This window comes from Vicugna pacos, chromosome 35, assembly GCF_048564905.1.
Source record: "Vicugna pacos chromosome 35, VicPac4, whole genome shotgun sequence".
NCBI lineage: Eukaryota > Metazoa > Chordata > Mammalia > Artiodactyla > Camelidae > Vicugna > Vicugna pacos.
In genome coordinates this window covers 32,952,394-33,074,672 of record NC_133021.1, presented here as the reverse complement: position 1 = coordinate 33,074,672, position 122,279 = coordinate 32,952,394, and the positions used below count along the sequence as shown (strand labels likewise).

Genomic DNA, 122,279 nt, shown 5'->3' with positions numbered 1-122,279 from the left:
TACCACAGATGCTATAAAATCCAGACACCAGGCACCTTCCTCCCTCCCCCGCTCCCCCTCGCCTTCCTTCCTTCCTTCCATTTTCTCTTGTCGTTTTTGTTGTTCCTTTTTTCTCATCGCGCTTTCGTTTGGGAAGTTTCAGCTGACCTTTCTTCAAGCTCGGTGATCCTCTCCCTGCCCGTGTCTTGTCTGAGCGAGAGCCTGTCAGACAGGTTCCATCTCTCTGTTTCCGTCATTGCTCCCTTCGTTGTACGTTGTCTCCCTTTTCCACTACAGCTTAATCAGAGCTATTTTAAAACATTCCGAAATCTGTGCCACATCTAAGCCTATTTCCGCTGCTCATTTTCATCTTTCCAGACTGTGATTTTCTTGCCTCTTAGCATGCCTTGTGATTTTTATTGAAAGCCAGACGTGACGTGCCGGGTGAGAGGTAAACAGACCTTTCACGTGGGGTTTGGACCGTGTTTAAGGTTGCTGTGCACATGCCAGAGGCTTCAAATTCCTCTAGTTCCATTGGTTTTGTCTCCCTCTGATGTCTTTGGGGCTTCCCGAAGAATTCCTCCTTGGGTGGAGTCTGAATCCCATACAATCTACCGTTACTACACGGGAGTCCTGTTGACGTGGTGGTGGGACGTGGGACAGAGGAAGTGCTCTGCTACCTTCTGGTTAAGCCTCAGTGTCTTGATGAGCCCGCGTCCCTGGGCTGTGGCCTTCGCACATGCAGCTCAGCTTCAGCAAGCCTGGAGGGGGCTGGAGCCGGCGGACTGCTCTTTCCCCAGGTGAGCTGGAAGCCCTGGTACCATCTCCTCCCGACAGAGCAGGACTTTGTGATGAGAAGACCTGGATGCACGCCTCAGTGGTTACTCTCTTCCCTTGTCAGAGCCACAAGGGGTCTTGCGTGGCTCCTCACAAAGTTCCTGGAGGTGGAACTCTCTTCTGTGGTCTCCACCAAGTTTCCCACTCTCAGACTCACCCACGCTCTGCTCCTAGCAATTCAGCGAAGTTACCATTTAAGTGCGGCTACCGGTTTACGGATCCAGCAAGTTCTGTCCCAGGTAAGCAGCTCTTGGCTGTGACCCTCCAGAGTCACCTTTCTCTCCGGAATTTAGAGTGGCCCGCAGACCTGAGTCCTCATTGATGTTTTCTTCAGTGAGCTCATTTTTTTTCCTGACGTGAGGACAGTAATGATGACGTTCAAGCTCCTCACACGTCGTGGCTGGAGCTACACCTGCGCTCCCGCTTTCTAGCACGTCTTCCCACCAGCCTCGCGCTGTCCTGAGAGCTGCGTTTCCTCATCCGCAGTGCTGGCGGGACCCTGTCCCTGTGAGCAGTCTCTGAGTTCTCTGCGTTACATCAGAGCCCCTAAGAGGCCACCGTTGCGGAGGAAAGGTACGAGGTGGAGAAGTACATCATTGACACCTGTATCATTTAAGTACACAGCTAATAGATAATTTTTATGTGATTTTAAAAAAACAAACCATTACCCAACAACTCTGGCAAGATTTTCAACACAATTATTTTGTAGGTAAGTAAAAAGTATCCAAGTGTAGAGAGACTTTGAAACTACCAGATAAAAAGACCTGGAAGATGTTCTTTAAAATTCACAATTTCTAAAAAACAAAGCAAGATAATTTGTATTTTGACATTGAGCTCCAATAAAGGAGATTATGTATGTATATATGCATGTGCATTTTAGAAAGCCTTATTAAGATTTTAATTTGCTGTCAAGGACAACTTGTCACAGGAAGAGGAAACTGTTTTATGATTCATTTGCCAAGTGAGACTGTGACAGCCGGGATTAATTTAATCTGGGCTTTCATGCATTAGTATTCGGAAGGAATCTAACACAGAGAAGAGCGCTTGGTTTTGTCTTATTTTTACAATGAAGGAAATGTCTTTTGTGCTCTCTGTTTTGATGATTACCATGATCTGGTGGATTAACTGGTTCTGGAGTCAAACACAAATATGGATTAGGAATCAAAGCTACTTCGAAGATGTATTTCTGTCCTTCAGACAAGTGCTCGAATAACCGAATAACATACGGTCATGAAAAGCAGAGGCCGTAACATTTACCCTGAAAAATAAATGTTTACCTCAAGCGGCAATTGACATTTCTAGCTTATTACGTGAATGTCAAGCACTGTTTCAAATCACTCTCGCCGACATCCATCCTGGAGCCTTGGCCTTGGGCCTCAGGCCCAGATCAGGTTGGTTCAGTCGACTGGTGGCTTCACCTTTACGTGCTAGAAACTTGTGCTCATATCAGTAACGTGATCACAAATTCATGATGAGCAAGATGTGCTCAGAGCGGAAATAAACCCGCAGAACCATGGAAACGAAGGAAGAGCTGCAGACGGGGGCGGGCCCGTTGAGGATGGTCTTCTGTGGGTTGCAGCCCAGCCCGTGGAAGCCGCGAGGCCTCCAGCCTCACAGGCGCTCGTCAGAGTCTGCATCTTCACCCCTCACCTCAGAGCCCGACTGAGCACCACGGAGACCGTTGTCATTGGTGACACGGCCGCAGGGACACCGGCCAACACAGAAGCCCCCCAGTTCCCCTCACTTAGTTCCTCTTTTCTTTTTTTTTTTGCCAAACACAAATAATCCACCACAATAGTAAGCAGACCCCCTTCATCCTCTCCCTTTCTTTCCATCATAGTGACAGGAGGGTCCTCGTGGTCTCTCGCCTTCACTGCTACAGCGAGAGCTCCAGAAAGTCTTCATTCTGCTGCTCGTACCCCTTCTTGTTTCCTCCTCTCAGTGCCAGTCCGCGGAGCCAAGTTACACTCGCTCTCACACACACGCTTTTTTTTTAACCATAAACTGTAACTACTCTCACTGAGGGGTTGTCACACGCCGAGCTTGCTGTGAGCTTCAGACACGTTTTATTCCGGGCACCTCCAGCACCTCTCCATTAACGCGTCTGTGCCATAAATTTAGCATTTAGACTGCATTTCAGCATTTTTATTGTCTGTGCATACATTCTGACCCCTCAACTAAACTTAAGCTTCTTAAAGTAAATGCCCGTGTCTTGCTGTCCCCACCAGGCGTGTGCTAAATGACCGCATCGAGCTTACTCCGTTTCTGAGACATTCTGTGAGCGATGAGCTCCCCCTCCTCTGCACCCTGAGTCGCGGGTGTGTGGTTACGGGTTACTCACAGGCGCCCCCAGAACCTGGATGGGGGCATACGCTCCTGTGACTGAACACAACTCATAGATGTGTTCAAGCCCAGGCTTCGTGCCTTCGGGCTGCCTCAGAGAAGCTAGCCTCTTGCAACTGTCAAGAAGGGGCTTAAAAAAGTCACAGGAAATGAAATAGCGTCCAAAGCCCACTAAGGAATTTGAGGGAACACTGTATCTTTGGAGCAAACTGACCAAATCTTCGTGTGTCAGAACTTCGGTAGGTGGTGGGTTAACCACAGACACTAGGGGAACGTTATTTTAAGGCCAAGGAGCCGACATGGAAGGCACACAGAGCTTAATAGGAAAATATGTACCAACAAATATTTTTAACTAGAAAGTTACAGTTGAGTGGGGGATTATATTTAGGATTCATGTAAAGCTAGAAAATATAGACAGCTGCTATTTTTAGTCAAAGTATCCTAACAGTGCTTGTGACATAATTTGACACGTGTGTATGTGACAATTTTTAAGACGATATTATTGGAATAAATGAGACTCAGTTATATCAGAAATGAAATGTTTAAATACTCAAAAAATATCTAGATAGCTCTTGGCAGAAAAGACAGCTTCACCTGTAATACAGTTTTAAAGAGCGCCATCTTTTGTTACTTCAAAGACGCAGGTACATAAATGTTATTTACAGGAATTTTGTTCAGTCATGCATTCCAGGTTTCTAAACCTAACAATGCCTTACAATATGTGAAAGGAAAACCGCTTGTTATGCATCTACAAGCAAAAACCAAAAACATTATTTTGAATGCTGTCTGCCTATGGCCTTTAAAATCTTATTTTTTACATTCTTTTTTGCATTCTTTTCCATTATGATTTATTACGGGATATTGAATACAGTTCCCTGTGCTAGACAGTAGGACCTTGCTGTTTATTTTACATATAGTAATTTGGGTCTGCTAATCCCGCACACCTAATTTATCCCTCCCCTCCCCCTTGACCCTTTGGGAATCATAAATTTGTGCTCTGTCTGTGAGTCCGTTTCGTAAGCACGTAATGAAAAATGCTCTGTGCTGGGAAAAGTGATTTCCATGCCAAAGAGAACTGATTTTTTTCCTCTCAACTATGTCATTATTCTGGTGTATTAAGTTGGACAATTCCAATTATCTCCGATGGCTTCCGCTTTCTCATTTACGAAATGAGGGGTTGGACGTGGCTGTCGAAGTGCCTGGTAGCGTGTGGTTCTCGGATGAGACAGCCAGGGCTTTGCTCGCGTGCGGTTAGAAATACGTGATGCTCAATGCGTGGGCTGACTGTCACGTGCAATCTGTGAATTCTGTCTCCCAAATCAATCATATTAGCAAATGTGACAGCGTAACAAAATATATATATGTATGTATATATATATACATATATATAACCTTCAAGCCACAGATCGAATTGGCTAAAATTATAAAGGGAAGTGATGGGCACACAGAACTGAAAAGTCAGAGGGATTTCAGGCTTCGGAGGCAGTTTCGGCACAACCCCGTCCTGCTCCTCCCAGTCTCTGGATCCAGCCCCCTCCCGTGATTAAGCTTCAAACTCAGGCTGACTTGATGATATAAATATTTAGAAGCTATGAAAGTCTTTCCCCAAATAGTACAGCGTCTAGAACACTGTTACAAACATCTATCTATGTAAATCAATAAAATGTGAAGAACTTGAGGTCAATGTACAAGTGATATTTAAGGTGTTAGCTCTTTTCTCAGAGCTCCTGGACTCAAATAGCCGACCTCATGCCTGTCTCAGGTGGTGAGGGGGCAGCCTAAGGATTCCAGAGGCTGGATCAGGAAGGGTCAGCACTCCATTTGAGGCACCACTGTTTTACCCAGAGAGCAACATGCAGCCTTTTAAGACTGTTAACTAGGTGAGAGGCATGATCAGGCTTGAATTTCAGGAGGCTCCCTCTGAACACAGCAGGGGAGACTGGGAAAAATACAAGCCCAGGGGTAAGGGCAGTAATTGATGAGCCCGAGCAAGGCCAAGGGCACCCATGCTTCCGGGAGTTTGGATTTGGATTTCAGACACTAACTCGCGTCTGTAGGTGGCCAGGACTGCTGCCCACGCCAACTCAGGAGAACAGTCAGGGTGATTCTGACTCATGTACAGAGCAGTTGGTTTGCAAGCAGGGGAGAGAACAAATCAGGAAGAACGAGATGGAGCTGAGAGCCCCCTCCCCCTGAGGCGTGACGGGTCCAGGGCCACAGTCCTGTGACCAGCAGTTCCGCGCGCACCCCGTGCCTCCCTTCAGGTGCTCCGGATCTTTAAATGGCCCATGATGCTTTGCTTCTACTAGAGCAACGGGGCTTTGCTAACCGCAGCCAAAAAGGCTTGCCTAAGCATTTTAATTTCCATTTCATAGTAGGTGTTAACTAACATTGCTAAATGAATTAATGTAAGAATAAATGAATACATAAATTAAGTCAGTGGCTTCAGATGAATCTTGGCAATTTCATTAACAACATAAGGCTCTCTATTATTTCTTTCAGCTAATTACCCGCATCCATTTATTACCTTTTCACTCCCAATTCTACCCCCTCCTCCCTGGAAGGAGGCAGTTTGTCTTTCGCGCCCAAGTATGATTATCTTGCATGGATTTTCCCCAGAGAATCCTCAATCGATGTAGCTTTTATTTGATTCCTAGAGGCCAACGTGATAAAATGGCCAAGTGAGATATACAGACATTAAGTTCTCTTAACATTTCAGAAGACTCGATTTTTGGTGAGTGGAATAATAAAAGGAGAATCTACTTTCGTTAAGTTCTGAAGAAACACGATCATGTAATTTGGCCAAAGGGAGTAGCAAACTCAAGGTAACAGACAGATCTGAACCAAAGCGAGACTCCAGAACGGCCACAAAGTGTGAGAGAGGAAAACAGGTGGGCTGCGTGGGAGCAGGAAGGTTAGCTTTTGGAGACGATCACACTGACATCTAAGACTCTGTAACTTTTCTTTCCAGTAACAGTAAATTAACAAATTAATTAGTGTCTTTGGGGTGAAGTAACACGAGAAATGGCACATTGAATTGTTGAGGAAGTACTGTGGTGTCCACTGCAGCCTAGCGCACAGATTCTGGAGTCAGGCTGTCTGAGATCCAGTCCCACCCCCGACCCCCATTCACAGGCTCTGTGCCTTTGGGTAATCAGCCTAGCCTCCCTGGGCCTTAAATTGTCAGCTCCCAAAAGGAGGTTAACACCCTATCTCAGATGGTCGTTGTCACAAATTACGGATATTTTAAGGATATATGGGGGATGGGGAGGCTGCAGAGGGAGGGCTGTGTAGGTTTGGGAAAGGGGGCACCCGGAGAAGGAGGGTGGAGGAATGGTAGCAGCAGCTCTGGAGGGGGAGTCACCACCTAATCCCGAGGGGAAGTCGCCACAGCTCAGGGAATCCCTCCTGCATCTGCCTACGAACAGGCAGCGCAAGCCAGCATCCTTCAATTGCAGAGCACTTGTCCATTAGTTGAATGTCAACAAAAGCAATAAACCTACGCCTCTCTGGTGCATCACCAGAGTGAGGGCACTGCTTTGTTAAGGGCCCACTCTTACACCACGTTCGGTGAGGTGGTGCTTTACCTGAATTGAGAGAGTGATACTCCAAACCCTAGCACAGCTTCTCAAATGCCATCTGGTCAGCCTGAAAGGCTAATAAGAGAGAAAAAATACACGCATAACTAAGAAACACAGTGATGAACAAATCACAGCTCTCTTTGACTTGAGAATCTGCAGTGGTTTTAAGACTGTGTCTCACTTAGCATAATGTCCATATTTGCTCTTTTTTTACATTATTGTAGTCTTCAATGAGATATAGAAATAAATACAAATTTAAGAGAATTAACTGTTACCTGATCTCAAACGAATAGAGACATAATTACCAACAGTTGGTGTGTCTTATAAGGAGCCCAGAGAGGCTGCTTACATGACGGTTTTGAAAGGCATGGTCGGCTTCAGCTTAAATCCTCAACACTGGAAATGCAGGGCTTACTTTAAAAAGCACAAGTTTGTCCTAAGGAAGTCGTTTAATGTCGTATTTGGTTTTCATGACTGTTTGGCTAAGCTTCTGCCATAACCCTGACGTGCCTGGCCCACATTTCTAAACCACTTGGACTGAAAGAAGGAAAAAAAAAAAGCCTTTGGACAGAGATAACCCCAAAACACACGACTGAAATGTGGCATTTCGCAGCATCAGAAAGACGGTTCCGGCTGAGAAGATGTTTTCCCTGTAACACAGATGTGCTTTTCAAAGCCTCATAATTTCCTCCTTTGAAAATATGTTGAGCCAACTGAATTTTTAAAGAAAATAATTCTCCCCTGAATTTAGCTCTGCTGAAAGAGCAGGCGAGAGTTGCAATCACACCCTTTGTGTTTGAAGGTTTTCCTGGACTTTATCATGTGAGGATGAACTGGAGGACTGAGGTTCCAGGATTAACGTGGACCCCAATTTTCAAAAGAATGAGAAAGTGCACAGATGTTCCCACGGATGTGCCAACGTGTTCATCACCATTAGTCCTCAGAATGTGAAAACCTCAGTTTGTAATATTCAAAATCCTTGTTGGTCATGATTAGTAATATGTTTACTGTTAAAAGATTCCCAGTAAAGACTGAGAGTGGGTAAGTGTATGGCAATGGCAGGAATGTCCCTTTATGTGGTTCAAGTTTGCGGGGATTACAAATACAGCCGGGGGAAACATCTTCTCTCCAGGGTGGGGTAAACACTTGCATTCCTACCAGCACCGATCGGCATTTTCGCCAAGTACTCGGCTGGCCCTTGTTGTTGTTACCCGTGCATAGTGGTATCTCATTTCAGTTTGAGTTTCTCTAATGATTAAAGATGTTGAGCATCTTTTCACATGCTTATTTGCTAATCGTATTCGTCTGTAGGGAAGTGTCGTTCAAACCTTTTGCCTGTTTTCTTTTTATTGGAGTCTAGTGAGTTTACCATGTTGTGTCAATCTCTGGTATACAGCACGTTTCAGTCATACATATACGTGCACATATTCCTTTTCATTTTCTTTTTCATTATAGGTTACAAGATACTGAATATAGTTTCCTGTGCTTCACAGAAGAAACTTCTTGTTTACCTATTGTACATATAGTAGTTAGCATCTGCAAATCTCAAACTCCCAGTTTATCCCTTCCCACCCCTTCCCCCTGGTAACTTCAAGTTTGTTTCCTCTGTGAGTCTGTTTATTGCCTAATTTTTTATTGCTTCTACTTTTCCACCATTGAATTCTGTTGGCAAAGATGCTGATGAACTTTAGTTGACTTATTTTTATCCTCCTTTATTTTTCTGTTAGGTGTCTATGATGCCACCCTTTAAAAATGGAGCTACCTTTGGCTTAAAATTTCAGAAAACTCAAGGAACAATGAAGTAATTGGTAAGAAAATTTGATTACCTCACAGAATTCTGTCACACCCCTTCAGAGGTCCCAAAATGTGGAGTCTCCATAGTTGATTAATCACCAGATCATAAAACACTGCTTTGCATTTCCAATTTTACCATGTTCAGACTTTACACTTAACGAGGGTGCCTGTGTGTTTGGCAAGAGCAGAATCATACATGCCAATGTCCATCTGAAGTAGGGAGACCGTTTTTCGCCACGCATCCTCCATTGAGCAGCCCCTCCTAACACAGGTCGCATACCCACCTATAAATGGCTCAAAACCATGTGAGAAAAGCCCCTCACTTTCTATGGGTTCTTAAGCAGGTGAGAGCCTGCTGGCCTTAGGCCCCATCCTCACCTATAAGTCAATCAATCAGGAGGGAAATAGACCAATCAGCCTTTTCCAGACTCACGTAGAAAAGGGATGCACAGAGTTCTACAAGCAAGGAGGGAAGGGGCAATGTTTGTTGGGTGGACAACCGATTGGATCTGCTGTACACTTTTTACTGGGTTTTCTGTTTCTAGCACTTATCCCCTAAGTGGCCATAATAATAGAGTTGTTTAAGGGCCTCTCTCCAGTCATTTTCTTCTCCCAACTTTACACTCACAACTACGGTCTCTCTCCCAACTGCACGCTCTTGACTTTGAAATCTAATTTAACACAGAGAGAGAATTTACCTGTTTGATCGGGTATCTGCTTGGACAGACAAGACAGCAAATTACCCCTCTGTAAACACACTCAAAGGCATACACTCACACAGACACACACACACAATGACACACATGCACACAGGCGGATTCGTTCCCAAGCTTTACTTTGTCTTTTGTCCCTTCCTTTAGCGTCCGCTGACTCGCTAACCACACGGGTGCTGCCTTCACGCTGTCACACACAGACACAAGCACAGGCCCAGCACCAGGTCCACCCTGGGCCCCAGCGCGTCTCCTGAGGCTCACTTGTACGTCTTCATGTGCCACAGCCCGTCGTTTAAGTAGTGGATGTTCTCAATCCCGATTCCTTTGTTGACCTTCTCGATTTCCTCCGCGGACATCTTCATGACCCCCACGCACAGCGCGTGCTGCTTTCCTTCTGCCATGATCGCGACCACCGTGTCCGCCGCGGCCGGGTAGAGCCTGGCGCCGGGGGAGGTCAGGCCCGGACACATGATGTTCGCGCCGCTGAGCACGAACTTGATGGCGCCTTTGTCCACCTGCTGGCGCGGCAGGATGAAGGGGTACTTGTGCAGCAGCCTCAGCGTCGGGTAGAAGGGGCCCTCCCTCTGCCTGAAGAACAGCAGGTCCCCGTTGACCGTGAGGATCTCTATGTGCTCGTGGCACCGCACGATTTTGACCGGGTCTTTCTTGGGCATGATCTGGTTCAGCCACGGCTCGATACCTGGAAACTGCTCCACCAGCTGGTTCTTAATACCCTTAATCACCGACGACTTCAGCTGGATGCAGTTGGACACATTTTCTTTTTCATCAAATTTCTTGAACATGATCCAAGGCGAAGAGGGCGACGACAAGGAAGCGGCCGCAACCGGGGGGTGGGGGGAATGAATCACCGCGAGCTCGGCGGAGGCGCTTGGCGGAGGCGCTTACCGGAGGCGGGCCGGCGGGTCGCTCGGCGCGGCCGTCGCTAACCGGAAGGGAGGCGCGCTTTACGGCCGCCCGTCGTGCCGACTTCCGCTCCTCGGGGCCCGGCGGCGCGCCTGCCGGCGGGTTCGGGCTGCCGGCTCCGCCCCGGAGCGGGCGGGTAGCGGGGCGGGGCTTGAGGAGGATCGGAGACACAGCAGTCCCTCTCGCCGCAGGGAAGGCGACACGGAGGGGGCCTGAGTTTCAGTTTTATTACTGGGGAACCGGATCTGCATCCGCCCAAGTCCCCGAGCCGGAAACCGGGAGGGAATCCTGCCGCGGGGGCCCTCGCCCTCCGTGCGGTGACCGCGAGGAGGCGAGCCCGGCGCGCCGCCCTCTGCCCCAGCTCGCCGCCTTCCCTGCGCTCACGCCCGCGGACGCCGCTCGGCGCCGGGCCCCGTCCTTGCAGACAGCTGCTGCCGGCCGCCTCCGGTTTCTGTCCAGCGGCACGCGGGGGGGAGGCATCGCCGGCAGGCGGGATGCAGGCGCTGCAGGGTTTCAGTCCTTTTAAGTATGTTCAGACGTGGGCTGTAGGCCAGAATAGGGTCCCGTGGAGAACGGAGCGGCGCCCGAAAGGGAGGTGTGCTCTGCTTTGTTGCGGCCGCTGCCTCTCTGTTCCTGTCTGTCTCTTTCTATCGGTTACTGACGGCGTGTCGAAATCTCCGTGATTGTGGATCTCTTTCCCTTTCCAGTTCTGTCAGCTTTGGATTTATATGTCTTGAAGCTCCATTATTAGGCCCACACTCCTTTAAGATTAATATGAAAGTCACCCTGTTAATTGGGATTTTATCTCCCTAGGTTTTACTTGTCGTCCTAAGAAGTGTGAGGCCCGTGAGGGCAGGAGTTCTGTGTTTTACCTCTGTATTTTCTCACCTAGCAGAAGGTCTGTTTCATACTACATACTGCACGCATAGTAAGTGACTGATAAATAAATGAATGCTTCCTCTTCCCCCAAGATACGGTCCCTTTCTTTCCCAGACAGTGTGGTGTGAAGAGAGTAAGGGCAAACCCCTGCTCTGTGGACACTTCTTTCCAATAAACACATGCTTAACTTGGGAAGCCTGCACTGCAGCAGAATTGTTAAGTGCTGAATATGTAACGGAAGGATAACATGCATTTCCTCACTCTTGGGAGCTTATAGCACATGAGAGTTTTATATATGATATGTATATATATATGTATGTATTTTATATATATGTATATATTATATATATAAAATCATTATAAGGAATTGGTTCACATGGTTATGGAGGCTGAGGAGTCCCAACATCGTCAACAACCTGGAGACCCAGGAGATAAGGCCGGAGGCCCAGGGTGGTACCACTTTCAGTCAGTCCAAGTCAGAAGGCAGGTGAAGACCACTGTCCCAGCTCCAAGGCCATCAGGCAGGAGGAATTCCTTCTTACGCAGGGGAGAGTCAACCTTTTTGTTCTGGTTATTTTATAAGCAGCTAACCTTGTTATACACGGAGTTTATGTGCTGAACTCTCAGAGGAAGATTTTCTTTCTTTGGTTCTTGAGGGATATTGTGCCGTTGTTCCTACGTGTGACGTCAGTGCTGTCCAAGCAGCACAAAGCAGATCGGGAAATTCAGCGGAGGGAAAGTTGTTAGGGGCCAGAGTGACCAGGGTGGCCTGTCTGCAGACGCCAGCAGCGCGATCAGAAGTGAGCTGACTTAGATCTGGCTGTCGGGGGCACGCACAGGGGATTGTTTTGGTGCAGCTATTTTAGGCAAAGGACTCAAAAAAGTTTCGTCTGCAGCTCCATAGCAATGGAATCTTTTTGAAGTTAACTGTCAGTCTTATCCGAAATCATCCATCTTAGCCCATGAAGCACCTGTGTGCAGCTGCCATAACAGGGGCACTGAGAGCTAGTTTTTGCTTCTAAATTATTCAGTTAAGAAAATGAAAAAACCTCTTTTCAGGCTTTCTAAAAACTCACATTCTCTAAGATCATGGGACCTGGTTCTCAAACTTTATAGAAGAAGCTAGATCTTTGAGGCTGGCATGCCTTAGTATATAAGGAAATATGAGACCCAAGTGTTGCTTTAAACATACAAATATATTAAAACATTACCAACTTAATCTGGTTAAATAATTTAAAATCAATTCAAAATTGATTACTATATAGATTTTAAAAAGGAAAGTTACAGAGCGGAATTCATCTTTCAGGTCCAGGGTGTACCAGTTGCTAAGTCTGACCCCCTTGGTAGCACTTTATTTCCTCATGAAATCGGAATAATTCAGTGTACACACCACAAGGTATATGGGGTGATAATAAGGGATGAAAAACACAATACATAAAGAGCATACCTGCTAGTAGGAGACAGTGTAAGTACATTTTAAAGTGTTTATTTATTTTCAAAACGCCCTTTATGCAGGTAGTTTTAAGATCTAAGATTATCGTGTATGTGTAGAATTTTTACAGAAAAGTATCTTTGGATAATTTGCTAAGTCAAATAGTCAAGAGAAGCCAGAAATCCATGTTATGTCAGTAATCACTGGGGAGTATGTAATAGAGACATGGTGATTATGTTGCAAAAATGAGGAAAGCAAGTGAGAAAATTTCTCAGGTTCCTCGCATCTCCAAAATTCCCAGCATGAGCCCCACACCTTGGGTTGTACTGTTTCAAACGGTTCTCCTTCAGGCAGCTTTGTCTGCATTTTGAGAAATGACCACTAGAGGGCAGGAGACCCAAACGATGAGGTCCACATGGGGTTCGCCAAGATGGAAATCCTTAGAACACTGGCAACTTACAGATAACTAATTTTTTTATCATACAATTGTCTTTCCTCAGTCGTGCTTTCTAAATAAACAAACCCATCTCTCCAGAGTCACAAAACAGTTCCCAAGCTCAGATCAAGCACATTCTAAATAGTAAGCTACTTGATGTACAGTTTGTGAATTTTCTCTGTATAAATAATCAACAATTAAATAATCACTTCTAAAATGATGTCTATTAAAACAAAAAGTTAGCCCTACATTTTCGGCCTGTTGAAAAGAAATAATAAAAGTGCCCTTTCTCACACTGCTTTAATGTTGAACCGTTTTTGAAAATTAAAAAAGTTTTGTGTGCTGTAAAAATAATCTCATGCCATCCAAAATGTGTTTAACGATGTCATCTACCTCGTCGCTCCAGTCCACGGGTGACACTTAAACACCACAGAAGTGTCCCCTGCACACTAAGCCTGTGGATGGACGGGAAGAAGACGTGTGGACGCCCAGAAGAAAGGGCCCCACGTGGCAGGATCTTAGGGGCTCTCCTTCCCAAGGCACAGCCTACCAGAGGGTGAGCCCTTGCCTGGGAGTACTGAACCCTCCCTTCTCCTCTGGACTCTGTCCCCCTTTTGGGCCCTTGCCAGTCCCTGACATCCTGGCCTCAGCTTCCCAATTGTCCCAGGAGGAGATGGACACGAAATGGCATGAGCCCCGCCGTGTGTGGACATGGCCCAGGCTCCTGGCCCCCAGGCCCTCGGGGGTGTAGGATGCGCTCAGGGGCGCAGGGACTTCCCTCCCACATGCGGACTCAGCATGCGGCAGCCTGCCTCACGTCCAAGTCCACCGCCTGGCGCACACACGGGCCCACGGGTGGCGCGGGCAAGAGGCCCTGCTTTGCCACGCACGTGCTCGATGCACCAAGGGCTCCCAGCTGGCCATTACTGCATGTCCCCAACGGCCTGGGCTGGCCGGTTGGACAGAAGATGCCCAGCTGGTGTGGGACACTGCAGTGCGTAGACGCTTCGCTTCCTGGCCAGCAGGACCTGGGGGACGCAGCCCTGTGCTGGGACCCATCAGAAGGTGTCTTTTGCAATTGTAAGCCCCACGCCAGATCTTCCTCCCCAGGGTGAAAGTCCACGTCTTCAGGACAGAGTCGCAGTTGGCAGGAGGGTTCCTGGCGCAGCACAGGTCAGGGATCGTTAGCTCTGGTCAGGGTTGGCGGGATGGAGGAACAGCCAGCTGTGGGCCACAGGCCAGGGAGGAGGAAGTGCACGGAAACAAAGAGGAGCCGGTGGTGGGGTCGGTGGGGAGGAGGGGATGGGGCGGGGGCCCTTCCGGGCGCCAGGGCTCCTGCTCTGCACCCAGGGAAAGGGCCAAGTGTCCCCGGCTCCGGGACAGAGTCTCTGGAATCCCCCAAGGCTAGAAGCAGGCCCGGGTGCCTGGCTGAGTCCCTGTGTCTGTACTAATGCACAGAATTTCTGCTCGGCATGATCAAAGCATCCTAGAAATAGACAGCAGTGATGGGTGCATGTTGAGCTTACGGAATGCCATTGAATGGTATAATTTAAGATGATTAAAAGGGAAATATTTACTACATTAAATTTTAAAACAAAATCTAATAAACCATAAAAGAAATGAAATTTTCGAGAAAATTTGAAAAAAAAAGTTGTCATCCCCAGGGAAGAGGGGAGCGCTGGTGCTGGGTGTAGCTCTGGTGCGGATGCCCGGGGCGGGGTGGCACTGGGCTGTGGAACTGGCATGGGGCCTGGTCCCCACGCTGGCGCCGGAGCCCCCGCCCAGTCACTGGCTCACTCTGGCACTGGGACCAGAGTGGGTGAGAGAGCTGGCGATGAAGGTCACGCTCAGCCTGGGTCTAGAACCAGGGCTGCCTGTGACCCCGAGCTGGTCGGAGTGTTCAGGCTGGAGGCACCTCTCATCATGCGGCCGGTCCTCGGCCTGGCAGGACAGCGGGGCCAGCTCCTCTCCGACTGGCGGCTGTGGAGGGTCTCGTGCTGGAAGCGGCAGAGCGGTGTGGCCCCCACCGCCTGGCTGTGGGTTAGATGCTGTCTCACCTGCTGGGTGTGAGGCCTGAGAGCCGCCAGGGTGTCTAGGGGCCACCTTTGTGCTCCAGGTGCCTGCGCGCTACAGGGCGTGGTGCACATGGATATGTGCGTGGACAAGTAGACAAATCCAGCCATCAGTCACCCCACCACTGCCTTGGGGGTCAGCTTTCATATCTGATCGAGGGCAGCACCTCCTCCCAGGACTGCTGGGAGGATGACACTGACTCAGTACATGCATAAGTACCTACTGTGCGCTGGGCTAGAGATTCAGGAATCGAGCCAAGGAAAGCACAGCCCGGCTGGCACGGAGCTGACTGCAGCACGGCGTACATCAGGAGGGGCCGCGGGTGGAGCCCATGTCCTTGTCCGGCCGGCTGAGACCAGTCTGAGTGGGGCCCTCGGAGGGCACGTGGGCTCCTTGGTCTGAACGCCCACGCTGCACGTGACCCCTTTGTGACCGCTGCCTTCACAAGTCCTGGGGTCTGCCATCTTTAAAATGGGCATCTGAAGAAACCCGTTCCTAGTGTCCTCCAGGAAGTTTGTCTTGATCCCAGGAGACAAAGAACTCCCTGTGACCTGTCTTCTCACTGCGAACCCTGAAGCGCTGGTATTCGAGGTCACCGAGGGAATGGGGCAGTGTCTTCCCAGAGGCTGGCGAGGGTGCCCGTACTGGTCAGTGTCTAAACTGGGCTCAGGTCCCTGGGCTTTAACCCCCAGTGGCCACGATGCCCCTGGAAACGGTGGCACAGTCCTTAAGCCATGCCCCCAGGTGCCCCAAAAAGCCAGCTGGCCATGGAAGAGACAGCAGCGAGGCTCAGCCCTGCGAGTAACCAGGACCGGGCGGGGAACTTCACAAACCAGTGGATAAAGAGCTTCCTCCCGCATCTTTCCCCACCTGCACTGTTGCTCAGGTCGTGGACTGTCGCACTTAACCAGATCGCTAGCGAAGGCAGTTGGGCTGTTTCGTCCTTTGCTCGTATGGAGAGGGCTGCAGTGAACAGCGGTGACGCGTGCCGAGTGCAGTGGTGCGTCCGTGGGATAAATTCCCTGAACTCTGATTGCTGAATCAAAGGGAAGATACATTGTACTTTTGATAGACGTGGCCCAGCTGCCCCTCTGGAAGGCAGCTTCCTTCCCCTCAGCAGTGAAAAACACTTCCGTTTCTACAGCGGCTCCGAGCGCACCTTCAGTCCCCTGGGGTCAGCCCTTCTGCCGTCACCAGGCAGCACGTTCCGTGTGTTTACGGCTGTGTGCGTTTTCTCACGAAGCACATGATAATGTCTTTCACCCGTTTATAGTGTGTGGTTGCTTGTTTTCTTACTGGTTTCCTTATGGCTCCTGGCCCTCCTGCGACTCTCAGAGCACAAGATTCTGAACACGTCTCCTACCAGCACTTCCGTTTTCACATATAATCTGATTTATTTGGAATTTCCCTTTTAAGTAAAAAAGTGCTATTTTCAATAAAAACAACAAAAATGAATTAGTCCCCACTTTAAATACGTGAGCAGACACAAAAAGCCACATATTACATAATTTCATTTATAGGAATAATCCAGACTAGATAAAGCAACAGAGAAAAAACAGAGCAGCTGTTGCCAGGTGACTTGGGGACAGGAGGAAACAGGAGTGATGGCTTTGGGTACTAGCTTTCCTTTTGGGGAGATGAAAATGGTCTGCAATTAAATGGTGCTGCTGGGTGCACAGCCTGGGGAGGTATATAATGGCCTCTGAATTGCACAGTTTAAAATGATTAAAGGGTCACATTTTACTGAATTTAAATTTTAACACATAAAATGTTAAAAATTAAATATAATGAAGAAAAAGTTAAACAAAAAAAGCTACCCTCAGAGGGAAGAGGAGGCAAGCTCAGTGCCTGGAGCAGCTCAGGGCGGGCGCTGAGGGAGGTGTCCGCCATGTCCCCAGGTCTGCAGGCGGCGAAGGACGTGGGCTGGCCAGGCTCCTGGCCGGCGGCTCTGGCACCACCTGCTGCAGGAGGCGAGGCCAGACCTGATGACAGGGATGTCTGGAGCGGGCCTGGGTTCTGGGGTTAGGCAGCTGGATCTAGCACTTGAGATTGGACCGGACCTGCTGCCGGACCGAGCCAGCTCCAGCTTGGAGACAGCATGGGAGCTGCGGGAGAAAAGCTCACCACTGTGACCACCTCCCGCGCGACTGCCTCCCGCGTGCCCTCCCGCGACAGCGCGTCCGGTGCCCTCCCGAGCGGCCGGGGGAGGGCTGCCCGCTGACGGGGGGTCTGAGGCCAGTCTTTGCTCCTGGCCCTACAGCTGCCCCTGGGGTCCCTCCCTGAGTGGCCCAGTAGGACCCCTCCTCCTGGGCCTCCTCACCCTGGCTCCATCTGCCTCGGCGGGCTCCTGGTCCTCCAGCCGGGTAAGAAGAAGGTGGGCCCAGGGCTCCAGGTGGGCCTGAGCCAAACATGCTGAGCTGCATGGAAGCCACAAACTGCTTCAGGCCGAGGGCTGACAAAAGTCCTCAGGAAACTGGTCCAGCCAGTAACCGGGAAGGAGCAGAAGGTGCTGGAGGTAGTGGGGCGGGCAGCAGGGTCAGAGGACTGGACTTCCGGCCCACACCCACCCCGGGCTCCTGTGCCCATCCCTGCCATCCGGAGGCCAGCCCCACCCCAGCTAGCCCGGCCCCCGCTTGGCTGCCAGGTGGGGCAGGCCTCCTAACCAGCAGGGGCTACACACAGTCTCCACTGCAGAGGACTGGCCCCAGCCTCAGCAAGAGGCGCCCCAGCCCGCAGCCCTCTAGCAGGGGTCACAGGACGGGAGGGAGCCAGGGTTCGGCCCGGCCCCAGCCCCCGCCAGCCTCAGCCCCCAGATGTCACCCCCTCCGGAGACAGGAGCCCTCCAGGTGCCCACTCACTTCTTTAGTTGTTTCCGAGGTCCATCCTGCCTCGGACAGTGAGGGCAGAGGAATCCCTGCCCAGATGAGGCCAGGAGGGCGTCACGTGTCCACTACCCGCCGTGCTGTCCAGTGGGACTGGGAGGCGCTTCCTATACTGGGACAGAATGAATCTCCTCGGGCGTCTGAGTGTACCTGGGGCCCCTCAGCAGCCCACGGGGATCCCCGCCCTGGCTGCACCCAGGACAGCCACCCCACCCCAGGCAGAATGTGAAACCTCATTTACAAATGGGAAACAGCCTTGGCCAGGGTCACAGGGTCACAGGGTGAGGCTTGAAGCAGAGGGCTTCTTCGTGGGGCACAGGGAAAATCACAGATAAGAGGCAGCAGGTCCTTTCACAGGGCGGGGCACAGACTCAGCTCTTCCCCTGCCTCTGACAGTTCAGTCCTCGTAGCCTGTTTTCACAGGAGCAAACGCAGGAACGCAGAGGTGCAGTGCCATTCCCCAGGCACACAGCGGGGCCGTAGGGGGGGCAAGCACCCACCTTCCCACCGGCAGGCCGGGGACCTGCTGGGTGCTGGCGGAGTTCCAGCAGGTGGGGGGGGGGGGGGCGGGACACAGGCGCCTCTGCTCTGGCGGGCAGGCGCCAGGCGCCCAGCAGCCTCCCAGTGCGCTTGCCTGCACGTCTCAACCGGTTCCGGGCTGACTGGTTCCCATGCTGGGTGGACAGAGCAGGGACGGGTCAACAAGGTACTTAGACAGGAGGAAAGTGCAAAACGGCTCACAGCCGTGACGTGAAGCCGAAACACAGAGTTTTCTCAGATACTCTCCCGAATAGATGAAAAGTAATGTTGCAGCCGACCGGGGAGGGGGCTGACGGGAGGAAGGAGGGGAGGGAGGAGCCTGGCCTCCTGGGCCTCGGGACCGTGGCCACTCAAGTCAGAGCCCTGGGCCTGGAACCCCAGCAGCCCGCTGTGCACAAGTTCCCTTCTGCTTCCTAGCCCTTTGAGCCCCCCGCCCCACCCTGTTCGCGGATGCAGCGGCGCTGGTGCCTCCTGTCTTTCCGGTCACGACACACGTCACCATGCAGGCCTTCTGCCCCCACCCAGGGCCTTTCAGCACCTCCCGCTGTCCTGACGGGGCGCCTCGGGGTGAGTGCTGAGAGCACAGCTGCTAGAGGAGTAATAAAGGGGTCTCGGGGTCCCCTCCCACCTCCGCGCAGCTCACACAGTGGAGACGGAGGCTAATAGCAGCAGGCGCGTGCTGCGACGGGGGCAGGGGTCGCCCAGAGTGATCCCTGGTGTCCTTCCCCGGCCGCTCTGTGCCCCGCAGCAGGCACAGCCGCCGCCTGGTGGCCAGCGCCAGCACTGCAGACAGGAAACCAGAAAGAAAGATGCATCTTTGTTTGGGGTCGTCAGGTCAGTGGGGCTCCCAGGCCCCACGGGGCAGACAGACAGGACCTGCAGGCCCCAGGGGGTGAGGGGGGCTCGGATCCTCCGTGTCCCTCAGTTTCCTCCCGCCGTCCTGGGGAGTCCAGGAGGGCTGGAAGCCTCGCCCCAGGCGGGGCAATGGCTCCGCCCACTGCCGCCGAGGACTGGAGGCTCCAGCGGGGAGGGTCTGGTCCCCGGTCCCCGGAAGAGCGGTCCAGTGCTCCGCCACCTTCCGCGCTGCCCCCTGCTCCCAAGAACCCCAAAGGGGAGAACACGTTTACAGGACTTGGCGCAGCAGGTCACCAAAGGAGAACCAAGGCCACCAAACTCCTACGAGCCTGTGGGACCCTCGGGGTCCCCCCCCGAGCACACCAACGTGTCAAGGAGGAAGCAGGCCTTCCCTCAGGGGTCCTGGAGCCTCCTCGCCGTGGGAGTGGGAGTCTCGAGAGCTTACCTTCCTCTCAGGCGCTCAGAGCAGTGGACACAAGGCCCCGGACTTGCCCTCTCCTCGCTGTCCTGGGCTGGTCCCGTCCAGTCGACCCTGGGAAGCTGGGGACCCAGCCCAGCAGCCTGGTACCTCGGCTCCAGATGCTGCGCGCCTCGGGCGAGTTGCTAGGAGACTGGGTGTGAGGCCTGGTCTTGCACCGCCCGGCGCGTGAGCACATCCACTGCCCCCCGCCCCGCCTCCGGCTCCGGCACCCACGCCGCCGACCAGTGGGGCCGCCGGCTGCCCGTGCCCCCGGCTGCCCGTGCCCCCGGCTGCCCGTGCCGCCAGCCAATCGAGGTGCCCGCCGCCCGTGCTGCCAGCTAATGCAGGTGTCCACCCCGGCGGAGTCCCTCGGGATTCTCGGGCAGCCGCAGACGCGATCTGCAGCATGGAGAAGGTACCTGTCCTGGGCCTGGGCACCTGGAAGCTGAGGTGGCCTCGTGCTCGCAAGGGGCAGCGTCGTTTCTGGACACGCCCTGACGTGAAGGGGCCGCCTACCTGGACACCGGCTGGGGCACCCAGGGGATTCCTACCTGGACACCCGCAGGGACACCCCCAGGGCACATGCGGCAGCTTCCGCAGGCCCATGGGGCCTTCTCCTGTGTTTGGAAGATGAAGTTTTTAGATACCAGATTTTCCGAAAATGGAGATTGTCCTTACGGTATTTCATACTAAGGCCCAAGCATAATTATTCAGAAATAAGGCCTGGGAAAGCCCAGAAGAAAAGGTTGTCGCTCTTGGGTAAGAGCAGAAAAATTAGCGGTCACTCGGCAGGCCAGACCAGCAGCCCAGCGAAAGATGGAGAAATGTCTGTGTCAAAAGACAAGGAAGCTCTGTCACTGCCTACTTGGCTTTACAAAGAAACTGTCTTCTTCCCAGTGTAAAAACCTGATAGTGGAAGCACTTTGGACCTTTCTCTACTTTGCATTTTTAAATTCCTGTCAGTGATTTAGACACAGCACTAACTAAAAAGCCTTTCAGTTTGCTTTAAAAGAAAACAAAATAGCCTTTGATAAGAACTCACTGTAAGAAGTCACATAGGAAATTTTTGGATGATAGGAACTAGAATCATCAACCCTGCTCATCAAAATATTCTTTAAATTCTTTCTTCTATCCGGTTATCAACTCTTAAAGCCAGAGGCGTAGTTCACTGTGGTTCGCAGCATCCGGGACAGGCAGTAGGCAGCCACTCAGAGAGCACTCATGGGTCTGCCTGTTTTGACTTTCTTGTTTCATTCCTTTTCTCTAGTCCTTAAGCCTCGGTTTGTTTCTTTCTGAGCCGCTTATCCCGGCTGGGCCCTCCAGTGCAATGGCCATTCCTGTTCTGTTCCTTATTTTAAAGTAAAGGGACACTTCTGATATGGCCACACTGAGGATGGTGTTTAGCCTAGGTTTGGGGTTTTTTTCTTGATATTTTTGTTGTGTCTATTTTAAATATATTATCAAGTTAAAGTAGAGCTGCACTGGGAGTGAGGTGGCCAGGGGCACAGATGCTGCCAGGACATTACAGCAGACAAACAGCTTGTGAAGGAAAGGTATTGTGTTCTCTGGACTGGCTGGCTTGGCACGTGGAAAGGGCATTTTTGCAGCATTTTATTTGAAACTTTCTGTTAACAGTGTTACATACAAAAAGTGCACATGTAAGAATAGGGCTTGACTGGTTCTCATAAACTGAGCCTGGCTCTGTGACCAGCATCAGGAAACAAGCCGGACCGGCACCCCTGGAAGCCCCCACCGTGCTCCCTTCTAGTCCCCCCTCCCTCTCAAAGCAGCCACTCTTCTGATTTCCAGCAGCATCAATGAGCTGCAGAGCTTTGTCTGAGTAACACGGAACAGTTGTGCCGGGTCACCGTCACGTACTTAGCACCACACAGAGCGTCGTGCCCTCATTTGTGCCCGGCTCCTTCACTCAGCGTTGCACCCGTTAGACTGCTCCTCGTGGGTCACCAGCTCCTCCCTCCGTGTCCTGCTCCCCGTGGGAACCTCCCAAGGGCAGCTGTCCATCCTGTCCCTGAGGGGCGCTTGGGCAGTTCCCCATCTGGGGATATGAAGACCCGAGCGTCACGTCCTGCTCTTTCTTATGATTCGGCTTCTTAACTGAGGAATGGCAGCTTCGGAGAAGCACGTCGGTCTTCACGGGCAAATCCCAGCTGCTTCCAGCAGTGAGCGCGCTCGAGTACACAGCGCCCAGCGCAGGAAACGGAGCGTCGTCCAGTTCCGGAAGCTGGGGGTCTGTCTCCTAAGCAGCGATGCGGACCCTCGGGAACGCCCCTCCCAGGGCTCCTCCGTCGGGGGTTCTCCTGACGGCCGTGCCCAGCGTGTTCCTAGGTCTCCCTGATTCACTCGAACGAGTGATCCTCAGGCCCACTTCTGACCTGGGTCGTACATGAGAATTCAGAGAGTGTGGAGGGACAGGGACCTGCTGTCCCGCCTCTCAGAGTCTCCGCTGGAGTCAGCAGGCTCGTCTGTGCCGCATGAGTCCCCAGCTTCCCTCATCCACCCGTTTACTGAGCACCTTCTGTATGCCCAGCTTGTTCTAGGTGTTGGGGAGACATCCGTGAACAAAACAGAATCAGACCAGAATCCCTGCCTGCGTGGAGCTCACATCCTAGGGACAAAAGATAGAAAGTACAGTATATAAGATGTCCGCTCATGATACACACGTGTCAGTGACGGAGGCGGGAGGACCGCGGTCCTTACCTGCAGTGCTGCCCCAGCGCTCGCGACGTGGCTGTTCTCAGAGGGGCGGGTCGCCTCGCGCTTCAGTGATGCGGCCACGGCAGGAACGGAGGACCTGTTTTCGGGTGGACTGCTTGTCAGCTTTCCTTGGTGAGCTGTGACCCTCTTTGTGGCCCTCTTTTTCGAGTGCCACCCGTACCTTACTCAGAAGAATCTGATCAGTTTTTGCCAATCCAGAAGCGTGTCCGTGACCGCTTACCGGCCCCTTGGCGGCCCCAGGTAGGGACATGCCTCCGGTTTAACTTGGGTGCTTACGAGGGGTTTAATGAAGGTGTGGGCAAGGTGTGCAGAGACCACAGGCACCCCCTGTCAGCACTCCTGGGACCTTGGGCTGAGGGAGGGGCCGGTGCTGGCAGCCACTCTGGGGGGCTGCCCCAAGGAGGCAGTGACCATTTAAGGGACACTGGGACCAGCCGGAAGTGGCTGCCTTGCCGAGCTCGTGACCAGCACATCTCATGACCTCTCCTGGACCTCTGAAGAATCAAAATGCATCTTTCTCAGAAGTGGCACTGTGTCCTCTGCCCCCTACATCAGCCAACGGGCCACCACCCACTCGGCCACCCAGACCAGAAACCTGGAAGTCATCCTCTTCCGACCCCCCCGTCCAGTCCATCAGCAAGATCCACTGAGTGTTCTGCCGGGAGCTCGGAATCTGTCTCTTGATCTCTGCTCCCACCGTCTGCCTTATTAAGAGTCTCAGGATACAGGAGCAGCCTCTGTAACCCTGCCACATTTTCCCAGTTCCAGTCCACTGTCCACGTGGCAGCGGAAGGGGACCATTCAGTGTGACCATGTCGCCTTCTTGCTTAAAAGTCCTTTGCTTCTGGCCCAGAAGCCCCGGCTGAGCTGGCCTCTGCCTGCTCCTGGCCTCTTTGCTTCCTGCAGACACTCTCTGCACCAATCATTTGAAACTCCGTGGGTTCCTGGAATAGAACGTGTTCTTTCTAGTCTCCTCACCCTTGTACATACTGTTCTCTTTACCTAGAAATCTTGTTATTATCTTTTTCTGGAATCTGGTTAACACCGGTTTCTAACGCAAGGCACAATTCAGCACCACCTCCTCCAGGAAGCCCTCCTGTCTCGCCTTACTCACGTTCAGTCCACAGCACTCGTCACGCTGTGTTGTCCTTATTTACTTCCCACTCTCCTCCACTCGTCAGAGCTCACCGAGTGCAGGGACTGATCTAACTCATGACTTTCTGGCCAGCCCCTCACTCAGTGCCTGGCACATACGGGAGGCCCGGGAAGAGCTAAAATTATTTGACTGCTATTATCTGGGTGTTTCCCACGTGAAATGGGGCACATGTGCTTGAACTGGGCAGCAGCAGGGGAGTTCCGGGAAGGTTGGGGCCTATCCCACAGCTGAGCTTGGGGCAGGGAACCCCTTTGGGGAGTGGGTGGGAGAAGCCACCCCAGAGAGGGGACCTGGGCCCACGGGCAGATGAAGTGGGCTCTGCCCATGTCCCTGAGTACACGCTGAGGGCTGTTGGTGGCCCAGGGCTTGAAACAGTAACTTCGTCATAAACGTTTGCTGGGAAGGCTCTCCAGGGTGAAGGGGGCCTGTCCCCTGCTGGACGGAGGTTGAGGGACGGCGTCGTCACCATGTTCAGACTCTCCGCACTGAATATTCACAATCTCAGCCTTTTCTTGGTATTTGAGGTTTTCTGAAATTGTCGTCATCAACAAGAACCGATGATCCACATGCCCCGCAGCATGAGCTAGGAGGTCAGAGAGCCTGTGAATGTCAGAGGCGCCAAAGTACAGGGAGCGCACTGCCTCACACGCCCCGATGTTGCCACCCGGCTCTTGAGAAAAAGCGCCAAACACACGAGAAAACGGTATCTCCCGCTGTCTCCATGGAAGTGTTGGCAGTGGTTTCCCCGGACGGTAGCATTTGAGTGGCAGCTTTTCTGTATCATTTCAGTTTCCTCTGCTGAGCAAGCAGTATCATGGCCAGACACAAATAAATCTAGATTTTTGCATTTGGGGAAAGTTGTGTTTTTTTCCCTAAAGAAGGAAACACAGTCGTTTGACCGCGTAGCCCTGCCCTGTCTCTGCTCTCCAGTGAGGGCGTGCCCCTGAGGGACCGCCCCGTGGTCCAGATGATGGCGCGGAAGCACGGGAAGTCTTCAGCTCAGGTAGGCGGGGGCTGCTTCCTTGGTAAAATGTCCGGCTGCCTGGGGACGGGACGTGTTCATGAGTTCTCCTTACGGCGTCTGCAGGTCCTCTGAGCTTCTCCTGGACCTGCTCAGGAAATGCCAGTTTTGTTTCTAAAGGACCTTAGAATGAAAGAACTTGTAATAAAAGGTGCCCTGGCTTTTGGACTTTACTGCACAATGAAAAGTGAATGGTAGAGGAAAGGACTGAGCTCTGACTCTGGGTGACCCCTGTGTCTGATACTGGACTTTGATCCCCCCTGCAGATTTTGATCCGATTTCAGATCCAGAGGAATGTGATAGTGATTCCCAAATCCATCAACCCACAGCGGATTCTTGAGAACATCCAGGAAAGTGTGTCCTCCATTTGCATCATCGAGTTTGGAATCCACTGTTAGCTCCAGGCAAGGGTGGGGTGACCTCTGCAGCCAGTGGCCCCGCCCTCTGTGGCTTTGACACTGCAGGGGGTGGGAGGACGGGATGAGGTACCACGAGTGGAGACTGGCCCTCGCAGCCTGGGAGCTGGCGAACTGGACTGAATGGGACAGGGACAGCCAGATGAGGGGACAGGCGTGCAGCCAGAGCTCTCGGGGCTGCCCGCCCAGCCAGCTGCCTGTCCCCTGCCCCCAAGGCCGCCCAGTGGTGCCGCACCCAGGCTGCCTCAGCCCTGACGTGTCCAGACTCTTCCAGAGCTGGTCACTCTCTCCCCTTCACCCAGACTGTGCCCGGCCCCAGCTCTCTCTCCAGGTAGAACTTTAGTTGTCACTGAGTCTCTAGACTTGGGGTAGAGGACCCGCTGTGGGAAGAGGCCAGGCAGTGCTCTGTCCCCTCCCGGGCTCTGCTCCTCCCCTGCCCCCCAGCAACTCAGGTGTGGGTTCAGGGCTGGCTCTTGGGGTGGAAAGGTTTCACTGCAGGCGAGCGCCTTATAGTCCAGGAGTGTTGAGGGGGGGAGCTTAGAATACTGCTTTCGAAGGAACAGAAATAAAAATGACACTGTGTACAGATACTGGGAGTGTTAATGGTCCGGGGGGGGGCAAGTATCTCCCTCGCTGGTGGCTGAAGGAAGAAATGTTGTAGCTGTTTGTGTGTTTTGGGGGGGAGGTTGTTTCTTGTTTGTTTTTTGCGTGTGTTGGGGGAAGTTCTGTTCTGGAACGTCCTGTGCACTGCAGGCCGGGGGCAGCACACACCCCTCCCTGCACGCGTTTCCTGAGCAGCCGGGCTGAGCCCGCAGGGCGGTCGGAGCCCACGTGCCCTTGGGGCCCCAGAGGACGTTCAGGGGAAGGTCAGGGTCACAGGAAGCTCTGTCCCCCCAGGCCCGAAGTGCTCTGTGGCCGGCCTAACTCAACTAAAAGCCACTGAACTAAACTTCCTGTAAATGTTTCCTTCCGGTTCCCGGTGTTTGATTTCGGATTATCAGAGCAGGACATGACCGACCTGCTCGGCCTGGACCGGAGTGTCCGCTTGGCCGCGTTCCCCATGTAAGCACCACTCTTCCCCTCCTCGCAAAGCGGAGGGAGCGGCGTCGGCGCCCCAGGCTGGGCCCTGCACAGGCGGCTCCCAGGTACCTCTGGGGGCCAGTTAAACCTCCTCCTCGTCATTCTCCCCTGTCCGCGAACGGGCCACTTTGGAGGCCAATCTAAAGACTAAACCAGGCCACGAGGGAGTTCAAAACTACGGAAATGTATCTTTTTAATGCTTCTGTTGAAAACAATAGCCGTTCTCTACTTCTATTTTTGACTTGCTTTTCAGAGCTGGAAGTCACAAGGACTATCCCTTCAGAGCAGAGCGCTGAGGCCCGGCTCGGCCCAGACGTCCTCTCCGAGGCGCAGGCAGCTCTGGCCGGGGTCTGGCTGGGGATGTGGGGGGGTCCCGCCTGCAGCCGGAGTGCCCGGAGGAAGCCGGGAGCCGCTGCAGGCTGTTTTTTTTCTCCCTGGGATTTTTGGTCTTATCCCCCTAATTCTCAATAATCGTGCTGCTTGGTAACAGCAGTGCCAAACCCCAAGCCTGCCATGAAGTTCCAGCATTCATTTTCATAGAATGGGGTGTGTTTCAGCCTAACCACTGGTTTCCATTGTCCCGACTAAACTGGTCCTGTTTTTATTCGCACTTTCTCCAGTCTGTGCTCTGGGCAGAATTTCATCTTCAGGTTACACAATAAACGGTAGGAGGGCCTAAAGCTGGAGGCACTTCCAATTTCTTTCGATGGTGGATTAAAAGGAATCCAAAAGGGACGTGGAGATGTGGAGCTGCTACCAATTTCTTAATTTCTCTTTTTAAAGTAAACTTTTATTTTGAGGTAATTGGAGATTCACATGCAGTTGAAAGAAACAATACAGAGAAACCCTTTGTCCCCTCTACTCAGTTTCGTCAATGTTACCATCTTACAAAACGGCAGCTCCATGACACAACCAAGACACCGACACTGACACACCCCTGGTCTCATTCAGGTCCCCCGGATTCGTGTTGCGAGCGTGTTTAGTTCTGTGTGATTCTGTCATGTGTGTTTCATGAACCCTCGGCCACTCAGGACACAGAACACCTCCATCGCCCCGGGGTCCCTTTTATAACTCTTCCCCCTCTCTGCTGCCCCACTCCCTCCTTTAATTTCCCAGCTTTCTTGGCGTGCAATTGACAAACTCTGATTTTTAAGTGTACAACATGATAATCTGATACATGTGCACATCGTGAAAGGATTCCCACGGTCAGATTAGTTAGCACCCATCTCCTCACGCAGTTCGCTTTTTCCTGTATGTGGTGAGAAGGCTTACGACTTACTTGAATAGAGGAGAGGTCGGATACTAGCACGGTAAATATAAAAGTCAGTTTTTAAAATTAGAGTCGTTCTAAGCCAGAAGTACTGTTCTCATCGGGAATTCCATCAATTCCGTCGGTTGGTGTCACTGAGAAGTGATCCCCGTAATCTGCTAATTACCACATCCGTCTCCTCTCAGTTACCTTTTTTTCTTTTTGTTCGTGTTTTGATGAGATCCCTTAAGCGCTATTCTCTAAGCAAATTTCATTTAGACAGTACAGTGTGATTACCTGTAGTCACCACGCCGTGCATTAGGTCCTCAGGACAGCAAGTAAATTGTAAGGAACATTGTATAACTGAAAACTGACACCCTTTGGCAAACATCTCCCCGCTTCCCCTACTCTGATGGCATGCATATGAGATCTTTTCTTATTGTTCCACAGGCCCCAAGGCTCTGTTCCTTTATAAAAAAAAAAAAGATTTAGGTTCCTTTCTCTCTCTGGTTCCCACCAGATGATTTACATTGTTTCGTCTTCCAGCACACGAATTACTTCCTCTGTTCTTTCAAATCTATTGAGTCAATTCACTGAGTTTTATATTCTTATGAGTGTATTTTTCAGTTCTAAAATTTCCATATGGTTTTTCTTTATCTCTTCTATTTCTGTTGTGGGATTCTCCATGTCTTTGTTGAAATGTTCTATTTTTGTTGTTGTTTTTAGTTTGTCCCCAGTTATCTGTGATGGCTGGTTGAAGCATTCTTATGATGGCTGCTTTAAACCCTTGGTCAGATAATTCTAATATGGCAGTCATCTCGGTGTAGGAATCTGTTGCTTGCTTTTTTAAATTCAGTTTGATGCCTTTCTTATTTTTGGTATAATGAGTAATTTTTAATCAATACCTGGACATTTTGGGTATTGTTTATTCATTAAATTTTAGATCCCTTTGAAAAAAAATTTTAGACTCCTTTGAAAAGTCTTATAAAATTATATATTCAATGTGAATATACAATTCACATTGTGAATTCTGTGAATGTGGTAAATTCACAGAACAAAAGAAAAGAACACGGAACTACAGACAGGTGAAGAGCTAGACTTGGAAAATTTGGAAAATACGCTGTGGTTAGCTTTTTCTGAGGGATCCTGGTCACCTGTGATCACTTCCAGGGCTGTCAGCTTTTCAGTCTCAGTTAGACGGGGCGGGGGGGGGGAGACAGATATACAAAAAAAGCCAGATAGCAGTAGATGAGAGTGTTCAAACTATATCTACATTGGGGGGAAAAGACTGGGTTTGGAAACTTTTATTTCCTGACCCACGGACTCCAGCCGTATCGTGACTGATAAGACCAAGTGACATGGGATGAAGCAGGTGTGTTCTCGTCCTTGAGAGTTTCTCCATCATCAGCCGAAATCCAGGAACGCTGGCCCAGCCACAGACGCTGTCGTTAACAGTCATCATGAGATGGATGAGTTGGATGATGAGAATATCAAAAAAGGTATCTAAAGGGAGAGCCTTAGTCAGGTTTCAGGGCTGGGTAAAGAGTGGTTCCTTTTAACTAGCTTAAGTATGAAAACTAATGTAATTTCCTTTTTGGACAAGTACAGACCCAACTGGTTTCATAAAAACCATGTACAATTGCATTACAGTGTAGCGAACACATTGTAGGAAATAAATACACTTACATGTACTCGGGCACACACGCAAAACACAAACCAGTATATGCCGTGTTTGTAGGTATATGATTCTGCAGCTCAGGGACATAGACTACTTGTGTCGACTTTATAAACTCCCAAGAGGGCAGAAGTGAATTCTGCTCCTTTTACCACAGTGCCAGTTTGGTGTAATACAAAAGTTAACAAATACTTCAAGGTGATGACGAGGAAGGTGATAAAAATCTCTCATTCAGTGTCTTTCATGCACGCAGACATGATTTTTCTATGACTTTACTGGATGAAAAATATATGTTGGATCTAAAGATGGACAGAGGGATTATAATGTAAGTCATTTCAACAGGGGCTTCCGTTTAGCAAGAGAGGTAAACTCTGTTTTCAAAGTACATTGGTTTTTGTTTAGACCAGTGAGTAGGACAAAGAGAGAAAAGAGAGCTGAAAAATAGGTGCAAAGAATGTCATACTGACAGATCCTGGAGTTTCAGCAGAGGAAGAGCAGAGGAACGGGGGGAGACAGTGGTACGAGGGCTTGAAGGAAATATGTTTTCAGCCACTTTCCTAAAAGAAGAGGCAAGAGAAGACTCTGCCCTTTGTGGACTAGAATAAACGGAATCCCTTCACTGTCCGGCCGCGCCGCGCCTACTTACGACTCATCGTCCATGTAATGCATGTTCCTGTTTAGGCCGTCCAGACTCTCCATGTCCTCGGGAGTCAACTGAAAATCAAAAACCTACCAGAAACGTGAGAAGATCAAATCAATTTCCAGAGGCAATGACTGCACACCCCCCTCCCCTCCACACACACAGACACACAACTGTATGTAGGAATTCATGAAGGTTTCATGAGACAGTTGTCTTAAACCCGGGGTTCATCCCCTGGCAAAAGTCATGGGCGTTCATCCACCAGAGCGTTGACACTGGCAGTTCAGATGGCCCTCAGAGACTTTCACTGAGTGCCCGTGGCCGTGGCGAAGCAACCCTAGGGATTCTGCAGCCCAGATCTCATCTCATCTGACTCCGTCATTTTGCAGCTGAGAAATCAAGGGATGATTTACTCAGGGCCGTATGGCTGAGTGAAAACTGGGATTCAGACTCAAGCTTGATCCTCTGTTGGCTGTTCCTTCCAACCACCATGGCCCCCCACCTTGCAGGAGGTGGAGGACAGAACAGTTAAACACAGCACATAGCCGCAGAGAGCACACAGGCCGATAAGCTTGGCCCAAATGCACATTGAGAGCCTCCCAAATCACCCCCACCAGGGGGAAGCAGTGTGCCTCTGTCCGTCCCTAGCCGCCAACAACCCTGCCATTTACCTGGAAGTTCTCTTTCATTCTCTCCTCATTGAAGCTCTTGGCCAGGGCCACCACCCTCCGCTGAAGCTGGTAGCGCAGGGCGACCTGGGCCGGAGTTCGCCCGTGCTTTTCCGCGATGGCTCCGAGGACCGGATCCTGCAGGAGAGCTGGGTGGTTCTTCTTCACCCTGGGAGGGAGGCAGACCTGCTCTGTGTCTGATACTAGTCACTTCCACCTGGGGACAGCTCACTCAGCCTAGGCATGGCTAAACCTCTAGAATCTTCCTTAAGACCCCCGGGCTGTCTTAATATCTCTTTTGCTTCTTTTGGTAAATCCAAAGAATAAATACAAAAGAAACCAAGGTGGAAAGGGGAAATTGGGCATTTTTTTTCATTTTTTAAACATTTCAGAGAAACTCAGTAAAAGATTGAGTAAGTCAAGAAGACAAAATTGCCCAAAGACCCAATCACCATCATAATAAACAAGAAGTTTGTAAGAATTTGCTATTTCAAAAAATGCTTTCCACTAACTCTCTGTTTTGTTCTTTTTTGTTTGCTTGTTTGTTTTTCCCATGGGAAACCCTCTTGTTTATTTCATTAAACAAAAATGAAGAAAGCAGCACAGGAGCAACTTTAAAGTCCAAAGAGACACCAACTCTGTTTTAAGCCTGTGGAAGCTGATACTCCCTCTCCTTGCTGCCCTGCCCAGCCTCCTCTGTGGTCCCCGTCAGTACGTGCAGAAGCCTGTCAGCTAACACAGGGGGTTTTCAATGCTTTTCCCTTGGTTCTTCACCTGCTCATTGCCTGTCACACCTGAGGCCGGCAGTGCATCATTTAAGATTTAAAGGTAAAAATTCTCAGTTTTGTTCTTAAGTGCTAAAAGGCACACATCTACATTCCTCTTGAAGAAACTAAACCTTAACAGAAATTGTTCCTTGTCTCATATCCCTCAACTGTTAAGTGTCAGAACCGTGGCTTGGAGTCACCTTGTCACTCTTAAAAGCCAAAGCATTTGTACTGGACGAATGTTTTAATCAGTCACTTGATTAGTCAATAACGGTTTGTTGCATCCCTACCATGTGGGCTAGGGGAAGGGTTTGCGGAGGTGGGTGGTCACTGCTGACTATCCTTAACTTCCCCCGGACAGTACAGAGGTGGCTCTGGAAGGCAGGGTCTAGGACCAGAGTACCTTCCTAGAGATCATTACCATGCCTTCCTCGACTCAGACCCCAAAGGGGCGTAAGCAACAAGAAGGACGTCCTTGGATGTGCAGAACTCCAGCAGTTTGCTCTGGTTGAGGTAAGGGTGACATTCCACCTGAAAGTTGCCAAGCAGAAGTCGGTTTACAGGACCGGCAGGACCACCAACACCAGATTCACGAGGAACACAGTCCTGTATTCACGGTGTCAGAAATACTTAGGAAAACCAGCAACACGGGCCAGCACGGCCCTTCACCCACAGGGGCACCCGTGCAGCTCCCGGAGCTTGCCTTTGGACGACAGCCCCGCGGCGGCGGAGCAGAATGAACGGATGAGCTCAGGGCTCGCAGAGGACAAGTGACATGGGAACAGAAATAAATAAGAATTAAAAAGTGGTGCAGCCTTTAGAACCATCTTCAGTAACTTAAAATACATTCTGTTCTCTTGAAGCAGCTAATGTCCAAAGGCACAGGAATGAGAGGGGCGTGTCACTGCTGACTTTGCCGAAATGAGGAAAAAGGAAGCGGGAGAGGAGGGGGGAGCGGTGGGGGGCAGATTGATGGGGCCCACCTGGTTGCAGACGGGCTTGTGCTTGAGCCCTGGCTTGTTCAGGATCTTCTCCAGCTGCTCGTGGTTAAAGTTGGACACCCCGATGGACTTGGCCAGTCCCGCGTCCTTGCACTTCTCCATGGCCTGGGGAGGAAGGGTGGTGAGGAGTGATCTGTGTAGCTGCCTCGAGAAGCATAATCAAAGGTAGGGTGCTGGGTGGGGCCGGAATGAGAGAGAGGGAGACAGAGCAGGAGAGAGAAAGTCTTAAACGGTGTAGATGTCAGTGAATAAGACAGGAATTGGCCAATAGGAGGAGAGTGAAAAATAAGATCGTTTTTTAAACAGCTAAGATAGAGTAAGAAAAGAATGCAGGTGGCCAGGGCAGGGCTGAGAGAGCCAGTAAGATCTGTAGCTAAACACCTAGAAACCTCTGGTTGAACAACAGCAAGACGAGCCAAGAGGGCAGGAGGTGTGGTCAGGTGCAGCCTGGGAGACAGGAGGGGGCCACGCCACCTCCCAGAACACTGGCTCTGTTCTCTCTTCGACCTCACCTCCCAGGCTCACCCTACTCCGGCCACACAAGCCCCTTCGCTGGTTTTGAACGTGGCAGGCTCTCTCCTGCCTTAGATCTGCCTCGGCTTCTCTGTGCCTGCGTCACTCTTCCCCCGGTGCCCCCAGAGCCGGCCCCTCGTCTCCTGCAAGGCTTTTCTCAGATGCCACCTTCCCAAAGGGGCCTGCTCTGCCCATTTTTATTTTTTTTAGTTGCTTCTCTGCGCCCCAACCCTCACCCCCTCCACACCCGACACTCTCAGTCCCCTTAATCAGCTTTGCTTTCCCTATCCCCGCCTGCACCTGTCCCCACCAACAGCATCGACCAATCTATGGGGCCAGAGAGCCTGGTTTTGTTCATGGATGTAGCCTGAGTGCTTAGAAGCACTCAGCACTGAGTACATCACAGGCACTCAGTAACTACTTGCTGAATTACTGAATGAACGAATCATGAAACCAAGACAGAGGGACATTTGGGGACTTGCCCAAGTCTACACAAGGGGGCAGAGTTGGACCACATCCACCTTTCCTGAGTTCTTGTCTGTCCTCTCTCCCCCAGGGCGCACAGACATGGCCTCTTCGGAGCTGCACTCACCTCCCACGTGGCACAGAGCTCCACGGGGTCAGAAATGATTTTTCCATGTGTGTCCCTTGGGAAGAAGTCCTCCCCGGGCTGGGAGACAGGAAAGAAGAAGAGACTGGATCAAGCCCCACCTGGCCTCAGCCAAGCTGTTCCGAGCCTGCAGACCCTGAGGCCAATGGAACAATCTGCCACTGATCCTGAAAGGAGCTGTGAGGTTAGGCCACCGGGAAAGGTAGTACAGTGGGAAAGTACACTTCCAAGAAGTGGTTTTAACTGCTGAAGGTTTAATAAATACTGTTTGTGTCAAGGGCATCTTGAAACACCCAAGACCCCAAGCTAGTGAGAGCCCAGAGGGCTGCCATGGCTGGACGGGCTCCTTGGTCCTGGACCCTGTGGGGTCCTGGACCCTGTGGGATCCTGGACCCTGTGGGATAAGGCCTTCTCACCTCTGCTCTCCACCTGGAGGTGGGCGTATACAAGAGCAACCTGTCAGCATCTCAAGGGCTGAGTCTCATCCTCATTAAAATTTTCTGTGCCTTCACTGGTCTCCAAGTCAGGACGTTCCCCAGACACCAGTGGGCATGAGGCTGAAATTCAAGAGCATGGGGCCTTGAAAGTATAGACAGTCGTCCACAAGATCGAGGCAAACGCACTGAAACCATTAAACCCTTGTCATTCTGGGGCTGGCATAGTAAACTGGGGTGGGGACAGTTGCAGAAAAAAAAAAAACAAATCAAAGTATTATATATGCTTCTTCCTATTTTCACAAACTGCATCCTCCTTCTGTTTAGCTGCCAGTGTTTAGGTTGTAGCCAAAGTAAAGTAACTTTCACTAACCTTCAAGGCTATTGGGTAATGAATAAGACAAAGATCCACGTAGCTCAGCTGAAGTTTCCTCAGTGACCTTTGCAGGCCAGTTTGGACCAATTCTGGGCGGAAGAAGGTGCCCCACACCTGCAGTGGTTGAAAGAGAAGTGGGGTGGGGTTTCGTATTTAAGAGTCTTTAGGAGAGGTTTAATACACCCACCACCAAAAACCCGCTCGTGGTCGTTGGAAAGTGACAAGTCATCCCGCGAAGCCCAGATTCTTTGTCATCATAGCTCATTCTCATACTGAATTCCGTAGAAAATAAAAATATGGTCTTACAAAGACATTTTCAAAACTCAGAACACAAAGGAATTATTTGGTTTGCTTGTGCAAAATATATCCATGGCTTCTCCCTCAACCGTTGTAAATCACAGTATCTGGAGGCTGGGCTGGGAAATCGGACTTCAGACGAGCACCTCAAGTGATTGTGATTCTGGAAATTCTCTCTCGACTGTATTAAGAGGTTGTTTTTTTTTTTTTCCAAAGAAAGGCCCATTAGGAACTTTCTGGGGGGTGGTATTTTAGTCACTTCATTTTAAGGAGAAATAGCCTAAGGAAAATCCATCAAAATTCCTAAAGGTAAAGAAATAAAAGGATCCCATGAGAAGAGGCTTAAAAGATGGGAGTTGAGAGGGTGAGAGCTGGAGGGACACCACATCTAAACACAGCCATGCGGATTCAAATTCTGGAGCTAGAGGGAAGAAAGAGGAGTAGGGAGAATAAATTAGGAGTTTGGGATTCATATATACACACACTACTATGTATAAAATAAACAACAAAGACCTACTATATAGCACAGGAAATGTATTTGATATATTGCAATAACTTACAATGGAAAAGAATCTGAAAAAATGCATATATGTGTGTGTGTGTGTGTGTATAACTGAATCACTTTGCTGTACACCTAAAACAAACACAACATTGTAAATCAACTATACTTCAATTTAAAAAAAGGAATACTCAGCAGGGAGGGTGTAGCTCAAGTGGCAGAGAGCATGCTTAGCATGCACAAGGTCCTGGGTTCAATCCCCAGTATCTCCATTGAAAAACCAAATAAATACATAAGCCTAATTACCTCCCCCTGCAAAAAAAAAAAATTAAAAAATAAAAAAGGAATACCCATTTACAGACCTGCATAGGGGTCATGATCATGAGCATCAGCTCTCTCCATGGGCTACTCAACTCCAAATTTAAATGCTTGCTAGCAGTAGTCAATTCAATGAACACGATGGGAAAAACTCTTGGGTTCCCTTATCCAACCTGACTTAAATACCAAGTTCTTTTATTTGTTTCAGATATGGTATCAGTGGATATAAAGAATATTAGTAGACAGTGGTTCTAGAGTTTTAAAAATACATTAAAAATACTTTTATAAACATGAATAATATCCTCAAATCAGTTTCATGGTATTATTTTTCCTGCATCACAGGAAAGAGAAATAAATGCCTATTGACAATGCAGTAGGCTGAGATACAAGGACTAAGACTCAAAGAGGTAAAAAGACTTTTTTCTTGGTTAAGAAATTTCCCAAAGTCAAATATATAGAATATTAAAGAACTAACATTTGATCTTAGTTTCCAAAAGCCAACAACTTCTGACTAAATTGCTTTACTTCCCAGTACAGCTGAGAAAGACTGAGTCACTTCATCAAAACTTGAGTATGACAGAGTCAGAAAGACCAGATCCACCCCCTGAGTTTCAAAACGCATGATAATAAAAACAGCTAGCATTTTTGAGAGTTTAAAATATGTTAAATACTTCTCTGAAAGTTTTACATGTATTTTTGAAGTAATATTCATAAAAATTATGTGAGGCAAGTATTATCTTCATTCTACAGCTTGGGAAACTAAGGTACAGAGTTTAGTTTCTCCGAGATCACATGTTTAGTGAGCGGCAGGACCTGGATTCAAATGCACAGAAGCCACACCCCTAGCCAGCTGTTCCAAACCAGCCTTGTCATAGCTCAAGAGTGAATGGAAATCAAACCAATGAGAAGAGAAATCCCCCAAGAGTCTATTCGGCGAAGAGCGAGATTCCCACAGATACATGTGCAACTACCCACAGCACCTTTGTGGTGTAGAATATGTCATCCCTCTTCACAGTGCCATCTGCCATCTTCTCCTGGGTGGCCCTTCCAATCTCTTCGTCATTTTGGTACAAGTAAGCTGAGTCAATATGGCGGTAGCCTACATCAATTGCTCTCTTGACGGCCGTTTCTACCTCGCCCTTAGCAAGCTGGAAGAGCATAAAAAGATAAAGTCCTACTTGATTCAGGAACAGGTGACCAGTTCCATTAGAAGAGCTGTCCAATAGAAGCCACTGTTTTCCTCGGGACTTGCAATGACAAAGCTTCACATTGGCTTATAACCAGTGGTGGGTCTTTAACAATTGACTCTGAAGAAAAGGTGCCCTGATTTGTAGTATCTGCCAATGTCTATGGTGGAAATACTCCTACCGTGCCCAGTTTCAAGCTACTGATATTGGGGAAAGATGCTTACAGTTGAATCTTTGAGCCCGTAAGCTGGTCCCAGCGCACCACTGGGTTTAACCCTCTGTTTCTGGATTTACACTATCTACATGACCTATAGATTTACACAATTTCTAAATTAAGTCACTCTCCAAGAGATCCTTAGACTGGTTTCAATCCAGAACTTCAGTGCTAAACATTATCAATGCAATGAAGGTATAATTTCAGGTAGAATAAATTAGTGATCTACCGATGTAAACTCAGAGAACACTTCAGACAGCGTTTGACCCTTGGACAAGCAGCAGCAGAGCCACTTGGCGGCTCGTCAGAAACGTGGATTTGTGAGCCTTATCCCAGATCTACTGATCAGAACCTCTGTGGGCAGAGCCCCCAGGTCTGCACTCTCAACAAGGTTCTCAGATACATGTCTGCCTGTTAAAAGTTGAAAAGCACTGACACTGCACAAAACAACCTACTCTGGAGAGAGGCGTGTTACAGATGAAGACAGTGAGGCCCACCTGGACTCCCCGAAGTCCCTCAGTGGCTGGTTCTGATCAGGACCCAAGTCCGCTACCCACCCCACCTCCAATACCTTTATGGGTACCTTAGACGGAGCAGAAGTGCCCGACCCCAGCATCGGCATGAAGTGTCCATCATTCATCTTTAAGGAAAAAAGCCTCATTTGACTCATCTTCTCTCACTGCTCTGGCTAAACAAATACTGATTTTCTTCTTCTCAAAGAGAAATCTGCGGAAGGAAGAAAATCGTACAATTGTTGTGTTTTTTTTTAGCAGCTTTAATGAGACACAATTCACGCATCGTAAAATCACCCCCTTTAGAATATACGATTCGGCGGCTTTCAGTATATTCATAGAGCTGTTACCACTACCAACTTTATAACCTTCTCATCACCCCCAAAGCAGCCCCACAATCATTGGAAACAAGCCCCCACCCTTCGTCCCCTTCCGCTCCTGGCAGCTGCGTCCTGTCTCTGTAGATTTGCACATTCTAGACGTTTGATGTAAATGCCTTCATACAAACGCAGCATTGTCTGCCTGCCTTCTCTCACTCAGCATAATGTTTCCAAGGTTTGTCCACATCAAGTACGCATGCTTCATTCCATCTTACGGCTAAATAATATCCTGTCGTATTGGGTGTGCCACATTTTATTTATATATTCGTCTGCATTTTTATAATTCATAAACATTTGGCTTTTCCCACTTTTGGGCTATTATGAGTCATTCTCTTATAAACATTCATGTACGAGTCTTTGTGTAGACACACATTTTTAATTCTCTTGGGTACACCCCTCGGAGTGAAACCGCTGGGTCAAATGGCAAATCCACATTGAACATTCTGAGGAACTGCCAGATGTGTTCCTGGCAAAGAGACAAACACACAGCTCTAGTCGTAACAGCTAGATGGCACTACATCCATCAGAGTTTCAAGGCAGGTAAAACTAGGTCTCTGGCCAGCCCCAGAGAAGATGGAGCACTGGACGCATGGACCAGCTCTTTCCCCTAAGAACAGGCGGAGCTAGGAGCGGGGGCTTTTTAACAGCTCACTCTGTGCTGAACAGGCGGAAGGATGTAGGGTGCCTGGCAATTCTCACCACCGTCTCTGTCTCCGCTGGGTGGCTGGCTGGTGCCGAACAGCCTCGTAGCAAGACTGACCTGTTCGCAGATTAAGCTCGGTTCCTAAGCGCAGCAAGAACAGCGACGGATCGTACGTGCTTTTTCTCAGGCTCCTTTGCTGGACCTTTTCATGAAGAATCTTAGATTGAACCCTTAAAACTCTCTTGAGGCTAGGACGTCAAGCCAAAAATTCACCATAACTTTGCCTGCTACGCCTGTAACGCTGGGTTAATTTCTCTCTTCTTGAAGTCCCCAAAATATCCTGAGATTTCTGGGCCTGCCAAGAAGTGACATTCTTTATTCACCTGGCAAAACTCCTGGGAACCCTGTAAACAAGGAGCCAGGCTAATTTTTTTCCAGGGGCTTTATTGGCTCCACAAAGTCGCCCTTGGCTCCTTAAAGGCATCTGTCGCATCCGAGTCGATACACGTGTCTCTCAAATATGACATTCCAGCCAAAGCCTTGGTAATATAACCAATGTTTTTTAATTATGCCCTATTACAAATATAGATTCTTACTGAGCCCATGCAAATGACTATATTACCATGAAAATTAAAATATTCACTAAGAGTTTCTGAATTCTAGAGGGGCCAGGTAAGCAGAAAAAGATGAACGTTTCATTCTTGTTCACAAAGATACATTTTGCTCAATTTCTGTAAGTCATAGAGAAAAGATTTCTCCAAATCTGGAAAAAACAACAACAACACATTAAAGAACCAGCAAACAGTCCCCCAAGTTATAATCACCCTCATCAGTTCACATAGTTAATTCTTACTGGTCTTGATCTTTTGTTAGCAGCTGTATGGAGCCATCAGTTGTTAGCAGCTGTACGGAGCCATCAGCTGTCTGCACTGGAGTTCTGCAATTCCTTACCCATTTCAGCCGCATGATCTGAAAGCTACCAGAAGCCTGCATTCTAGTGCACCTGTTAAGAGTCCGTTCCGCGAAGCTCTCTGTCTCTGCTAAGGTTGCCTGTCACACATCTGATGCAGAGAGGGAAACTTTCACTGGGGAGATTTATTTCCCGCTTTTAGGGGGACCAAGGAGGGTCAGAGTGTCCTTGTTGCATTGACTGTTTCTTAAGTAACTTCAGTTAAAAATAATCAACATGCCAAGATATGGCATATTGTGGGGGGTGACACATTCTGCTCCCCTTCGCCACAGTGAACCTCCCAGCCTGTGCCAGCCCTGACGTATTCAGATTCCTAAAATGCCTCCTTCTCAGCCCTCATGCTGCTGACTCCCTCTGTTTAGATCCCCATGTCCTTCCACTTTGACCTCTGATGTTGGCCCTAACTGCCTAGAAATGCTTCTACCTCCGACTTGCTGAGTATCGAAATTCTCCAGAGACCTTTAAACTTTCACAAAGCCAGCTCAGCTACTGGTATCTTCCTTTTGTTCCAAAGGTCACTCTCGGGATTGCAGACTGAGGAAATGCCCGTTGGGGTTCTGTGGACTTCGCTCCAGGCCTCCTTGATTCGGCCTCTCTGCGCGCCTCCTCTTGGGGCATGTTCTCAACGTTCTGTACAGTCGAGTTCCTACTCGCCTGCTTATTCCCCCATTTGACTTTACTGCCCTTAAAAGAACTTCCTTAATCAGGTAACTGTCGCCCTAGTACAACAGCCTAGGAGAAATAGACACATGCTTAGAATCACGCAACCTTCCAGGGCTGAATCACAAAGACGTAGAAAATCTGGATAGACTGGCCACCAGTAAAGAGACTAAAACAGCAGTCAAGAACCTCCCAAGAGACAGGAGTCCAGGACCAGACCGCTTCACAGGTGAATTCCAGCAAACATTCAAAGAACACTTGACCCCTCCACTTCTCAAAGCCTCACAAAATATTGAAAAGGCGTGAACACTCCCTCCTCATTTCACGAGGCCAACATCACCGGGTACCAAACCAGACAAAGACCACACAAAAGCACTTTTCGTGATGTTGACGTTTCCTTTGCTGTGCGGAAGCTGTTTAGTTTGATGTGGGCCGATGTGCATATTTTTGCTTTTGTTCCCTTGCCTGAGGAGGAATATCCAGAAAAACTATTGCTCAGAGTGATGGCAAAGAGCGTACTGCCTATGTTTCTTTTATGGTTTCAGGTCTTGAGTTCAAGTCTTTAACTGATCTTGAGTTGATTTTTGTGATGATGTGAAACACTGGACTCGGTTCTTTTTTTTTTTTTTTCCGGCATGTGGCTGTCCAGTTTTCCCAGCACCATTTATTGAAGAGACTATTCTTTCTGGTTTGTATGCTCTTTGCTCCTTTATTGCAAATTAATTGTCCATCAGATACATTGGCCTATAATTTTTCTGTGTGTTTCCATGGGATCTTGCTGGCAAAGACTATTTTTGACAGCTTCCATTCCACAGAGAAAAATACAGAAATTATCACTGAACTAAGAGTTCTGCCCCAGTTGGCTCAGCTCTACAGCTACCAGACTATCTTTCAGTCCACCTCAGGTGTCGGTGCTGTCCGCAGGCCTGCCAACTCAGCCTTTATCTCTGAACCTTCCTAGATTCCCAGGCAATTTCTCTTCACTTTTACGGTACCGCACATCGGCATGGAAGGAAAGGCTGACTTTGCTCTGCAGGTTATGAAAGAATTTTGGCAACTCTAAACATGAAGGCAGGGAATGCCTAGCCTCTGAGAGCTGCCGCAAAGCTGCAGAGGTAAGTAGGTCAATTCACAGGTGTGGACGGTCCCTCGAGGTTTGGTTCCACTTTCCTCACGATGGAAACATCCTTCTGAAAACCAGTTTCTCCAAAACTACTCTGCACAGTCTCATGTGAATTAGCCTGACAACCTCCAAACCCCCTTCGCCCAGTCGAAGGCGACTGCCAGAGAGCGGCCGCGTTTCCCAGTCCGGCTCCCCCGCGTAGGCCTTGGAACCATTAGCAGCACGGACGGCTTGACTGCAGGGGCATCGGGTCCCTTACCAGCGGCGTTAGGAGGCAGCCGCAGAACCTGGCTCTTCACAGGGACTCCAAAAAACTCATTTTTCATTAAAGGGAATAAACCGTTAGAAGGAATAAAAATCGGACCACGCATTATTAATTTTCCATAACAGACTATTTTTAGAGTAGTTTTAGATGACAGGAAAGCTGCACGAAGTTCTGAGACTTCCCGGACTTCCCCTCCCCTCCCCGACTTTGCCCTGTTTTTGGCATTTTGCTTTAACTGTGGGTCATTTGTTACAACTGATGAGCCAGTATTTTTACCTTACCGGGAACCAAGGGCCGTAGATCGCATGAGGGTTCCCACTTTCTGTTGTACAGCAGCCTTGTGCATGTGGACATGTATCACCGTTACTGTACACATGATACAGAATAGCTTCGCCTCCCTGAAAACCCGTGTACTCCACTTCCCAGCCTCCCTTTCCCTCTCCCTGCAAACCCTTGGCAACACTGATCTTTTACTGTATCTACATTTTTGCACTTCCCAGTTGGAAACAGAGCGTAGACAGCCTTTTAAGATGGGCTTTTTAAACTTAGCAAATGCATTAACAGTTCCTCTGAGTCTTTCCATGTGTTGATAGTTTATTACTTCTTAACACTGATTGAGATTCCACGGTGTGGATAGAATTATGGAACCATATCTGATGAACCTATGTGCACAACTTGGCAATTGTTAAAATCTGGCATAAACAGCCGTGTGTATGGCTTTGTGTGGACAAAAGTTTTCCACTTATTTGGGTAAATACCAAAAGACACAATTGCTGGCTCATATGGTTAGAGAATTTTTAGTTTTTTAAAAACCACAAACTGTCGTCCAAAGTGGCTGCACCATTTTGCATTCCCACCAGTAATGAATGAAGTTCCTGCTGCTCCACACCCTTGTCAGCATTTGCTGTCATCGCTGTTTCGGATTTCAGCCATTCTAGCAGGTGTGTGAGAGAATCAATCATACGGTTGTTTTTTGTTTTTTGGGTTTTTTTCCGTAACTTGCAAACCCATTGTGGCAAATGATGGTGAGCAACTTCTCGTATGCATGTTTGCCATCTGTATATCTTCTTCGGTGAAGTGTCTCTGAGTATTTCTGTTTTCTAGAGGAGAAAAGTAAGACTCAAAGTTCCAGTACCAGCCCTTGTCATACAAATAAATACTCTAACGACAAAATTGGAAGGCAAACTCTGCCTTCCAGGCTAGTGACAGGTTGTCCACTAGTCCCTCGATGTCGAGTATTGAAGGTTATGTTTCAGTCAAAATACAGTAACAAGGACCAAGAATTGAGACCTGACCCTGTAATACTGTAGCTCATCCTGTGAAGGAAAAGCCAGGCTGGGCCTACTCGTAAATCTAAGTTTAACAAGGGTCAGATCACTGATCTGCGTTCTGCTGGGCTAACTCGTAAATCTAAGTTAGTAAGTGTCAGTTTGCTGATCCCTGCTCATGGTTTTTTTTTTTTTTTTTTTGCTAGCCAGCTGGATTTTCAGCGAAACATGACTGGCCTTGGAGTGTCGGTTTCCTGCCTCCCTGCCTCTGCTTTGTGATAATGATGCTGCTAAAGCTGTTCCATGCCTATTGGTCGAATACTCCAAGCTTGTAACGAACCCTATAAAACCTCATGCACACGTTTTGGAGGTGCTCAGAGCTTCGGAGCAGAAGCCACTCTGAGCCCGCCGGCATAATAAATCTGACTGCTCCAGCCTTCCGCATGGTGCCTGTTCCCTGGCTGGCCTGTCTTTCCATAACAATTCCTTCAAACGATATTTTATTTTCTATTCTAGATACGTTCCCAAGCGTACAAGGTAAGACACAGGGGGAGTATTTCTCACCGGGCACCCAGCAGGCTTCCCCACAGCAGAGAAGCAAGTCTCTCCTATCGTTTTTCAATTACTTCATCTGCAGGACTTTTTACCTCAAATATTTCTCTGGATTATGTCTTGGAGGGAGAAAAGATTTCTTGAGCTGATGAAATATGCAGAGAAACCACTCCCCTTGCCATCACCCTTAAAGCCAAGCAGCTAACAGTCTCCTGACAGCTGAGTTCCACCTCTTCTGCCAAGCTGCGAAAGAGACAGAATCTGGGGGGGGCAGAAACCCAGAATGATCTGGAATTGACCACAGTTTCAGAACAAGATGCACAGTGAAGACTGAGTACTTTCTCCCCCGTGACAAGGAATGGTTCTTGGCTGGTTAGGGGAAGCAAGGGGGCCTCCCAGAGTCACCCAGGAACTCAGTGAATTTACAATCCAGGTTGTTTCCACTCATGCTACATCTATTTTAAATCCTCAACCCTAAGATCACTATTGTTACCTCCTCAGGTGCGAAGGTGCCAAATCCCAGCACAGGAATGAAGCGGCCGTCAGTAAGTTCCCGACGCCGATGTTTGGGATCCATTGCCTGTAGCTCCTCTAAGTGGACTTTGACTTTTCCTTCTTCACTCATAGGTTATAAATAGCAGGAAGGTACCACCCCAACTGCACGGCCCAAATGTTAGAAAACACACTGTAGGAGGAGCAGGTTGAAGCAGCACCCATGGAAGAAGAAGATACTGGAAACCAGTTAACTTCTTTGTACTTTAATCAACATAGTCTTAAGTAAATTATTATATAATAATAAAAATACATTAATTTCTTGCACAATTTAACTCATACTTTTAAGGAGTAAATTTAAAATTACGGATACACTTACATTGTCGTAAATTATTACAGGAGATTGCTGAACAATTAAAAAGCATATGTTAGACTAGACACCTCCATGTACCAACATCCTTTTTGTTTTTAAAAGTATCTTGATCTTCTGGATGATGTATCATTTGAAATATTTAGCTGTGCTAACTACACACACACACAACACACACACTATCACACAAACATGATCACATAATTTAAAGCAGTGGTTAATAAGCATTTTTCAATATGTTAACACTTAGTAAAGAATTAAAACTTCGATTTGAAAGAAAATTTGCCTTTTTACCTTTTCCAATAGCAAAATCATTTTTGTTTCTTTTTCTTTGCTTTTTAATAAGAATATCCAGTCCTGACAAGAGTGCAGTCCTGAAAAGGGTAACAAAAAAGGCATTCTGGAAAGGTGCTTGCTGAAGGTTAATTATTAATACTTTCGGTTATCATGTGCAGGGCCCAGATGGAATCTTGGAGTGTTTATATCTTTCACCTAGTGCATAACTTTTAGAAAACAATCATGATTTAAGTCTCCCCAAATCATAGATATTTTATACAATTTATAATCCTGCTCAATATTATTCATAAAAGAAAAACTTCAAAACAGTTTAAATTATAATAAATTTGAGAAGAGTTAGGGAAATCATGACACATTGATACAATGGAATGTTGTGAGGCCATTTAAAATTTAACATGTGGAGTCATGTCAGCACAATGGCAGACTAGAACAGGCTGGATTCTCCCAGAGAAATGTAAGAAAAAACCTCCAGTAATTAGCTGAAAAACGTTACAGGAGCTCTGGAAAACAGTCAAACAAAAATCCACAGCAACAAAGTCAACATCCAATTAGGGAAAATGCAGAGCAGAGGGGCAGGCTCATCCCAGCTGCAGGGGGAGCATCCATGCACGGTGACCAGGGACACGGGATTGGAGGAGGTGGCATAGACTAGAGCACACAGTCTCTAAGTAGAATTAGGATGTAAATTTGGGGGATATTAAGGGATTCAAAAAGCAGCCCTGTGTTCAGGGAAATGAAAAATCCACACACAGACCAGGCAAGATTCAGTAAAAACAGGAACAGTTTAGGGGACTTCTGAGACAACATCAAGAAAACTAACGCTTGCGTTACAGGGGTCCTCAAAGAGGAGGGAGAGAAAATGGTTGAAAATATATTAATGAACTTATGTCCAAAAATCTCCTAAATGCGAAGGAAAAAATCAGATATCCAGGTGCAGAAAGCACAGAGTGCTCCAAACAAGATGAAACCAAAGAGACCTTCACCAAGACATGTTCTAAGTGAAATGGCAAGAGCTAAAGATAAGGAGGTAATTCTACAGAGAGCAAGAGAAAAACAAAGCACCACACACGGGGGAGCACCATCAGACGTCAGCCGGCGTTTCTGCAGAAGCTTTGCAGGTAGGCAGGTGCGACGTGACACGTTCAAAGTGCTAAAAGGGGAAACCCTACAAGCTAGGATACTCTTCTCAGCAGGACTATCACTCAGAATTGAAGGAGAGCCAAGAACGTCTCAGACAATCAAAAACTGAAAGAGGTTATCAGTCATAAACTACTCCTAACAGAAATGCCAAAGGGTCTTCTGTAAATGGAAAAGAAAAGGCTACAAACATAAGAAAGAATTCCCAGGAAAGAGAAAATCCCTTTAAATGCGGATCCCTTAAAACTCCTTTAAATCCCCACTAAGTGGGATTTGCTAGGTGTACAGTAAAGGCTGGAGTCAGCCGCCTAAGCTAGTAAGGGGATTAAAAGATGAAACTTGTAAAATCAGCTATAACTACAATGAACAGTTTAGGGATGAACATGAAGACGTAATACACAATGACAAAACCGCAGAAGGTGGGAAGGGGAATGACAATGCAGATCTTCTCAACTGCAACATTTTGCTGAAAAGTCAGTGGATGGTCTATGGGGATTGCCTTGCATGGGACTTTGTTTTCTCTTGTTGTCTTTGACGTTCTCTCTTTAACTTTCGACGTTTTAATTACAAGTCTTGGTTTAGACCTCTTTGGTTTCATCTTTTTGAGGGCTCTCTGTGCTTCCTGAAACAGGATATCTTTTCCCTTCTTCAGGTTTGGGGACTTTTCTGCCATAATTTTACCTAATATATTTTCTGCCCCTTTCTCTCTCTCTTCTCCTTCTAGGACCACTGTAATGTGAGTGTTCCTCCACTTGGTGTTGTCTCACAGTACCTAAAACCATCCTCATGAAATTCTTTTTTCTTTTGGCTTCTGAGTGATTTCTATTTTTCTGTCTTCCAGGTTGCTTATGCATTCTTCTGTAAAACCTAGACAGTTGTTCATTCATTCTACTGTATTGTGCATTTTAGTTGTTTTATTCTTCAGCTCTCATTGGGTCTTTTTCTATGTTTTCTACTTGTTTAATGAAGTTCTGTTTTCCTCTTTTCTTTTCCCACTTCCAGTGAGCATTTCTATTACTATTGTTTTGAATTATTTATTTGTAAATCATTTCTCTCTGTTTTATTAGGGCTTTTCCGAGGTTTTATCTGCTTCTTTCATTTCAAACATGTGTCTTTTTCTTCTAATTTGTTTGACCTTATCTGTTTGTCTCTGTGAGATTAGGTAAAGGGTCACCTATTCCAGAGTCTAAGGGGTGTCCTTGTGTGAGAGCATCTCTCTGCAGTCTGCCTGTGACCAGTGGCTTTGGTTTTTAGAGCTGGGTTGATGTGATCATGGGCCAGTCTTTTCCCCACGTGAGCTGACATTGCTGTGTTGGTGGGAAATAGGGTTGGAGTTAGAAGGACTAGAGCCAGAGTTAGCTGTGAACTGAGGCTTCTCCTAGTATCAATTTGTGCCTTTGGGGGAGTGAAGCTGGGGCCCAAGGGGCCAGAGCAGCAGTCCTGAGAATGTTCAGCTCCTTCTCAGAGTGATGGCACAATGGCTGGGGGCAGGGCTGGGGCTCTGAAGGCTGGAGCCACACCGCTGAGCTGGCTCCAGTTTTCCTCTGTGCATGATGGCAGCCTCAGCCTTAGTGGGGATCAGGGCCTGAGGAGGGGGTTGTGGATCAGGAAACTTGTGCAGGAAGTGGGGTCCACTGGGGTGGTCCCGGTAGGCTGGCCAGAGCAGCAAGCAGTGTTTGATCTGCTGCCTCTGTGTTGGGACTGAGAGCAATCCAGTCCTGCACTTGCTCTTGAGGAGTGGAGTCATGGTTTCTTACAGTCCTTCATTTTCAAACCAGACAAGGGGGTTCATTCACAATGCTGGTCTCCAGGGTTGGGGTGCCCTCTGTGGGGCTTGGACCCCTCTCCCTTCAAGGAGGTATCCCTGAGCCTGTTTATGCCTCTCCTCTCCCGGTCACCTGCTAGGTTGTGGGTCCTGACTGGACCCCTTCTCGTGCCCTTCTACTAGACTCTGTGAGGTTGTCTCTTGATAGCTGTGGGTGGAAAACAGTCATTCTTCTACTCTTCAGGAAGTCTGCAGTTATAATTCCTCTACATGCAGAGGTTTTCTTCTGTCCTTGTGGGTGGAAATGGGTCCAAGTTCCTTCTTGAAGGCAAGGTCTGCCTTTTGATCACCCTCCTAAGTATCCTTAATTTGGAGTCTATTATTTCACTAAAAAAATACAAGAAGCCTTAAACTAGAGACACTGCTTTTAATTAGCTCCGCCAGGTACAGAAATTCTTCCCACACCCCTAGAAGCAATACATTCAGACAGAACTCATGGTGGAGGGCTCACAGTCAATATTCTTCAGAAAATGGATAGTCAGGGTGATCACTAAAACTGAAAGAGAAGGAGAGATGTTGATTTTATTAACTCAGTATTACACTGTCAGAGAGACTGTTTTTCTGTGAAGGGAGTCAGGATGGGCTAAACCTCTAAATTTACAACCACATCCCTTCTGCTACCCCGATACACGTACATGCAGACCCCTGGTCCCTGTGCAAACTGCGCCTTCCTGCCCAATTCCCACATTCCCACGCGATATAAATGCCATGGTGATATTTTTCTTGATTGAAATTGAAATTTATAAGAGGGTGTAAGAACTATACCTAAAATGTTAAGGTCAGTTCAGCTTCAGGTGGAACATTTGGCCCAAGATGATGGCAATGTTCACAGTAAGACATGTGCTGGTCACACACTCATCCAACATATAAACACACAGCACCCCAGAACAGAGGGGCGCTGTAAATAAACTTCCAATCTCTTGAGAAGATAGCATGTACACCTACATAGCTCACTGACAAAATGGGATGACTACTTACTTAGCTGATAATGTATAAAAATTCAGTAATTAACATTACTGCTGTTTTCTGTTTTTTCCCCAAGTTTCTATTTTTCTTTCTACATTTGTCTTCTTTTCTTTAGTGGAGGTTCTGGGGAATGAACCAAGGACCCGGTGCATGCTAAGCGCACACTATACCACTGAGCTATACCCTTCCCACTAAATTCATCTTTTTCAATTTAATTTCACTAAAGGGTGCATCATGGGCACTTCCATGTGCCAAGAGCCATGCTGTTGACATGAGATTAGAAAGATAAGTAAATCTAGGCATTTACAGCCTAATGAGGAAGAACATAGAACTATACTTGAGAGCTTTTGAGTATAGAAAAGCAACTTTCCACCTCTTTTTCAGTTATAATCTCTTTTCTCAGAATCATGATGTAGCTTTACAAAAAAGAAAAAAGGTTTTAAATCTTTCTTTTGAAAATACATCTTCATTTTATCACTAATTTGTATACCCCTTCTCTCTATACTGCAAACTTCTCTCAGCTTGATGAGTCTTCCTTCTCTTCAATCCTGACATTCTCCTGCAGGAACTCAACGTGGAATTCCATGTGTGTGAATAAGTCAAAGTCAAGGACATAGGAGCTCCCCAGAGGATAGTGTCTGGACAAAGGCAACATGGAAGTAATTCTTGAATCAAGAAACCAGAGGAATCCAGATGACCTCATCTGTGTGTGTCCTACAGAAGACACAGGAGACGCTGCATGGAGAGTCAGTGAAGTTCGTGATCCATTTGTAACTCAGTTTGGTGAGATTACAAGAATGGGAACATGGAGCTGGATAGGGGGAAGAAATGCCAGTGAAGAGATAAATTTGGAACAAATGGATAGTGTGTTGAAAAACAAAAGACCAGTAAGGAGAAAAGCCACCAGACATTGAGGGGAGGGGGTGGAAGCGGGGCCAGGCTGTGACTTCATGGCACCTACACACATTGGCCTTTTTATGCTCCCTCCTCCATAAAAAGTATTAATGTTACATTTGACAGTTGCCTTGGGATAAAAACAAACGTAATCCTGGCTTGATTCATTATTATACCATCACTATTAATATAATCATTTTCCCGTGATTTTAATAAAAATGAAAAGTGAAGCATTCTCAGAGGTCCCTAAAAGAATAGGGGGCTGTACACACTGTGGCTTCCATGTCTAATGGGCGCACCGTCCCTGAGAGCAAACACGCCAGGCGCAGGGGTGAGGGGCATACATGTAGTGAATTCACCATAATGTGGGCTTTGCTCATTCTGCTCATGCGCTGTCCTGGCCCCACGCACATTTCTGTTGGCTCAGAGACTGAGCCCCAAGGGAACCCTCTGATCTGAGGTCTACAGGAAGCTCCTAGTTTACTCCTACCCTGGAAATCAGGACTGTCTTGCTGATTTAAGAAGGCTCACTTCCTCTGTTGACAGGCCTGCTGCAGAAAACAACGCAAGAGAAACGACCTACAAGTCACTTACGAAGTTGTATCACAATATCGTAAGTTTCTGTTGAGGCCGTCAATTGCTTTCATGTCTTCTGGCGTCAACTCAAAGTCAAAAACCTGGAAAGAAGGGAAGACTCACGTTAAAGTCTCCCTCAGGGAGCTGGCCTCCCCCGGGACCTGGAGAACTTGCACCTGGATGGAGGCAAGAAGAGGGCACAGGGAGGCCCTGCCCGGCCTCAGCTTCCAGGTGAACTGGCCTGGGACCCCTTCTGCTGAGTTCTCCGCCCCTCCTTTCCCACCCCCTCTCCTTCTCTGCTCTTCTTCACAGAGGGTTCCAGCTCAGCAAGCCCATATCTTTCTAAGTGAAATTCTGTGGCAGAAAAAAAAAAAACCTTGTTGGACAATCTGGACAAATCACTTGCACTTGTGCAAACATTAGACTAGATTTTCCTTCTCAATATTCCTAAAGTTTGACACAGCTTTGAGATGAAGCAAGTATTGGAAGGAGGAGTCTCGAAGTGTAAAAGTCTCTCCAAGAATCAGATATCAAGCTTACTCATTATGCATGAATAAATCTACAAAATAGGATTATATAAATGCCCTTGTGGAGAACACTATGGAACACCTTTAAAATATTAAGGACACCAAAATAATTAGAAGTTCATATCACAATCATGGAATAGAAATCTCAATTATGTAAAGAATTCAGATTTCTCAATAGTGACCTAGTGTTTCAATGTAACATGAAATCAGACACTTAGTCTTTTCTGAAAGCTGGTAAAGTAACACTCGATATTATATACAAGAACTGCTGATCAAGAGCAACCAAGAAACCCTTAAAGAAGAAAAAGTTACCATTTAGTAAAGCAACGAGTATTGTCCACTATATGAGAGTGCACAAAAGCAAATCATTAAATAGGACACAGAGAACACATAACTACTTGTGGACTTCTGATATATGACAGAGTTGACAATGAAAATCTGTGGGAAAATATGGACATTTGGATTTTGACTTAGTTACATGTTTATGAATATATATATATATATATATATCTCCTTTTTCAGTCATATTACAAAGTCAATTTCAGATGCATTACACACCCAGGTTTGAATGGAAGGATGCAGATACTTTTTCACGGTAATATTTCCTTGCCCCTTTAACTGATAGGACCTGTGACTTGCATTGGACAGTAAAATTTGCCACAAGCAGTGGTGAGTCAGTTCTGACCCTTGACATGAGGAGAATTTTTTCCCACTCACCGTCTTGGGGTCACACCACTGTGCTGAGATGAAGACCAGGTCGGGGGGCCACAGTCTAACCAACTGTATGTGAAAAACTATATGGAGCAGAGTGTAGGCTCCTCTGGCAAGAGCCAAATTCACCTGGTAAAGCAGGATTGCCCAGCTGCTCTGCGTTTAACTGCAAACATATGAGAGGCCCAGCGAAGAACAGAACAGCTTAGCTCAGTGCCGGCTTATTGCCAAACCACAGGGTCATGGGCTACATAAATGACCTTTGTAACACACCCCATAACTGGGGAGAGATCGCTGTACAGCTCTGGCTAACGGTATAATACTGGTCTCCTACACAAAAATCAAAAGATGCAGAAACCTAGCAAAAATGGACAAACTCTAATACCAGAATATCTCAAAGGCCGAAACTCCAGGAGATTAAAAGTATGAAAATAGCACTACATTGGCAATCAAGGAAATGCAGAGTAAGCCGCAACGATCTGGAGGTTGAAGATCACGGCTGTAACTTCCGGGAGCCCCAGATTCGCATGCTGGAAACCTCGCCCCCACGTGATGATATGAGGACATGGGGTCTCTGAGTGGTGATGCAGTCACGAGGGTGGAACTCCCTTGAATGAGATTAGAAAGCAATTCATACACCACAAAAAAGACTTGAGAGAACTCCGTTGCTCCTTCTACCACGGAAAGCTGCGATGAGAATTCTCCAACCCAGGACAGGGCCCTCGCCTGACCACACAAGGGCCCTGGTCTCAGAATCCAGCCTTTAGATCTGTGAGAATTGAATTTCAGTAGTTTCTAAGACACCCAAGCTCTGGTATTTTGTTAGAGCAGCCAAAATGGTCTAAGAAAGTCACATAATCCAATTTCCTGATTGGAGAATTTAGACACGAGGCATCACTTGCACAGGGTGACAGAATAAACAGCAAATGTAATACCAGAACTGACATCTCTCCCTTCTGTCCAATCTCAATTCCACTTCACCGTGCAGCCTCTCCTGCTGCAAGTGTAGGTGGAGAAAACCCTTAGGATCTCACTTAAGTCACCAGTGCAGGAAATAAGGGTAGCTCATCTTGGCCCAAAGACGCCTGGAAAGCAGCACACAGAGTGACCCCCGTGGAGGGTGTGAGATAGGAGCCCTGCCCCTCACCCCACGCATCACCTGCATGTTCTCTTTGATCCGCTTCTTATTGTAACTCTTGGCCAGAACCACCACCCCACGCTGCAGCTGGTAGCGAAGGGCAATCACAGCTGGAGTTTGCTTGTGCTTCTTGGCAATGGCACCAAGAAGCGGGTCGTCCAAGAGAACGGGGAGGCTTTGGTCCACCCTGGAAGGAAATTCAGAAACGCTGAGGAGCTGACACTGAGCGCTGAGTTTGCTAGGAGGCTTCCCAAACACTCCAAGTAGGGCCACCTAGACCCGTGCTTCTCAAAATGTGTCCCTGACCATCAGCATCCATGTCACCTGGGGTCTTGGCAGAAACGGGAGTTCCGTGGCTGAACCCAAGACACAGGTGATGAGAAGCTCAGGTGGGGCACCCAGGCATCTGGGTCACAAAGCTTGCAGGTCATTTGGACGCATAGGTGAGTTGAGACCAGTGCTTCCAAACCCACAGAATTTTCTCTTTTACTTCTCTGTGGCTGTTTTCTTCTCCAATCATAGCCCCAAAGTAAGGGCAAGGGCATGAAAGGAGAAATGGAAGGAAAACCTGAGGCTTTTTTATTTTAACTTTTCTCAGGTATTGACAAAAACTGAGTAGGCTCCAAATGAGAACTATTCATTGTATCATTACGTATAGTGTGCAATAAGATGTTTACAAAAATGGTTCAAAATCTAGTTTTTCAGTCACAATAGACCTGAGAAGTATATATTATTAACCCAATTTCAGATAAAAGGTAAGGGACGCTTGGGGAGCTGATTGTTGGAAATGTGTTCATTAGTTAATGAATAAATCATGACATAAACGTGCCTTTGGTCTCAGCTGGGGGTTAGATATAGATGGTAATGCAGACAGCTGTTATTGATTCATCTGTAAGAAATCACGTAATGGGAGAACACTGGCTGAGTGGTGGGCGACAAAAGAGAAAGATTTCTTCCCTTCCTTCCTCCTGTCCTCCAAGCCAGTTGAGCGCTATCTTCAGAGCACTGAGCATGGTATGATTAAAAATACTGCATCAAGCAGGATTTTACAGCACACGGCTGTGTGAGCTGTACCTCGTGCCTGGAACCCAACTGCTAGTGCAAATTGTTTTTCAATCTTTTATTGGGGCTACTGGTTCACAATGAGCCAAAATGCCATTTGAGTACCTTCTGGGAGAAACGAACTAGCACTCCTACCTTTTGGTAAGAAATACGCATATTTGTTGGTTAGAATTATTTACTCTGGAGGTCTTATTAGAAATCTAACATTTTTAAAAGGGGAATATAATTTTCATTCTATTAAAAAATAGAGTTTTAGGGAAAGCCCCTGTTGTCTTCATCAGGGTTCATTACCATTTGGGGTCTCTGTGGGATCCCAGAGCACTGTAGGCGACCAGAACAATGTCCTTGGACTTGCAGAAATCCAGCAGTTTGCTCTGGTTGAGATAAGGGTGACATTCCACCTGCGGAATGCCAGCACGGACAAGGGTCACATTATGAAACGGTAATATTAACATGACAGAGAAAGGTAAATATTTTTAAATGCTTTAAAAATAACGCTGTGTAACATAAAATTGGAACTGGAAATGTCAACATCAAGTAATGACTTTTCAAAAATACATTTAAATCTCACCCTTGAAAAAGTTACCAGTAATGACATTCCTGAGAACAAGCAATCTACCATCTTACACCAGCAGGAGACAGGCCTCATTCCAGATCTGGGACAAGAAAAGAACTGTTTGAATCCTGGACATCAAATTGTGCAGAAAGCAAGAATTTGCCCAAAGACTCATGAAAAAACTGTCTGAAGGACTCAAAGAATCAGTTTGAGGGGGAGTCTGTCGGTGACATTTGGTTTGATTTGAGCGTCAAAGGGAATTATGAGCAAAAGCAATTGTAACACACAGAGTCGGTCAACGTCCATGGGTCCCTATTGATGAGAGAGGGCGAGAGAGCAAACATATATGCCTCCACTGAAGGTGATCATGACAACAAATCCATCCTCAGACACTGACAGTCAATGGGAAAGACTTAAGTTTTTACCCTGCTTATGGGAATAACTGTATCCTAATCTGACTCAATGAGGGGATTTTATTTTTGCAGTAAATTGCCAAATAAGAATATTAATAAACACTGTTGAAAATTGAAAATGAGTTTTTACACATCTCAATGAAATAACTAATTCAAGAGGAACTCATTGATGGATCCTCAGACCGTAAGAAAAAATTTGAGGGAAATCAGTCTTCTAACGGCAATTACACTCCAGCAGATGACTAGGGAACTTCAACAGGAAAAATACACATTGCCAAAGGAAGGGTCTGGCCGCCAGTAGCTCTGCCACGGGGACAAAGGTACCATCACTGACAGCAGGACAGATCGTCATATGTGCTTCCCACTGGAGGGCGCTTTGAAGGACGCACTACGCAAAGGACATTTCTTGCCAAATGTTTAACCTTAATGTATTAAGGCGTTCAGATCTAACTACTAATATACGTGAGCTGGGAATCAAGAAACAAATTACTTAATACCACAAAAGAATAACCTGATAAACCTATTATATTTTTCAAAACCTGCCTAAATTTCATGGTAAGTTTTCGTGACCATTCCACATTAAAAGAGCATGATAAACAAGACTCAAGGTGACATATGAATCACAAAGAGATCCAGCACAACAAAATATTACATACATGCGTGTATATTATTATTGTGTATATGTTAAGCACATATTAAATATTAACACTGATAATATTGATACTATATATATATAACTCTATAATTTTATCGCCTACATTTTCCAAAGAAGACTCTTACTCTTAAGCTTCAGGCTGTACTGGAGGATATTATGTTATATGAAATAAGACAGTCAGAGAAAGTCAAATATTACATGACGACAGTTATGTGACATATCCAAATTGGTCAAATTCATAGAATCACACAGTAGAGTGGTGGCTTCCAGGGGCTGGAGGATGGAGAGATTGGGAGTTGCTAATAATGGACTTAAAAGTCTCAATTTCCCAAGAAGAATAAACTCTAGAGACCTACTGGACCACACTGCCCCTAGAGTTCACAATGTTGTAATGCATCGTACTGTATAGCATTGCACACTGAAATTTTTCTTACGAGTACAGATGTCCATTAACTTTTCACTCTACCATAATGTAAAAATACGAGAAAAGATGTAAGAATACAAAACCTAATGAATAAAATGTATTTAAACAGTTAATTTTATGGTGGACATCTATGGGACAGCTACAGCAAAGCTCAGCAAATCACAAGGGCTGCTGTACGTTTCAGCTAAACGGTCCTCAGTGAGTGTTTCCTCTACTCTTAGTGTTGCCATAAGCCGTTCACTTCATCCCTCTAACCTTGGTGACTTTCATGGTCTCCAGTAAATCTTTCAGTTCCATGAGTTTATTGAAGATCGCTCAAAACAGAGACACCAGGACCTTTAATTCCTATTTCATCTGATTTTCAATCTTTTTTTGTTTACTTCCCATTTCATGTTTTCAAGGCCTTCCTTCCTGCACACAGTTCCCTCCAAATCACATTCAACATCCAATTTCTAATGGTTTTGCAGCTCAGGGAAATGCCACCTTCCCCCTGACTTCCAGGTACCTATTCTAACCCTCCCTCATCTGCTTTCTCCTCCCTAGTTTCCTACACACAGTTTACCATTAAGGTCTCAACATCATTTACAAGACTTTCTCAAACAGAGATACCATTATGGGTTCTATTCACAGCATTCTAGTCAGAGGCTCTGCTCTCTAGAACCTTCTGCCCCACAAAGGGGGGAGGAATAGGAGGGGAGCTGAGTAGACACCTGGCTGAGGTGCAGGAAGAAGGTTGTGAGGACCAGAAGGAGAGGAGAGCGAGAGGGCTCACCTGGTTGCAGACGGGCTTGTGCTTGAGCCCTGGCTTGTTCAGGATCTTCTCCAGCTGCTTGTGGTTAAAGTTGGACACCCCGATGGACTTGGCCAGTCCCGCGTCCTTGCACTTCTCCATGGCCTGGGGAGGAAGGGTGGTGATGAGTCATTTGTCTCTGGCTATAGATCAGGAGTAAATGCAGGTAAGATCTGTTAAAATGGTCATCGCCAGAATTAGGACTGATTATCAAGAAGAAAAATGTAATAAATCAAACAAGGGAAAGAGGTCATAACATAAGAATAAGAATCACAGTCTTCTTAGAAAACCCAAGACCGTGTAGGACACGTGGAAGGAAGGAGATGTCTATCCTCAGTGTCCCAAATTCCTCCCCTTTGCTCCTTTATACACACTGAGGTAATGACTTCCCCCACACCACACCAGCACGGCAGCCTTTTTAAAGCTTGTTAATTGCTGAATCCGATGGTCCACACACCGCTCCCACAGGTGGAAGACGTGAGGGAGATGCCCCCTCTCCTGCCTTCCTCCCCTGTGCTCTCTCCTCCACAGACTCACCTCCCACGTGCTACAGAGATCCACTGTGTCAAATATTAGTTTTCCATTTTCATCTTTGGGAAGAGGGTCCTCCCCTGGCTGGAAGAGAAGCAATCATTTTAGAGCTGTCACAAAGTAACTTGGCCAAGCGTAGCCCTGCCGGCAGGCACACCTAGGACCAGGACACTCAGCCTCCACGAGGCAGGTGTTGCGACATTCGGGATACTGGTATTTGCAAAGCGGCTTGCATGGGGAGCCGTAACGAGCGTCTTTAGGAGACAGGCTTCCTGGAACCTCTTGCACTTACTATAAGTTGTAACGAATATAATTGTCCTGCTTCCTAACGGGGACTGTCGGGGATGTATGTGAATGGTCTGCCCTGTATACTTCCCTCTTGCAAAATGCCTCCTGTTAGCTGAGAATGGAAGTAAGTTACCTAATTTCTGGCATAACTGCAATATTGACTTAGTCAATATTCCCTCTCAACACTGAGACGGCACTCACATGAACCAGGCAGGATCAATGCAGGCCGTCCTCAGGTTCAAAAGGAATGTGGACCATCCAGACATTCTTGCAAATGTTAATGACTATGAGCACTGACCTCAATCAAGGCCATATTTGCCACCAATGGAAAATATGGAGATAACAATGAAGAAAGGCAAGAGTAATGCTATGTTAAAAGATAGAGACAAGGACACATTTCTGAAGTCTACTGCCAGCCCTTAACTCTATCCGTGGCTGGACAACCCATTTACGTAATTCATTAAGCTATTTTGTGTAGGAGACCTTGCGTAGATTTCCGTGACCTAAAATCAAGAGCTCTACATAGCACGGTTGTTAATTGCTAAGTGCAGTCTATAAAATATTGTGAAGACACCCAACATTTTATGCAAGGTCTCCCAAGTCCCTCTAAAGACTGATGATTTAGACCCATCCAGAGAAAACGTCTCCAAACTTCTGAACTTGAAAAGTGAAAGAGAAGATAAAATCATCATGTTCAAGTCTAAGGCACTCTCATCCCTCACTACAGCAGCCCCCAAATCTGTGTTTATCCAATCCCAAAGAGACTCTGGAGTCACACTCAGGACCCTGTGCTGGACTTGCCCATTTTTATTTCCACAAGATTTTAAGGCAAATGGTGTGAGATTGTTGGACTCTGTTTTCTTGGGGGCATGGGAAGAAAATTAAGGATTCAAAAAAGTTACTAAAAATATAATACGAAATTGTTACTTTGGGGATTCTACTGTACTGTAATTATCCTTACAACCTTCTAAAAAATTTTTAATTCAAACATTCATGCAAGTTACTAGATGTTTTGACATAAGAAATAAAATCGGGGTGGGAAGGGATAGACTGGGATTTCAAAATTGTAGAATAGATAAACAAGATTACACTGTATAGCACAGGGAAATATACACAAAATGTTATGGTAACTCACAGAAAAAAAAATGTGACTATGAGTGTGTATATGTCCATGAATGACTGAAAAATTGTGCTGAACACTGGAATTTGACACAACATTGTAAAATGATTATAAATCAATAAAAAATGTTAAAAAAAAGAAATAAAATCATTATCATCACACAAACTGCCAACCTTCATAGCCACGGGAAAGTGAATAATATAGAGGTCCACATAGTCCAGTTGAAGATCTTTCAGTGACTTTTCCAAGACTGGTCGCACCAACTCTGGTCGGAGGAAAGTGGCCCAAAGCTGCAGAGGTTCAAGAATGAAAGCTGTGTTAAATCGTACTTCACGTGATTTTGTTGTTATTTTTTCTCCTCTTTCACCTAATAGTTAGACCTTCCCACCGTTTTGGAACCAATGACCACTGAGGAAAAATACTGCCTTTCTTTTTGAGGATCTTCTTGATCTAAACTACCCACGTAAACTTTATTACTTGCTTGGCGTTATCATCAGTGCATGTAGTAACAATGGCAGGAGAAGACCCAGGAGGTTGAAAGTGGTACAGAATTAATTACCATGTCCATCAACTAAATTATGTTGGTACAGTTTAAAATCATTTCAAAAACTTGGACTAATTCAATCAGTCGATCCTCTTAGGAATAATTAGTATATATTTGTTTGCATAACTGAACAAATGGTCTTTTGATTGTATTAATATGTGCGGAACGCGGCTGAAGACGCTGTGACTCAATCTTGAGTAATACACAGAGAGCCTCTCCTGTCCCTCTCTCTTATAGACAGAGGTGAAAACAGATTCACAATGTGAAGAAATTTTAGAAGGTCACCCAGATATAAGGGAAGGTATATTATGATCCCAGTTCTCTGGTTTATTAGCCCATGCTAAGTCACACTGCTCTGGTCTAGGCTCAGAGAAGTAAAGTGACTATACTTTAAAGTTACAATTTGAACACAGTGATGATGAGAAAGCCATCAACTCTCTAGTCTTTTATTTGGGGAGGGCACAAGATTTACTATGTAATATATGTGGGGAAATCTTTTACCAATATGCACGCTCAGCAAAAAAATACTGACGCCATTATACATCATTGTCACTTATGCACGATCACGGTTCACACATGGGCACACACAGCACACACACAGCACCTTTGAAGTGTAGAATATGTCTTCTCTCTTCACAGTGCCGTCTGCAATCTTGCTTCGGATGGCCTGTCCAACCTGCTCTTCATTTTGGTACATATATGCACAGTCAATGTGGCGGAACCCAGCATCTATAGCAAATTTGGTGGCCTCTAGAGCTTCGCTCTTAGGAACCTACATAAGCAACAAAGGTTGTGCTTCAATATCCACACAATTAAGAGACTGCTGAGGCACAAGCTGTGACCTCCCCAAGCATCAACTTCTCTTCATGCCTTAGGTTCGTGCTACATGTGTGGTGACGAGCCCATAATGGATTCTCTGGACTTTCCTGGTCAGTAATTAAAGGTGGAAATCCTGGAAGCCCTTTAACGCAGGCAATCTTTTATTGATTGCTGGAATCAGAGGTCCCCAAGACCACCCTCTTGTTCAGTGATTTGCTAGAAGAACCCAAAAGACTCAGCCAAAAGTTCTAGTCATCGATATGATTTACACTGTGAGATGTCTGCAATGAAAACAACAGCGGGATAAAGTACACGGTACAAATCATCAAGAAACAAGGTGAAAGCTTCTAAGGACCATCTATAAATGTAGTCACAGAATACACCAAATGGAAACTGTAGCTATTCAGGGTGTACAAAGCAATGTTTTCATAAATACATCCATTGTGAAATGGTACCAAATCAAACAAGTTATCATAGCTATCACTTTACACAGCCAGCTTTTTGAGATGTGCATTGGGAAAACTGAAGGTCTACTCCATCAGCACATCTCAAGAATATAATCCTTTGTTTCAAACTACAATCACTATGCTATACATTAGGTCTCCAGAACTTACTCATCATAAACCTGAAGGTCTGATACATAGATCAACATGGTTCCATTTTTCCCACCCCTGTTCCCATCTCCTGGTCACCATGCCTTGACTCTCTGCTTCTATGAGCTTGATCATTTTTAGATTCCACCTACAGAGATATTTTGTGGTATCTGTCCTTCTGGGTGTGGCTTATTTCACTTTGCTCAATGTTCTCCAGGTTCATCAGTGTGGTTGCAAACTCTTTTGTCAGGGTGAGTAACACTCCATTTTTTAAATCTATTTCAGAATCTTTTCTTTATCAGTGAGGTAGGTATTTGGAATAACTGCTCTCTACTGGTTCCAGTCATGGTCATTCCTTCAGTGTACAGCCACTCAGAGACTGACCAAGGAATGTACTCCAGTGCTTCAGGGATATCCTGGGTCCTTCCCTCCCCTCATCCCACGCTGCACTACAGAGTAAACAAGCCCTGTCTTCTGTCTCCAAAATGTCTCTGAAGATTTCCTTCTGTTTCACAGACAAGAAGAGGGAGAATCAAAGTTTAATCTAAGACCAGTCCCTTGTCCTACAACTGAATAGTTAAGAGGCAAGTTACCCAGCACCTTTCTGACTTCTAGCCTAGAGACTTCACATTTTGCCCAACTTTCGTCCAAACACTGACGTCTATACTTTCATAAAATACATTGCAAAACCCAAGAATTGAAGCTTGACCTGTAAGACTGTAGCTCATTCCCTCCAATGATATTACAGTTTCCATCAGGATAAGTTCCAGCAGAACAGAAGCGCATAGCAAACCACGGGTGGACTATTTCTGGCCTGGCACCCAGCAGGCTAACACACAGCAGAAAAGCAATTCCCTCTCATTTGTTTTCATTCACCTCATCTTCAGGACCTCTTATCTCAGACATTTCTCTGATCTTTCTTGGAAGGGGGAAAGATTTCTTGAATTGCTGATATATACAGAGAAACTGCTTCATTGCAATCACATTCAAAGCAAAGCAACTGGCAGTCAGTGTTCTTGGCAACTGAGTTTCATCACTTCCATCAAGCTGGGAAAGAAATAGAAACTGTGGAGAGACCCAGAATGATCTGGAGTTGACCAAAGTTTCAGAACAGGATGCACAGTGAAGACTGAGTACTTTCTCCCCCGTCACAAGGAGTGGTTCTAGGCTGGTTAGGGGAAGCAAGGGGGCCTCCCAGAGTCACCCAGGAACTCAGTGAATTTAAAGTCCAGTTTGTTTCCACCCATGTTACATCTATTTTAAATGCTCAGCTCAAAGATCACTATTGTTACCTCCTCAGGTGCATAGGTGCCAAATCCCAGCACAGGAATGAAGTGGCCGTCATTAAGCTCCCGACGCTGATGTTTGGGATCCATTGCCTGTGGCTCCTCTGACTGAGCAGACTGTGATTTCTGCTGCGCTCACAGTTTATAAATAACAGGAAGGTACCACCCCAACTGCACCGTCCAATTGTTAGCAAATATATTGTGGGAGGAGCAGGTTAAAGCTGTAACCATGGAGTAAGAAACATTTGAAGTGAATTAACTTATTTGGTTTGTTATCAGAATAATCTTAAGTACCATATAATGATAAATTCATCATTAATTTTTTGCAAAATTTTATCTCATCAGTTTAGTAAATAATTTTAAAACTCTGGAGCCATTTACATCACTGTTGATTATTGCACAAGAGTTGCTAAACAGCTATTGACCAAGTATTAGACTAGAAACTTTCACATACCAGTATTTTTTGTTTTCCTAATTATGAAGCCCAATCCTGGTCAAAGATCAACTGAAACAACTATTTTACAGTCCATACACATACACACATACACACACACACAATCACACAATTTAAAGGATGGATTAATGGGCATTTTTCAAAATGTTAACACTTAATAAAGAATTAAAACTTCAACTAAAAATAAATTTGCCTTTTTCCATTTCCCACCAGGAAAATTATTTTGCGTTACCGTCCTGGCACAGGTGAAATCCTGATAATGATATCAAATAGGACAACCTGGGAAACTGCCTGTGGAAGGTTAATTATTACTAGTTTTTGGATATCCTGTGCACTGTGTAACCAGACTGTTAGATTGGATACACACTTTATCTAGTTATATAACTTTTAAAGCTATCATGACATAAATGATAAATATTTTATATACTTTATTATCTTGCTCAACATTATTCATTAAAGAAAAAGCTGTAAACCAGTTAAATTGTAACACATTTAGGAGAAGTTAGGAAAATCATGACACACTTATACAAGGGAATGTTGTGAACCAACTAAAATTTAACGTATAGAGCCATGTCAGCAAAATGGTGTACTAGAAAATAATGAATTCTCCAATAGAAATGAAAGGGGAAACCTCAGAAGCTAGCTATAAAACTTTACATGAGCTCTGGAAAACAATCAAACAAAAATCTACAGCAACAAAATGAACACCCAATTGGGAAAAATTCAGGATCAAAGTGGTAAAAGGTTTCACTGTGTCAGTACTCGCCCTTAGCACTCCCCTTGACTCATGCAGAGCAGTCTTGATGTGTAAGGGCATCGGCCCAGCTCCTTGTCCCTCCTCAAACCAGCAAGATCACAGAAAATCTTATTTGCAATGTTCCAAACCTATCTGGGGTCTGCCTGAAGACCGGTGTTTTTTCTGCCCAACTCTAAACTTAAACTGAAGGGCGGCAGGAATATCTCATTCCAGCTGCAGGGAGACCATACGTACACAGCGGCCAGGGACAAGGGGTTAAAGGAGGAGACACAGACTAGAGCGTGTAAAATTCTGAGTAGAACTGGGGTGTGTATTTGCAGGATATTAAGGGATTCAAAAAGCAGCCATGTATTCAGGGGAATCAAAAAGCCACACCCAGGCCAGGCAACATGCAGGCTCAGAAGGGAACCCAGGAGCCCTTCAGCTTTACTGCTGGGCTGACCCAGGACGAGCAGCACGCCAGGCTAATTATAGAAGCGTCCTGACGTGGAACAAACCTGCAAAGTGCGGGTCGTCGGCTGCTGCTTCCAGTGCCCAAATATAAACACACAATCAAAGCATTAAATAGGGAAACATGGTCCACTAAAAGACAAAAATAAATTAGCAGAAAATTCTTCCTAAATAAGAACAGGCATCGGAATTAGTAGACAAAGAGTTTCAAAACAACTTTCTTACACATGCCGAAGTGATTGAAGGAAAAAAAATTGTCAAAGAACTAGAGGAAAACAGGCAATTGATACATGAATATAATGATTACTATCAAATAAGGTATAGAAAGTATGCAGCTTAAGGCACAAGAAGGAAAAAGGAAAGTATGTGAACACACAAAAGGACTTGTAGGACCATCATTTGAACTCATACACACATCAGAGTTCCATGAGAGAGAGACAATGGGACAGAAGATTATTAACAGAAATAATAACAAAGACTCCCCAGATTGGATGAAGGACATGAATTAACAAATGTGAGAAACTCAAAGAACTACAGGTAGAATCAACACAAAGATATCCATATTTACATACATTGTATTCAAACTCATCAAACAAGACAAGTCAGCACCTTGAAAGCAACAAGAGAAACATGACTCATCAGGCAGAAGGGATGCGGGACACATTATCAATGCACTCCTCATTAGAAACATCCGAGGATACAGGGCAGTAGGAGTATGCATTTGAAATGACAAAAGAAAATAAAATACCCTGTCAACCAAGAATTCTACTTCCTGCAAACAGGTCCTTCCAATATGAGGGCATAATTAAGACAATCTTAGATAAACAATAGATGAGGAAGTTTGTTGTCATTGGAACTGCCTCATGAAAAATGTAAAGAGTTCAAAGGAACAGATGCTGGATAGCAACTCAGAGCCGTAAGAAGATATAAAGACCTCTGGTGTGGGTCAATATAGGAGCAAATATAAAATTATCCATTTCTGCAAGTTTGTTTGGTACCTCTAGTTTTCCTTGTCAACAAGATTTAAAAGATAAGTGCATAAAATAATCATGGATCTATGCTAACGTGTACACAAAGTATGAATGTGAAGTGAATGACATCAATAACTTACATTGGGAGATGGGGAAAGAGCTCTACAGTAGCAGAGTTTTTAAGGCATGGCGGTTAAATTGTTATCAACTCAAAAGTATTGCTATAGCTTCACAATGTTATGTGTAATCCACACGGCGATCACAAGGAGGATGGCAGTAAAACACAGAGGAAAATGAGAAGGGAATAAAAACATGTCGCTACCAAGATCATCTAAACAAAGGAAGGTAGTACGCAAGGGACTTAAGGCATATTGGGAAAAAAGATTGAAATGGCGAAAGTCTTTTCCTTTCAGTAATAACTTTGAATGGAAATAAGTTAAACTCCACATTCGACAGCTATCTATTGGCAGAATATATCTTTAAAAAATATATCAAGTTTCTGTTCTCTGCAAGAGACTCACTTTGTATCTAAGGACACAAATATTTCGAAAGGAAAAGATGGTAAAAGGTACTTCATGTATACAGCAACCGAAAGAGAACTGGTGGGACTACAACAATCACAGAACCGAAAAAAAATAAAAAGGCTTTGGAATGAAAATTGCAGCAAAAGACAAGGAGGATATTATATACTGATTAAAAAGAGCAATTATAAATACATATGGGCCAAACATCAGAGCTCCGATATATATAAAATCATCATGAACAGAACTGAAGGGAGAAATAGGCACAACTACAATACGAGATGGAAACATCAACACCCCACTGTTGATAATTGATAAAACAGCCAGACAAAAGATCAATAAGGAAATACAAAAGTGCTGTGAGTAACTGTAAGCCAACACCCTGAAGAATGTAGATCAAATGGAAAATTCCTACAAACACACAACCTATGAAGACTGAATCGTGAAGGAGCAAAAAACCTGAGAAGACCTGGCTCTATTACGGGGATTGGATCAGTGATCAAAAACCTATCAGTAAAGACAGGCCAATGGCCAGATGGCTTCACTCGGGAAGGCCACACATCACTCAAAGCAGAATTAACAACAGTTACTCTTAAGCCTCTTGCAAAAACCTGAACTGGAAGAAACACTTTCTAAATCATTCTATGAGGCCAACATTACCCTGGGTACAAAACCAGACACAGACACTGCACAAAAATGAACTACAAATATTGCATAGAATTATTGTTGCAAAAAAGCTCAACAAAATTCTACAAAGCTGAATTTAGCAACATACTAAGAATTATACACCATGACCAGCTGAGATTCTTCCCTGGAATGGAAGAACTGTTCACATGTTAATTTGAGGAAAGGCAGTACACCACATTAACAGGGAGAAGGGAGCAAGCCACATGAAATCACAATTGATATGGAAAAAGCACTGGACACAACTTATTATCTATTCGTGAAAAAAAAACACTCACCAAATTAGAAAGAGAAAGAATCTTTCTCAGCATGATGAAGCCCGTGTATGAAAAACCACAACTAATATCATACTTAGTGTTGAAAGGACTGAAAATATTCCTGCATAATATCAATAATATGAAAATTTATCTATTTTTACCTTCCAGTCAACATACTATTGGTAGTTCCAGCTACAGTAATAGAACAAGAAAAAATATGTATGCATCCACAGACGTATAATTAATTATCTGTATTCTGAGATACCATGATCTTGTATATAGAGAACTATAAGATAAAACAAAAAAATGTTAGAACTAATAAAAAATTTCAGCAAACGTGTAGTGTATATCAACACAGAAAAAGCAGTGACATTTCCATACACTAACAATGAACAACCTGAGAAGAAAATTCAAAAAGCAATTCATTTGAAATAGCATGGAAAAGAATAATGCACTTAGAAACAGCCCAAAGCAAAGGCCATGTATAATTACAAATAAAAAAAAATTGAAGAAAGTTAAGAACACAAAAATATATGGCAAGACACTTGTATTCATGAATGAAAGACTTAGGTTGGCAATACCAGCCGAAATGATCCATACTTTCAATGGAATGTTATGTACATTCCAACATCACTTTGTACAGAAGTAGAAAACACACCCTGAAATTCTTGTGGAATCTCAAGGAATCTTGAGTAGCCAAAACAATCGTGAAAAGGAAGAAACAAATCTTGGGGGAAAAAAATTATTTTAAAGAACAAGTTTGGGTTTTCACAGTTGTAGATTTTGTAACTTGCTGCAAAATTATTCTTAGAAACAACATAGAGTGAAAAATGGCATAAAGACAGATCTGAAGAGCAATGAAGTAGAGGAATTAGGAATAAACATGCACATGTATAATCACATGACATTTGACAAGGTTGCCTGGCTCTTTCCATAGGAAAAGGGCTGTCTTTTCAACAAACAATGAGGACAAAATTAGACGTTGACACTCAAAAGAAAGAATTTAGATGTCAAACTCACACCACACATACACACAAACACTGTCACCACACACAGCACACACACATACCACAAACACACACAACACACACACACACACACACAGAGACAAAAACCTCAAAATCCATCAAAATCCTAAACATACAAGACACACAATGAAACCCCTAGAGGAAAAAACCATGGAGAAATCATGATGTTGGATTTGACCCTGATTTCTTGGAAATGTCACCAAAAGCACAGGCAAAAGAAGAAATAGATAAATTAGTGCTCATCAAAGTTCAAAACATTTTTGCGCTAAAACAAACTGATGAGAGAGTGGATACTCAATACTCAGAATGGGAATTTAAAAACTCCTTTACAAATAGTATTTCTGGTAAAGCTGAATAAAATAGAACTTCCTGGCACATACCCCAAACCTTTGCTTTACCTCAAATCATCTTGGCTCAACTGCCCGGATGGTGCTTGGTGACCCATAGGCTTTCTTGCATACTAGCTCCAGTGTTACATTCTTCACTATCCCTTCCTATTGATGCAAAATTGGCATTTTTAGATGCCCTCACTCTGAGATTGCCGTCACTACCACCGTTTCTCTTCCCTAAGGCACTCAGAGTGTTTTCTAGCACTTTCTGCGTTTGCACCTTGAAGTAATGCCAGTGTATCCGGGACAACGTGGACAATGTAGGACTTCCCACAAGCTCCACAGGAAGCGCCTCCACATGGGAATGAAAGTACGTTTCTTCACTGACCTCACACCAAGCTCTTTGCTATTTTCTCTCAACACCCTTCAGTAGTGCGCTGGGTTTCTCTTCTGTTTTTTATTTGGCTTGAGTTCTCTATACGCAGCATCCAGAACTGACGGAGCTGTGCGGGCAGGAGGATCCTAAGTCCCATGTGAAGGGGGCCAAGTTACCCTGGGCACTGCCCCCGGTTTCTGCTTCTGCTCCCTCCGTCTCTGCTTCAGAGGCCCCGCCTGCTCCTCGTCACCTGTGCGTTTCTGCACTTTCAGGATCTCGGAGTGTGAGGGACCTTGAAGTCACAGACAACAGCAGTCACAGAATAAGGGAAAGTGTCAGGTCACAACAGGAATGCAATGTCATGTCAGTAAGCATCTTCATTATAGAAGGAGTTAATAATACATAAGAAAATGCTCAGATTCTCAAAAAAAGAATTCAAAAAGCTCTTGTTTGGCTAAAACGCATTCCCACATCTGCTGGGTGCTCATCCAGTCTCTCTTAAATGAGAACAATTGTATTGTTCTTAATCTGATGGTGATAAAAGCCCTCTCCTCGACACAGCACATAAATTTCCATCCACAAATGCAGAGGAATAGGAACAAACACAGCTCATTGTTTTTCCTGAAAGTGATTTTATTTGGACTATTTCAAATTTGGTATTCCTTGGAAAATGACAGCTGAGAGCTGACTGTATTCAAAATACAGAACTAGGACCTTGGGAGGTCTCTCTGACCATCAGGACCTGCTCCCACAGAGGTGGCTGTGGTCTCAAGCCCCGTGGTCCAGCCACCTCCTGCTGCTCTGTGTGCCCATGCCAGTGGGACAGGAAATGATTTCTGCTTGGAGGTTTCAAAGTCTAAATGCTGATATACAAAAGAAACAAGTCAAAAAGGTTTAACATAATACCTAGATGAGTGTAGGGATGGATGACACCTTTTATTTGAGCTGGGGGAAAAATCCTCAATCAGAAGACTCTTCATAGCTTCCAGACACAGAGCTCTTCTCTCAGAAAATATCTGAAAGCTGACACATGACACAAGTGTGGCATTCACAACAGAAACGAATGTGAAGGTCCACTGCTCAAATGTGGTGAAAATCAGCGTCATGTATCTTCTTATTTGGTCACAAACTAGGGAAGTCGCTCTCAATCAAGTCACTGCTCATCACATCTGAAGCATCTTTTGTTCTGCCTGCAGGAAAGGGGCACAAAATGTAGTGACTTCTGCCTTCAGGGGACCCAGATGCCAAGAGGCGGGGCTGAAGGGGGTGAGCCCTGGGTGTGCTGCTCCTTCAGGGACCCCAGGGCAGGCTCTGATGTGCTGGACAGAGTGTGGATCCCAGAGGCCCAGGCTGCACGGTCTCCTGGTAATGCAATGCCCAGTAGAATCCTCCAGGCTCCTGAGCTTCACAAGAGAAGCAGGCTGGTCCACTGAGGCTTTTGCTTCTACAGAAAACAACAAATATTTGCTCCTCAAACCATATATTGATATGCCGTTTCTAAAAAGTAAAAGAAGTGGCCAGTAGTATTCATCTCTAGGAAGTGGCCTCATTGGTTAATGACTTATCTGTGCTGAGAGGGGGTGACATTGTGCTCTGTGTGAACGAAACTAGAGGTCACGTGGGCTGGGTGGGGGCTAATGGGTGGGGAAGTGGTGACCAACAGCTGGAAGGGCACAGCTTTGGGAAATGGGGAAGAAATGGAATGTGTAGGGGGAGGGCTGGGGAAGGGAGGGAGGGGTAGAGAGGACAGGAGGCCCTGTTGTTGCCCTGGGAGGGGCCTGGGGAAGGAACTGAGACACTGATGGGTTTTAATGATGGTTTTGGATGGAATTTGTAACTCTGCAATTCTAAGTACAATTCACCTCGCTCACTGTGGTGCCATGGAGTGGGCTCTGTTTGAAGAATAAAATGTGTCCCAAATGTGGCCTCGAAATGAGGGAAGAATGCTGATGCTTTTTTGCAGCGTTTCTTAGTTTACTATCACTGCATCCTACCATCAAAGCCCCAGAATCCACTGGAGCCATGGTCTCAGAGGTGACTCAGCAATTTTCTCATGGTTCCGAAACCCCTGGCCAGGTGTAAAGTGCAAGGGAGGTGGAAAGGAGCGTTTTGAACTTTGATAGCTCCTTCCGTGCCAAAGCTGACTTGGAAAACAACCAGATCAAGAAAACCTATCCCAAAGTTGGCTTAACCTGCACAGAACTGTGTTACCTTCTTAACATGAAGGTCAGAGGTGAGGCCGGCTCTGGGGAAGAACTAGGGGGTCCAAGGCTTCTCTGAGGGTCTCTTGCTCTTCTGGTTTCTCATCTATTTCTGTGGCTTTAAGTAGCAACTCTCTGCTGACAAATCCCAAACTTCTGTATGTGGTCTACACCTCTTCTCTCGCCCCAGCCCTCCCTGCCCAGCTGTACACACGGCGTCCTCACTTGGGTACCTAACAGGCATCTCAAACATAAGCATCTAAAACTGAACTCATGATCTTCCTGCAAATGTTTGCCCCCTCAACACACCCACACACACCACCTCCATCTAAGAAAAAGGCATCTCGTTTTTCCTGTTCCACAACCAACAATGTCTGGGGTGAATGTTGATTCCCCGTTTCCTTTCACCCCACGTCCAAGACGTTAGAAAGCCGAGTGGACTCTACCTCTGGTCGTCGGGGTGCCCCATGTCCCGAACGCCTTGGCCTTCCTCCTAGTCCGGGAGGAAATCAGCAAAGGCCACCTCTCGGCCTGATGGGAGGTTCTAAATGGAGCATATTGCTGCTCAGGCTGTAATTGTTTTCCTAAGGCCATCAGCACCTCCAAAGCTGGCCATTAATTTTACATGGTCCAAGCCGGCTGCCACTGAATCACACCATTTTTGCTGGTGATCTAGCTTTTGGGGCCCTCCCCAAATTGGAGCATTTCCCTTAGTCCTCCTCTGTGTGAACTTCACTTCCTGAGTCACTTCCCTGGAGGAGGGGGCCTTGGACTCACCTTGAGTCTTGGCAGCACGCACCCCCTTTTGGCGCACCTCTACATCCCCCAGGTGAGCCAGAGCCTCAGTCACTTTACGAATGGGGCGGTCTACACACGGTGCTAGTAGCCCCGCCGTAGTCCCAAGCATTCCCGTTGGGCCACTAGCCAGCGTGAAATCCTTCCTCTGGGCTGTAAGGCTCTTGTCGTCCGGATACGGGAATGCATAGAAGACATCATCTGGTGCGTGCCCAGTTTTCAGACGACTTGTGCTAAGTCCAGATACGTGGCCCATTTACTCACGTGTCACTCAGCGGGGGCCTGCAGGAGTTCCCGCCCCGAGCCACGGTCTCCTCCAGTTCCATCCGCTGCCTCAGCACAGCCGGAGATGCAGCAGAACAGGGGGAGGGGTCGGCCTCAGCACTCTCAGGGACGGGGGGACCAGGGCTGCGCAGGCACAGCTGCTCTCAGAGGCGGCAGAGCTAGGACCGTGCAGACACCTTGCTGCCTGTGCTGGGGCTCTGCTCCAGCTCCTCTTCTGTGCACTGCAACTGCTGCACTTGTGTCTGCAATTCTCTTCTGTCTCAGCTAGTGCGCCACCAAGCAGATAAGAACATCCAGGCCACCCTCCCGCCTGCCTCTCGGTGGGCGAGTGGGACATTATTTTCTAACAGCTCCAACACCCTCCAGGTGTCATCTGGCCAGGGCGCCACTGTGTCCCAATCCTCAGGCTGAGCCCACATAAGCATGTAGGCTGCCACCAGGTACCATGCAGAGGTAGGGGGCCACTTCGCTTCAATCAGAGCATCCCCGTCAGGGGCAGGCGGATCACAGGGGGCACTCACTTCATCCTGCTCACAGCGCCAAGCGTCAGCCGAGGGGGACTGAGGTGGGGTTTTAGAAGGTGAGCAGCGCAAATGAAAAAATGCAAGACGAGTTGCCATACTGCCAGACAGACTTCAGCAGGAGACACCATGGGGTTCACAGCACTTTATTTTGTTGCCACAGGGAGGTGCGCACCTGTGATACACCTGTCCTGCTTTTTGCCTGTTTTCTGCTTACACATGCGCGGTGCCCTTTTCTTTGCTCATCAGGCTAACAGGAACATCAGTAAGCGCATGTGTACAATCACTGTTCACTTCATACTACAAACATGCGGTAATGATGGCCTTGGGTCCCACGGCCTTAACTCATCTCAAGGCCAGCTCACACCATCCTTTGGTAGAAACTGAAACATTATGCTGTACAACAGAAATGGATAAACTGACTATACTTTAAGTAAAAAAAGAACGAATCAAAATGCTGAAGCCCTGGCAGATGATTAAGAAATAGACAAATAATACGATGGACTGTGTACAGCAAGCCAAGCAGAACAGTGACATTTTTAATAGTATTTCATAGTCAACAAATATATTTACACTAAGGTAAAAAACAAATACATGACCTGAATGTAGAAGATTGTTTTGGTTTGTAAACAAACACGCACATTTGCATAGGAAAACCATGAAGGAAAATGTATCAACATTTTTTTCATGCATAAACACAAGTAACCTTTATTTTCTTCCCTTTCACTTTCCAAATTTTCTCAAATTAGTATGTATTATTTTAATTATCAAGGAAAACAAGTATCATTACTGTGAAGCTGATTATTGCACAAATTTTTTTAAAAAAGAAAGGCAAGCTTTCTGAAGTTTAGGCACTTCTCTTCATCCCCTCCACCGAGCGCAGAAATGCTCTTCACAGCCCTCGGCAGGAGGAATGGTGGAGACTCAGAGTCAGTATTCTTCGGAAAACGGGTACTCAGGGTGGCCAACAGCACTGAAAGAGAAGGAGGGACAGTCACTCATCAACTCTGTCCTGCTGTCAAACAGAAGCTTACTCTGCATGCAGTCAGGATGGGCTAAAAACACTAAATTTACAACCACGTCCCTCCTTCTATCCCAAAGTGCATACACGCAGGCGCCTGGTCTGAGTGCAAACGGCACCTAAATGCCCACCTCCCACGTTCAGGTGTAATGTTAACACCACGGTGACAAGTATTTCACTGAGATTAGAGTTTATAGGAGGTGCAAGGTCTATGGCTAAACGTGGGGGTCGTTTCGGCCCCAGGGGAACCCCTGACCCCGGATGTTGAGAAGGATCTCAGTTCAGGACTTTGCTGCTCTTAATCACGTATTCATTCAACAAATAAATACTGAGCACCGCCAACAATACGGGGGCCTCCGCTAAGGGACTCTGGTCTATTCGGGAGGGAGCACGTCCACCTGAATGATCGCACCTACGAAGTGGGAAGCGCTTTTCTGAATGTCTGGTTTATGAGAGCACTGGTTGTTCAGGAATTAGTGTTACTGCAGTTTCCCTTTATCCCCGTGTTCTCATTTTTCTTTCTAACTTGCTTCTTTCCAAATCAGCTCAGTAGCAAGTGTCTTCTGGCTAATTCCACGTGACAAGAGCTGTGCTGTTGACACAGGATCACAAAAATGAGGAAGTCTAGTCATTCAGAGCCTGACAAGGGAGAACAGAGTCACACGTGAAAGCCTTTGAGTACAGAAAACTCACTCTCCACTTTTTAATCCTTTAAACTGCCTTTTCTCAGAATCACGTTACACCTCTACAAACAGGGAGGAGAGTGTTGAGACCTTTTATCTGAAACCACATCTTCATTTTATCACTGACACGTATTTCTCTTCTCCCTAAACTCCCTTGCACACTTCTCTCAGTCTGACGAGTCTTCTTTCTCTTCAATCCTGACATCCTCCTGCAGGAATTCAACATGGAATTCCATGTGCGTGAATAAGTCAAAGTCAAGGACATAGCGGTTCCCCAGGGGAGGGTCTCCTGATGGACAAGACAACACTGAAGTAAGTCTTGAATCAAGAAACAGAGGAATCCAGATGACCTCATCTGGGTGTGTGCTGCAGAAGACACAGCAGATGCTGCCTGGAGGCTCAGTGAAGTTCACCATCCATTTGTAATTCAGTTTGGTGAGATTACAAGGAAGAGAAAATGGAGCTGGATGCGGGAAAAATGCCAGTGAGATGTATTTGGAAGAAATGAACGGTGTCTTGGAAAAAGGAAAGCCCATTAAGGAGAAAGCCACCAGACACTTAGGGGAGGGGGTGGCAGCGGGGCTGCTATGTGACCTCACAGCACCACACAGCGGCCTTCAATGGGCCGTTACTTCATAAAAAATATTAGTTACACTTTACAATTCTGTTAGGACAAAACAAATGTAATCCTAGCTTGACTCACTATTACACTGTCACTATTAATATAATCATTTTCCAACGATTTTAAAAAGAATGAAAAATGAAACATTCTCAGAAGCCCCTAAAAGAACAGGGCACTGTACACACTGTGTCTTCCTTGTCTAATGGTGCATCTTCCCAGTGAAGAAACACACCAGGCACAGAGATTAGGGGCATAAAAATAGTGAATTCACCATGATGTCAACTTTGGTCAGTCTGCTTATGCACTTTCCTAGACCCCATTCATGTTTCTCTTGGGTGAGACATTGAATTCCAGGGGAAACCTCTGGTCTGAGTCTACAGGAAGCTCCTGGTTTACTCCTAGACTGGAAATCAGGACTGCCTTCCTGGTTATGGAAGCTTACGTCCTCTGTTGACATGCATGCTACAGAAACAGCGTGTGTGAAATATATACAAGTCACTTACAATTGAAAATCGCAATATCGTATATTTCTGTTGAGGCCATCAATTGCTTTCATGTCTTCTGGTGGCAACTCAAAGTCAAAAACCTGGAAAGAAGGGAAGAATCACGTTAACCCCCCCCCCAGGGAACTGGCCTCCCCCGGGACCTGGAGGACTTGCACCTGGATGGAGGCAAGAAGGGGGCACAGGGAGGCCCTGCCTGGCCTCAGCTTCCAGGTGAACTGGCCTGGGACCCCTTCTGCTGAGTTCTCCGCCCCTCCTTTCCCGCCCCCTTTCCTTCTCTGCTCCTCTTCACAGAGATTTACAGTTCAGCAAGCCCATATCTTTCTAAGTGAACTCTTGTAACGGAAAAAAAAAAAAAAAAACGTTTTTCCAAACAATGGGACAGTTGGACAATCTGGACAAAACACCTGCACTTGACCACTGGGTTTCCCTTCCCCCACCCCAGCACTGAGACGCAGCGAGGACTGGAAGGAGGAGTCCCCGTGTATAAGAGTCTCTCCAACCACCTGATAACAAACTGACTCATTATCTATAAATAAATCTACAAAATAGGATTATGTAAATGTCTTCGTGGAGAATGATATGAAATGTACTTAAAATATTAAACACATGTAACTAATTAGAAATTCATATCATAATCATGGAAGGGAAATCTGAATTTTGTAAAGAAATCAGTTTCCTTGATAGTGACCTAGTGTTTCAATGCAATATGAATTTAAACATGTATTCTTTAGTGGAAGATGATAAAGTGATGCTCAATCTTACATAAACAAACAGCTGGTCAAGAGCGACCAAGACATCCTTAAAGAAGAAAAAAGTTACCATTTAGTAAAGCAACAAGTATTTCCCACTATTATAAGATGGTGCACAAAAGCAAACCATTTAATAGGAGACAGAGGCCAGATATATATTTATGAACATTTGATATATGACAGAGTTGACCATGTTAATCTGTGGGGAAATATGGACATTTGGATTTTCATTTAATAATATATATATGAATACACACACACACACACACACATATTTTCATGTCATATTACAAAGTCAATTCCAGGTGTAATACAGACCCAAATTTGAATGGAAAGACAAACAAATTCTTTCAGGGTAATATTTCCTTGCCCCTCGAACTGACCTGACCTGTGACTTGCATTACACAATAAAATTTGCCACAAGCAATGGTCAGTCAGTTCTGATCCTTGACATGAAAAGGATTTTTTCCCACTCACTGCCTTGTGGCCATACCACTGTGCTGAGATGAAGGCCAGTTGGGTGGCCACAGTCTAGACAACTGTATACAAAAATCTATATGGAGCAGAGTGTAGGCTCCTCTGACAGGAGCCAAATCCACCTGCTAAAGCAGAATTGTCCGGCTGCTCTGCATTTAACTGCAAACACATGAGAGCCACAGCCAAGAGCAGAACAGCTTAGCTCAGCTCAGGCTTATTGTCAAACCACAGGGTCATGAGCTACACAAATGACCTTTGTAATAAACCCCATAATTGGAGAGAGTTTGCTGTACAGCTGTGGCTAACGGTATAATACTGGTCTCCTACACAAAAGTCAAAAGATGCAGAAACCTAGCAAAAATGGACAAAGTTCGAACAATGGCAAAAACTCAAGGAGGTTAAATGTATGTAAGTAGCACTACATTAGCAATCAAAGAAATGCAGAGTAAACCACAATAAACTAGAGGTTGAAGATCACAGCTGTAACTTCCGTGAGCCCCAGATTGACATGCTGGAAACCTCGCCCCCACTGTGATGATATGAGAACATGGGGTCTCTGAGTGGGGATGCGGTCAGGATGGTGGAGCCCTCACGGGTGAGATTAACGCCATGTCACCTGCCATAAAGGAGGCCTGAGCCAGCTGTGCGGCCCCCTCTATGATGCAAGATACATCGACAAGAGCGTGACCTGGGACAGGGCCTGCGCCTGACCACACAGGCACCCTGCTCTCAGAATTCCAGCCTTTAGATCTGTGAGAATTAAATTTCAGTAGTTTCTAAGACTCCCAATCTCTGGTATTTTGTTAGAGCAGCAAAAATGCTCTCAGAAAGTCACATAATCCAATTTCCTGACTGGAGAAAGAAGAAATGAGATATCACTTGTACAGGGCAACAGAATAGATTGCAAATGTAATGCTGGAACTAACATCTCTCCCTCGTGTCCAATCTCAATTCTACTTCGCCGTGCTACTGCTCCTGCTGCAAGAATTGGTGGAGAAAACCGTTAGGACTGCCCATAAGGCATCCAACACAGGGAACAAAGGTAACTCATCTCGGCCCAAAGACGTCTGGAAAGCTGCACACAGAGTGACCCTCGTGGACGGTATGAGTTAGGAGCCCTGCCCCTCACCCCACACATCACCTGCATGTTCTCTTTAATCTCCTTCTCCTTGTAACTCTTGGCCAGAACCACCACCCCACGCTGCAGCTGGTAGCGAAGGGCAATCAGAGCTGGGCTGCGCTTGTGCTTCTTGGCAATGGCACCAAGAAGCGGGTCGTCCAAGAGAACGGGGAGGCTTTGGTCCACCCTGGAAGGAAATTCAGAAACGCTGAGGAGCTGACACTGAGCGCTGAGTTTGCTAGGAGGCCTCCCAAACACTCCAAGTAGGGCCACCTAGACCCGTGCTTCTCAAAATGTGTCCCTGACCATCAGCATCCATGTCACCTGGGGTCTTGGCAGAAACGGGAGTTCCGTGGCTGAACCCAAGACACAGGTAATGAGAAGCTCAGGTGGGGCACCCAGGCATCTGGGTCACAAAGCTCGCAGGTCATTTGGACGCATAGGTGAGTTGAGACCAGTGCTTCCAAACCCACAGAATTTTCTCTTTTACTTCTCTGTGGCTGTTTTCTTCTCCAGTCATAGCCCCAAAGTAAGGGCAAGGGCATGAAAGGAGAAATGGAAGGAAAACCTGAGACTTTTTTATTTTAACTTTTCTCAGGTATTGACAAAAACTGAGTAGGCTCCAAATGAGAACTATTCATTGTATCATTACGTATAGTGTGCAATAAGATGTTTACAAAAATGGTTCAAAATCTAATTTTTCAGTCATGATAGACCTGAGAAGTATATATTATTAACCCAATTTCAGATAAAAGGTAAGGGACGCTTGGGGAGCTGATTGTTGGAAATGTGTTCATTAGTTAATGAATAAATCATGACATAAATGTGCCTTTGGTCTCAGCTGGGGGTTAGATATAGATGGTAATGCAGACAGCTGTTATTGATTCATCTGTAAGAAATCACGTAATGGGAGAACACTGGCTGAGTGGTGGGCGACAAAAGAGAAAAATTTCTTCCCTTCCTTCCTCCTGTCCTCCAAGCCAGTTGAGAGCTATCTTCAGAGCACTGAGCATGGTATGATTAAAAATACTGCATCAAAAATGGAATTTTACAGCATACAGCTGTGTGAGCTGTACCTCGTGCCTGGAACCCAACTGCTAGTGCAAATTGTTTTTCAATCTTTTATTGGGGCTATTGGTTCACAATGCACCAAAATGGCATTTGAGTATCTTCTGGAACCAAAGAACTAGAATTCCTACCTTTTGGTAAGAAATGCACATTTTTGTTGGTTAGAATTATTTGCTTTGTAATTCTCACTAGAACTCCAATCCTTGGGAAGAGGAATAAATTTTTCATTTAACTCAAAAAATTTGAATTTTATGGAAACACTTTGCTTTCTTCATCAGGGTTCATTACCATTTGGGGTCTCTTTGGGATCCCAGAGCACTGTAGGCGACCAGAACAATGTCCTTGGACTTGCAGAAATCCAGCAGTTTGCTCTGGTTGAGATAAGGGTGACATTCCACCTGCGGAATGCCAACACGGACAAGGGTCACATTATGAAACGGTAATATTAACATGACAGAGAAAGGTAAATATTTTTAAATGCTTTAAAAATAACGCTGTGTAACATAAAATTGGAACTGGAAATGTCAACATCAAGTAATGACTTTTCAAAAATACATTTAAATCTCACCCTTGAAAAAGTTACCAGTAATGACATTCCTGAGAACAAGCAATCTACCATCTTACACCAGCAGGAGACAGGCCTCATTCCAGATCTGGGACAAGAAAAGAACTGTTTGAATCCTGGACATCAAATTGTGCAGAAAGCAAGAATTTGCCCAAAGACTCATGAAAAACTGTCTGAAGGACTCAAAGAATCAGTTTGAGGGGGAGTCCGTTGGTGACATATGGTTTGATTTGAGCGTCAAAGGGAATTATGAGCAAAAGCAATTGTAACACACAGAGTCGGTCAACATCCATGGGTCCCTACTGATGAGAGAGGGAGAGAGAGCAAATATATATGCCTCCACTGAAGGTGATTATGACAACAAATCCATCCTCAGACACTGACAGTCAATGGGAAAGAGTTAAGTTTTTACCCTGCTTATGGGAATAACTGTATCCTAATCTGACTCAATGAGGTAATTTTATTTTTGCAATAAATTGCCAAGTAGGAAAATTAAAAAAGAGTGTTGAAAATTGAAAATTAGTTTTTAAACATCTCAGTGAATCAAATAATGCCAGTGAAAGTCATTGATGGATCCTCAAACATTAAGTAAAAATTTACAGGAAATCTCACTTCCCCTGATGGCAATTACACTCCAGCAGATGACTGGGTAACTTCAATGGGGAAAATACACATTTCCAAAGGAAAGGTCTGGTCACCACTAACTCTACCACGGGGACAAAGGTACCATCACTCACAGCAGGACAAATGGTCATAGGTGCTTCCCACTGGATGACGCTGTGAGGGACACACTATGCAAAAAATACTTCTTGCCAAAATGTTTAATCTTAATGTAGTAAATGTTCAGATCTAACTACTAATTTACGCCATCTGGGAGTAGAGAGACAAGTTAATTAACATCTCAAAATAATAATCTGATAAATCTATTCTATTTGTCAAAAACCTGTCTCCACCCCAATGTTCATAACAGCACTATATACAACAGCCAAGATGTGGAAGCAACGTAAATGTCCATTGACAGATGTCTGGCTAAAGAAGTTGTGGTATATTTATAGAATGGAATACTATACAGTGATAAAAATGAATAAAATTACGCCATATAAAACAACATGGATGGATGTGGAAATTGTCAGTCTAAGTAAGTAAGCCAGAAAGAAAAGAAAAATACTATATGATATCTCTCATATGTGGAAGCTGAAAAAAAAAGAAGGAAGGAAGGAAGAAAGAAAGGAAGGAAAGAAGGAAGGAAGGAAGGAAGGAAGGAAGGAAGGAAGAAAGAAAGAAAGAAAGAAAGAAAGAAAGAAAGAAAGAAAGAAAGAAAGAAAGAAAGAAAGAAAGAAAGAAAGAAAGAAAGAAAGGGAAAGAAAGAAAGAAAAAGAAAGAAAGGGAAAGAAAGAAAGAAAAAGAAAGGAAGGAAGGAGGGAAGGAAGAAAAAGGAGGACACTAATGAACTCATCTACAAAACCGAAACAGACTCCCAGACATAGTAAACAATCTTATGGTTATCAGGGAAAGCAGGTAGGAAGGGATAAATTTGGGAGTCTGAGATATGCAAATGTTGGCTACTATATATAAAAATAGATGAAAGAACAGATTTTTTGTGTATGGCACATTATCTATATTCAATATCCTGTAATAACCTTTAATGAAAAAGAATATGAAAACAAATACATGTATGTATATGTATAACTGGGACGTTATGCTGGGACACCAGAAGTTGACACATTGTAACTGCCTATACTTCAATAAAAAAAATTAGAATGAAAAAACTTGTCTGGATTTTGTAGTAAGATTGGCTGATCATTCTACCTTAAAAAGACATGAGAAACATGACTCAAAGTGACATACGAATGACAATCAGATCCAGCTCAACAAAATATTACATATATGTGTGTATATTATTATTATGTGTGTATATTCATATGTACATATTGACTATTATAATTGAAAATATTGATTTTATATATAAAATATTGATTATATATATAAAATATTGTTTTTTTATATATGTATATACATATATATATATAATTCCATAATTTTACCTGCTACATTTTCCATAGAAAACTCCTACTCCTGGACTTCAGGTTGTACTTGAGGATATTATGTTATATCCAAAAGGACAGTCACAGAAAGTCAAATAGTACATGACAACAGTTATATGATATGTCTAAACTAGTCAAACTCATAAAATTACAGAGCAGAGTGACGGTTTCCAGGGGCTGGAGGAGGGAGAAACCGGGAGTTGCTAATCATGGGCTTCCAGTCTCAATTACACGAGATGGGCAAACTCCAGAGACCTGCTGGAGCGCACTGCCCCTACCGTTAACAGCGTTGCACTGCACTGCGCTGCATAGTGTTGTGCACTTAACATTGTCTTCAGCTCTCCCGTTAAGTTTTCTCTCCACAGTAATGTAAAAATACAAAAAATTTTTTTAAAAAGTAAGAGAACAGAACCAAACAGAGAAAAATGTGTTTAAACAGTTAATTTTATGATGGAAATCAATGAGAGAAATAGAAAAAAATTGAATAATTCACAAGGTTGGCTCTACCTTCCAGACGAATGTTCCTGAGTGACTATTTCATCTACTGTTAGTATCACCATAAGCCAGTCACTTCATCCCTCAAACATCGATGACTTGCGTAGCTTCCAGTAAATCTCCCTGGACTGTGCTTCCTGCTGGAGACCCCTCAAAGCAGAGACACCAGGACTAAGGATTCAGGCACACAAGCCCCACACAAAACTGTAACTCCTCTCTCAGCTGATTTCCACCTTTCTTTATTGACTTCCCATTGCGTGCTTTCATGGCCTTCCTTCCTGTACACAATCACTCTCATCATCTAACTTCTGGTCATCCTTTACAGCTCAGGGAAATGCCACCTTCCTCCTGACTTCCAGGTACCTATTCTAACCCTCCCTCATCTGCTTTCTCCTCCCTAGTTTCCTACACACAGTTTACCATTAAGGTCTCACCACCATTTACACCAAGACTTTCTCAAACAGAGAAACCATTATGGGTTCCATTAACAGCCTTCCAGACAGAGGCTCTGCTCTCTAGAACCTTCTGCCCCACAAAGGGGGGAGGAATAGGAGGGGAGCTGAGTAGACACCTGGCTGAGGTGCAGGAAGAAGGTTGTGAGGACCAGAAGGAGAGGAGAGCGAGAGGGCTCACCTGGTTGCAGACGGGCTTGTGCTTGAGCCCTGGCTTGTTCAGGATCTTCTCCAGCTGCTTGTGGTTAAAGTTGGACACCCCGATGGACTTGGCCAGTCCCGCATCCTTACACTTCTCCATGGCCTGGGGAGGAAGGGTGGTGATGAGTCATTTGTCACTGGCTATAGATCAGGAGTAAATGCAGGTAAGATCTGTTAAAATGGTCGTCACCAGAATTAGGACTGATTATCAAGAAGAAAAATGTAATAAATCAAACAAGGGAAAGAGGTCATAACATAAGAATAAGAGTCACAGTCTTCTTAGAAAACCCAAGACCGTATAGGACACGTGGAAGGAAGGAGATGTCTATCCTCAGTGTCCCAAATTCCTCCCCTCTGTTCCTCCATAAACACTGTGGCAATGATTTCCCCCACACCAGTGCAGCACAGCAGCCCTTTTAAAGCTCATGAATTGCTGAATCCGATGGTCCACACACCACTCCCCCAGGAGGAAGAAGTGAAGATGCCCCCTCTCCTGGCTTCCTCCCCTGTGCTCTCTCCTCCACAGACTCACCTCCCATGTCCTACAGAGATCCACTGTGTCAAACATCATTTTTCCATTTTCATCTTTGGGATAAGCCTCCTCTCCTGGCTGAAAGAGAAGCACTCATTTTAGAGATAATTAATAATTAATAAATAGAGACATAATAATTAACAGTTGATTGATTAATTAATTAATAGAGAAAAATAATTTCTCCAAGAGTAACCACGCTGGCAGGCACACCTAGGACCAGGACACTCAGCCTCCACGAGGCAGGTGTTGCGACACTTGAGGTAGTGCTATTTGCAGAGTGGTTTGCATGTGCGGCTGTAAGGAGCGTCTTCAGGAGACAGGCTTCCTCTATCTCTTGCACTTACTGTAAGTTGGAATTAATTCAATTCTCCTGCCTGCTAATGGGGATCGTCACTGATGTATGTGAACTTTGTCTGCCCTGTATTCTTTCCTCTTGCAAAATGCCCCTAATTAGCTGAGAATGAAAGTAAGTTATCTTATTTCTGGCATGAAAATTGCAGTATTGACCTAGCCAAGACAACCAGAGCTCCTTTTCCCTCTGAACACTGAGAGCGCAAGGGCACTCACATGAACCAGGCAGGATCAGTGCAGGCCGTCCTCAGGCTCAAAAGGAATGTGGACCATCCAGACATGCTCTCAAATGTTAATGACTATGTGCACTGACCTCAACCAAGGCCATATTTGCCACCGATAGAAAATATGGAGATAAAAATTAAGACAGGCAAGAGTAATGTCATGTTAAAGGATAGAGAAAAGGGGACATTTCTGAAGTACTGCCAGCCCTTAACTCTATCCATGGCTGGACGTCCCATTTACATAATTCATTAAGCTATTTTGTGTAGGAGAGCTTGTGTAGATTTCTGTGACCTAAAATCAAGAGTTCTACATAGCACGGTTGTTAATCACTAAGCATAGTCTAGAAAACTCCATGTGAGACAGCCAACGTCATAGGCAAGGTCCCTCAAGTCCCTACAAAGACTGATGGCTGAGACCCACCCAGAGAGAGCACCACCAAAACTGCTCAACTGCAAAGGGCGAAAGAGGAGGCAAACTCATCACAGCCAGCTGGAAGGCAGCTTCAGGGCTCGGCACCGCCGCGCCGAATCTGCGTTTATGAAATCCACAGGAGACCCGGGGCCCTAATCAGGACCCGGTGCTGAACATGCCTGTTTCTATTTCCTCGAGATTTTTAAGGCAAAGGTGTGAGATTGTTGGACTCTGTTCTCTTGGGGGCATGGAAAGAATAGTAAGGATTCAAAAAGCTCAGTAAAAATGTAATAAAAATTGTTACTTTGGGGATTTGACTCTAGTGAATCATCCTGACATCTATCTGAAAAATCTCCATTCAACCACTTATGCAAGTTACTAGACATTCTGACATAAGAAATAAAACACTTGTCATCACCCAAACTGCCAACCTTCATAGCCACGGGAAAGTGAATAATATAGAGGTCCACATAGTCCAGTTGAAGATTTTTCAGTGACTTTTCCAAGGCTGGTCGCACCAACTCTGGTCGGAGGAAAGTGGCCCAAAGCTGCAGAGGTTCAAGAAAGAAAGCGGGTGATTTTGTTTTTCTTCTTTCATCTAATGACTAGACATTTCTACTGTTTAGAAGGTGATTTAAAAAATACTCCTTTTCTTTTTGAGGTTCTTTTGTGGCTGAACTTACCGATGGAAACTTTATTATTTGCTTGAAGTTATCATCATTATACGTACTAACAATGGCAGGAAAAGACCCCAGAAATAAAAAGTGTTAGCAAATAATTGTCGCGCCCATCATCTGAATTGTGTCTGAGAGAGTTTAAAAGCAGTTCACAAGCTTGGGCAAATTCCATCAAACAACGTATCCTCTCAGGAATACTTATTATCTGCTTGTTTATGTAACAGCGCTTTGAACATATTAATATGTGCAGAACACAGTTTAAGACATATTGACTAGATCTTGAGTAACAAACAAACTGCCTCCTCTATCCCTCTCTCTTATTGGTGGTGCTGAAAACTGAGATTCAGAATGTGAAGAAATTTTAGAAAGTCACCCAGATGATAAGGAAAGGTATAATCTGATCACTGTTCTCTGATTTATTAGCCCGTGCTAAACCACACTGCTCCAGTCTAGGCTCAGAGAAGTGAAGTGACTATACCTTTAAAGCTAAAATTTAAACACAGCGGTGATGAGAAAGCAGTCATCACTCCCTTCTCTCTCTCTCTCTCTCTCTCTCTCTCTCTCTCTCTCTCTCTCTTTTGGATACTTGGTTTAACACGTAAATATTGGGGGAATAAAAGTTCTACCAATGTGCACAACTCAGCAAACAGCTACTGATCTTATCACGTAATTGTTACTTGTTCACACATGGGCACACACAGCACACACACAGCACCTTTGAAGTGTAGAATATGTCTTCTCTCTTCACAGTGCCGTCTGCAATCTTGCTTCGGATGGCCTGTCCAACCTGCTCTTCATTTTGGTAGACATATGCACAGTCAATATGGCGGAACCCAGCACCTATAGCAAATTTGGTGGCCTCCAGAGCTTCACTCTTAGGAACCTACGTAAGCAACAAAGGTCACACTTCAATATCCACATGATTAAGAGATTGCTGAGGTACAAGCTGTGACCTCTCCAAGGCTCAACTTTTCTTCATGTCTTAGGTTCGTGCTGCACGTGTGGTGATGAGCCCATAAGAGTCTGCCTGTTCTCTTCTGGTAAGTAATTAAAGGTAGACATCCAGGAAGCCTTCCAACGCTAGGCAATCACTGTTTGATCACTGGAATCAGAGGTCCCCAAGACCACCCTCATGCCCAGTGATTTGCTGGAAGAACCCAAAACGCTCAGCCTGAATTTGTAGTCACGTGTATGAAGTACACTGAGAGATGTTCCCAAGCAAAATTAATCATCCCCAAGAGGGATAAGGTGCAGAGTACAAAGCACCAAGAAACAAGGTGAACACTTCAAAGAGTCCTCTACCAGTAGCCACACAGCGTGCACCAAATTAAAAGGATGTCTACTCAGGGTGTACAAACCAATGTTTTCAAAATGCATCCATTGGGAAATGATACCACAGTCAAGCTAGTCAACATAACCATCACCTCACACAGCTAGCTTTTGGGGTGTGTGGTGAAAACACTTAAGATCCACTCTCTTAGCAAATTTCAAGAACATAATGATATCACTTATATATGGAATCCGAAAAAAGACAAATGAACTTATTTACAAAAAACAAAAAGGAAAACAAAAAAAACCTCACAGACATAGAAAACAAAGCTATGGTTACCAGGGCGGGAAGAGTTGGGAAAGGATAAATTGGGCGCTTAATATTTGCAGATACAACTACTATATATAAAATAGATAAACAGCAAGTTTATACTGTAGAGCATAGGGAAGTGTATTCAATCTTGTAGAAACCTATAATGAAAAAGAGTATGAAAACGAATATATGTTTATCTATGACTGAAGTATTATGCTATACACCAGAAATTTACACAGCATTATAAACTGACTATACTTCAATAAAAAATTTAAATTAAATTAAAAATTTTTTAAAAATTTAAGAATATAATCCATTATCATTAGCTAGAGTCACCATGATGTACATTAGGTCTCCAGAACTTATTCATCTTATATCTGAAGGTTTGTCCTTTTGACCAGTATCTTTCAATGTTTCCAACCTCTGTCCCCAGCCTCTGGTCACCACTCCTATCCTCTCTGCGTCTATGAGTTCAGTTTTTTTAGATTCCACCCATAACGTCATCATGCGGTATTTTCCCTTCAGAATCTAGCTAATTTCACTTAGCTTAATGTTTTCCTGGTTCACGTGTGTGGTTCCAAATGGCAGCATTAACTTCATTTTAAAGGCTGAGTAATATTCCTTTTCTTTTTATGTATTTCAGAGTCCTTTGTTTTTCAAGGAAGTAGATATTTGGAATAACTGCTCTCTGCCGGTTCCAGTCATGGTCTTCCCTTCAGTGTACAGCCATTCAGAGACTGACCAAGAAGTAAATACCAGTGAGCTTCAGGGATATCCTGGGTCCTTCCCTCCCCTCAACCCACGCTGCACTACAGAGTAAACAAGCCCTGTCTTCTGTCTCCAAAATGTCTCTGAAGATTTCCTTCTGTTTCACAGACAAGAAAAGTGAGACTCAAAGTTTAAGGGAAAGTCCCTTGTTCTACAACTAAATACTCCAGAGACAACAGGGACAGCAGCTTTTGGACGTCTAGCCTGGAGACTTGTGCACTTTGCCCACCTTTTGTCCAAGGACTGAAGGCTCTATTTTCATAAAATACATTGCAAAACCCAAGAATTGAAGCTTGGCCTGTAAGCCTGTAGCTCATTCCCTCCAATGATATTACAGTTTCCATCAGGATAAGTTCCAGCAGAACAGAAGCGCATAGCAAACCACGGGTGGACTATTTCTGGCCTGGCACCCAGCAGGCTAACACACAGCAGAAAAGCAATTCCATCTCATTAGCTTTCATTCGCCTCATCTTCAAGACCTTTTATCTCAGACATTTCTCTGGGTCATGTCTTTCTGGAAGGGGGAAAGATTTCTTGAATTGCTGATATATACCGAGAAACTGCTTCATTGCAATAACACTCAAAGCAAAGCAACTGGCAGTCAGTGCTCTTGGCAACTGAGTTTCATCACTTCCATCAAGCTGGGAAAGAAATAGAAACTGTGGAGAGACCCAGAATGATCTGGAGTTGACCAAAGTTTCAGAACAGGATGCAGAGTGAAGACTGAGTACTTTCTCCCCCGTCACAAGGAATGGTTCTAGGCTGGTTAGGAGAAGCAAGGGGGCCTCCCAGAGTCACCCAGGAACTCAGTGAATTTACAATCCAGGTTGTTTCCACCCATGTTACATCTATTTTAAATCCTCAACCCTAAGATCACTATTGTTACCTCCTCAGGTGCAAAGGTGCCAAATCCCAGCACAGGAATGAAGCGGCCGTCAGTAAGTTCCCGACGCCGATGTTTGGGATCCATTGCCTGTGGCTCCTCTGACTGAGCAGACTGTGATTTCTTCTGTGCTCACAGCTTATAAATAACAGGAAGGTACCACCCCAACTGCACCGTCCAATTGTTAACAAATATATTGTGGCAGGAGCAGGTTAAAGCAGTAGCCATGGAGTAAGAAATATTTGAAGTGAATTAACTTATTTGGTTTATTATCAGAATAATCTTAAGTATTATATAATGATAAATTCATCATTAATTTTTTGCAAAATTTTATCTCATCAGTTTAGTAAATACTTTTAAAATCCTGGAGCCATTTACATCACTGTTGATTATTGCACAAGAGTTGCTAAACAGCTATTGACCAAGTATTAGACTAGAAACTTTCACATACCAGTATTTTTTGTTTTCCTAATTATGAAGCCCAATCCTGGTCAAAGATCAACTGAAACAACTATTTTACAGTCCATACACATACACACATACACACACACACAATCACACAATTTAAAGGATGGATTAATGGGCATTTTTCAAAATGTTAACACTTAATAAAGAATTAAAACTTCAACTAAAAATAAATTTGCCTTTTTCCATTTCCCACCAGGAAAATTATTTTGCGTTACCGTCCTGGCACAGGTGAAATCCTGATAATGATATCAAATAGGACAACCTGGGAAACTGCCTGTGGAAGGTTAATTATTACTAGTTTTTGGATATCCTGTGCACTGTGTAACCAGACTGTTAGATTGGATACACACTTTATCTAGTTATATAACTTTTAAAGCTATCATGACATAAATGATAAATGTTTTATATACTTTATTATCTTGCTCAACATGATTCATTAAAGAAAAAGCTGTAAACCAGTTAAATTGTAACACATTTAGGAGAAGTTAGGAAAATCATGACACACTTATACAAGGGAATGTTGTGAACCAACTAAAATTTAACGTATAGAGCCATGTCAGCAAAATGGTGTACTAGAAAATAATGAATTCTCCAATAGAAATGAAAGGGGAAACCTCAGAAGCTAGCTATAAAACTTTACATGAGCTCTGGAAAACAATCAAACAAAAATCTACAGCAACAAAATGAACACCCAATTGGGAAAAATTCAGGATCAAAGTGGTAGAAGGTTTCACTGTGTCTGTACTCGCTCTTAGCACTCCCCTTGACTCATGCAGAGCAGTCTTGATGTGTAAGTGCATCAGCCCAGCTCCTTGTCCCTCCTCAAACCAGCAAGATCACAGAAAATCTTATTTGCAATGTTCCAAACCTATCTGGGGTCTGCCTGAAGACCGGTGTTTTTTCTGCCCAACTCTAAACTTAAACTGAAGGGCGGCAGGAATATCTCATTCCAGCTGCAGGGAGACCATACGTACACAGTGGCCAGGGACAAGGGGTTAAAGGAGGAGACACAGACTAGAGCGTGTAAAATTCTGAGTAGAACTGGGGTGTGTATTTGCAGGATATTAAGAGATTCAAAAAGCAGCCATGTATTCAGGGGAATCAAAAAGCCACACCCAGGCCAGGCAACATGCAGGCTCAGAAGGGAACCCAGGAGCCCTTCAGCTTTACTGCTGGGCTGACCCAGGATGAGCAGCACGCCAGGCTAATTATAGAAGCGTCCTGACGTGGAACAAACCTGCAAAGTGCGGGTCGTCGGCTGCTGCTTCCAGTGCCCAAATATAAACACACAATCAAAGCATTAAATAGGGAAACATGGTCCACTAAAAGACAAAAATAAATTAGCAGAAAATTTTTCCTAAATAAGAACAGGCATCGGAATTAGTAGACAAAGAGTTTCAAAACAACTTTCTTACACATGCCGAAGTGATTGAAGGAAAAAAAATTGTCAAAGAACTAGAGGAAAACAGGCAATTGATACATGAATATAATGATTACTATCAAATAAGGTATAGAAAGTATGCAGCTTAAGGCACAAGAAGGAAAAAGGAAAGTATGTGAACAGACACAAAAGGACTTGTAGGACCATCATTTGAACTCATACACACATCAGAGTTCCATGAGAGAGAGACAATGGGACAGAAGATTATTAACAGAAATAATAACAAAGACTCCCCAGATTGGATGAAGGACATGAATTAACAAATGTGAGAAACTCAAAGAACTACAGGTAGAATCAACACAAAGATATCCATATTTACATACATTGTATTCAAACTGATCAAACAAGACAAGTCAGCACCTTGAAAGCAACAAGAGAAACATGACTCATCAGGCAGAAGGGATGCTGGACACATTATCAATGCACTCCTCATTAGAAACATCAGAGGATACAGGGCAGTAAGAGTATGCATTTGAAATGACAAAAGAAAATAAAATACCCTGTCAACCAAGAATTCTACTTCCTGCAAACAGGTCCTTCCAATATGAGGGCATAATTAAGACGATCTTAGATAAACAATAGATGAGGAAGTTTGTTGTCATTGGAACTGCCTCATGAAAAATGTAAAGAGTTCAAAGGAACAGATGCTGGATAGCAACTCAGAGCCGTAAGAAGATATAAAGACCTCTGGTGTGGGTCAATATAGGAGCAAATATAAAATTATCCATTTCTGCAAGTTTGTTTGGTACCTCTAGTTTTCCTTGTCAACAAGATTTAAAAGATAAATGCATAAAATAATCATGGATCTATGCTAACGTGTACACAAAGTATGAATGTGAAGTGAATGACATCAATAACTTACATTGGGAGATGGGGAAAGAGCTCTACAGTAGCAGAGGTTTTAAGGCATGGCGGTTAAATTGTTATCAACCCAAAAATATTGCTATAGCTTCACAATGTTATGTGTAATCCACATGGCGATCACAAGGAGGATGGCAGTAAAACACAGAGGAAAATGAGAAGGGAATAAAAACATGTCGCTACCAAGATCATCTAAACAAAGGAAGGTAGTACGCAAGGGACTTAAGGCATATTGGGAAAAAAGATTCAAATGGCGGAAGTCTTTTCCTTTCAGCAATAACTTTGAATGGAAATAAGTTAAACTCCACATTCAACAGCTATCTATTGGCAGAATATATCTTTAAAAAATATATCAAGTTTCTGTTCTCTGCAAGGGACTCACTTTGTATCTAAGGACACAAATATTTCAAAAGGAAAAGATGGTAAAAGGTACTTCATGTATACAGCAACCGAAAGAGAACTGGTGTGACTAGAACAATAACAGAACCGAAAAAAAATAAAAAGGCTTTGGAATGAAAATTGCAGCAAAAGACAAGGAGGATATTATACAATGATAAAAAGGTCAATCCACCAAGAATACAGAGCAATTATGAACATATATGTGCCAAACATCAGAGCTCCAAAATATATGAAATCAACATTAATGGAATTGAAGGAGACATAGGCACAACCACAACACTAGCTGGAAACATCATCGCCCCACCTGTAATAACTGACCGAACAAGCACACAAAAGATCAGCAAGGAAATATAAAACAGCACAGCAAGCAACTGTATGCCCAGATATTGAATAGTGAAGGTGAAATGGAAAATTCCTAGAAACACACAACTTATGGCGACTAAATCATGAAAGAATGAAAAACCTGAGTGGACCTACATGTATTAAGCAGTTTAAATCAGTAATCAAAAACCTATCAACAAAAAAAAAGCTCAGGGCCTGATGGCTTCACTGGAGAAGGCCACCGAGCATTTAAAGCAGATTTAACAACAATTATTCTTAAGTTCTTAAAAAAAAAAAAACCTGAAAAGGAAGAAACACTTTCTAACTCATTCTATGAGGCCAACTTTACCCTAAGAATAAAGCCAGACAAAGACACTGAACAAAAATAAACTACAAACATTGCATATGATTACTGCTGCCAAAAAAAATGCATCTACACAAAATGCTAGACAACTGAATTCATCAACATACTGAAAATTATATACCATGGCTAAATGAGATTGTTTCCTGGAATGTAAGAATTGATCACATGTTAATTTTAGGAAAGGCAGTACACCTCATTAACAGGAAGAAGGGAAAAAATCATATGAAATCACAACTGATGTGGAAAAAGCACTTGACACAACTTGAGTCCCCACCAACTCCATCAACCCAGGCTGGTCAAGCAATGCCCCTGTGGACCCGCCAGCTTCTCTCGGGAGCCTTGTGGATTCTGCTGGGCATTGCATTACCAGGGGACCGTGCAGCCTGGGCCTCTGGGATCCACGCTCTGTCCAGCACATCGGAGCCTGCCCTGGGGTCCCTGAAGGAGCAGCACACCCAGGGCTCACCCCCTTCAGCCCTGTCTCTGGGCATCTGGGTCCCGTGAAGGCAGAAGTCACTACATTTCCTGCCCTTGTCCTGCAAGGAGAACAAAAGATACTTCAGAGGTGATGAACAGAGACTTGATTGAGGGCAATGCCCGGAGTTTGTGACCAAATAATAAGATAAATGACACTGATTTTCAGTACATTTGAGCAATCGTCCTTGACATCTGTTTCTGTTGTGAATGCCGCACTTGTGTCATGTGTCAGCTTTCAGATACTGAGAGATCTGTGCGTCTGGAGGATAAGAATAGTCTTCTTTTCTCCCAGCCCAGGTCCTAGTTGTCATCGATCCCTACACTCATACAGGAATTAGGTTAAGCCTTTTTGACTTGTTTCTTTTGTATATCAGCTTTCAGACTCTGAAACCTCCAAGCAGAAATCATTTCCTGCCCCACCAGCATGGGCACACAGAGCAGCAGGACATGGCTGGACCATGGGACTTGAGACCATGGCCACCTCTGTGGGAGCAGGTCCTGATGGTCAGAGAGACTTCCCAGGGTCTTGGTTCTGTATCTCGAATACGGTCAGCTCTCAGCGGTCATTTTCCGAGAAAGATGAAGTTTGAAATAGTCCAAATAAAATCACTTCCAGGAAAGACAATGAGCTGTGTTTTGTTCTTATTCCTCCGCATTTGTGGATGGAAGTTTATGTGCCGTGTAGAGAAGACTTTTCTGGCCATCAAATCAAGGATAACAGATGAGCTTGCTCCAGGCCCTGGAGGCGTTGTACAGATTTCTGTGTTGATGTCATAGCCTACACGTTTGCTGATATTATTAATTCGTTCTGACATTTCTTGCTTTAGCTTATGGTTTTGTTTTCTACATACAAGATCAGGTCATCTCAGAACAGAGATAAGTTTACTTCTTTGGAATGCATATTATTTCTTTTCCTAATTTTTTTTACTGTAGCCAGAACTCCCGATGCCATGTTGACTGAGTGGTAAAAGCAGATAAATTTTCATATTATCAATCTTATGCAGAAACACTTTCAATTTTTTCAACACTAAGTATGATGTTACCTGTGGTTTTTTCATATGTGGGCTTCATTATGCTGAGAAATATTCTTTCTCTTTCTAATTTATTGAGTGTTTTTGTTATCATGAAAAGATATTTTCTTTATATTACTGGACAGTAAACACGCCTTCTGATTCTCTGGAGGGAGACACACTCTCTGTATTGCAAGGCGGTTCACTGTACAAACAGGAAGGGCTGAATGGTGAAGGGTCGTCGGTGCCGCTGCAGATCAGGGGTCCAGAGATGTGCGAGACCGTGCGGAGTTCTCTCCCGACGGGCGCTTGCCCACCTGGAGCAGCTCAATCCTCCTGCTGTCACTCAGCCTTCATCCTCCACTAGACTGTGAACTCAAGATGTTTCTTGTTAAAATTTATTTCCTGTCTATGTTATTTACTGGGAAGACAATGTCTGGCACGTCAGGATTTTCAACAAAGTTTTCCTGAGTAAATCAACAAATGAACGCTGAATTATGCAAGAACTCATCAGAAGCTGAATCCAGGCAGATGATTACAAAATACATAAATAACCACATGCACAGTTTACAACAAGCAAAACATAATACTGCTTTGTAAAATAACATCTGATAAGTCTTTAAAAATACCTAGGCTAAATTAAACAGTAAGTATATAACCTGTATATAGAAGATTGTTTTGATTTGTAAACCAACACACACATTTGTATTGGAAAAATGAAGAAAAATGTACGAAAATATTTTTTTAACGAGCTAAACACAGGTGATCTTTATTTTTTACTCTTTCTGTTTTCCACATTTTCTGTAATTAGTATGCATTATTTTAATTATCAGGAAAAACAAGAATCCTTACTGTAAAGTTTTATTATTATAACACAATTTTTATAAAAAAAAAAAAAAGAAAGGCAAGCTTTCTGAAAGTTCAGGCACTTCTCTTCATCCCCTCCACCGAGCGCAGAAATGCTCTTCACAGCCCTCGGCAGGAGGCACGGTGGAGACTCAGAGTCAGTATTCTTCGGAAAACGGGTACTCAGGGTGACCAGCAGCACTGAAAGAGAAGGAGGGACAGTCACTCATCAACTCTGTCCTGAATTTTAAAAGGTGAACATGTACTTCTTTTATTAGGAAAGATTTTTTTAAAGGGAGTGAACTATTAAAATAAAAGGACAATATTAATAAATATTGTCAAACAGAAGCTTACTCTGCATGCAGTCAGGATGGGCTAAAAACACTAAATTTACAACCACGTCCCTCCTTCTATCCCAAAGTGCATACACGCAGGCGCCTGGTCCAAGTGCAAATGGCACCTAAATGCCCACCTCCCACGTTCAGGTGTAATGTTAACACCACGGTGACAAGTATTTCACTGAGATTAGAGTTTATAGGAGGTGCAAGGTCTATGGCTAAACGTGGGGGTCGGTTCGGCCCCAGGGGAACCCCTGACCCAGGATGTTGAGAAGGATCTCAGTTCAGGACTTTGCTGCTCTTAATCACGTATTCATTCAACAAATAAATACTGAGCACCGCCAACAATACGGGGGCCTCCGCTAAGGGACTCTGGTCTATTCGGGAGGGAGCACGTCCACCTGAATGATCGCACCTACGAAGTGGGAAGCGCTTTTCTGAATGTCTGGTTTATGAGAGCACTGGTTGTTCAGGAATTAGTGTTACTGCAGTTTCCCTTTATCCCCGTGTTCTCATTTTTCTTTCTAACTTGCTTCTTTCCAAATCAGCTCAGTAGCAAGTGTCTTCTGGCTAATTCCACGTGACAAGAGCTGTGCTGTTGACACAGGATCACAAAAATGAGGAAGTCTAGTCATTCAGAGCCTGACGAGGGAGAACAGAGTCACAGGTGAAAGCCTTTGAGTACAGAAAACTCACTCTCCACTTTTTAATCCTTTAAACTGCCTTTTCTCAGAATCACGCTACACCTCTACAAACAGGGAGGAGAGTGTTGAGACCTTTTATCTGAAACCACATCTTCATTTTATCACTGACACGTATTTCTCTTCTCCCTAAACTCCCTTGCACACTTCTCTCAGTCTGACGAGTCTTCTTTCTCTTCAATCCTGACATCCTCCTGCAGGAATTCAACATGGAATTCCATGTGCGTGAATAAGTCAAAGTCAAGGACATAGCGGTTCCCCAGGGGAGGGTCTCCTGATGGACAAGACAACACTGAAGTAAGTCTTGAATCAAGAAACAGAGGAATCCAGATGACCTCATCTGGGTGTGTGCTGCAGAAGACACAGCAGATGCTGCCTGGAGGCTCAGTGAAGTTCACCATCCATTTGTAATTCAGTTTGGTGAGATTACAAGGAAGAGAAAATGGAGCTGGATGCGGGAAAAATGCCAGTGAGATGTATTTGGAAGAAATGAACGGTGTCTTGGAAAAAGGAAAGCCCATTAAGGAGAAAGCCACCAGACACTTAGGGGAGGGGGTGGCAGCGGGGCTGCTATGTGACCTCACAGCACCACACAGCGGCCTTCAATGGGCCGTTACTTCATAAAAAATATTAGTTACACTTTACAATTCTGTTAGGACAAAACAAATGTAATCCTAGCTTGACTCACTATTACACTGTCACTATTAATATAATCATTTTCCAATGATTTTAAAAAGAATGAAAAATGAAACATTCTCAGAAGCCCCTAAAAGAACAGGGCACTGTACACACTGTGTCTTCCTTGTCTAATGGTGCATCTTCCCAGTGAAGAAACACAGCAGGCACAGAGATTAGGGGCATAAAAATAGTGAATTCACCATGATGTCAACTTTGGTCAGTCTGCTTATGCACTTTCCTAGACCCCATTCATGTTTCTCTTGGGTGAGACATTGAATTCCAGGGGAAACCTCTGGTCTGAGTCTACAGGAAGCTCCTGGTTTACTCCTAGACTGGAAATCAGGACTGCCTTCCTGGTTATGGAAGCTTACATCCTCTGTTGACATGCATGCTACAGAAACAGCGTGTGTGAAATATATACAAGTCACTTACAATTGAAAATCGCAATATCGTATATTTCTGTTGAGGCCATCAATTGCTTTCATGTCTTCTGGTGGCAACTCAAAGTCAAAAACCTGGAAAGAAGGGAAGAATCACGTTAACCCCCCCCCCCAGGGAACTGGCCTCCCCCGGGACCTGGAGGACTTGCACCTGGATGGAGGCAAGAAGGGGGCACAGGGAGGCCCTGCCTGGCCTCAGCTTCCAGGTGAACTGGCCTGGGACCCCTTCTGCTGAGTTCTCCGCCCCTCCTTTCCCGCCCCCTTTCCTTCTCTGCTCCTCTTCACAGAGATTTACAGTTCAGCAAGCCCATATCTTTCTAAGTGAACTCTTGTAACGGAAAAAAAAAAAAAAAAACGTTTTTCCAAACAATGGGACAGTTGGACAATCTGGACAAAACACCTGCACTTGACCACTGGGTTTCCCTTCCCCCACCCCAGCACTGAGACGCAGCGAGGACTGGAAGGAGGAGTCCCCGTGTATAAGAGTCTCTCCAACCACCTGATAACAAACTGACTCATTATCTATAAATAAATCTACAAAATAGGATTATGTAAATGTCTTCGTGGAGAATGATATGAAATGTACTTAAAATATTAAACACATGTAACTAATTAGAAATTCATATCATAATCATGGAAGGGAAATCTGAATTTTGTAAAGAAATCAGTTTCCTTGATAGTGACCTAGTGTTTCAATGCAATATGAATTTAAACATGTATTCTTTAGTGGAAGATGATAAAGTGATGCTCAATCTTACATAAACAAACAGCTGGTCAAGAGCGACCAAGACATCCTTAAAGAAGAAAAAAGTTACCATTTAGTAAAGCAACAAGTATTTCCCACTATTATAAGATGGTGCACAAAAGCAAACCATTTAATAGGAGACAGAGGCCAGATATATATTTATGAACATTTGATATATGACAGAGTTGACCATGTTAATCTGTGGGGAAATATGGACATTTGGATTTTCATTTAATAATATATATATGAATACACACACACACACACACACATATTTTCATGTCATATTACAAAGTCAATTCCAGGTGTAATACAGACCCAAATTTGAATGGAAAGACAAACAAATTCTTTCAGGGTAATATTTCCTTGCCCCTCGAACTGACCTGACCTGTGACTTGCATTACACAATAAAATTTGCCACAAGCAATGGTCAGTCAGTTCTGATCCTTGACATGAAAAGGATTTTTTCCCACTCACTGCCTTGTGGCCATACCACTGTGCTGAGATGAAGGCCAGTTGGGTGGCCACAGTCTAGACAACTGTATACGAAAATCTATATGGAGCAGAGTGTAGGCTCCTCTGACAGGAGCCAAATCCACCTGCTAAAGCAGAATTGTCCGGCTGCTCTGCATTTAACTGCAAACACATGAGAGCCACAGCCAAGAGCAGAACAGCTTAGCTCAGCTCAGGCTTATTGTCAAACCACAGGGTCATGAGCTACACAAATGACCTTTGTAATAAACCCCATAATTGGAGAGAGTTTGCTGTACAGCTGTGGCTAACGGTATAATACTGGTCTCCTACACAAAAGTCAAAAGATGCAGAAACCTAGCAAAAATGGACAAAGTTCGAACAATGGCAAAAACTCAAGGAGGTTAAATGTATGTAAGTAGCACTACATTAGCAATCAAAGAAATGCAGAGTAAACCACAATAAACTAGAGGTTGAAGATCACGGCTGTAACTTCCGTGAGCCCCAGATTGACATGCTGGAAACCTCGCCCCCACTGTGATGATATGAGAACATGGGGTCTCTGAGTGGGGATGCGGTCAGGATGGTGGAGCCCTCACGGGTGAGATTAACGCCATGTCACCTGCCATAAAGGAGGCCTGAGCCAGCTGTGCGGCCCCCTCTATGATGCAAGATACATCGACAAGAGCGTGACCTGGGACAGGGCCTGCGCCTGACCACACAGGCACCCTGCTCTCAGAATTCCAGCCTTTAGATCTGTGAGAATTAAATTTCAGTAGTTTCTAAGACTCCCAATCTCTGGTATTTTGTTAGAGCAGCAAAAATGCTCTCAGAAAGTCACATAATCCAATTTCCTGACTGGAGAAAGAAGAAATGAGATATCACTTGCACAGGGCAACAGAATAGATTGCAAATGTAATGCTGGAACTAACATCTCTCCCTCGTGTCCAATCTCAATTCTACTTCGCCGTGCTGCTGCTCCTGCTGCAAGAATTGGTGGAGAAAACCGTTAGGACTGCCCATAAGGCATCCAACACAGGGAACAAAGGTAACTCATCTCGGCCCAAAGACGTCTGGAAAGCTGCACACAGAGTGACCCTCGTGGACGGTATGAGTTAGGAGCCCTGCCCCTCACCCCACGCATCACCTGCATGTTCTCTTTAATCTCCTTCTCCTTGTAACTCTTGGCCAGAACCACCACCCCGCGCTGCAGCTGGTAGCGAAGGGCAATCAGAGCTGGGCTGCGCTTGTGCTTCTTGGCAATGGCACCAAGAAGCGGGTCGTCCAAGAGAACGGGGAGGCTTTGGTCCACCCTGGAAGGAAATTCAGAAACGCTGAGGAGCTGACACTGAGCGCTGAGTTTGCTAGGAGGCTTCCCAAACACTCCAAGTAGGGCCACCTAGACCCGTGCTTCTCAAAATGTGTCCCTGACCATCAGCATCCATGTCACCTGGGGTCTTGGCAGAAACGGGAGTTCCGTGGCTGAACCCAAGACACAGGTGATGAGAAGCTCAGGTGGGGCACCCAGGCATCTGGGTCACAAAGCTTGCAGGTCATTTGGACGCATAGGTGAGTTGAGACCAGTGCTTCCAAACCCACAGAATTTTCTCTTTTACTTCTCTGTGGCTGTTTTCTTCTCCAATCATAGCCCCAAAGTAAGGGCAAGGGCATGAAAGGAGAAATGGAAGGAAAACCTGAGGCTTTTTTATTTTAACTTTTCTCAGGTATTGACAAAAACTGAGTAGTCTCCAAATGAGAACTATTCATTGTATCATTACGTATAGTGTGCAATAAGATGTTTACAAAAATGGTTCAAAATCTAATTTTTCAGTCATGATAGATCTGAGAAGTATATATTATTAACCCAATTTCAGATAAAAGGTAAGGGATGCTTGGGGAGCTGATTGTTGGAAATGTGTTCATTAGTTAATGAATAAATCATGACATAAACGTGCCTTTGGTCTCAGCTGGGGGTTAGATATAGATGGTAATGCAGACAGCTGTTATTGATTCATCTGTAAGAAATCACGTAATGGGAGAACACTGGCTGAGTGGTGGGCGACAAAAGAGAAAGATTTCTTCCCTTCCTTCCTCCTGTCCTCCAAGCCAGTTGAGAGCTATCTTCAGAGCACTGAGCATGGTATGATTAAAAATACTGCATCAAAAATGGAATTTTACAGCATACAGCTGTGTGAGCTGTACCTCGTGCCTGGAACCCAACTGCTAGTGCAAATTGTTTTTCAATCTTTTATTGGGGCTATTGGTTCACAATGCACCAAAATGGCATTTGAGTATCTTCTGGAACCAAAGAACTAGAATTCCTACCTTTTGGTAAGAAATGCACATTTTTGTTGGTTAGAATTATTTGCTTTGTAATTCTCACTAGAACTCCAATCCTTGGGAAGAGGAATAAATTTTTCATTTAACTCAAAAAATTTGAATTTTATGGAAACACTTTGCTTTCTTCATCAGGGTTCATTACCATTTGGGGTCTCTTTGGGATCCCAGAGCACTGTAGGCGACCAGAACAATGTCCTTGGACTTGCAGAAATCCAGCAGTTTGCTCTGGTTGAGATAAGGGTGACATTCCACCTGCGGAATGCCAACACGGACAAGGGTCACATTATGAAACGGTAATATTAACATGACAGAGAAAGGTAAATATTTTTAAATGCTTTAAAAATAACGCTGTGTAACATAAAATTGGAACTGGAAATGTCAACATCAAGTAATGACTTTTCAAAAATACATTTAAATCTCACCCTTGAAAAAGTTACCAGTAATGACATTCCTGAGAACAAGCAATCTACCATCTTACACCAGCAGGAGACAGGCCTCATTCCAGATCTGGGACAAGAAAAGAACTGTTTGAATCCTGGACATCAAATTGTGCAGAAAGCAAGAATTTGCCCAAAGACTCATGAAAAACTGTCTGAAGGACTAAAAGAATCAGTTTGAGGGGGAGTCCGTTGGTGACATATGGTTTGATTTGAGCGTCAAAGGGAATTATGAGCAAAAGCAATTGTAACACACAGAGTCGGTCAACGTCCATGAGTCCCTACTGATGAGAGAGGGCGAGAGAGCAAACATATATGCCTCCACTGAAGGTGATCATGACAACAAATCCATCCTCAGACACTGACAGTCAATGGGAAAGAGTTAAGTTTTTACCCTGCTTATGGGAATAACTGTATCCTAATCTGACTCAATGAGGGAATTTTATTTTTGCAATAAATTGCCAAGTAGGAAAATTAAAAAAGAGTGTTGAAAATTGAAAATTAGTTTTTAAACATCTCAGTGAATCAAATAATGCCAGTGAAAGTCATTGATGGATCCTCAAACATTAAGTAAAAATTTACAGGAAATCTCACTTCCCCTGATGGCAATTACACTCCAGCAGATGACTGGGTAACTTCAATGGGGAAAATACACATTTCCAAAGGAAAGGTCTGGTCACCACTAACTCTACCACGGGGACAAAGGTACCATCACTCACAGCAGGACAAATGGTCATAGGTGCTTCCCACTGGATGACGCTGTGAGGGACACACTATGCAAAAAATACTTCTTGCCAAAATGTTTAATCTTAATGTAGTAAATGTTCAGATCTAACTACTAATTTACGCCATCTGGGAGTAGAGAGACAAGTTAATTAACATCTCAAAATAATAATCTGATAAATCTATTCTATTTGTCAAAAACCTGTCTCCACCCCAATGTTCATAACAGCACTATATACAACAGCCAAGATGTGGAAGCAACGTAAATGTCCATTGACAGATGTCTGGCTAAAGAAGTTGTGGTATATTTATAGAATGGAATACTATACAGTGATAAAAATGAATAAAATTACGCCATATAAAACAACATGGATGGATGTGGAAATTGTCAGTCTAAGTAAGTAAGCCAGAAAGAAAAGAAAAATACTATATGATATCTCTCATATGTGGAAGCTGAAAAAAAAAGAAGGAAGGAAGGAAGAAAGAAAGGAAGGAAAGAAGGAAGGAAGGAAGGAAGGAAGGAAGGAAGGAAGGAAGGAAGAAAGAAAGAAAGAAAGAAAGAAAGAAAGAAAGAAAGAAAGAAAGAAAGAAAGAAAGAAAGAAAGAAAGAAAGGGAAAGAAAGAAAGAAAAAGAAAGAAAGGGAAAGAAAGAAAGAAAAAGAAAGGAAGGAAGGAGGGAAGGAAGAAAAAGGAGAACACTAATGAACTCATCTACAAAACCGAAACAGACTCCCAGACATAGTAAACAATCTTATGGTTATCAGGGAAAGCAGGTAGGAAGGGATAAATTTGGGAGTCTGAGATATGCAAATGTTGGCTACTATATATAAAAATAGATGAAAGAACAGATTTTTTGTGTATGGCACATTATCTATATTCAATATCCTGTAATAACCTTTAATGAAAAAGAATATGAAAACAAATACATGTATGTATATGTATAACTGGGACGTTATGCTGGGACACCAGAAGTTGACACATTGTAACTGCCTATACTTCAATAAAAAAAATTAGAATGAAAAAACTTGTCTGGATTTTGTAGTAAGATTGGCTGATCATTCTACCTTAAAAAGACATGAGAAACATGACTCAAAGTGACATACGAATGACAATCAGATCCAGCTCAACAAAATATTACATATATGTGTGTATATTATTATTATGTGTGTATATTCATATGTACATATTGACTATTATAATTGAAAATATTGATTTTATATATAAAATATTGATTATATATATAAAATATTGTTTTTTTATATATGTATATACATATATATATATAATTCCATAATTTTACCTGCTACATTTTCCATAGAAAACTCCTACTCCTGGACTTCAGGTTGTACTTGAGGATATTATGTTATATCCAAAAGGACAGTCACAGAAAGTCAAATAGTACATGACAACAGTTATATGATATGTCTAAACTAGTCAAACTCATAAAATTACAGAGCAGAGTGACGGTTTCCAGGGGCTGGAGGAGGGAGAAACCGGGAGTTGCTAATCATGGGCTTCCAGTCTCAATTACACGAGATGGGCAAACTCCAGAGACCTGCTGGAGCGCACTGCCCCTACAGTTAACAGCGTTGCACTGCACTGCGCTGCATAGTGTTGTGCAGTTAACATTGTCTTCAGCTCTCCCGTTAAGTTTTCTCTCCACAGTAATGTAAAAATACAAAAAATTTTTTTAAAAAGTAAGAGAACAGAACCAAACAGAGAAAAATGTGTTTAAACAGTTAATTTTATGATGGAAATCAATGAGAGAAATAGAAAAAAATTGAATAATTCACAAGGTTGGCTCTACCTTCCAGACGAATGTTCCTGAGTGACTATTTCATCTACTGTTAGTATCACCATAAGCCAGTCACTTCATCCCTCAAACATCGATGACTTGCGTAGCTTCCAGTAAATCTCCCTGGACTGTGCTTCCTGCTGGAGACCCCTCAAAGCAGAGACACCAGGACTAAGGATTCAGGCACACAAGCCCCACACAAAACTGTAACTCCTCTCTCAGCTGATTTCCACCTTTCTTTATTGACTTCCCATTGCGTGCTTTCATGGCCTTCCTTCCTGTACACAATCACTCTCATCATCTAACTTCTGGTCATCCTTTACAGCTCAGGGAAATGCCACCTTCCTCCTGACTTCCAGGTACCTATTCTAACCCTCCCTCATCTGCTTTCTCCTCCCTAGTTTCCTACACACAGTTTACCATTAAGGTCTCACCACCATTTACACCAAGACTTTCTCAAACAGAGAAACCATTATGGGTTCCATTAACAGCCTTCCAGACAGAGGCTCTGCTCTCTAGAACCTTCTGCCCCACAAAGGGGGGAGGAATAGGAGGGGAGCTGAGTAGACACCTGGCTGAGGTGCAGGAAGAAGGTTGTGAGGACCAGAAGGAGAGGAGAGCGAGAGGGTTCACCTGGTTGCAGACGGGCTTGTGCTTGAGCCCTGGCTTGTTCAGGATCTTCTCCAGCTGCTTGTGGTTAAAGTTGGACACCCCGATGGACTTGGCCAGTCCCGCATCCTTACACTTCTCCATGGCCTGGGGAGGAAGGGTGGTGATGAGTCATTTGTCACTGGCTATAGATCAGGAGTAAATGCAGGTAAGATCTGTTAAAATGGTCGTCACCAGAATTAGGACTGATTATCAAGAAGAAAAATGTAATAAATCAAACAAGGGAAAGAGGTCATAACATAAGAATAAGAGTCACAGTCTTCTTAGAAAACCCAAGACCGTATAGGACACGTGGAAGGAAGGAGATGTCTATCCTCAGTGTCCCAAATTCCTCCCCTCTGTTCCTCCATAAACACTGTGGCAATGATTTCCCCCACACCAGTGCAGCACAGCAGCCCTTTTAAAGCTCATGAATTGCTGAATCCGATGGTCCACACACCACTCCCCCAGGAGGAAGAAGTGAAGATGCCCCCTCTCCTGCCTTCCTCCCCTGTGCTCTCTCCTCCACAGACTCACCTCCCATGTCCTACAGAGATCCACTGTGTCAAACATCATTTTTCCATTTTCATCTTTGGGATAAGCCTCCTCTCCTGGCTGAAAGAGAAGCACTCATTTTAGAGATAATTAATAATTAATAAATAGAGACATAATAATTAACAGTTGATTGATTAATTAATTAATAGAGAAAAATAATTTCTCCAAGAGTAACCACGCTGGCAGGCACACCTAGGACCAGGACACTCAGCCTCCACGCGGCAGGTGTTGCGACACTTGAGGTAGTGCTATTTGCAGAGTGGTTTGCATGTGCGGCTGTAAGGAGCGTCTTCAGGAGACAGGCTTCCTCCATCTCTTGCACTTACTGTAAGTTGGAATTAATTCAATTCTCCTGCCTGCTAATGGGGATTGTCACTGATGTATGTGAACTTTGTCTGCCCTGTATTCTTTCCTCTTGCAAAATGCCCGTAATTAGCTGAGAATGAAAGTAAGTTATCTTATTTCTGGCATGAAAATTGCAGTATTGACCTAGCCAAGACAACCAGAGCTCCTTTTCCCTCTGAACACTGAGAGCGCAAGGGCACTCACATGAACCAGGCAGGATCAGTGCAGGCCGTCCTCAGGCTCAAAAGGAATGTGGACCATCCAGACATGCTCTCAAATGTTAATGACTATGTGCACTGACCTCAACCAAGGCCATATTTGCCACCGATAGAAAATATGGAGATAAAAATTAAGACAGGCAAGAGTAATGTCATGTTAAAGGATAGAGAAAAGGGGACATTTCTGAAGTACTGCCAGCCCTTAACTCTATCCATGGCTGGACGTCCCATTTACATAATTCATTAAGCTATTTTGTGTAGGAGAGCTTGTGTAGATTTCTGTGACCTAAAATCAAGAGTTCTACATAGCACGGTTGTTAATCACTAAGCATAGTCTAGAAAACTCCATGTGAGACAGCCAACGTCATAGGCAAGGTCCCTCAAGTCCCTACAAAGACTGATGGCTGAGACCCACCCAGAGAGAGCACCACCAAAACTGCTCAACTGCAAAGGGCGAAAGAGGAGGCAAACTCATCACAGCCAGCTGGAAGGCAGCTTCAGGGCTCGGCACCGCCGCGCCGAATCTGCGTTTATGAAATCCACAGGAGACCCGGGGCCCTAATCAGGACCCGGTGCTGAACATGCCTGTTTCTATTTCCTCGAGATTTTTAAGGCAAAGGTGTGAGATTGTTGGACTCTGTTCTCTTGGGGGCATGGAAAGAATAGTAAGGATTCAAAAAGCTCAGTAAAAATGTAATAAAAATTGTTACTTTGGGGATTTGACTCTAGTGAATCATCCTGACATCTATCTGAAAAATCTCCATTCAACCACTTATGCAAGTTACTAGACATTCTGACATAAGAAATAAAACACTTGTCATCACCCAAACTGCCAACCTTCATAGCCACGGGAAAGTGAATAATATAGAGGTCCACATAGTCCAGTTGAAGATTTTTCAGTGACTTTTCCAAGGCTGGTCGCACCAACTCTGGTCGGAGGAAAGTGGCCCAAAGCTGCAGAGGTTCAAGAAAGAAAGCGGGTGATTTTGTTTTTCTTCTTTCATCTAATGACTAGACATTTCTACTGTTTAGAAGGTGATTTAAAAAATACTCCTTTTCTTTTTGAGGTTCTTTTGTGGCTGAACTTACCGATGGAAACTTTATTATTTGCTTGAAGTTATCATCATTATACGTACTAACAATGGCAGGAAAAGACCCCAGAAATAAAAAGTGTTAGCAAATAATTGTCGCGCCCATCATCTGAATTGTGTCTGAGAGAGTTTAAAAGCAGTTCACAAGCTTGGGCAAATTCCATCAAACAACGTATCCTCTCAGGAATACTTATTATCTGCTTGTTTATGTAACAGCGCTTTGAACATATTAATATGTGCAGAACACAGTTTAAGACATATTGACTAGATCTTGAGTAACAAACAAACTGCCTCCTCTATCCCTCTCTCTTATTGGTGGTGCTGAAAACTGAGATTCAGAATGTGAAGAAATTTTAGAAAGTCACCCAGATGATAAGGAAAGGTATAATCTGATCACTGTTCTCTGATTTATTAGCCCGTGCTAAACCACACTGCTCCAGTCTAGGCTCAGAGAAGTGAAGTGACTATACCTTTAAAGCTAAAATTTAAACACAGCGGTGATGAGAAAGCAGTCATCACTCCCTTCTCTCTCTCTCTCTCTCTCTCTCTCTCTCTCTCTCTCTCTCTCTTTTGGATACTTGGTTTAACACGTAAATATTGGGGGAATAAAAGTTCTACCAATGTGCACAACTCAGCAAACAGCTACTGATCTTATCACGTAATTGTTACTTGTTCACACATGGGCACACACAGCACACACACAGCACCTTTGAAGTGTAGAATATGTCTTCTCTCTTCACAGTGCCGTCTGCAATCTTGCTTCGGATGGCCTGTCCAACCTGCTCTTCATTTTGGTAGACATATGCACAGTCAATATGGCGGAACCCAGCACCTATAGCAAATTTGGTGGCCTCCAGAGCTTCACTCTTAGGAACCTACGTAAGCAACAAAGGTCACACTTCAATATCCACATGATTAAGAGATTGCTGAGGTACAAGCTGTGACCTCTCCAAGGCTCAACTTTTCTTCATGTCTTAGGTTCGTGCTGCACGTGTGGTGATGAGCCCATAAGAGTCTGCCTGTTCTCTTCTGGTAAGTAATTAAAGGTAGACATCCAGGAAGCCTTCCAACGCTAGGCAATCACTGTTTGATCACTGGAATCAGAGGTCCCCAAGACCACCCTCATGCCCAGTGATTTGCTGGAAGAACCCAAAACGCTCAGCCTGAATTTGTAGTCACGTGTATGAAGTACACTGAGAGATGTTCCCAAGCAAAATTAATCATCCCCAAGAGGGATAAGGTGCAGAGTACAAAGCACCAAGAAACAAGGTGAACACTTCAAAGAGTCCTCTACCAGTAGCCACACAGCGTGCACCAAATTAAAAGGATGTCTACTCAGGGTGTACAAACCAATGTTTTCAAAATGCATCCATTGGGAAATGATACCACAGTCAAGCTAGTCAACATAACCATCACCTCACACAGCTAGCTTTTGGGGTGTGTGGTGAAAACACTTAAGATCCACTCTCTTAGCAAATTTCAAGAACATAATGATATCACTTATATATGGAATCCGAAAAAAGACAAATGAACTTATTTACAAAAAACAAAAAGGAAAACAAAAAAAAAACCTCACAGACATAGAAAACAAAGCTATGGTTACCAGGGCGGGAAGAGTTGGGAAAGGATAAATTGGGCGCTTAATATTTGCAGATACAACTACTATATATAAAATAGATAAACAGCAAGTTTATACTGTAGAGCATAGGGAAGTGTATTCAATCTTGTAGAAACCTATAATGAAAAAGAGTATGAAAACGAATATATGTTTATCTATGACTGAAGTATTATGCTATACACCAGAAATTTACACAGCATTGTAAACTGACTATACTTCAATAAAAAATTTAAATTAAATTAAAAATTTTTTAAAAATTTAAGAATATAATCCATTATCATTAGCTAGAGTCACCATGATGTACATTAGGTCTCCAGAACTTATTCATCTTATATCTGAAGGTTTGTCCTTTTGACCAGTATCTTTCAATGTTTCCAACCTCTGTCCCCAGCCTCTGGTCACCACTCCTATCCTCTCTGCGTCTATGAGTTCAGTTTTTTTAGATTCCACCCATAACGTCATCATGCGGTATTTTCCCTTCAGAATCTAGCTAATTTCACTTAGCTTAATGTTTTCCTGGTTCACGTGTGTGGTTCCAAATGGCAGCATTAACTTCATTTTAAAGGCTGAGTAATATTCCTTTTCTTTTTATGTATTTCAGAGTCCTTTGTTTTTCAAGGAAGTAGATATTTGGAATAACTGCTCTCTGCCGGTTCCAGTCATGGTCTTCCCTTCAGTGTACAGCCATTCAGAGACTGACCAAGAAGTAAATACCAGTGAGCTTCAGGGATATCCTGGGTCCTTCCCTCCCCTCAACCCACGCTGCACTACAGAGTAAACAAGCCCTGTCTTCTGTCTCCAAAATGTCTCTGAAGATTTCCTTCTGTTTCACAGACAAGAAAAGTGAGACTCAAAGTTTAAGGGAAAGTCCCTTGTTCTACAACTAAATACTCCAGAGACAACAGGGACAGCAGCTTTTGGACGTCTAGCCTGGAGACTTGTGCACTTTGCCCACCTTTTGTCCAAGGACTGAAGGCTCTATTTTCATAAAATACATTGCAAAACCCAAGAATTGAAGCTTGGCCTGTAAGCCTGTAGCTCATTCCCTCCAATGATATTACAGTTTCCATCAGGATAAGTTCCAGCAGAACAGAAGCGCATAGCAAACCACGGGTGGACTATTTCTGGCCTGGCACCCAGCAGGCTAACACACAGCAGAAAAGCAATTCCCTCTCATGTGTTTTCATTCACCTCATCTTCAGGACCTCTTATCTCAGACATTTCTCTGATCTTTCTTGGAAGGGGGAAAGATTTCTTGAATTGCTGATATATACAGAGAAACTGCTTCATTGCAATAACACTCAAAGCAAAGCAACTGGCAGTCAGTGCTCTTGGCAACTGAGTTTCATCACTTCCATCAAGCTGGGAAAGAAATAGAAACTGTGGAGAGACCCAGAATGATCTGGAGTTGACCAAAGTTTCAGAACAGGATGCAGAGTGAAGACTGAGTACTTTCTCCCCCGTCACAAGGAATGGTTCTAGGCTGGTTAGGAGAAGCAAGGGGGCCTCCCAGAGTCACCCAGGAACTCAGTGAATTTACAATCCAGGTTGTTTCCACCCATGTTACATCTATTTTAAATCCTCAACCCTAAGATCACTATTGTTACCTCCTCAGGTGCAAAGGTGCCAAATCCCAGCACAGGAATGAAGCGGCCGTCAGTAAGTTCCCGACGCCGATGTTTGGGATCCATTGCCTGTGGCTCCTCTGACTGAGCAGACTGTGATTTCTTCTGTGCTCACAGCTTATAAATAACAGGAAGGTACCACCCCAACTGCACCGTCCAATTGTTAACAAATATATTGTGGCAGGAGCAGGTTAAAGCAGTAGCCATGGAGTAAGAAATATTTGAAGTGAATTAACTTATTTGGTTTATTATCAGAATAATCTTAAGTATTATATAATGATAAATTCATCATTAATTTTTTGCAAAATTTTATCTCATCAGTTTAGTAAATAATTTTAAAATTCTGGAGCCATTTACATCACTGTTGATTATTGCACAAGAGTTGCTAAACAGCTATTGACCAAGTATTAGACTAGAAACTTTCACATACCAGTATTTTTTGTTTTCCTAATTATGAAGCCCAATCCTGGTCAAAGATCAACTGAAACAACTATTTTACAGTCCATACACATACACACACACACACACACACACACAATCACACAATTTAAAGGATGGATTAATGGGCATTTTTCAAAATGTTAACACTTAATAAAGAATTAAAACTTCAACTAAAAATAAATTTGCCTTTTTCCATTTCCCACCAGGAAAATTATTTTGCGTTACCGTCCTGGCACAGGTGAAATCCTGATAATGATATCAAATAGGACAACCTGGGAAACTGCCTGTGGAAGGTTAATTATTACTAGTTTTTGGATATCCTGTGCACTGTGTAACCAGACTGTTAGATTGGATACACACTTTATCTAGTTATATAACTTTTAAAGCTATCATGACATAAATGATAAATATTTTATATACTTTATTATCTTGCTCAACATTATTCATTAAAGAAAAAGCTGTAAACCAGTTAAATTGTAACACATTTAGGAGAAGTTAGGAAAATCATGACACACTTATACAAGGGAATGTTGTGAACCAACTAAAATTTAACGTATAGAGCCATGTCAGCAAAATGGTGTACTAGAAAATAATGAATTCTCCAATAGAAATGAAAGGGGAAACCTCAGAAGCTAGCTATAAAACTTTACATGAGCTCTGGAAAACAATCAAACAAAAATCTACAGCAACAAAATGAACACCCAATTGGGAAAAATTCAGGATCAAAGTGGTAGAAGGTTTCACTGTGTCAGTACTCGCCCTTAGCACTCCCCTTGACTCATGCAGAGCAGTCTTGATGTGTAAGGGCATCAGCCCAGCTCCTTGTCCCTCCTCAAACCAGCAAGATCACAGAAAATCTTATTTGCAATGTTCCAAACCTATCTGGGGTCTGCCTGAAGACCAGTGTTTTTTCTGCCCAACTCTAAACTTAAACTGAAGGGCGGCAGGAATATCTCATTCCAGCTGCAGGGAGACCATACGTACACAGAGGCCAGGGACAAGGGGTTAAAGGAGGAGACACAGACTAGAGCGTGTAAAATTCTGAGTAGAACTGGGGTGTGTATTTGCAGGATATTAAGAGATTCAAAAAGCAGCCATGTATTCAGGGGAATCAAAAAGCCACACCCAGGCCAGGCAACATGCAGGCTCAGAAGGGAACCCAGGAGCCCTTCAGCTTTACTGCTGGGCTGACCCAGGACGAGCAGCACGCCAGGCTAATTATAGAAGCGTCCTGACGTGGAACAAACCTGCAAAGTGCGGGTCGTCGGCTGCTGCTTCCAGTGCCCAAATATAAACACACAATCAAAGCATTAAAAAAGGGAAACATGGTCCACTAAAAGACAAAAATAAATTAGCAGAGAATTTTTCCTAAATAAGAACAGGCATCGGAATTAGTAGACAAAGAGTTTCAAAACAACTTTCTTACACATGCCGAAGTGATTGAAGGAAAAAAAATTGTCAAAGAACTAGAGGAAAACAGGCAATTGATACATGAATATAATGATTACTATCAAATAAGGTATAGAAAGTATGCAGCTTAAGGCACAAGAAGGAAAAAGGAAAGTATGTGAACAGACACAAAAGGACTTGTAGGACCATCATTTGAACTCATACACACATCAGAGTTCCATGAGAGAGAGACAATGGGACAGAAGATTATTAACAGAAATAATAACAAAGACTCCCCAGATTGGATGAAGGACATGAATTAACAAACGTGAGAAACCCAAAGAACTACAGGTAGAATCAACACAAAGATATCCATATTTACATACATTGTATTCAAACTGATCAAACAAGACAAGTCAGCACCTTGAAAACAACAAGAGAAACATGACTCATCAGGCAGAAGGGATGCTGGACACATTATCAACGCACTCCTCATTAGAAACATCAGAGGACATAGGGCAGTAGGAGTATGCATTTGAAATGACAAAAGAAAATAAAATACCCTGTCAATCAAGAATTCTACATCCTGCAAACAGGTCCTTCCAATATGAGGGCATAATTAAGACAATCTTAGATAAACAATAGATGAGGAAGTTTGTTGTCATTGGAACTGCCTCATGAAAAATGTAAAGAGTTCAAAGGAACAGATGCTGGATAGCAACTCAGAGCCATAAGAAGATATAAAGACCTCTGGTGTGGGTCAATATAGGAGCAAATATAAAATTATTCATTTCTGCAAGTTTGTTTGGTACCTCTAGTTTTCCTTGTCAACAAGATTTAAAAGATAAATGCATAAAATAATCATGGATCTACGCTAATGTGTACACAAAGTATGAATGTGAAGTGAATGACATCAATAACTTACATTGGGAGATGGGGAAAGAGCTCTACAGTAGCAGAGTTTTTAAGGCATGGCGGTTAAATTGTTATCAACTCAAAAGTATTGCTATAGCTTCACAATGTTATGTGTAATCCACATGGCGATCACAAGGAGGATAGCAGTAAAACACAGAGGAAAATGAGAAGGGAATAAAAACATGTCGCTACCAAGATCATCTAAACAAAGGAAGGTAGTACGCAAGGGACTTAAGGCATATTGGGAAAAAAGATTGAAATGGCGAAAGTCTTTTCCTTTCAGTAATAACTTTAAATGTAAATAAGTTAAACTCCACATTCAACAGCTATCTATTGGCAGAATATATCTTTAAAAAATATATCAAGTTTCTGTTCTCTGCAAGAGACTCACTTTGTATCTAAGGACACAAACATTTTGAAAGGAAAAAAAATGGTAAAAGGTACTTCATGTATACAGCAACCGAAAGAGAACTGGTGTGACTACAACAATAACAGAACCGAAAAAAAATAAAAAGGCTTTGGAATGAAAATTGTGGCAAGAGATAAGAAAGATATTATACAATGATAAAAAGGTCAATCCACCAAGAATACAGAGCAATTATGAACATATATGTGCCAAACATCAGAGCTCCAAAATATATGAAATCAACATTAATGGAATTGAAGGAGACATAGGCACAACCACAACACTAGCTGGAAACATCATCGCCCCACCTGTAATAACTGACCGAACAAGCACACAAAAGATCAGCAAGGAAATATAAAACAGCACAGCAAGCAACTGTATGCCCAGATATTGAATAGTGAAGGTGAAATGGAAAATTCCTAGAAACACACAACTTATGGCGACTAAATCATGAAAGAATGAAAAATCTGAGTGGACCTACATGTATTAAGCAGTTTAAACCAGTAATCAAAAACCTATCAACAAAAAAAAAGCTCAGGGCCTGATGGCTTCACTGGAGAAGGCCACCGAGCATTTAAAGCAGATTTAACAACAATTATTCTTAAGCTCTTAAAAAAAAAAAAACCTGAAAAGGAAGAAACACTTTCTAACTCATTCTATGAGGCCAACTTTACCCTAAGAATAAAGCCAGACAAAGACACTGAACAAAAATAAACTACAAACATTGCATATGATTACTGCTGCCAAAAAAAATGCATCTACACAAAATGCTAGACAACTGAATTCATCAACATACTGAAAATTATATACCATGGCTAAATGAGATTGTTTCCTGGAATGTAAGAATTGATCACATGTTAATTTTAGGAAAGGCAGTACACCACATTAACAGGAAGAAGGGAAAAAATCATATGAAATCACAACTGATGTGGAAAAAGCACTTGACACAACTTGAGTCCCCACCAACTCCATCAACCCAGGCTGGTCAAGCAATGCCCCTGCGGACCCGACAGCTTCTCTCGGGAGCCTTGTGGATTCTACTGGGCATTGCATTACCAGGGGACCGTGCAGCCTGGGCCTCTGGGATCCACGCTCTGTCCAGCACATCGGAGCCTGCCCTGGGGTCCCTGAAGGAGCAGCACACCCAGGGCTCACCCCCTTCAGCCCTGTCTCTGGGCATCTGGGTCCCGTGAAGGCAGAAGTCACTACATTTCCTGCCCTTGTCCTGCAAGGAGAACAAAAGATACTTCAGAGGTGATGAACAGAGACTTGATTGAGGGCAATGCCCGGAGTTTGTGACCAAATAATAAGATAAATGACACTGATTTTCAGTACATTTGAGCAATCGTCCTTGACATCTGTTTCTGTTGTGAATGCCGCACTTGTGTCATGTGTCAGCTTTCAGATACTGAGAGATCTGTGCGTCTGGAGGATAAGAATAGTCTTCTTTTCTCCCAGCCCAGGTCCTAGTTGTCATCGATCCCTACACTCATACAGGAATTAGGTTAAGCCTTTTTGACTTGTTTCTTTTGTATATCAGCTTTCAGACTCTGAAACCTCCAAGCAGAAATCATTTCCTGCCCCACCAGCATGGGCACACAGAGCAGCAGGACATGGCTGGACCATGGGACTTGAGACCATGGCCACCTCTGTGGGAGCAGGTCCTGATGGTCAGAGAGACTTCCCAGGGTCTTGGTTCTGTATCTCGAATACAGTCAGCTCTCAGCGGTCATTTTCCGAGAAAGATGAAGTTTGAAATAGTCCAAATAAAATCACTTCCAGGAAAGACAATGAGCTGTGTTTTGTTCTTATTCCTCCGCATTTGTGGATGGAAGTTTATGTGCCGTGTAGAGAAGACTTTTCTGGCCATCAAATCAAGGATAACAGATGAGCTTGCTCCAGGCCCTGGAGGCGTTGTACAGATTTCTGTGTTGATGTCATAGCCTACACGTTTGCTGATATTATTAATTCGTTCTGACATTTCTTGCTTTAGCTTATGGTTTTGTTTTCTACATACAAGATCAGGTCATCTCAGAACAGAGATAAGTTTACTTCTTTGGAATGCATATTATTTCTTTTCCTAATTTTTTTTACTGTAGCCAGAACTCCCGATGCCATGTTGACTGAGTGGTAAAAGCAGATAAATTTTCATATTATCAATCTTATGCAGAAACACTTTCAATTTTTTCAACACTAAGTATGATGTTAGCTGTGGTTTTTTCATATGTGGGCTTCATTATGCTGAGAAATATTCTTTCTCTTTCTAATTTATTGAGTGTTTTTGTTATCATGAAAAGATATTTTCTTTATATTACTGGACAGTAAACACGCCTTCTGATTCTCTGGAGGGAGACACACTCTCTGTATTGCAAGGCGGTTCACTGTACAAACAGGAAGGGCTGAATGGTGAAGGGTCGTCGGTGCCGCTGCAGATCAGGGGTCCAGAGATGTGCGAGACCGTGCGGAGTTCTCTCCCGACGGGCGCTTGCCCACCTGGAGCAGCTCAATCCTCCTGCTGTCACTCAGCCTTCCTCCTCCACTAGACTGTGAACTCAAGATGTTTCTTTCTAAAGTTTATTTCCTGTCTTTGTTATTTACTGAGAAAACAATGTCTGGCAAATGAGGATTTTCAACAAAGCTTTCCTGAGTAAACCAATGAATGAATGGCAAATTATGCAAGATCTCACCAAAAGCTGAATCCAGGCAGATGATTACGAAATACATAAATAACCACATGCACAGTTTACAACAAGCAAAACATAATACTGCTTTGTAAAATAATATCTGATAGTCTTTAAAAATACCTAGGCTAAATTAAACAGTAAGTATATAACCTGTATATAGAAGATTGTTTTGATTTGTAAACCAACACACACATTTGTATTGGAAAAATGAAGAAAAATGTACGAAAATTTTTTTTTAATGAGCTAAACACAGGTGATCTTTATTTTGTACTCTCTCATTTCCCACATTTTCTGTAATTAGTATGTATTATTTTAATTATTCGGAAAAACAAGTATCATTAATTTAAAGTTTTATTATTGCACAATTTTTTTTAAAAATAGAAAGGCAAGCTTTCTGTAAGTTCAGGCACTTCTTTTCATCCCCTCCACTGAGTACAGAAATCCTCTTCACAGCCCATGGCAAGAGGCACGGTGGAGACTCAGAGTCAGTATTCTTCGGAAAACGGGTACTCAGGGAGACCAACACCACTGAAAGAGAAGGAGGGACAGTCACTCATCAACTCTGTCCTGCTGTCAAACAGAAGCTTACTCTGCATGCAGTCAGGATGGGCTAAAAACACTAAATTTACAACCACGTCCCTCCTTCTATCCCAAAGTGCATACACGCAGGCGCCTGGTCTGAGTGCAAACGGCACCTAAATGCCCACCTCCCACGTTCAGGTGTAATGTTAACACCACGGTGACAAGTATTTCACTGAGATTAGAGTTTATAGGAGGTGCAAGGTCTATGGCTAAACGTGGGGGTCGTTTCGGCCCCAGGGGAACCCCTGACCCCGGATGTTGAGAAGGATCTCAGTTCAGGACTTTGCTGCTCTTAATCACGTATTCATTCAACAAATAAATACTGAGCACCGCCAACAATACGGGGGCCTCCGCTAAGGGACTCTGGTCTATTCGGGAGGGAGCACGTCCACCTGAATGATCGCACCTACGAAGTGGGAAGCGCTTTTCTGAATGTCTGGTTTATGAGAGCACTGGTTGTTCAGGAATTAGTGTTACTGCAGTTTCCCTTTATCCCCGTGTTCTCATTTTTCTTTCTAACTTGCTTCTTTCCAAATCAGCTCAGTAGCAAGTGTCTTCTGGCTAATTCCACGTGACAAGAGCTGTGCTGTTGACACAGGATCACAAAAATGAGGAAGTCTAGTCATTCAGAGCCTGACGCGGGAGAACAGAGTCACACGTGAAAGCCTTTGAGTACAGAAAACTCACTCTCCACTTTTTAATCCTTTAAACTGCCTTTTCTCAGAATCACGCTACACCTCTACAAACAGGGAGGAGAGTGTTGAGACCTTTTATCTGAAACCACATCTTCATTTTATCACTGACACGTATTTCTCTTCTCCCTAAACTCCCTTGCACACTTCTCTCAGTCTGACGAGTCTTCTTTCTCTTCAATCCTGACATCCTCCTGCAGGAATTCAACATGGAATTCCATGTGCGTGAATAAGTCAAAGTCAAGGACATAGCGGTTCCCCAGGGGAGGGTCTCCTGATGGACAAGACAACACTGAAGTAAGTCTTGAATCAAGAAACAGAAGAATCCAGGTGACCTCATCTGGGTGTGCTGCCTGGAGGGTCAGTGAAGTTCACCATCCATTTGTAATTCAGTTTGGTGAGATTACAAGGAAGAGAAAATGGAGCTGGATGCGGGAAAAATGCCAGTGAGATGTATTTGGAAGAAATGAATGGTGTCTTGGAAAAAGGAAAGCCCATTAAGGAGAAAGCCACCAGACACTTAGGGGAGGGGGTGGCAGCGGGGCTGCTATGTGACCTCACAGCACCACACACACTGACCTTCATGGACCCTTAAACCATAAAAAATATTATTGTTACATTTTACAATGGTGTTAGAATAAAATAAATGTAATCCTGGTTTGATTCACTATTACACATCACTATTAACATAATCATTTTCCTGTGATTTTGATAAGAATGAGAAGTGAAGCGCTCTCAGAAGTCCATAAAAGAATAGGGGGCTGTACACGCTGTGCCTTCCTGGTCTAATGGGTGCACCATTCCTGACAGGAAACACACCAGGCTCAGAGGTTAGAGACACAAAAGCAGTGAATTCACCATGATGTGGGTGTTGGTCATTCTGCCCAGGAGCTGTTCTGGGTCCCACTCACGTTGCTGTTGGGTCAGAGACTGAGCCCCGGAGAAAACCTCTGATCTAAGGTCTGCAGGAAGCTCCTGGGTTACTGCTGTGCTGGGAATCAGAACTGCATTCTGGATTTAACAAAGCTTAGTTCCTCTGTTGACAGGCCTGCTGCAGAAAACAACGCATGAGAAGCAACGTACAAGTCAGTTACAAGAGTAAGTTTAAAAATCGAACATTTCTGCCGAGGCCATCCATGACAGGGCCCGAGCTCCTGTGAACGGACCGAAAGTCGAGCGTGCCTGCTCCCCGGCGCTCAGCCAGCCTCGTTCTCATCAGAATGCCTGTGCCTGTCGTCAAACCTTGCTTAAGCTCAGCTCACCTCCTCCTTGAAGCCTTCCCAGATCGTCCTAGCTCACATCGGCCTCCCTCTTTCTGAACATCTCAATTCCTCCCGGCATTTAGTGATATAATATCATCATGAGAAGTGGAAGTACCTTCTGTGCAAACTCCCAGTGTTGCTAGGATAGATTTTAACAGCAAGTAGAAACTTGGTCATGATTGTTGAATTGGTTAATTATTATATTAATTTTTTTTCAGTGTTTTTGTTTTATTTTGGGAGGAGGTAAGTAAGTTTATGTTTTTTAAATGGAGGTGCTGGGGATTGAACCTAGGACCTCGTGCATGCTAAGCATGCGCTCTAGCACTGAGCTGTATACCCTCCCCTATAATCCCCCATAATATTAATATTAATAATTACACATAGGATCTGGATTATTTGGAAAGCCCATAAAATTGAAAGCTTTGTAACTCCTTTCTGCCTACCAGGTCAAACACTAGATTATTTATTCTAATATTTATTTCCACCTCCAAAGGAACAAAGATCGATATCCTGGTTCGTGTACAGCAGACACAGGAGGCTGTCCTCGGGCAGCATCGGAACTTCTGTGAAAGAACTGAGAGGACAGGACCTGGAGCCAGAGCCAGGAAACACTCTCGCAAGAGCAGGCAGTCACAGAAAGAGGAGCCTGGAGAACAAAGAGCTGATGATGGGATGAGCTGCTTCCACCCAAGGGAACGACCTCACCTTGCGGGATCTGCACTGCCCGTGGGTGTTGCCTATTTAGAAATCCTGCCTCAACCATCAAGTGGCATAATAGTGGCTTCTTCTATGACAGAAGGTTTTGATGAGGGAAATTCTCTGGCAGATACTTCCACCGCCAGCAAATCCTACAGCAAAGCTGCTGTGAGGAAGACCTGTTGGCCAGCCTCTCCTCCTGCGCCCAAGTTCATCAGGAGCTTCCGGAGAGAAGAGTGGCCCTGAGGCAGCAGAGGCACGGGGAGCCCGACCTTAGACTCTGAATGTAGGAAATGAGAAGAAATAGCGCCTACCTAGGATAGAAATCAAAGAAGATGATCCCTGAGAAGTACTTAAAATGCATGGTAAATATTCAGTATACATTAAGTAACAGAAATAATAATAATTAATACTAATAACAATCCACCCAGAAGGTTACCCCCAGAGCCCACAGCTTGTCACCCCGCTTAGTGCAAAGCTGGCGATGGCGAAACAAAGACCCAAGTGGGTCCTTCCAGATGAGTGGGCTGCGCCAGGCACAGGGCCGCCCGTCTGCTGACCGCTCATTACCTGGTGCTTGCGGCGGAGGAACGTTTCAGTTCGGTGCAAGGGTCTTAGCCAGGCCGCCCGAAGGCCCCCGCAGCCTCACTGAGCGCAGGGACAGGCCGGCTTGCTGGCCGAGGCCCGTACGTTGGCTCCAGTGGGCTAGCTCGCCTGGCCCTTAGGAACAGAATGAGGCGTGGATGGACTCTGCCTTAATGTCCCTTTAAAGAAAGACCACAACTCATTTCCAGCTGCAGGCTCTCAGAAGTCTCACAGCTATTAAGGGGGAAGAAAGCAATGATTACGTACATAAATATATTGGCACCAGAGGAGATTTTGCTGAACCTAACTCTTAACTTTCTCACCCACAGGTTCACACGCACACCATTCCCAGTCGCCCCTCCCTGACCAGCCTTGACTGTGGCTGTAGATCCTTGCCTCCGTCAACTGAAATAAACACACAGCCTAAGGGTTGAGAGTTATGCGTTATTGGGCAGACACTTCTGAGGACAAGAGCCTTCGAGCCTGGGCTGACAGCCTCCCAGAGGGCTTCCTCAGGCCGTTTTCGGGGTAGTGTTTGCTACTTCTCGGGCTGCCATTTACTATTATCCTTTATCTCCCCTGGTTTCTGCACCAAATGCAGACACACCGTATGATCAGCCCTGAGAGCACGAGCCGTTAGGGGCCGGGGGTGAACAGACACACATCACTACAGATAAAAGCAAGGACGTACTGTAGAGCACAGGGAACTGTATTCAATTTCTTAGAATAACATATAGTGGAAAAGAATCTGAAAAGAAAAAATACACATGTGTGTATATTTATAAGTGAATCACTTTGCCGGACACCTGAAACTAACATTGTAAATCAACTACACGTCAATAAAAAAGCTAGTAATAATAATAATAATAATAATAATAATAAAAGAACACAAGTACACCAAAAGCCCCTTGGCCAGTGGCCCCACTCCCTGCCTCCTGGGAAGCTGGACCCCAGGCTCAGAAACACTGGAAGAAAGTTTTAAGAAATAAAATAACTTTTTAAAATAAGAGCCCTCATTTTCTGGGCTTCCTTCCAACTAGCGGAGCCAAGAGAGAGAGCCTGTGAGGCTGAGAGCCCGTGAGGCGCGCCAGGGCTGGCCTTTCAGCTGCCACGTTGGCTATCAGAGATCTTCAGTCACTGTGAGTCAGCAGTATTTCTGAATGACAACGGCTGGGGTTAATGGAAAAGAAACTGTTTTAGACGGTCGTGCTTGGTGAACAAGGACGCTGCAGTGAGGACTGGGGTAGAGGAGAAGTGCCCTCAGGGATAGCTTCCAGAGGAGACTCTCTAAGCAGTTACGACTTCTCACAGAAACATTACCCATTGGTGCCGGTTGGTGAAATACAGTCGTCCTCTGTGCTCCACGCTGATGGGGCAGAATGCTGGGTTAAGTGAGTGTCAGATAGTGAACTAAGTGGGTAACTAGACCCGTTAAAACTTGCCCCAGGGGAATGCAAACATTCCTTATCATTAACATGATTCAGGCCACTTTTACCAAAAGTTGGGATTGGCATGGGTAGGGCTACGCAGGATGTCGTAACTGGAATTCAATTCGGCAAATATTTACTGAGGCTCCTCTCTGTGCAAAATACTGTTCCTAATTTTTTTTTCAGGTCATGCACATAAGAACAAGCCTCAGTTTTGAAATTTGCTTTTGCAGGACTATAGTCTCAAATCTTTCCCTGGCTCTAAAGTGACAACCTTCTTTGAAACAAGGACATAGGAGTAATTTTGCTAAATCTTGAAGGCCCTAGTCTAGAAGTGAACCTTCCAAACTATGGCCTGGAGGATCGAGGATGGCACCTATTGGAAATCCATCAGGAGCCTGAGCGCAGATGGCTCGGCTGCTGTGTCGGTTACAAGGCACTTGGCCGAGGGAGCCCAGCAGGGTGAACACCTGGCTCTTCTCAGGTGCAGAGCTCAGGCTGGCCCAGGAGTCCGTGTTCTTCACCCAGATCTTCCTACGAACGCATGTCAGGGAATCTGTGCTAGTGGCTGGGAAATAAGCCCAAAATAAAGACCCTCTGACTTCGGACAACGGAGCTGCCCCCTTTGCCCCCCCAAAATCTAGCTAATTTAAGTATCCTGAGTTTTCTGCTCTCCCAGACCTTATACAATTCATGCAGTGTGGGAAGAGCAGAGACAGAGCCCCAAAATAGTAATCAGGAGACACGCTCAGGATGTGAGCAGACCCAGGTCTCTCTCTGCCCGGGAAAGGCTAAAACTACATGAGAGCAAAGTTAACTCTGTCCAGCGACTGAAGAAACAATCAAAAATATCTTTTGTTTACAATAGCCAAGACATGGAAACAACCTAAATGTTCACTGACAGATGAATGGATAAAGAAAATATATATATGGTGGAATATTATCCAGCCATAAAAAAGAATGAAATAATGACATTTGCAGCAACGTGGATGGACCTAAAGATTATCATACTAAGTGAAGTAAGTCAGACAAAGACAGATATCAATTATAAGTTATTACAAAATATTGAATGTAGTTCCCCATACTGTACAGTAGGACCTTGTTGTTATATTTGAGGTTTTCCTCTACAGCCCCCCCAACCTGTCATTTGTCCCCACTTAGGGCAGGATCAGAAGAGCTCTATTTCAGCCAGAAGGACTTCAGCCGGGCACAAAGAAAGTGATCCTGACCCAGAAATTGCAAAGAGAGGCTCAGCGTCCTCCATCACGGGGCTGAAGTCCCAGTGGTCTCCCCGCAACTCGCACACACGCCCCTCTGGGGACTCGAAGGAAACACCCCTGTCCAAACACTGCACGACCCTAGTGCTCTGAACGGATACACCGCATTCGCTCTACCGGGATCTTCGTCACCCATATTTGCTGGAACAAAGCAAAATAAACTTCCACCGGAGAGTCAAGCCTGCACGGGCTTTTCAACACATTTTAGTCAATGCTTCCCTCTAGCGTGTGGCCGTGGAATTACAGGACTGGGACCCTAAAGGGACAGGAGTTTGAGGAAAACCTAGAGGCCATTTCCAAACTCCCTTCAGCTAGCTTACTTCACTGGTCGGGACACCAAAAGCCCTGGGTGTCACCCCGGGTCCCCCAGCCGTGGCCGCAGAGGTGACTGGAAGGCCGGATCCTTTGCTGCCTCGTCAGGGGCCAGCGGGGCAGGCAGGGTGGACAGTGTAACAGGGCTCCGTCCAGGCTGCCCTCTCCCTGTTGGGCTTTTAGAAACTCAGCAAAACCACGAAGCACACCACTTGCACCCTAAGAATCCAAAATAGAGGTAAAGATGGTAAACTGTTCAAATGAAAACCAGTCTCCATCCATGCAAAGCCAGGGTCCTTTCATTTGCCTATGAGACCAGCAAAACTGAACAGACACACGGACGAGGGATCTGAACCCAAGTCTGTCCGACTCCAGAGCCCAGCAGGGCATCACCTGCCTCCTTCCCTCAGTCACCTCCGTTTCTAGCTGCCCGGGGCTGCAGCTGCCCAAGCTCCCTTCCCTCCCTTCCACCCCTGGAGAGACATCAGCTCGAGTTCTCCACGTCTTGTGGCCCAGACAAGGTGTCACCTTTCCACTAACGTGAAGCCCCAACTCTGACTTGTGGGCCGAGAGACAGGAGAGGGTGAGGGCTCCCACCGCAATCGCCTTTCCACATGAGCGGTCAGGCGCCGGCCTGTTCTGGACTTCACCCAAGCTTTCGTATCCTGATCGCACCGCTCCTCTTTCAAAAAGCTCGCCTCCTGGCCTCTTGAAGCATCCTCAGCAAGGATCCTTGGTCCCTTCCCCTTCCCTCTCCCTCCCTCATGTGTACACGTCCTGCAACGCTGCAGATTTAGCCAGGAAGTGGGACGGGCATCCGGACCGTGGGCTTCACAACCAGGTGGACACAGGTGTGAATGTCAGGTCCACCACTGACTGTTCACTGCTTGCATTACTCAGCCTGTATGAGGCAGGAAGCACCGCCCTTCCCGGGAGGCAGCGGAGATTAAAGGAGACCATATCTGGGTTCGCCCTGTGGTGGACGATCCACACGTTAGCTACCATTACAAGACATCACACCGTGAGGTCGCGTTGATGCTGGGATGTTTGCTGGTGACCAGGAGTCAGGACTAGGCTGGAGGCCTGAGGTTTGAGAATTTGAGAGTGACCACCTTTGGGACACACTGCGGGGAAAGGCAATGGGTCCTGGGCCCTGAGTGTTCCTACACTCTCACCAGGCACACTGAGAACTCGCAGCCTCACTGCTCTTTTCCAAGGCTGTTTCTCAAAGTTATGTTCCTGGCAGGCAGTTTTGCTCCCCAGACAGCAGGCGTGCTTCCACTTGCTCCAAAGGAGGTGAATCCTCCAAGCTTGGTGTTCCTCTCCTGCGCTTACCCCTGCGCGTGCGGGAATCCATCCAGCCCCCAGGGTGGCAGTGGTGCTGGCGGGTCAGGAGAAGCAGGGAGAGAGAGTGGGCTATGAGATGTGACAGCATGGAGGTGGCTGGTGTCCTTGAGAAGAAGGACTGCATGGAATGGTGGAGGAGAAGCCCCACGGGAGCGGATTTAAGAGAGGATGGAAGGAAAGCAAGTAGGGATATTGGATATTTTTCAAGCAATTTTGCCAGAAAGAGAAATGCGAAAATGAGAACTCTCACTTGCTCCCTCCAAGACAACCTGCTCTGAAATAAGTTTCTCTATGAAGTACTGTATAATCTCATACCTGTGGGGACAACTCATGAATGCCACCGTGCTCTGTTACCCACAAGATATTCACCTTTTACAAGAAGGAAACAAGGTCTAAGGCCAAAGCTGTCACTGCTTTCTGTTTGGGCCACAGGCCAACGGAGACAGATGTCCCCCCCCTAACACCGCAGTTGTCCAGCCACTCCGGACCACATTCCACAACCAGCAGTCTGAGGCTCTGGGGCGCTCCTTGTCCGACTGTCCCTCGAAGGGAATTTTAAGTGCACTCCAAAGACCTGGGATGGCAGATGCTCATTGGTTAATATTATCGGACAACAGGAAGAGCCTGAAATAGCAGTGATTAACTGTCATGACCTTGGAGAGCACATTCAGTGATAACCAAGCACCCTACCACTTCCCAGAGCTCATGAGAGAAGAGCGCTCATGAACCCACCTTCTGGTGCTTGCTGGAATCACGGAGCTCCTCTGCTCATCGGGGCACTCACACCTGCACTAAGTGTATTCAAGAGCTGGCCTCAGTAGCAAATGGGCTGTTCACCTCCTCCCCAAACGGCAGGAGCTCTGAAGTATTCCTCTGCCCCAGGAAACTCTCTCTTTCTCCCCAGACACCACCAGTGTTCTGTTCTGTATCTAGGACAGAAGAGGACGATTTAACTGGTGAAGGGAAGAAGAAAGAGGGTTTTAAAATCACCCGGCTAGCCTGAATCTTAGAGGTGGCCCAGACAAGCCCTCTTTCCTATTTTACTAATGTACTAAGTAATTTACTACTTCACTGGCATTTACTAAGGCCCAGAGGAGTTGGGTCATTCTCTGGAGCTCAGCGGGAATGTTAGTGACAGAGCCTACAGGCTAAACCTGGTGACCTTGTGCTTTTTGAAAGATGTCGCACTCTCGCAAAGGGCAGTACCGTCTGGTGAGACCCCAGGCTGCCCAGCTCAGATCCCAGCCTGCCGCAACCTCCCAGCCGCTCCTCCAC

General features: G+C 44.9%; 5 protein-coding genes and 1 long non-coding RNA gene across 12 annotated transcripts; all 6 read right to left on the bottom strand.

Annotated features, from left to right (window-relative positions):
* Positions 1–9,352: 9,352 nt before the first annotated feature.
* Positions 9,353–10,201, bottom strand: LOC102540988 (malignant T-cell-amplified sequence 1-like). Its single transcript, XM_006209904.4, has one exon. The coding sequence runs from the start codon at positions 10,048–10,050 to the stop codon at positions 9,505–9,507; it is 546 nt and encodes a 181-aa protein (XP_006209966.2). The 5' UTR covers positions 10,051–10,201; the 3' UTR covers positions 9,353–9,504.
* A 6,505-nt stretch (positions 10,202–16,706) lies between these two features.
* Positions 16,707–19,892, bottom strand: LOC140691476 (uncharacterized). 7 transcript variants are annotated; one of them, XR_012067112.1, is made up of 4 exons: positions 19,714–19,892; positions 17,850–17,985; positions 17,312–17,500; positions 16,707–17,096 (listed from the first exon to the last, which is right to left on the bottom strand). It is a non-coding gene; the product is annotated as an uncharacterized lncRNA (long non-coding RNA). The 7 variants fall into 7 exon arrangements; XR_012067111.1 differs by having other exon boundaries at positions 17,850–17,980; XR_012067118.1 differs by lacking the exon at positions 19,714–19,892 and adding an exon at positions 19,057–19,160 and having other exon boundaries at positions 17,850–17,980.
* Positions 19,893–28,816: 8,924 nt separating this feature from the next.
* On the bottom strand, positions 28,817–43,535 carry LOC102541232 (prostaglandin F synthase 1-like). Its single transcript, XM_072954984.1, has 9 exons — positions 43,452–43,535; positions 36,165–36,332; positions 34,068–34,184; positions 33,243–33,320; positions 32,120–32,242; positions 31,558–31,667; positions 30,373–30,538; positions 29,708–29,790; positions 28,817–28,889 (listed from the first exon to the last, which is right to left on the bottom strand). Exons 1-9 carry the CDS (start codon positions 43,533–43,535, stop codon positions 28,877–28,879), a joined length of 942 nt encoding a protein of 313 aa, XP_072811085.1. The 3' UTR covers positions 28,817–28,876.
* A 3,897-nt stretch (positions 43,536–47,432) lies between these two features.
* LOC102526275 (dihydrodiol dehydrogenase 3-like) lies at positions 47,433–61,104 on the bottom strand. The gene is made up of 9 exons (XM_072955066.1): positions 60,979–61,104; positions 58,879–59,046; positions 57,904–58,020; positions 56,329–56,406; positions 55,774–55,896; positions 53,245–53,354; positions 51,913–52,078; positions 49,534–49,616; positions 47,433–47,575 (listed from the first exon to the last, which is right to left on the bottom strand). Exons 1-9 carry the CDS (start codon positions 61,060–61,062, stop codon positions 47,533–47,535), a joined length of 972 nt encoding a protein of 323 aa, XP_072811167.1. The 5' UTR covers positions 61,063–61,104; the 3' UTR covers positions 47,433–47,532.
* Positions 61,105–70,784: 9,680 nt separating this feature from the next.
* LOC102541486 (dihydrodiol dehydrogenase 3-like) lies at positions 70,785–86,134 on the bottom strand. The gene is made up of 9 exons (XM_072954909.1): positions 86,038–86,134; positions 83,517–83,684; positions 82,556–82,672; positions 81,138–81,215; positions 80,586–80,708; positions 77,136–77,245; positions 75,801–75,966; positions 73,431–73,513; positions 70,785–71,574 (listed from the first exon to the last, which is right to left on the bottom strand). The coding sequence occupies exons 1-9, from the start codon at positions 86,119–86,121 to the stop codon at positions 71,532–71,534; spliced, it is 972 nt and encodes a 323-aa protein (XP_072811010.1). The 5' UTR covers positions 86,122–86,134; the 3' UTR covers positions 70,785–71,531.
* Positions 86,135–92,279: 6,145 nt separating this feature from the next.
* Positions 92,280–107,068, bottom strand: LOC140685456 (dihydrodiol dehydrogenase 3-like). The gene is made up of 9 exons (XM_072955021.1): positions 106,972–107,068; positions 104,454–104,621; positions 103,493–103,609; positions 102,075–102,152; positions 101,523–101,645; positions 98,077–98,186; positions 96,742–96,907; positions 94,371–94,453; positions 92,280–92,422 (listed from the first exon to the last, which is right to left on the bottom strand). Exons 1-9 carry the CDS (start codon positions 107,053–107,055, stop codon positions 92,380–92,382), a joined length of 972 nt encoding a protein of 323 aa, XP_072811122.1. The 5' UTR covers positions 107,056–107,068; the 3' UTR covers positions 92,280–92,379.
* Positions 107,069–122,279: the final 15,211 nt, after the last annotated feature.

Coding starts and splice junctions, on each gene's coding strand:
- LOC102541232 (XM_072954984.1), bottom strand. CDS start 43,535: ATGGATCCCAAACATCGGCGTCGGGAACTTACTGACGGCCGCTTCATT. Junction 36,333..43,451: donor GCACCTTCGCACCTGAGGAG/GTAACAATAGTG, acceptor ATGCTCTTCCAG/CTTGCTAAGGGCGAGGTAGA. Junction 31,668..32,119: donor ACAAGCCCGTCTGCAACCAG/GTGGGCCCCATC, acceptor GGCAACTTTCAG/GTGGAATGTCACCCTTACCT.
- LOC102541486 (XM_072954909.1), bottom strand. CDS start 86,121: ATGGATCCCAAACATCGGCGTCGGGAACTTACTGACGGCCGCTTCATT. Junction 73,514..75,800: donor AGATTAAAGAGAACATGCAG/GTGATGTGTGGG, acceptor CCTTCTTTCCAG/GTTTTTGACTTTGAGTTGCC. Junction 71,575..73,430: donor CGATATTGCGATTTTCAATT/GTAAGTGACTTG, acceptor CTTCTCTTTCAG/TGCTGTTGGCCACCCTGAGT.
- LOC102526275 (XM_072955066.1), bottom strand. CDS start 61,062: ATGGATCCCAAACATCAGCGTCGGGAGCTTAATGACGGCCACTTCATT. Junction 59,047..60,978: donor GCACCTATGCACCTGAGGAG/GTAACAATAGTG, acceptor TTGCTTATGTAG/GTTCCTAAGAGCGAAGCTCT. Junction 56,407..57,903: donor ACTTTCCCGTGGCTATGAAG/GTTGGCAGTTTG, acceptor CTTCTCTTCCAG/CCAGGGGAGGACCCTCTTCC.
- LOC102540988 (XM_006209904.4), bottom strand. CDS start 10,050: ATGTTCAAGAAATTTGATGAAAAAGAAAATGTGTCCAACTGCATCCAG.
- LOC140685456 (XM_072955021.1), bottom strand. CDS start 107,055: ATGGATCCCAAACATCGGCGTCGGGAACTTACTGACGGCCGCTTCATT. Junction 102,153..103,492: donor ACTTTCCCGTGGCTATGAAG/GTTGGCAGTTTG, acceptor CTTCTCTTTCAG/CCAGGAGAGGAGGCTTATCC. Junction 94,454..96,741: donor AGATTAAAGAGAACATGCAG/GTGATGCGTGGG, acceptor CCTTCTTTCCAG/GTTTTTGACTTTGAGTTGCC.